General features: G+C 35.8%; 4 protein-coding genes across 7 annotated transcripts; all 4 read right to left on the reverse strand.

Moving 5' to 3' along the window:
• Window positions 1-10550: 10550 nt before the first annotated feature.
• On the reverse strand, window positions 10551-15879 carry LOC149806075 (uncharacterized). 3 transcript variants are annotated; one of them, XM_089950951.1, is made up of 3 exons: window positions 15458-15879; window positions 14250-14433; window positions 10551-13518 (listed from the first exon to the last, which is right to left on the reverse strand). In XM_089950951.1, the coding sequence occupies exons 2-3, from the start codon at window positions 14284-14286 to the stop codon at window positions 11444-11446; spliced, it is 2112 nt and encodes a 703-aa protein (XP_089807077.1). In that variant the 5' UTR covers window positions 14287-14433; window positions 15458-15879; the 3' UTR covers window positions 10551-11443. The 3 variants fall into 3 exon arrangements, with proteins under 3 accessions (XP_089807077.1, XP_089807078.1, XP_089807076.1); XM_089950952.1 differs by having other exon boundaries at window positions 14319-14433; window positions 15458-15875; XM_089950950.1 differs by lacking the exon at window positions 14250-14433 and having other exon boundaries at window positions 15458-15878.
• Window positions 15880-32718: 16839 nt separating this feature from the next.
• On the reverse strand, window positions 32719-72380 carry LOC149806076 (uncharacterized). Its single transcript, XM_089950949.1, has 4 exons — window positions 72105-72380; window positions 69952-70419; window positions 39187-42458; window positions 32719-36940 (listed from the first exon to the last, which is right to left on the reverse strand). Exons 3-4 carry the CDS (start codon window positions 39263-39265, stop codon window positions 33645-33647), a joined length of 3375 nt encoding a protein of 1124 aa, XP_089807075.1. The 5' UTR covers window positions 39266-42458; window positions 69952-70419; window positions 72105-72380; the 3' UTR covers window positions 32719-33644.
• A 16689-nt stretch (window positions 72381-89069) lies between these two features.
• LOC149806077 (uncharacterized) lies at window positions 89070-113114 on the reverse strand. The gene is made up of 3 exons (XM_089950953.1): window positions 112920-113114; window positions 92203-92688; window positions 89070-89856 (listed from the first exon to the last, which is right to left on the reverse strand). Exons 1-3 carry the CDS (start codon window positions 112990-112992, stop codon window positions 89696-89698), a joined length of 720 nt encoding a protein of 239 aa, XP_089807079.1. The 5' UTR covers window positions 112993-113114; the 3' UTR covers window positions 89070-89695.
• A 16714-nt stretch (window positions 113115-129828) lies between these two features.
• On the reverse strand, window positions 129829-142095 carry LOC149806078 (uncharacterized). 2 transcript variants are annotated; one of them, XM_089950954.1, is made up of 7 exons: window positions 141961-142095; window positions 139033-139179; window positions 137562-137681; window positions 135396-135527; window positions 134902-135021; window positions 134038-134616; window positions 129829-132470 (listed from the first exon to the last, which is right to left on the reverse strand). In XM_089950954.1, exons 1-7 carry the CDS (start codon window positions 142037-142039, stop codon window positions 132295-132297), a joined length of 1353 nt encoding a protein of 450 aa, XP_089807080.1. In that variant the 5' UTR covers window positions 142040-142095; the 3' UTR covers window positions 129829-132294. The 2 variants fall into 2 exon arrangements, with proteins under 2 accessions (XP_089807080.1, XP_089807081.1); XM_089950955.1 differs by having other exon boundaries at window positions 139033-139176; window positions 141961-142088.
• Window positions 142096-144179: the final 2084 nt, after the last annotated feature.

Genomic DNA, 144179 nt, shown 5'->3' on the forward strand with positions numbered 1-144179 from the left:
GGATAATCGTGAGTGATATTCCTGAGTCTTTGAGTCTTCGGTCGCCGCTACATACCATACTGTTATTGTTAGCTGGACCTGAAACTCGCAGGATAATATCGGCCCTTTCGACATCACTCGTCTTTAGCCGCCGTGGTGATCCTGTAAAACAACAATCTCAACCGGTAGAATCCAGGAGAGGCGCAAAAAACATCAGCACGTTCATCTCGTGTTACCCACAATAAGAGATCAATCTTACCCGAGTTCTTGCCTTTAGCAGATCTTCTATAAATATTGAAAATTATAATCAATTAACCTGTTCAAAACGACGGGCATTATATTAGTGTACGACTTTGCGACGGTGCTGATGACCTTGACATGGCGCTAACTACGGGAAGTACGTGTGGACCGCATGTTGTTAGATCCTTTTTGTCTGCGTTGGTAATATTGAATACCAGATTTGAGTGCTTTGCACTCTGCTAGCGATTCTGCTGATATACTGGAACATATATCTCGGCGGTGCCAATCCGTACGAATCAAAATAAAAAAAGCTCTACGTGGGTCGACAGCATATGAAATCCAATGAGACCCGGAGGAGAAAGGCCATCGATATTAATGAAACCCATTTTAGCGCGGTTCGGATTTTCCGGCAAATGATCGCGTATGAAAACATCTCTGAAGTTTTGCATGCTTAATTGAGGAGCATCATCAAGTACATCAAAACTGGACATTCTGAGCTTTAACAAAGTGCCCCAGGCAGTAACAGGCCATGACCTTAGCACGTTCTTAGTAATCTTAGACCGGGTCCATTTCTTGATATCTTTATTCCGTGTCTTATTGTTTTATTCAGTACCATGCCGACAGCTGTTCCAACGACACCGAGTACAGAAGCTTTTGCAACAGCTGAACCTGTAGCGTCAATCAAATCTGATAAAGCCAATAGAAGTGGAGATATGCCACCGGTATTGCTGTGTCGCTGATTTCATTCGAGGTAAGATCAAGTCGCACGCCAGTTTTTGATTTCTTGGCGTCATCGTATTGTTTGAGCAGACGTTCAGTCAGCTATAATTTGTTTGGGCCTTGCAATGATACTGATTTTAGAGATATTATTTTCCGCAGAATACGTCTTTGGTGCTTACTGCATAAGTGTCAGAGTAACGTTGACGTGATGATATAACATTATAATATCATGAATTATCTTATTAATATTTACATGTTTTCAACGTGCCCATCAACGACACGCATTCGGTCACCAACGCCTTCAATCAAGGAACATTATTTTATCTGACATAATAACAGCGATTGCTCTGTAACCATCAGCAGGTATGTAACCAGGAGTAGTTCCCACGTGTACGTCAACGACTGATTGTTTGAGCCAATCGAGGTCTTCCAACGACATCTAATAAATCGGATACAACGTCTAGAAATCCCGCTGAGATATCTGCAGTGCAGATTCGACATTCTGATCACACCCAAAAAGTCTTTTCAGATTATGGCATGCCCTTGCTACCTTCTGTATTATGTCTTATCTTAGTATGGTTCGTGATGTCAATTTATCCTCAGGGAAATCGTAAATGCTGCTAATCAATCTAACACCATTGGATTTGCAATCTAGTCATTATACCTGGTGGAACGCTGTAATGCAGCGAGTATATGTCGTGGTGCTGATATCCCTGCTTTCATGCAATCTGCCATGAAAATGTTTCTTCTGTGCATGTAACTGTGTCTGTTGTCATTGTCAGCCACGACAAAGTTGATTTACCACCACTATCTATCAAAGATAAAAAAGCCGTGCTTCTTCTGCCACTGACGGAGTCATCGTTGGCATCCATAATGTCTGCTTCGTTAGCATTACTTTACCAGCACCACCCCCACCAAATCCAGGAGGTCAAATGGCATCGTTGTCTCTGGCCTTCGAACCAGTGCAACCGTATGTTTAGCTCCGATGATAACTTTTTTAACGTTTCTACTGAATCCGAAGATATGTGACAGTGGTATTACCCACAACAATCTACCATCGGCGTTAACCTGAGATCATCGTGCTGCGAACCGTAAGTTGAATTCTGGATTGGCACTCTGTAGCGTCGCAAAAGCAGTGGCGAGTGGAGGTATTAGTTCAGCTGGATGTGGATAAAGGGCGCTAGTCTATGTTAATTATATCATGACATACAGCATATCGTCTGGTTTGGTAGTAATGTCATTCGCGATCATCATTGAAGGACCGGCGGACTGTGAACATTCATCGCTTTTATGGGCCATCCGATAATTGTCGTAGCAGCATCAAGGTTATCGAGGCATGCTTCGATTACTCTACCATCAATTATATATCTTGCACTGTTGAACAACGCAATAATACCGTTGTTAACGAATCCACATCGTTCATTTTCAGCGTATGCGGTATCATCATTTTTTTACAAGTTTACCACGAACTTCAATAAATGCCTAGGCTTGCAAGAAATACCTTAATGTAGCTAGGACTTGTAGTTCGATTAGTCCACGTTGGTCTGGTTCTCGTGTTTCATAAGAATAATACTGATAAACATGTACTGACTCGTCTTTGCTGGATCAGACACACGCTTGAACATTTCTATTATATTCGCTGCAGTCTATAGCGATGGTCTAACGCCAATTATCACCGACGACGAATAGCCAGACCACTAGCCACTATTAGTTTTGCCGTCTGCGGCTTGTTTTGTCAGAGACAGCCCCATAGTTAATTATTTCAACTGCTTATTTGTGGCTTGATGTACTATTTTACTGACACTGCTGGCATCACTTCGGTGATGGACAGTTTTACTGTCTGTGATTTTCGTCGTAATAATCGTGCGAGTCTGTCTTTGATCGCCAAGAATGCTTTCCCAGCTGTGCCAGATTACCAAATAGACAGAGAAAGCACTGGTCTAGGGGGCTCGCGACAACGGATCAAAATACTATTTATAGAACGTATTAGTAGATATTTTGCGAGGGGGGCCCCAAGAAATCGACTGCCTCAGGGCCTCCACAGGGTTTAATTCAGCACTGTTTACCAGCAAGATCACCAACAATGTCAATACCCTTATCAAGAACAACTTCGATGGCTTTCGTGTCTAATTGTGTTGAAATCGGAATTGCTTTTGGGGACATCCTTCTAAGCAAACATCGACTAACTTCATCAAGTCAATCTTCGTAGATGGCGATATAAATCGGTAATCGCGAATATAACATCCTGACGTTTGAGCTGGACGATCTCGGAGAATCTGTTTGGATTTTCTGGTTCATTTGCTATCTTTCCAGTTGATTTAGTGGTTTGTTCCAACGACGGAAGATGATCTTTAGTGGCTTTTGGGACTGGTTTAAATAACTGTTCTTTACCTTCCGTAAATTCCACATGATACTTTTGTAGCTGCTGTCTGACAGAGTCACCTACTGAGATATATTTCTTAATTGCATATAATCGCTGTAGAACTAATTTAGTTGTATGAGATTCCATGGCAAGCGCAGAATCACACATTGTTCTTATTACAACAACGATTTAATTACAGATCACTAGTCAGTTGACATAAAAGATTTCAGTATATCAGTAACGAATTTTTTATAATCTCAACGAATTGCGGAATTACAATTAGACGCATACTTAGACATTGCCCCTGCAATGCATCAGATCCCTATGACTCGCTAAGCCGACACTTCGCGGGTTTCCTAAGGTCAGCCAAACCTGTTTCCATTATAGCGCAGGCTTGATTTCTCTGTTTTGGTGTGTGTGTGTGTGTGTGTGTGTGTGTGTGATTTGGATTTTTAACGTAGCTTGAACAATTTTTCAGTTATATCGCTAGGATGTCTGCAGTGTGTTAGTTTATAGTGATGTAACATGATATCCCACCCAGTCCCGTTATTCTGACACCAGGCCGACCATCCCTAACACTAATCTCTTTATGCTGAGCGCCAAGCGAGGCAGATCTTAGTACCATTTTTGTAAGTCTTTGGCATGACTCGGCCGGGGATTGAACCCACGACCTCCTGCATTCGAGGCTGAAGCTCTAACCACTAGGCCACCGGAGTGGTCCTCTGTTTAGTAAATACGCCTTTAAGTCTTATCTGTCTGGCTGTACTGTGATAACTGTTCACGTGCAGTTTGTGTAAAATTCTAGATTTAAAGTCTTGCCAATTGCCTTAACAGACAAGTACAATACAGACCACCTGTTGTTCACAATTTCAAGTGATACTGCCCAGTAATTTTCATTGAGCTCAGAATGGACCAGAGTGTGAGAAAATAACTCTGCATATACGTGAAAGTAATTTTCCATGGGCAGTAACCGGGACGAGTAATTTTTCACTGAGGTCAGGATGGATAGCAACCAGTGTCAGCAATTTTCCTCTGAGCTCAGACTGGACCAGAGTGTGAAAACATCACGATGTATACAAGTGACAGTAATTTGCCGTAACGAATAATTTTTCCAGTGCCCCAATAATCCCCAGTGCTCCAACCAGGCTTACATACAAGCCTCGGATGGACTATTTGGATAGTTAAAGAGTCAAGGTCACTTGGCTAAAATAGCATATTTTTAGCCGCATGTTTAAAAATAGGGCCTTGATACCCACACAACAAAAATTGGTCACCCCCCACCCCCCATCTACTACTTACGGTCGAACATGAATGTTAAGTATTTCACAATAGAATGATATCGTTGTTCGAGAATTACTCTATTGATTCGGACAGTATTGTTTCGATGCGCATATGTAGGCTGTATAAAGGAATTAAATACGCATCGTCTCATTCTTTAAGTAAAAATGTCAGTTTTATGTGTCTGTGTGCGTGTGTTTGTGAGAAAGGGAGGAAGGGTGACAGAGATAGAGATGATCGTGATTTATTTAGAATTTGTTCGTTTGACTAGCAGAGTGCAAAATATATGCTCTAAAAAGACAGTACCTGTCGGATTCTTTGAACGTTTTCAAGGGACTGAAAATTTAAATACTTCTCTAGGTTAAACGGAAATCATTTAAAGACTCTTGTTACATTCTACTCATATATATATATATATATATATATATATATATATATATATATATATATATATATATATATATATATATATATATCTGGCAGCATTTCTTTCCCCCTTCCAGTTTGGAGACATATGCCCTCTGCTATGAGGGCTCGAATTTGTTTCGTAATTTTGAAATTTTATGTGTTTATGTTTCAACATTTTATTTATTTTGGCATGTAAATATCAAACCGGTAAATTGTTTCTTTTATATTGTGTTATGCAGTCCTGAGCTTCACTTTTGTTTGTTTGTATTCAATTTTCCTTCGCAATTTCGAAAATACGGACACCTGTTTGCACATAGTATCCTTTGTATTTCTGCATTTTCGCTCTTTCTACTATCTTGTTGTAATTATTTTAAAATCTGGTAACTGTCACTTCCAAGGGTATTTATATAGGAATTCCCATTATGTGTATTGTTGACATTCTTCTGCTATTGCTTGTTTGAAAATAGAGGTCTCCACTTATACCGTACAATTGCCTTTTGTTAATTCTCCGAATGAAGTAAAGGCTTTTTCTACTAGTGTTAAGCGTATATATATATATATATATATATATATATATATATATATATATATATATATATATATATTTGTGTGTGTTTGTTTGCGCGCATGTGTGTGTATTTGATGAGTCATATATTTGCTAAATTGGCTTACATTTCAGCTACTGAGACCCTACCTTTGTCATGTATTGCCGTCATATCTATGGGTTGGCCACCTGACATTCGTACGGCTATAAAATCTTTCCTTCCCAAGTCATTTCCATACTGGTTTCGAAATAATTTGTCAGCACTGGCATTTAAAGGAAATTTATTTTTGGAATGATTAAATTTCTGCTCGTATTTCACATGTTGTCAGTTTATTCTTCGTGTTGTAATTTAATATTACACAGATTCAAGACGGCGTGCTTTCGTTATCTTGAGCGAACTTAACTGAGCCATTTTCATGAGCCGTGTACGTGGAAACAGCATTTTCATGTTCGGGCTTTGGACCGAAACAAGTAAATCACAGTCGATGGGTTACATTATTTGTCTCCCCACGAGACTGAAGCAACTCTGCGACTGGGATTTCCTGGTGCAAACACTGATATACATTATTTTTCTCACCCATTTGTTTACACTTAAATCAAAATACCCTGCATCCTTGCATTCTACTTAGCAGATTCATAACTCGGTATTCATCAATATTATTATTGCTTCTCACTGCAAAACAAAGTCATAAGGTTTCATACTCTTTTACGAAAATCTGAACAAATTATCTAAGTAGAATCTAGCTATATATGGCGTTCTTATGCAAGGAAATGAAAAAGATGAAAAAAGTTATAATTGTAATATGTTGAAAGTATTGCGAACTGATCAGTTTGATCCACGTGCTTTTGTTTTTCCAAATACATGTACATGTACAGCAAATTAGGACGAACATGTTAATGAGGGTAATGGTGTGATCTGTCGACCCTATGTACACAAGTTCTACCCGTGAAAAAATAAAAGCATTAAGACATTTGATATTATTACTGTATCATAACATTTAATCAATGGAAATTACATGAAATTAAGAATAGATTATTAATATATTGTATACGGGTATATTTGAACATTCCTCAGTTCTAATTTGGAAAACATTCTGTGGTAGGCAAAGGTACGATATACTATTTAACAAACCTACAATATGTATGTGCATACAGGGTACCGTTCCAACGAGGTGTGTAGCGACATCAGACAATTTCTAATTCACGAATTTCTTGGAAATTTATATCTTCTGTCCTGGAAATATGGCAACTGTTGCTATCACTAGTGAAATGATACGCTACATGGGAATCCTTTTGGAATAGCAGTGGTCTGATGAGGGGGCTAATCTGGTTAAGAACAAAAGTTTACATTTGCACTTGTGAGAGTTTGGGGTTTGTGTGGTCATTGTTGTTTTTTTTCATTTGTGTCTAGTATCAAGTTGCTGTGTGTGTGTGTGTGTGTGTGTGTGTGTGTGTGTAAAAATATTTTGTATCCTGTTATCAAAGTTTGAAAGACCTTACATTGAGTTATGAGTGTATTTGTTATTTGTTTTGTTATATTAATGCTGTTGTTGATGGATTTCATAGCTCCATTTCTTTTTAGATCCTAGCGCGTGGACTCGATGACTGAAACAACAGATTCGAGATAACCATTAGAAATAGAAAAAGTAAGGTTAGCAAAACAGACATTTCTATGTCTCCTAAGTGAGAATTCAAGTTCTAAGTAGGTACTGGGCTATGTTGCTATGGTTTAGTTACCGAAATTTGCATATATTAATTGCATAAAATACAATGCAGGTGGCGTGGTAACTATTGTACATATAAAATAGGTTAGCAGGTAAAGGATGTAACTCGCGTTATCTAAACCTGAATGCTGGGAGGGAACGTAACTTGTTTGAGCTTGCCATAATTGTTTGTGTAAAATGATTATATATCATTAACTGCCATCATCTGCCTTCATTTGTGTATAAAATCGTTGTGTGAGAAATCGTCCGCGGATGACGTCATCATTTAAATAAGAATACATTCATCATAATTTGCCATTATTTTGTCTAAACAAAAATACAAACAACTGTTAACGGTAGTCACACCCATGCAGTTAATGCAAGAGTTTCATCAAGCTTTCTTTCCGATAACATAGTTTTGCAGACAAAAATCTTGTCCTATTAAGAAGTAATGTGAACGCTTGTATTTCACGAAGAAAACAATCATTACCTGCGCGTCTTAGAATTTCTGAACAATTTTATGTTAAATATATCTGAATTTTGTACTTTACCTTCGTTCAAAATCAAGTAAATAGTACACCTGGCAAGTGAAATTTATTTTGTAAACAACAAAATACATAGGTAAATATTTTTCTATGGTTTTGGATTAAATATTCATATCAGTATTAATGGTAAACCTGTTTGATCGAACTATAGTTAAAGATACAGCCTGAATCTGACCTTGGACACTTCGAGAATGGAAGTTTCCTATTATTTTCGGGAAATAGTAATTACGACGTAAGTGAGGTAGTGGGGTATATAATTTTGTTTACGTAAAATTGAAAAATTCTTGCCTTACATCTGAAGTAGAATGAGTCTTATTTTTGTGTTCAGTTTTTAATTTGGCAGGAATGTTAAATTCAAATATTATTATTGTTTGGAATCATAAAGTGCTCATTAATATTCTTGGACTAAAACATAAATTTGGAATTATGGTGAAATCAAACAAGGATATTTTGGATTATGTTATTGTGATGCATCAAAAAAGTCTAACCGCATCACCACATTTCAAGCTATTGTCATATTAGCGCGTTCGAGATTACATTCACATCAACACTTTCAATATCGGAATTTATCTGGACTACCACTGGGCATTCATTTGGAGCTTCACACATTTTTACTTTGTGATAGACCTTTTATGAGCATTTGTGACTCAATTTACAATTATCTAAGTTCTCTTTAAAGTTTCACTATTTTGTTCAGGGAAAAACAATATTTGTTGAATTTTACAAAACTTGCTGAGTTTTGCTCTTTTCTGCTATTTAGTTTTGCCGATCGATTCTCAACTATATATATATATATATATATATATATATATATATATATATATATATATATATATATATATGCATCCACTGGAATAGAAAATCCTCAGGTGTTATAATTACATTTTCGTTTCTGAATAATTTGTTTTTACGTCAACACAAATTGATATGTAATTGCGCCCGCTCCGCTCTCGAAATTTGAGGTGATTTCGAAGTTTTTCATATTTTGCTGCTTTGTTTGAAATACGGTAAAATTATTCAACTATTTTCGCTTACAACAGACCTTTTTCTGCCAGAGGAAGATAATCATTCTCACTTTCTTAAGAAATGTTTATTACGCACAAGACGGCAATAACAGAAGTTTGAGTTGTCATATGTGCAAGGTGCATGCTCTATGTCACAGACCAAATTACAGGCCCTAGTGACCTGATAACGCTTACGCGGCTTTCCTAACAGCTGACCGCAGGTTCGTGTACCAAAACAAAATTAATTTCTAGAGTGGTAAAATGCTTAACCAATCGAATGGCTGTGAGATCATAATCATCTAGATCGATATTCATTATTACAAAATTCCGAGATCATTATGATATCATGACACATGACTTTATTCCATGTTTGATCCAAATCGCATTAGAAATTTAGTCTGGTAATAAAGAAGCACAACGGACTAAACAGCGCACGAATTTCCATACATTACCATCCCTTGACCTTGAGGCCAGATGAACCAAACATTGGTCAGTGGCTACGAGGCCAGAACTTGTTAGCTTGCATATTGGACCATGCAATCTATGTAACTTTCTTCGAGAACAAAATGGAATTTGTATATCATTAATGTTCATAGTAGTGTCCAATCGTGTCAACTTCACATAGAAAACGATACATATCGCTGCCAAGCTTTATACCAAATGAAAATGGTCATGTGTGTGGCAAAAGAAAGATATTGTTGTGGGGTTTAACACCATTTTTAAGCACACGATTGGCTATACATGGCAGACAGTATTAATGGTGGAGGAAGAACCGTGAAAAACCACGGAAAGAACCACTGACCCACGAGAAGCTACTGGCAAGCTTTCTCACATACCCACATTAGCCGAATCCGAGACTCGAACCCACGCAGACAGAGGTGAGATGGCAGTGATCCGTAACAGAGCGCTTTGGACCACTCGGCCACTTGGGGCCCCGGAAAAAGAAAGTATGAATGTTTAACGATTTTGATACGTATGCTGGAAGGAAAAGATAGATTTTCGTTTCAAGGTGAAACAAATCTTCCATATTGAAAGAAGAGTAAGATGCAAGATTTAGGAATTGAAATTGTATGTGTTATGCAGTGGATTTGATTTAGGTCTTGTAAGAATGAGTAACAATGAGTTTTACTGGTAAACACGATCCCTGCCAACAAGAGGATATTTTGAGTAACCGTCACTATACAGACTGGTACAGGTAAGTCAGTCAAGCGTGATATTAAGTTAACAGTAACCTACTTTTGTGTGGTTTAATTTTACTTCTAGAGTTGCAAACACACACACTCAGACACACACACACACACACACACACACACACACACACACACACACACACACACAAACACTGTTCATGAGTGTAGGTGGAAAAGGCTTCAAGATACCGAGGGAAAACAATCAAACGGCCTGGTTTTGGTTTGGTTGAGTTACTTTTGCTGAGATGGATCCAGGTTCCAGTTTTCATCCTTGTAGGTGAAAAAGCGTCTAAGGTATTTCAGCTTATCACGAACACGCAATCGAACATATATAAATTATTCAAACGTGCTAATTAGGTCAGAGTGGCCTAGTTTTGGCACGCCTGAGTTACTATCATGCCTTTGCTTCTACATGCTTCATTTCATGAGCGTGGGAGAAATAGAGTCCAGGATGCGAGCAACGTAATGAATAAAGAACAAATGACAAACAAACACACAAGCGAATGGATACAATGCTATATCCCTTCCCAATTTCCTTGGCGATGGGGGTCAAAAGTGCATAACAAACAAATTGTACTAATATTAATCTGGTGAATTGAATATAGTGATGTTAATGTGGTTAAAACATATAACGTTCACTCTGAATTTGGAGTATCAATAACAACGGCAAATGAAAAGAGTTGTTCTTATTACGGGATTATATAAATTGGAAGACAGATCGCTGTAACTTCATTCTAAAGATAAATCTTTCCTGCTCTCAATTTTGTGGTAGTCCCTTAAATTTATATAAGCAAGAGCTGCACAAATATGTTGCTTGCAACTAGTGAAACCATTTCTATTATGTTTTATGTGTCTTCTGACACGAGCATTATTAGACAATGTTCCATGTTTTTATCTTGACATTGAGTGTATCCCAGTTTCTTACAACTCTCGAGAGGACAATGATACTGCGTCATACTCTTTATAGTGTCGAGAACACCGTGTAATCCAAGAAAACCACTTAGTATAAATAGACTATAAACTCTCCACTGTATCAAATTTAATAAATTCATAACTAGTAAAACTTCCTGGCCACAGACAATGATTAGACCAAATATATAGCCGTTTTATAGAGGTGTCTGGTATGGAGAGATTGAATTAGTATTAGAATATTCTCGATGTGATGAAACTATGTGATTTATCAGCCCAGTTGCACATGTCCGGTTTCAGGACGTTTCATTGTTTAAGTCCCAATGACACAATATTTCATTTCAAAAGATGTTCTCTAAAGAGATTCAATAGATCAGTAGAAAGGGCACATTTTAATCGTCTGCAAAGCCCCACCACTCTTTTTACTATTCACTTTTATTTTCATAATTAGTATCATCGATATGACCTCAATCAGGGAATTATTTTCTGATTCTTTAGCATTTTGCCTCGAATAACACATTTAATCATAGTCCCAATCTTCTTGGTAATCATCCCATGCATTTAATCTTCCTTGTCCTTTCCATCGAGATCACTGTTGTCATTCCTATCCATTTTATGTTCCTTCTCCTTTCCATCGAGATCACTGTTGTCATCCCTATCCATTTTATGTTCCTCCTCCTTTTCATCGCTATCATCGTCTTCAGTTGAATACTTAGTTGTGAACGATTGTCTTTTGGTGGTAGCCTTTGTCGCCGTATGGGTAGAAAATGTTTTCCGAGCAGATTTTGTTGATGTAGCGGTAAAAGAGGTTCTAGAAGGTCGCGATGTCTTTACAGATGCTTTCGTGGTTGTGTTTCGACTCGTACGTACCCCAGACTTGGTGGAGACTGAATATTTTGGAGTCGTTTTTACAGTAGATAGCGTTCGACTGATGGTGCCTGTTTTATTTATAAACTTCCTGGAAGACGTGGTGGGAGTTGTTGTGGAAGACGGTTGTTTAGTTGGTAATGCAGCTGTCGGCGAAGGCAAGAGACGAGACATAATTTGAGGTTTTGTGGTCATCGACGTTACTTTTCCGGAAATTGTTCTTTGCTCTTTGTTTGTCCAAGTTAGCGTTTTAACTCCAGTGCGTAATTGTGTCGGTTCGGATGATAAAGGATTTGGGGTTTTTTGTGCTGCAGGGGAGATTTTGATATATGTAACTAGTGATTTTGCTGTCATTATCGACGATTTGCTTTCTTTGTTAAAATTTGTTTTGGTTGTTTCAGATTCAGCAGATACTACAGTGATTGTTTCAGCTCTACTTGAAAGGTTACTTGCTGTAGTTGCTTCAGTGGATGCTGTAGAAACTGTTTTGCGTGTAATTTGTAGTTTTGTGGCCGTTGTAGATACGTTACTGGCTGTAGTTATTTCAGCTGATGGTGTAGAAAATATTTTACCTGTAGTTGACAGATGTGTGGCCGTTGTATATAAGGTACTGACTGTTTTTGTCTCAGTGGGTCCTGAAGAAAATGTTTTAACTGTTGGTGGTTCTTTGGCCGTTGTAAATAAGTTACTGACTGTACTTGTTTCTGTGGGTCCTGCAGAAAATATTTTACTTGTAAGTGTTTGTTCTGTGGCTGTTGTAGATAAGTTACTTGCAGTAGTTGTTTGAGTGGATGCTGAAGAAAATGTTTTATCCCGGGTTGATAGTTCTGTGGCAATTGTAGATAAGATGCTGGCTGTAGTTGTTTCAGTGGATGCTATAGAGGATGTTTGGTCTGAAAAGGTTAGTTCTGTGGCTGCTGTAGATAAGTTACTGGCTGTAGTTTTTTCAGTGGATGCAGTAGAGAATGTTTTACCACTGGTTGGAAATTCTGTTGCCATAGTAGATAAGTTAATTGCTTTAGTTGCTTCAGTGTATATCGTTGTTGATAAGTTACTGACTGTAGGTTTTTCAGTGAATGCTGTAGAATATGATTTATCTGTAGTTGGAAGTTCTTTGGCCGTTGAAGATAATTTACTGGCTGTAGTTACTTCATTGGGTATTGCAGAAAATGTTTTATCTGTAGTCGGTGGTTCTTTGGCCGTTGTAGCTAAGTTACTGGCTGTTGTTGTTTTTCTGGGTCCTGTAGAAAATATTTTACTTGTAAGTGTTTGCTCAGTGGCTGTTGTAGATACATTACTGGCTGCAGTTTTTTCAGTAGATGCTGTAGAATAGATCTGGCCTGAAAAGGTTAGTTCTGTGGCCGTTGTAGATACCTTACTGGCTGTTGTTGTTTCAATGGGTGATACAGAAAATGTTTTACCTGTAGTTGGAAATTCTGTGGCCGTTCTAGTTACATTACTTGCCGACGTTTGTAAATCCGTCATTATAGATGATAATGTTACAGCTGTAGATCGTGGCTCTGATGATTGTGTTTGCATGTCGGTGGATATTGAGGGTAGTTTGTCATTAATTGTTGATTCCACGGTTACTTTAGATATACTGACCGTAGTTTGCAAAGAGGTGGTTGATTGCGTAACATTTGAATAGGGGGTCTGTGTGTAATATGGCGGTAGAATTAGCGGTGGTGGTGGCGGTGGTATCATCGGAAGTACATCTAAACATCGTCTTATTCTGTCCGAATATTCTTGTGGTATATTGCAGGGAAAATCTGCAAAAGAAATATCATTAATCATTAGTGATAAGAGCAATAAGAACTATTACTTCTATAACGACGACGGTGAAGAATATTGGGCGTAATGATACTGCATCAACAACAATTACCACAATCACAACAACAGCAACAACCACAACAATGACAACAACTATCACTATCATAACACCGCCACTTCAACTAATGACGAAACGACAAGCAATCTCCACAATAAACACTACCAAATACAAATTATTGTTACCATTGTCGTCCTCGTAACAGTTTTAATATAACACCAAAATAGTCATTATAGCAAGAACATTGTGCAACACAATTATCACTACTTTACTTACGTCTAAATGTCAAAGTTTAACTAACAAGGCTTGACAGGTCTCACTTTCAGGGAATTTTCAGTCATTAGAGTTCTTAGAAGAGTAGAAGTGAGTGATTTACAGGTAGAATTCACCTATCCCGCACTAGAAATTACCACGATTACTTATTGATATGGTATATTGAGAAAGAATGTTGTTTTGGGGGAGGGGGGTTATAATTACTCAGATACAACTTAGTATTAACTTTAATTACAGACTCTGAACCTTTCAAGGAAAACATGTGTAAAAAGGACGACGTTACGACAATTTGAATTTCTATATGATATATAGTGACAATAATCAAGATGTCGGAGCATTATTATACTAATTTCAGAAATATTTCAGAGAAATGAAAATTGTTTTGAAATTTCAATTCACTTTGTTTCTGAATTTCCTTAGTCCTTGGTATTTTCATTTCACATTTCACATTGAGAAACAAAGTTTCACCATGTCATCTCGGGACGTTTCACAATGTTATCCAGGGTGGAGAGGTTCCAGTTCGAATGGATGAAGTGTTTACAAAATGGGTTGTCGGGGCTTGCCGGCCGCTTTTAGAAATCATCTATGTTAAAAGAGAAAATTAAAAATGTTTTAGTTCAGTATTTGTTGGAAAAACAAATTTGTGACACAAGTGCTTTGTGTTCAATTAGTGAACCTGTATTTAGCTCTGAAACGAATTTTAACAAATTGAAATCAGAAAACCAGATGGAAATAAATTTATACCTTTTGCCTCTTGGGCTGGTATGCATGTATATAAGGAGAAAACTGAGCAGTTAATTCATTCCTATTTTAGATTCTTATTTTATATGTTCCTGTCGCGTTTAATGTAGTGTTTAGTTATAATTTGAGAGAAGACATGATTTTTCATTGGAATAACAAAGTGCTTATTGGACTTAAATATTATTCTAGAACTATTGTGAATTTATTAAATGCAATTCTGGACAATGCCATTGTAGGTATGTATGTAGGTAGGTAGGTTACGCACAGCGAGTCTCACTGGCGAGTTAATCAAACAACTTCTGCGTGAGTCGGGCTTTGACAGTCCATGATTCCATTGTTTCCAGTAACCTCAAGACAACAGTCCCTGTCAACTGAAAGGTTCTTAAGCGAGTAAATAATACTGCAACAAATTTCTTCTAATCCACTAATGAACACACATCATGAAACTAATAATTTCACACTTGCATGGTTTTTTTCATAATTCACCTTTGTTGGATTCACCAGTAAGCCTTTCCAAGCCGAATATTAGTGCTTCATGTCATGCAATATAGAACGCGACCCAAAATCAATACAAAGAACACTTTTCACTTTAAATCTCTTGAAAATTCCCAAGATGCACTGGGACGTAAATACAAATACCACGTATCACAACAACAAAAAACCCAACAATAAAACATGATCAAATTTGTGATTATTTACTTTCTCACAACAAAGTAAACTATCGTTATCTGTGCAATATTGCTTTGCACACAACAAGGATGTCACGTTCTACACATATTTTATTAAAAAAAGTAAATGTTACAAACGAGTAATACGAGACGGAGAGACATACACGCATGTCCCTATTCAAGTGTATATCTACTTACCCAGAGGACAAAATGCTTGCGTTTCCACTAATTCTGAATAGCACAGGAAATACACAAATATGATCCACGAAATCATTATTCAAGATTTGTATCCTAATTCAGAAGCACAAAGAGCTCAACATTTAGTCACATCTTTTTCACCAGCATGAAGTAACGGATGTTTGTATTGCGCATCCCTCGACTCACTCCAACACACAAGTACCGAATGTATTGGCATACAGCACGCCTCCATCTGCTTCACGCATAAACCCAGCTCTGCTGGCGTATTATGGATGGATCTATCACGTTCATCGCGACCCTCCACCTAATAAAAACTTAGCAGAAAGGTACAAATTTAAGACACCCTTAAACTACCTTGCCGACAAACCGTGACCTGCGTATTAGATAGAGTGGATAGTAAGCAGAGCAATCAAATGATAAGGCAGTGTATACACGATACAATTACTAGTTACTAAAACACGTGTTTTCCGCTCGGCGATAAGTACATAATTCCGTTTTTGCGATTCTGCCTCTCCCGCTTTTAAAAAAATTAAGCCTGGAAAGAGATGACATAGTTCACTCCGCACAGTGAAATACAGTTATATGCACAATTAAAGTGCATGTTTCTTAAAATAGTTAGAAAGGCATCCGTAGAAGTGAAAGTGGCATCAATATATTTAAATTGCAAGCAGATGGAATCGGTTTCAATATAATTAGCAAAAGTATACATCTATTAAAATCGAGCGGGCTACGAAACAGCTATGAATCAGGAGTAAATGCGTCATGAAAATAACGCAGATGCAACATTCTTAGCTATATAAAAAAATTAAAAGAATAAATCTTATGTGGGGAAAAAAACGTGAGTATTGTCTTTCATGGAATATTACCCGTTTGACCTTAGAGCGAGGTTGGCTTAAATCAGATCCTGAAAATCTTATTTTGCCGCTCGTCTGGAAAATTAGCTTTATTTGTGTAGTGACTAAGTTCAGTGCTTGGACGCTTATCTTACGAGCAATTAATCTATTAGTAAGTGATGTGACGTTAATATACCTTACATACAGAGCTACTGGAGTTTTACCTGCTAGAAACCGCGCGAAAACTGCCCACTTCTCCGTTGATTTCTACGTACATATATCTGAAATTAATTTGGTTTACATAATGCATGTATGGAATACATGATGGCTAATATATTATGTATAAAGCAGTTTTAGACATTCTGAGAGAGAGAGAGAGAGAGAGAGGCTGCTATTTTAACTCATTTATATATATATATATATATATATATATATATATATATATATATATATATATATATATATATATTTCAATGTACTTATCTATCTTTCAGTTCTTCCTTTTTTCATTTATTATCGCCTTATTTCTTTTCGTTCCGTTTGTTATGTTATCCTACATTACTCTCATTCTAGTCAGAACAAAGTCAAAATTTACAAACCCTATGAAACCGAAATATATTTTTTTCGGGCGAAAATGTTCAAGTTTTCAAAATAAAATTCCACTGCCTACTGAGAGATTTGACAGATACCGATAGTTTGTAATGGTTGTATATTCAGATAAATTGGGAATGCAACCTAGGTACCTATCTAGTACATTCTATCTCACTTCCAAAGCTTCAGACAGTGGCATACAGACAGACAAACGGTTCAATAGGTTATTTTTGTCTGATATAAATTGCCAATCCCTAATAAGAATATAAAACATCACTCGTTCCCGCCGATAAAATATATTCTAACCTGATAACCCTGATTTTACTCTTCAAAGGCTGGCTTATTTTAACAGTTGATTTATCAGATATCATTGTAACATATAGCAATTTTAAACGGATATATGCGATCTTGAACCACGTTAAATTTATTGGTTGTTTAACAATGCAAGCTCTTTAGTGCCTCTGATTTCGGACTTAATTGATTATTAATAAAGTATATTTGATAACTATGTCAGACGAAACTGGAAGATGTGAAAAATGGGTTTTGTTTATGGAAACGCCAAGGGTTGAACTGTTGCAGAAGCATGGTTTGTACTTGCTGAAATACTGGTCATAAGTTGAAACGGTATATCAAGAAAAGCGGGAATGTAAAATTTCCAAACCTGGTCAAGCGTGCAATAATAATGGTGGTTAGATAATCTTGAGCTCTGATTGGGTCAGTTAACAGTTTGGGGTTCATTTCCCAGGCAAAGTCTCGTGCTTTAAAAATGGCTTACTCAACAGAAGGACAGTCTAGTCTTTGCGAGAGGGAAAAAGGACTTGAGGCAGATAGGTCAAAATATGAAGCAAAACCAACAAGTTTAGTAAAATCGCCAACCAATTTATTCATGTAAATTACAGAGTGAAAATTTAAGAGACATTTAGTGTATTGTGAATTGAATCCCAAATAACTCTAAATGACCTATCATAGGTCCAAAAGTGTAGAATGTTCTGAATGAAATCTAATAGTCTTTACTATCCTGATATACTAATAATCTTGAGTATCCTGATATACTAATAATCTTGAGTATCCTGATATACTAATAATCTTGAGTATCCTGATGTACGAATAATCTTGAGTATCCTGATGTACGAATAATCTTGAATGTTATGAATTACCAAGAGCCTTGAACATCCTGGTATTCCACAAGAATGTAATTCAGAATATCTTTGAGTGAGTTCTCTGTAATTCCAAAATAATTTTAATTTATTGTTTAAATAAATAATTCCGATCGAATTATACTGAACACGACTGTAGACTCTGAGTAAGAAATAGATGAATTGTTTGTTTAACTAATCCCCCCCCCATATATATTCTATCAGTTTTTATTATCCCTAGATTCGGTGTTTTTACAGCCTATGACAATCATTGATATATAATGCTACCGTGTTCTGAATAGCATCGCTCACGTGACAAATGTGGGTGAGGGTGATTCTTGGTATAATTCTAACGTTTCATCCGTACAAACGATGTGTGCACATGCTGACACACGTTAGGTAAAATTAACCCTGCACACAACGGAAGAAAAGAGAAATCCTTGCCGACGGCGTCACACACACCGGTGAGAACACAGGCTTATAATTATTATAGAAGGAATATAGCTGATAGTCCAACTTAGGCTAGAGACAAGTAGTGCGTACAACATGTTCTCAAGTTAAAGATGAACAAGTACTTAAAGGTTCTTACATTTTACCGCATGCAAACTAAATAAATGGATTACTGCTAATGCCACAAATACTGTCCCTCTGCTGTGATAATAATAATAATAATAATAATAATAATAATAATCATAATGGATGACGATGAGGACAAATCAAGGATATTTGTTTCCTTTATGACTAAAGCATTGTTCAGATTATGAAATCATACAATCGGAACCAAGAAACAAAATGTTGCAAACAGTCAGCACAATTGCAATAAAGAATCCACAAAATCCACAACGTAATATTCAATTAGTTATAGGGAAATTCACTTTTGTTAAGAATAACAACGTAAGGCAAGTTCAAATTCTTCAAAAAGCGTAGACTTTTATGTGCAGTCTAGCCTTATTATCTATATTTATCTTACTATTACAGCCTATATGCAAGCAGGCCATAACTCATCGATCAGGAGTAGTATAAAAAAAGAGCTATGGCACGTATCATATTTACAAGGGCACATAGGAGAGTAGCTGCTATCTGCTAGCTTGTTGCAATATATCTCTATGCCGAGATGGAATATTATCGCAATATCATTATACATTTATTTACTGAGACCAAACATGTGCGGTCCAGGTTTCAGTAAGGAAATCATTTGCTTCTGTATATTTGTCTGTGTTCTCTTTGTTTGACTCATCAGCATTAGCTTTTGGTGCCGCTTAGTTAGTCTTGTTTTTAATTCCGTCGTTTTTTTTCTAATAATATTTTTGCTGCCTACTGGCTTCCACATATCAGCCTTATCTGTCATACCTAGCATCATAAATATTATTTGGAAGAAGTAATCAAACTTTATAAATGGATGTCTTCATGGCACGTTAAGGATATCGTTAAGTCCTGCCAACGTCTGATACGATAAGTTGAATTTCTGATGTAATATTTTCTTGGGCACCTCTGCGGTCTTATGCTGTAATAAAGGTAAGCGATTTCAACTATGATCTTCGTTCTCATCGGAATCGAACATTTGTATCAGAATAAGCTATATATTACGTCGTATAATACTGTTTGTATAACCGATATCTACCGATAACGGCCAGAAACGATATTTGGTGACTTTGTAAAAAAAAGAAGAAAAAACCTGATGTAAAATATCACTTGGTGTTGATAACGGAAAATCCTGAAATACAGAGACTAAAAACTCATTGGTAAGGAGAAAGTAGCAAACATGTTTCTGGAGTAGGTCTTGCTTAGAGGACAACTGTGATCTCATGGCACAGTTATATTCTGTTATGATAACAATTTGTTGATGCGTCATCGTTTCATCTGCATCAAGAAAGATATTCTTCTGGCTACCGCAAGAATTATCAGTCTTATCCAATTATATACAGTTCGCACTAATATGAGTTTAGAAGGGCCAGGCCTCTCCCGGCTATAAAAATACGTTCTTTATGAAACCACGTTAGCTACTGTCATATGACATTCTGATTACTGAGTGTCTGATATAAGAAAGATTTTTTCAAACAAGCTGCTTTTGCATGGTGTTACAAAGTTCTCTGTCGGTGTCATCGTCGTGTTTGCAAAGATTAATGTCACTGAAACATAAAAACGTTTTATATTTAAGTCATCTGGCGCATATAATAGCAACACAGACCTTCAAGATGTTTTTTGCTCCCTAAGATACAAGAAGGATATTTTCCAACGCGAGGGCACTGGCTGCATTCTGAGCGGCATTTCATGATGCGTGGAAACTACGTTAAAAAATGCACCCCACTCTGTGGAAATCATACATGGAACTGCCTGCAAATATTAAGACTAGCGAAAGGTGTCAACGAGCAAAATAATGACAGCAAAAGTTTTATGTTGGCTATGTTATCAGCTCTGTAATTAGCTTCAAAAAAAAAAAAAAAAGGTTTGCACAGGGCAAGCAAATATACCGCATATCGAAATATACTGAATTGTACCGAAATAGCTTTTCTTCTGGAAGTTAATGGCGTGCCAACATTTGAGAGACTAAATACTATTTCAGTAAATAGTTCTGAGCTAACGACAATACGAGTATCCATTCATTACATATTTCTCCAGTCGAACCATAGCGCGAGGTTGATAACACAGACGACGGCCACTAAATCTGGATCAATATTGTTTCAGGATTGATAAATGCTTAAGATAACAAGAACAAGTGAAAGAAGCATTGCTGCAAAAGTGTCTCCTGGGGTCTTCAAACGAAGACCTTCTACCTGAGAACGGCAGAGATTGTGCTATTATCGGAAACGTTATCATGCCGTACAAAACAATAACGACAAATTGAAATTTGAGAACTTATCTGCTATTGCACGAGTGTCGTTTGCGATATATCCTGATTTTGAATCGTTTTTTGTTCTGAATGTAGTTGTTCACAGCGATTACATGTCTTCCACAAGAAAATATCAGGAACATGTTCTTGGGTTGAGTAAGGCTATAAACATTTACGGCGGAGGAACACTTCATACAGAGTTTGCTAGGAGAACTTTAGCTATATAAAACGCATTCCGCCTTCAAAAGTAATTTGTTGTGCGAGCGACAATGACAAATTTATGTTGGATATTTACGAAGCAGCTTGGCTATAACAAAGTCATGTCACATGTCGCTATCGTGGTGCAGCGGATAATAACAAATCCAATATATTATTGAAGAGGACAGAATGTATTCCAGTAGTTTGTTCATCACGTTCGTGTTTATGACTCGGTTGTCATGGTGAAACACTTTACAAAAGGAAATCACTCGAATACCAACGAACTTAGAAAAAATATTTTTAATTTTCTCTGCGAGAGCCAGGTTTTATCGAGAGCTTGCAACTCACGAACGATTAACTTAAGAAGATAGTCAGGTACACAGATAGAATGACGTATATTGCAAAACACTTTGGTTATTGACGCGCCAGGGAATATAACATTACGAATGCATGACATGGGAAAAATTTGATGAGACCGTTCTGTCAGCAAAGGAAGAATTCTGCTGAAAGTTAGACGGCTCAGATGTTTCTGATAAATACTACTATCACGGGGCTGATGTTTTTGTTTTAAATAACAAATTTGATATAAAACTGAAGATGTGTTTAAAACATTTCATGATCACTGTCTATCACATTGCGTCTTGGACCCAGGGCTATCGTGGGTTACTGAACTATAACGGACACAAATCTAGTTGCAGATTTTGTTTGTATCCCATTCATTTGTTTGTCTCACCATTACGTATAAGCTTCCTGCGAGCGATTGATTGGGTGCTTTCAGACAACTTTACAGACAAAAAATGTTACCTAGCGATGACAAGACAGTTTACACTTTTGCGGTGGATTTAGAATACCCAAATGATAATGCGCTTAATAACTAACATCTTCACCAGAAAATATGATTGTAATTGATCATATGCTAGGTCCGTATTTCGCTGAATTTGTTTTAAAGCTCGTGACGAATTCATTGGTTGCAAAGACTATGAAAAACATAAAGAAGACAGTCAACATCGACTTAGTACATGATGTTATGTTACAAGTTTGTCTCTCTAATACCTCCTTCGTGTCAGTGAAAGGTTGTGACGAAATCTTAGTTGTTGTACACAGGAGATAAACATATCTAAAATTAAGCAAGCCAGTCTACGTTGGATTCCCCGTCCATGAGCTCTCAAAATTTGTGATTTTCAGTAAAATACTGTCAGAGTGTAATAATGCGACCAGGTCAAGTTCATTCTCATATACAGTGATTCGCTCTATTATTTACGGCCATATGTTTGTGGTGCACGACACACTGAATTTCTCTAATTGCCCTAGAAATAATCATAGCAATTGTGGAATATTCAATGATAACAGCAACGAAACATATTGTGTGAAAGTTCAAAGAAGAGCACATGGCAAGCATACAAAAAGTTCTCTTGTTAAGATCTAAAATGACACTTCAGGACAAATCGGAATAGCGTGCAAAGGGTATGTAGAAAAAAATCATCAACATTATTCTTACATATGATGATTATTTGGTGGAGCTATCCGGTAAAAAAAAACAATATGTCTAGATAAACACCTCAGAGAACACCTCTACCTATTGGTTAGATTTAAGTAAACATTTCTTACGCGCCCGTCCTGATACTGTTGCATGGACATGGTGTCATTTTATGCTGACCAACTTCTCCGCGTAAACGATTTGTCTCCCTTGATACGGCCTCGACGTCCTCGATGCGATTATCTAACTTAATATAATTAATATCGTTGATCATAGTGGCTTTTGGACTGAGGCTGTGATGACACTCGAAACTAAAGCGATGCGCGTTTAGTACTTTCTGACATCTGCCTATTCTGGCAACTGTGACAAGGATGTAGCCGTTGCTGTTAGGAATTTTTTGCTAGAGAATTTTATGCCGCAGGATATAATTGACACACTCATTATCATTCGATTCGTATATGTTGTAGGTAGGATGTTGTTCAAAACCGTGACATGTAAGCAGATTTCTCTTTCTTATTGTACATTTTATGTAATTACCAATATAGGCAACTAAACTGTGAACATTTAGTAAGCCGTTTTATAGTGTTACGGATATCTCTGTCACATAATAATTTTTGATATATTTTTCATTTATGTAAATATTATGATGATTGGTAATTCTTACGATAAAGACCATACTTAAAGCTGAGGTCACGTGTCGTATTAGTATACAAGTACAACACATTCTTGAAATTCCACTCATAAATCAAAGATGATTACCAAAGTCATGTAATCAGGTTTCACAGCATTGTGTGAGTTTATGCGACGACACAAATATTGGCAGGGTTATTAACTACTACGATGGTGATTCGCAGCAGTTCACTTATTTGAGATCTTCGATGCTCGCATATTGGTCTATAAACATATTATCGATAATTAACCGGTTTACAGCGGATGCTGTTAGAGATGCCACGGATTTTATTTTGATATAAGTCGATCTAAAATCGATCTTGTGAAACCATTTTTCGACACAGCTACGATTTTTGGTGACTTAGAAAACACACGTTTGGGTAATTCAAGAGTAAAGAGCGAACAAATACGTTATTATTCTGAATCGGGCGATGTTACACCTCCTGCGGTGTAGTACCGAAACAATAGGTTATCATAACCATAATCGTCTCCATCAGTGAATGATCCAATCACGATATTCAACACTATCCATCTAAATACTCCTGTTTGTTCTGGTAAAACAACACGTTCGACAGAATTATTTAAAAATTCGGATATGATTGGGTTGATTCCAACCCACCATCTTGCCAGAGAGACGAAAGCGCTCGGAGTTAAGTCCTGGACGTATCAGCTTTTATCGATGGCGTGGTGATGCGTGGACCCTCTAGTGAATGGGACACACTTATATACCGAGAGTAACTATTTGGGACGAAATATGCACTGTGCCCAGAGATATTTAAAAATATGTTTCTCGACTGGGTGTTGAGAAAAAACACTGCAATTATCATGTGCGGAGATCAAGGACGGCCTCTGCCCTTTACAGGAGAATCCTCGCGTGACTGGCTGCGTAATTACGGTGGGCACTGCGAAGAAATTTTGTATGACCATCGGTCGTGGCGACGAACATTACGCTAGTTGAAATCGCTAACCAGATTACAGCCGGACAAGATTCAGTATGAAATAATGCGCACTGTGATTCCAGATACACCATTTTCTGGTTTCTGGAATTCATGGTGACTTAATGATCTAATAGTTGTAATACGAGAAATCGTCTTCGATTAACTTCAGCGTAAATTATTTGAGCTTCACCGAAGACAATTTCCAAAACTGCCATTTCCATTGTGTTATCGTCCAGTGGATACCTGTCGACAAAATATATTCGTTGACATTCCAGGAACAGATTCGCAACAGCGACATTTGCTCAATGATATCGCTGAAGTTTCTTTAGACACTGTACAACCCGCAACAATCTACCATCGGCGTTAACCTGAGATCATGGTGCTGCGAACCCTAAGTTGAATTCTGGATTCTCACTCTGTAGCGTCGCAAAAGCAGTGGCGAGTGGAGGTATTAGTTCAGTTGGTTGTGGATAAAGAGCGTTAGTCTGTGATAAGTGTATCATGACATACAGCATATCGTCGCGTTTGGTAGTAATGTCATTCGCGATCATCATTGACGGACCGGCGGACTGTGAACATTCATCGCTTTTACGGGCCATCCGATAATTGTCGTAGCAACATCAAGGTTATGGAGGCATGCTTCGATTACTCTACCATCAATTATATATCTTGCACTGTTGAACAAAGCAATAATACCGTTGTTAACGAATCCACATCGTTCATTTTCAGCGTATGCGGTATCATCATTTTTTTTTTACAAGTTTACCACGAACTTCAATAAATGCCTAGGCTTGCAAGAAATACCTTAATATAGCTATGACTTGTAGTTCGATTAGTCCATGTTGGTCTGGTTCTCGTGTTTCGTAAGAATAATACTGATAAATATGTATTGACTCGTCTTTGCTGGATCAGACACACACTTGAACATTTCTATTATATTCACTGCTGTTTATAGCGATTTTCTAACGCCAATTAATATCACCGACGACGAATAGCCAGACCACTACCCACTATTAGTCTTGCCGTTATATTTTTTCGATCTCGTCTGCGGCTTGTTTTGTCAGAGACAGCCCCATAGTTAATTCTTTCAACCGCTTATTTGTGGCTTGATTTACTATTTTACTGACACTGCTGGCATCACTTCGGTGCTGGGCAGTTTTACCGTCTGTGGTTTTCGTCGTAATAATCGTGCGAGTCTGTCTTTGATCGCCAAGAATACTTTACCAGCTGTGCCAAATTACCAAAGAGGCAGTGAAGGCAATGGTCTAGGGGGCTCGCGACAACGGATCAAAATACTATTTATAAAACGTATCAGTGAGGAGGGGGGCCCCAAGATTTCGACTGCCTCAGGGCCTCCACAGGGTTTAATTCAGCACTGTTTACCAGCAAGATCACCAACAATGTCAATACCCTTATCAAGAACAACTTCGATGGCTTTCGTGTCTAATTGTGTTGAAATCGGAATTGCTTTTGGGGACATCCTTCTAAGCAAACCTCGAATAACTTCATCAAGACTATCTTCGTAGATCGCGATATAAATCGGTAATCGCGAATATAACATCCTGACATTTGAGCTGGACTATCTCGGAGAATCTGTTTGGATTTTCTAGTTCATTTGCTATCTTTCCAGTTGATTTAGTGGTTTGTTCCAACGACGGAAGATGATCTTTAGTGGCTTTTGGGACTGGTTTAAATAACTGTTCTTTACCTTCCGTAAATTCCACATGATACTGTTGTAGCTGCTGTCTGACAGAATCACCTACTGAGATATATTTCTTAATTGCATATAATCGCTGTAGAACTAATTTAGCTGTATGAAATTCCATGGCAAGCGCGGAATCACACATTGTTATTATTACAACAACGATTTAATTACAGATCACTAGTCAGTTGACATAAAAGATTTAAGTCTATCAGTAACATATTTTTTATAACCTCAACGAATTGCCTAATTCCAATTAGACGCATACTTAGACATTGCCCCGGCAACGAATCAGATACATATGACTCTCTAAGCCGACACTTCGCGGGTTTCCTACGGTCAACCAAATCTGTTCCCATTATAGCGCAGGCTTGATTTCTCTGTTTAGTGTGTGTGTGTGTGTGTGTGTGTGTGTGTGTGTGTGTGATTTGGATTTTTAACGTAGCTTGAACAAATTTTCAGTTATATCGCTAGGATGTCTGCAGTGTGTTAGTTTATAGTGATGTAATATGATGTCCCACCCAGTCCCGTTATTCTGACACCAGGCCGAACATCCCTAACACTAGCCTCTTTATGATGAGCGCCAAGCGAGGCAGCTTTAAGTATCATTTTTGTAAGTCTTTGGCATGACTCGGCCGGGGATTGAACCCACGACCTCCCGCATCCGTGGCTGCAGCTCTAACCACTAGGCCACCGGATCGGTCCTATGTTTAGTAAATATTCGTTTAATTATTATCTGTCTGTCTGTACTGTGATAATGTCCACGTGCAGTTTGTGTACAATTCCAGATTTAAAGCCTTGCCAATTGCCTTAACAGACAAGTACAATACAGACCACCTGTTGTTCACAATTTTAAGTGATACTGCCCAGTAATTTTTATTGAGCTCAGAATGGACCAGAGTGTGAGAAAATCACTCTGCATCTACGTGAAAGTAATTTCCGTGGACAGTATCCGGGACCAGTAATTTTTCACAGGTCAGGATGGATAGCAACCAGTGTCAGTAATTTTCCACTAAGCTCAGACCGGACCAGAGTGTGAAAACATCACGATGCATACAAGTAACAGTAAGTTGCCGTAACGAATAATTTTCCAGTGCCCCAATAATCCCCTGTGCTCCAACCAGGCTTACATACAAGCCTCGGATGGACTGTTTGGATAGTTAAAGAGTCAAGGTCACTTGGCTAAAATAGTATTTTTTTTAGCCCACATGTTTAAAATTAGGGCCTTGATACCCCACAGCAAAAATCGGTCACACCAGTTTTTGCCCCCCCCCCACATCTACTACTTAATGTGACTGTTAAGTATTTCACAGATTAATGATATAATTGTTCGAGAATCATTCTAGTGATTCGGATAGTATTGATTCGATGCGCATATGTAGGCTGTATAAAGGAATTAAATACGCATCGTCTCATTTTTTAAGTAAAAATGTCAGTTTTATGTGTCTGTGTGCGTGTGTTTGTGAGAAAGGGAGGGAGGGTGATAGAGATAGAGATAATCATGATTTATTTAGAATTTGTTCGTTTGACTAGCAGAGTGCAAAACATATACTCTAAAAAAGACAGTACCAGTCGGATTCTTTGAACCTTTTCAAGGGATTGAATATTTAAAGACTTCTCTAGGTTCAATGAAAATCGTTTAAAGACTCTTGTTACATTCTACACACACACACACACACACACACACACACACACACACACACAGATATATATATATATATATATATATATATATATATATATATATATATATATATCTGTCTGGCAGCATTTCCTTCCCGCTCGACCCCCTTCCAGTTTGGAGACATATGCCCTCTGCCACGAGGGCTTGAATTTGTTTCGTAATTTTGAAATGTTATGTGTTTATGTTTCAACTGTTACTTCCAAGGGTATTTATATAGGAATTCCTATTATGTGTATTGCCGACATTCGTCTGCTATTGCTTGTTTGAAAATAGAAGGCTCCACTTATACTGTGCAATTGCCCTTTGTTAATAGTCCGAATGTAGTAAAGGCTTTTTCTACTTAGTGCTAAGCGTATATATGGTTTCGAAATTATTTGTCAGCACTGGCATTTAAAGGAAATTTATTTTTCGAATGATTAAATTTCTGCTCGTATTTCACATGTTGTCAGTTTATTCTTCGTGTTGCAATTTAATATTACACAGATTCAAGACGGCGTGCTTTCGTTATCTTCAGCGAACTTAACTGAGCCATTTTCATGGGCAGTGTACGTGAAACAGCATTTTCACGACATGGCGGCAAAGCCCGTAAAACACCAGACCTTTCGGCTGCCATTTATACAGAGACTTAATATTATCTCTGTTCGGGCTTTGGACCGAGACAAGTAAATCGCAGTCGCGGGGATGCATTATTTGTCTCCCCACGAGACTGAAGCAACTCTGCGACTGGGATTTCCTGGTGCAAGCACTGATATACATTATTTTTCTCACCTAATTTTTTACACTTAAATCAAAATACCCTGCATCCTTGCATTCTACTTAGCAGATTCATAACTCGGTATTCATCATTATTATTATTGCTTCTCACTGCATATAAAAGTCATAAGGTTTCATACACTTTTACGAAAATCTGAACAAATTATCTAAGTAGAATCTAGCTATATATGGCGCTCTTATGCAAGGAAATGAAAAAGATGAAAAAAGTTATAATTGTAATGTGTTGAAAGTATTGCGAACGGACCAGTTCGATCCACGTGCTTTTGTTTTTCCAAATACATGTACATGTACTGCAAATTAGGAGGGTAATAATGAGGGTAATGATGTGATCTGTCGACCCCATGTACACAAGTTCTACCCGTGAGAAAATAAAAACATAACGACATTTGATATTATTACTGTATTATCACATTTAATCAATGGAAATTACATGAAATTAAGAATAGATTATTAATATATTTTATACGGGTATATTTGAACATTCCTCAGTTCTAATTTGGAAAACATTCTGTAGTAGGCAAAGGTACGATATACTATTTAATAAACCTACAGTATGTATATGCATACAGGGTACCGTTCCAACGAGGTGTGTAGCGACATCAGACAATTTCTAATTCACGAATTTCTTGGAAATTAATATCTTCTGTCCTGGAAATATGGGAACTGTTGCTATCACTATTGAAATTATACGTTTCATGGAAATCCTTTTGGAATAACAGTGGTCTGATGATGGGGCCAATCTGGTTAAGAACAAAAGTTTACATTTGCACTTCTGAGAGTTTGGGGTTTGTGTGGTCATTGTTGTTTTTCGCATGTGTGTCTAGAGTATCAATTTGCTCAGATTGTGTTTGTGTGTGTCAAAATGTTTTGTATCGTGTTATCAAAGTTTTAAAGACCTTACGTTGATTTATGAGTGTATTTTTTTAATTTGTTTTGGTTTATAAATGTTGTTGGTGATGGATTTCATATCTCCATTTCTTTTTAAAAGTAGATTTGCGCGTGGACACGATGACTGAGACAACAGATTCGAGATAACCAAACTGAAATAGAAAAAGTAAGGTGAGCAAAACAGACATTTTTATGTTGTCTAAATGAGAATTCAGGTTCTAAGTAGGTACTGTGCTATGTTGCTATGGTTTAGTTACCGAAATTTGCATATATTAATTGCATAAAATACAATGCAGGTGGCGTGGTAACTATTGTACATATAAAATAGGTTAGCAGGTAAAGGATGTAGCTCGCGTTATCTAAACCTGAATGCTGGGAGGGAATGTAACTTGTTTGAGCTTGCCATAATTGTTTGTGTAAAATGATTATATATCATTAACTGCCATCATCTGCCTTCATTTGTGTATAAAATCGTTGTGTGAGAAATCGTCCGCGGGGGACGTCATCATTTAAATAAGAATACATTCATCATAATTTGCCATTATTTTGTCTAAACAAAAATACAAACAACTGTTAACGGTAGTCACACCCATGCAGTTAATGCAAGAGTTTCATCAAGCTTTCTTTCCGATAACATAGTTATGCAGACAAAAATCTTGTCCTATTAAGAGGTGATGTGAACGCTTGTATCTCACGAAGAAAACAATCTGCGCGTCTCAGAATTTCTGAACAATTTTATGTTAAATATATCTGAATTTTGTACTTGACCTTCGTCCAGAATCAAGTAAATAGTACACCTGGCAAGTGAAATTTATTTTGTAAACAACAAAATACATTGGTAAATATTATTCTATGGTTTTGGATTAATTATTCACATCAATATTAATGGTAAACCTGTTTGATCGAACTATATTTAAAGATACAGCCTGAATCTGACCTTGGACACTTCGAGAATGGAAGTTTCCTATTATTTTCAGGAAATAGTAATTACGACGTAGGTGAGGTAGTGGGGTATATAATTTTGTTTACGTAAAAATGAATAATTCTTGCCTTACATCTGAAGTAGAATAAGTCTTATTTTTGTGTTCAGTTTTTAATTTGGCAGGAATGTTAAATTCAAATATTATTGTTTGGAATCATAAAGTGCTCATTAATAGTCTTTGATTAAAATATTAATTTGGAATTATGGTGAAATCAAACAAGGATATTTTAGATTATGTTATTGGGATACATCACATTTGAAGCTATTGGCATATTAGCGCGTTCGAGATTACATTCACATCAACACTTTCAATATCGGAATTTATCTGGACTACCACTGGAATTCAGTTGGAACTTCACACATTTTTACTTTGTGATAGACCTTTTATGAGCATTTGTGACTCAGTTTACAATTATCTAAGTTCTCTTTAAAGTTTCACTATTTTATTCAGGGAAAAACAAAATTTGTTGAATTTTAGAAAACTTGCTGAGTTTTGCTCTTTTTTGCTATTTAGTTTTGCCGATCGATTCGCAACTATATATATATATATATATATATATATATATATATATATATATATATATATATATATATATATATATGCACTGGAATAGATAATCCTCAGGTGTTTTATTTACAATTTCGTTTCTGAATAATTTGTTTTTACGTCAAAACACCAGTTGATATGTAATTGCGCCCGCTCCGCTCCGAGGTGATTTCGAAGTTTTTCATCTTTTGCTGCTTTGTTTGAAATTCGGTAAAATTATTCAACTATTTTAGCTTACAACAGAACTTTTCCTGCCAGAGGAAGATAATTATCCTCACTTTCTTAAGAAAAGTTTATTACGCACAAGACGGCAATAACAGAAGTTTGAGTTGTCATATGTGCAAGCTGCATGCTCTATGTCACAGACCAAATTATAAGCCCCAGTGACCTGATAACGCTCACGCGGCTTTCCTACCTTAACAGCTGACCGCAGGCTCGTGTACTAAAACAAAATTAATTTCTAGAGTGGTAAAATGTTTAATTAACCGATCACATGAAAAATCGCATCGTTAATATCACTTGATCCCGCTCACAATCGAATGGCTGTGAGATCATGGTCATCTAGATCGATAGTCAATATTACAAAATTCCGAGATCATTATGGTATCATGACACATGACTTTATTCCATGTTTGATCCAAATCGCATTCGAAATTTAGTCTGGTAATAAAGAAGCACAACGGACTAAACAGCGAACGAATTTCCATAAATTACAATCCCTTGACTGTAAGGCCAGATGAACCAAACATTGTTCAGTGGCTACGAGGCCAGAACTTGTTAGTTTGCATATTGGACCATGCAATCTATGTAACTTTCTTCGAGAACAAAATGTAATTTGTATATCATTAATGTTCATAGTAGTGTGCAATCGTGTCAACTTCACATAGAAAACGATACATATCGCTGCCAAGCTTTATGCCAAATGAAAATGGTCACGTGTGTGGCAAAAGAAAGATTTTGTTGTAGGGTTTAACGCCAATTTTAAGCACACGATTGGCTATACATGGCAGACAGTATTAATGGTGGAGGAAGAACCCTGAAAAACCACGGAAAGAACCACTGACCCACGAGAAGCTACTGGCAAGCTTTCTCACATACCCGCATTAGCCGAATCCGAGACTCGAACCCAAGCAAACAGAGGTGAGATGGCAGTGATCCGTAACAGAGCGCTTTGGACCACTCGGCCACTTGGGGCCCCGGCAAAAGAAAGTATGAATGTTTAACAATTTTGATACGTAAGCTGGAAGGAAAAGATAGATTTCCGTTTCAAGGTGAAACAAATCGCCCATATTGAGCTATCCCCAATAAAATTACATACGAGTATATATGGTACCTTCTGTTTCCGCGGCCGAATTCATACATAATGACTTCAAGAAAAGCAGATTCAAAACAGTGAAAGAAGAGTAAGATGCAAGATTTAGGAATTGAAATTTTATGTGTTATGCAGTGGATTTGATTTAGGTCTTGTAAGAATGAGTAACAATGAATTTTACTGGTAAACACGATCCCTGCCAACAAGGGGATATTTTGCGTAACCGTCACTATACAGACTGGTACTGGTAAGTCAGTTAAGCGTGATATTAAGTTAACAGTAACCTACTTTTGTATGATTTAATTTTACTTCTAGAGTTGCAAACACACACACTCAGACACACACATACACAAACACTGTTCATGAGTGTAGGTGGAAAAGGCTTCAAGATACCGAGGGAAAACGATCAAACGGCCTGGTTTTGGTTTGGTTGAGTTACTTTTGCTGAGATGGATCCACGTTCCAGTTTTCATCCTTGTAGGTGAAAAAGCGTCTAAGGTATTTCAGCTTTTCACGAACACGCAATCGAACATATATAAATTATTCAAACGTGCTAATTAGGTCAGAGTGGTCTAGTTTTGGCACGCCTGAGTTGTTATCATGCCTTTGCTTCTACATGCTTCATTTCATGAGCGTGGGAGAAATAGAGTCCAGGATGCGAGCAACGTAATGAATAAAGAACAAATGACAAACAAACACACAAGCGAATGCATACAATGCTATATCCCTTCCCAATTTCCTTGGCGATGGGGGTCAAAAGTGCATAACAAACAAATTGTACTAATATTAATCTGGTGAATTGAATATAGTGATGTTAATGTGGTTAAAACATATAACGTTCACTCTGAATTTGGAGTACAGCGGCAAATGAAAAGAGTTGTTCTTATTACGGGATTATATAAATTGGAAGACAGATCGCTGTAACTTCATTCTAAAGATAAATCTTTCCTGCTCTCAATTTTGTGGTAGTCCCTTAAATTTATATAAGCAAGAGCTGCACAAATATGTTGCTTGCAACTAGTGAAACCATTTCTATTATGTTTTATGTGTCTTCTGACACGAGCATTATTAGACAATGTTCAATGATTTCATCTTGACATTGAGTGCATCCCAATTTCTTACAACTCTCGAGAGGACAATGATACTGCGTCATACTCTTTATAGTGTCGAGAACCATGAGTAATCCAAGAAAACCACTTAGTATAAATAGGCTATAAACTCTCTACTGTATCAAATTTAATAAATTCATAACTAGTAAAACTTCCTGGCCACAGACAATGATTAGACCAAATATATTGCCGTTTTATAGAGGTGTCTGGTATGTAGAGATTGAATTAGTATTAGAACTTTCTCACTGCGATGAAAATAGGTGATTAATCAGCCCAGCTGCAGATGCCCGGTTTCAGGAAGTTTCATTGTTTAAGTCCCATTGACACCATATTACAATTCAAAAGATGTCCTCAAAAGAGATTCAGTAGATCAGTAAAAAGGGTACATTTTAGTCGTCTATAAAGCCCCACCCCTCTTGTCAGTATTCGCCTTCATTTTCATAATTAGTATGATAGATGTGATCTCAATTGGGGCCTTAGTTTCTGATTCTTTGTCATTTTGCCTCGAATAACACATTTAATCATAGTCCCAATCTTTTTTGGTAATCATCCCCATTATTTCATCTTCCTTCTCCTTTCCATCGAGATCACTGTTGTCATTCCTATCCATTTTATGTTCCTTCTCCTTTCCATCTAGATCACTGCTGTCATTAATATCCATTTTATGTTCCTCATCCTTTTCATCGCTATCATCTTCTTCACTTGAATACTTAGTTGTGAACGGTCTTTTTTTGGTGGTAGCCTTTGTCGCGGTATGGGTTAAACATGGTTTCCGAGCAGATTTTGTTAATGTAGCGATAAAAGAGGTTCTAGTTGGTTGTGATGTCTTTCCAGGTGATTTTGTGGTTGCTTTGCGACTCGTATGTACGCCACACTTAGTGGCACGTAAATATTTTGGAGTCGTTTTTATAGTAAATAGAGTTCCACTGATGGTGCCTCCTTTAGTTGTGGATGCTGTAGAAAATATTTTACCTGTAGTTGATAGTTCTTTGGCCGTTGTAGATACGTTACTGGTTGTAGTGCTTTCAGTGGATGCTATAGACAATAGTTTGACTGTAGTTGATAGTTCTTTGGCCGTTGTAGAAAAACTGCTTGCTGTAGTTGTTTTAGTGGATGCAGTAGAAAATGTTTTACCTGTAGTTGATAGTTCTTTGGCCGTTGTAGATACGTTTCTGGCTGTAGTGCTTTCAGTGGATGCTACAGAAAATATTTTACCTGTAGTTGATAGTTCTTTTGCCGTTGTAGATACGTTACTGGCTGTAGTGCTTTTAGTAGATGCTACAGAAAATATTTTACCTGTAGTTGATAGTTCTTTGGCCGTTGTAGATACGTTACTGGCTGTAGTGCTTTCAGTGGATGTTACAGAAAATATTTTACCTGTAGTTGATAGTTTTTTGACCGTTGTAGATACGTTAGTGGCTGTAGTTCTTTCAGTGGTTGCTATAGAAAATAGTTTGACTGTAGTTGATAGTTCTTTGGCCGTTGTAGAAAAATTACTGGCTGTAGTTGTTTTAGTGGATGCAGTAGAAAATGTTTTACCTGTAGTTGATAGTTTTTTGGCCGTTGTAGATACGTTACTGGCTGTAGTGCTTTCAGTGGATGCTGCAGAAAATATTGTACCTGTAGTTGATAGTTCTTTGGCCGTTGTAGATACGTTACTGGCTGTAGTGCTTTTAGTAGATGCTACAGAAAATATTTTACCTGTAGTTGATAGTTTTTTGGCCGTTGTAGATACGTTACTGGCTGTAGTGCTTTCAGTGGCTGCTATAGAAAATAGTTTACCTGTAGTTGATAGTTCTTTGGCCGTTGTAGATACGTTACTGGCTGTAGTTCTTTCAGTGGATGCTGCAGAAAATAGTTTGACTGTAGTTGATAGTTCTTTGGCCGTTGTAGAAAAACTACTGGCTGTAGTTGTTTTAGTGGATGCAGTAGAAAATGTTTTACCTGTAGTTGATAGTTCTTTGGCCGTTGTAGATACGTTACTGGCTGTAGTACTTTCCGTGGATGCTACAGAAAATATTGTACCTGTAGTTGATAGTTCTTTTGCCGTTGTAGATACGTTACTGGCTGTAGTGCTTTTAGTAGATGCTACAGAAAATATTTTACCTGTAGTTGATAGTTCTTTGGCCGTTGTAGATATGTTACTGGCTGTAGTGCTTTCAGTGGATGCTACAGAAAATAGTTTGCCTGTAGTTGATAGTGCTTTGGCCGTTGTCGAAAAACTACTGGCTGTAGTTGTTTTAATGGAAGCAGTAGATAATGTTTTACCTGTAGTTGATAGTTCTTTGGCCGTTGTAGAAAAACTACTGGTTGTAGTTGTTTTAGTGGATGCAGTAGGAAATGTTTTACCTGTTGTTGAAAGCTCTGTGGCCGTTGTAGATAAGTTAGTGATTGTAGTTGTTTCAATGGCTGCTGTAGAAAATGTTTTACCTGTAGTTGATAGTTGTTTGCCCGTTGTAGATACGTTACTGGCTGAAGTTTTTTCAGTGGATGCTGTAGAAAATATTTTACCTGTAGTCGACAGTTCTTTGGCTGATGTAGATAACATACTGGCTGTAGTTTTTTCAGTGAATGTAGTAGAAAATATTTCACCTGTAGTTAGTAGTTCTTTTGCCGTTGTATATAACTTACTTGATATAGTTGTTTCATTTATTGCTGGAGGAGATGTTTTAACTGTAGTTGATAGTTTTAGTGTTTTGGCTGTTGTAGAAACGTTTCTGGCTGTAGTTATTTTAGGGTATACTGTAGAAAATCTTGTACGTGTAGTTGGTAGTCCTGTGACTGTGGTAGATACGTTACTATCTGTAGATTTTTCAGTGGATGCTGTAGACATTGTTTTACCTGTAGTTGATAATAATTTTGCCGTTGCAGACGTGTTAATGGCTATAGTTGTTTCAGTGGATGCTGTAGAAAATATTTTACCTGTAGTTGATAGTTTTTTCGCTGTTGTAGATATGTTTCTTTCTGTAGTTGTTTTAGTGTATGCTATAGAAAATGTTTTACGTGTAGTTGGTAGTCCTGTTGCCTTGGTTGATAAGTTACTGGCTGTTGTTGTTTTAATGGATGCTGTAAAAAATGGTATACCTGTAGTCGGAGGTACTTTTGCCGTTGTAGATATATTAGTGGCTGTTGTTGTTTTGGTGTATACTGTTGAAAATATTTTTCCTGTAGTTGGTAGTCCTGTGGCTGTAGTAGAGAAGTTACTGGCTGTAGTTTTTCCAGTGGATGCTAATGTTTTACCTGTAGTTGATAGTTCTTTGGCCATTGTAGATATGTTTCTGGCTGTAGTTGTTTTAGTGTATGCTGTAGAAAATGTTTTACCTGTAGTTGATAGTCCTGTGGCCGTGGTAGAGTAGTGACTGGCTGTAGTTTTTTCGGTGGATGCTGTAGAAAATGTTTTACCTGTAGTTGGTAATCCTGTGGCCGTCGTGGATAAGTTTCTTGCTGTAGTTTTATCAGTGGATGCTGTAGAAAATGTTATAACTGTAGTTGGTAGTTCAGTGGCTGTTGTTGATACATTACTAGCTGAAGTATGAAAATCAGTCCTTATGGATGATACTGTTACCGCTGTGGATAGTGGCTCTTCGGTTTGTGTTTGCGTGTCCGTGGATGTTGAGGATAAATTGTCATCTTTAATTGTTGATTCCATGGTTTCTTTAGAAATACTGATCGTTGTTTGCAATAAAGATGTGGTTGATTGCATATCACTTGGACAGGGCATCGGTAGGTCAGCTGGTGGTGGTGGGATCTGAGGAATATCCAAACATTTTCTTATTCTTTCCCAAAAATCTAGTGGTAGTTTGTAGGGTAAACCTAATTAAAAAGAAACAGCAACAGTGGTAAGAAAAAAAAGAATTATTACTTCGACTATGACTACGGCTGAGATGGCAGTGGTGGTAATTATTGGGCGTAACTATATGGCAGCAACAACAATTACCACAACTGCAACAACAACAACGACAACAACAACAACTACCATTATCATCACCATGGCCATGTCAACTAATAACAAAACAGCAACCAATCTGCACAACAAACATCACCACATAAAAAATATCATCATTGTCGCAACCAAGATCTGTTATATAAAAAATGTCCATTATCGCACACGAACTACAACACTCAGTCGTCACTACTGTCCTTACTGTTCCATCAACATAATGATGTCAGACAAGCTTTAACTAACAAGATTTGACTGGTGTAGCTTTCACGGAATAGTCAGAAATTATAGTTCTAGGAAGAGTAGAAACGGGTCGTTTGCAAGAAGAGTTAACCAGTCTCCGTATCAGAAATTGCATGACTACTTATTGATATGGTACATTGATAAAGACTGTTGTATTTTTACTGGGGGAGGGGTATAATTGCCCTGATATAATGTAGTATAAACTTTAATTATAGATACTAAACATTTCATGGAAAACACGTGTAAAAGGGGTGACGATATGACCATTTTAATGTCTATATGATATACAGTGACAATCATCTAGGTGTCGGAGTATTATGACTACGTGTTACGATATGTTTTGAGTGTGCCATGTCTGTGGTATTGTAATTTCATACACTTTCACGACTGTAATATATTGGTCAGTAATACATTATATATATATATATATATATATATATATATATATATATATATATATATATATATATATATATATATATATATTAGTTTCGCACTGTTCGTTGTCAGTTTATTGCATTCATCTCAATCAATCCCTGACACACGTGATCCCTTGCTGAATCCAGTGCACTTGAAAGGATTGTTATTCGCCATATGATTTGTGTATATATATATATATATATATATATATATATATATATATATATATATATATATATATAGCATCTAGCCAACATGAGTAGGCATAGGCTATTAAGCAAATTTATAATAAAAAATTAGAAGAAAGTATGTTGGCTGCAAAAGATAATTTTATTTGTGTATGGTTGTCTATTTCTAGACTACTATAAAAATGAAATATCCGGGAAATAATCCGCGCTTACATAAATTTGCATAAAATAACAGATGTCGTTATGGTTCATCAATTTCTAGGTCAATAGAAATATTTTCCAGTATCATCAACAAGCTGAAATAAACTAGTTGACACATAATACAGTTAAACGTTCGAAGTCCTGTAGAAAGAGCTAACCAAAAGTTCGCAAACAACCGTTTTTATGTTTTATTTGTTTGTCTTGTCTATGTTTTGTATTTGCCTTTGGAAAAGACTCATTAAAGAGTCGTAAGCGTTCAGGCCAGCTAGATGCTAGTTTCTCACTGTTCGTTGTTGTATATACCTAGTAAATCAAACGACTTCTGCGTGAATCTGGCTTTGGCAGTCTATGTTTCCACTGTTTTCGAGGATCTCGAAGCAACATTTATTGTCAGCTGAAAGGTTCTTATAAGCCCTAACACTACAAATAATTTTCTTTCGTCAACTAATGACTTATATGGTTTTTCTTCTTACACCTTTTTGTTTGATTCACTAGTAAGCCATTTCAAGCCGAATAATAATATTGCTTCGCGTCATGCAATATAGAACATGGCCAAATGACCCATTATAACGAACTATTCCTTATAAAGAACTATTCCTATCTCAAATTATTAAGCAAATATACCTAGAATACCTAGATAATTTCCTATGTTAAGATATTACGGGTAGTCCATTTTAAGAAATTTGTCCATTCTCTTTGAAATTGGCTAATTACTCGGTTGAGAACTATCTTCCTAACACTGATTCCCTATAACTGATAAATAATTGCTAAAATCTAACAGAGGTATAAACGGAAACGGAAATACAAATAGCACATACCCCTACAAAACAAATAATACAACAAGAAAAAAAATATATAACATTTTGTGGTTATTAATAAATGTATAGTAGGGTATTTCACACAATAACGTAAACTGCCGGTGTCTGTCCGACGTGCAGTATTGTCTTACACATAAAACAGTTTACCCATATTGTAATAATACAATTTAATCTTAAATATGAGTAATACGAGACAGAGAGACAACAGAACAGACATATATGTATATATCCACGTGTATATCAACTTACCCAGAGGACAAATTGCCTGCGTTTCCACTAACTCTGAATACCACAGGAAAGACACAAACCAGATGATCCACGAAATCATAGTTCAAGTTTTGAATCCTAATTCTGAAGCATAGAGTTCAAAACTTAGTCGCATATTTTTCCCCAACACAGAATAATGGATGTGTTTCGTTTGCGCATCACTTTACTCATTCCAACACTTAAGTACCGGATGTATTGACATACAGTACGCCCCAACGTTCTTGACTCTTAGTCTCGCTTCTGCTGCCGCATTATGCATTTATCTATCATGTTCGTAGTCATCTTCCCCCTCCCAAAAAAAAAAACAAAAAACAAAACAACCCTCTTACCGTAAAGCCATAAATTCAAGACACCCGAAAACTAACTTGTCCACAATCCGGGCCTGCAAATTTGATCACAGGATTTTGTGTAGGGCAATCAAACGATAAGCCAGTATATACGATACAGTTACAAAAACACGTGTTTTCCGCTTGGTGAGGAGTAGATAATTCAATTTGCCCTTTTTTCAAATTCAGCCAGGAATGAATTGACATAGTTTACTCCGTATAGGGAAAAACAGCTAAATACAGAATTAAATGTGCCGGTTTCTTAAAATGGGTAGACCGGCAACTGTAGAGGTACCATTCATACAACGAAATTACAAGCAGATGGAATCGGATTCAATATAAACAACAAATGTATATATCCAAAATCGGGCAGGTTATCAAACAACTGTGAATCAGGAGTAAGTGCGTCATGAAAATTACGCAGCTCCAACATTCTTAGGTTTAAAAAACATTATCAGAATAAATGGCATTTAGAAAAAACGGGACTAATGCCGTCCATGGGAGATTATTCGTCTAATCTTAGTGAAAGTTTGATTTAACGTTTCCTGGACAATATCTTAATTTTGGCATTGAACATTGTCAGGGCTAGGACGGTTTATACGAGTATCTGTTTGTAAGTGAAGTGATGTTGATACTTTCTTACGTACAAACTGGGTTACGGACGTTTTACGTGTCAGAAAAAGCGAGAGAACGCTCGCTTTTCCGTTGATTTCTACGTACATAATTGAAATTGAATAGGTTTAATTAACTCATATGTTAATTACATTAAGACCAATCAGATGAGTATAGAACAGTTGAATATATTCTACAATAAGAAAAAAAGGGTGGATAGCATTTAACTAATTTCTTCATTTAAAGTATCTTCAGCCTTTGCGTCAATTTGCCCTATATCCCAATACTTAAATGTATTTTAAACCAATATATATATATATATATATATATATATATATATATATATATATATATATATATTGTTTCATCCGTTTCTATTCCTTTTCTCTATCCATTCATCAAGCTTTTTATCTCTGAATCAGTTGTTCCTTTCTTCATTTTTTTTTCTTCACCTTATTTCCTTTCTTAACATTTTGTTTTTGTTCTTGTACATCACTCTCGCTCTTCTAGTCAGAACAAGATAAAAATTTACAAACCTTAAGAAACTGATTTTTTTTTTCCTCGGGCGAAAATGTTCCAGTTTTAAAATCAACTCCACAACATACTGATAGATTTGACAAGTTGACAGATACAGAAAGTTTGTAATGGTTGTGTATTCAGCCAAATTAAGAACTCAACCTACGTACCTACCTAGTACTTGTTTACTTTCTATCTCTCTTACAAAGATTCAGTGACATACAGACAGACAACTGTTCAATGGGTTATTTTTGTCTAAGATAAGTTACCATTAACTAATATTACACGTCACTCGTTCCCGTCGACGAAATTTATTATATCCTGACTTTTTAGCAGTGGCGCCACTTGGGGGATGGGGGTGGGTGCGGAGCTTGCGGACCACACCGGGTGACACCATCAGAGGGAATGACACCAAAATGACTGTCTATAAAACTTTGGAAATGTGTGCAGGAAGGAGGTCCATGGAGGTGACACCATGAGTTACAGCACTAGTTGACACTAACCTTAGTGACGCCACTGCTATGTGTCTGTTCGCGCACTTACCTATGTTCCTATTTGCAGCTTAGCCACGTGTTCCTACGTTACTATCTATCATTAAGAGGGCCCGATCAGGGCCAAAATTTCAAAAGGGCCATGACTTACCTCAAAAGGGAACAAAAGCAGACGTCTATCGGCGAGTTTAATCAAGGTATGCGTAATACCCAATAACTGAGCAAAGCATTAAAAAATGGCCAAGTATCAAGTGACAAGTGACTGTAATATTGTATTTGTACGTTTTTTAAGCCTGTGTGTGTGTGTGTGTGTGTGTGTTTCATAACACGCTGGAGCCCCCTCCATCCGGCCCTGATTAAACTTTCCACATGTACTGCTAACATTTTATCCAGCTCACACTTGGGCATGGATACGCATTCTAAAAGGGTTGTACAGATTTTCATTGCAATCGAAATCAAATTTCATATTTAAAATCTCTACTTCTAAAGGTGTAGGAGTTGGCTCACACACTTGTTATTGCCTGTTCCTGATGACGGACAAGATCACACTGGTTAGAACAAATGAAATATTCTACATGTATGGGTCAATGAAGAAAGGAAAATTAACTGCAAGTGTAAGGACGTATTCAGATTTGAAACAAATTAGACAAAATAAAAAACAATGATAAAAAACACACAGAAGAAAAACAAAAACAAAACAAAAACTAAACGATGAACATAATTTTAAAATATCATTTTGAAATAGCTGGGCAATCTACAATGCTCTTTAACTTTCGAAGATTGTGTTGTCTTTCTTTAATTTTCAACTTGCAAGTCATTGTCATATTTAACTTATTTTATGATATTCATTAATCATGCTTAAAACATTTCATTTTTCATTTTATTTTTTATTATGATTGGTCAATTTCATCCGTTAATTCTAAGCATTATCACAATTATCTCAATAATCCGACTTGAACTAGGATTATCCTCTTCTTCCAGTTGATGTCTGCCTTATTTCGTTAATTGCCTATTATGCACACGAAACATTTATACGATTTGTCTCTATGCTCATCAGATTTTCAATAAAAGGTTATATTTTTCTTATCCTAAGCTCATTTCCTATCATCACCATGGACGGAGACACGATCATCAGAATCCTGTGGTAAACGGCTAAGGTGGCATTTCAATGTTTCTTTGTGGAAAACGTGTTTAGATGGACACCAACAACGGTATAGGGTATTGCCATAACATTCCCAGTATTGTCTAGGATCAGGCGTGGTCCAATGAAATCTTTGCCTCGTATTCCGTGGACAGAACCAAGATATTCCTGCAAAAAGAAAGAGGATGAGATTCTGAAGGAAATCAAATACATTTGAGAGAGGGAGAGAGATTCATTTACTGTCATAGTAACGGACATGCAATGGACTAAAATCCGCTACGTTTCTTTTTCACGAGCGTAGAGAATCTTCTCTATGGCTTTTAACGATAGGGTCGGGTATTCTTTATGTGCGGCATTCTTTCCGTCAATCTCTAAAACTGAAAAACTGAGCAATATTTTTAAAACTCGTTTTCAGTTGAATAGCAGTAAGCACAAAATGCGTACTTACAAGATGACTGAATGCAGAATGGTAACGTAGCAGTTAATATGATCTTCTTTCTCATGATCCTCGAACTTCGTTTCTCATTTTTGACTCTTCGCATACGGTATATGCTGTTAGCCCATACAGGAAAAGTTTTAATATAAGGTTCGCTCGTATCGTACATACTTAGTATACATGAGATAACTTGTTTTTATCACTGTCGGTACACTTTGCCTATAGTGTGTACAGTTTAATGTTTTTAATATTATAACATGGGAACATATCACTTTATGTGATTCTCATTAGTCCAAATAAGCCCATGAAATTATTGTGTAATATTCTCTTTAATGAATGGCTGCGATCGTGTGAAAACTTTTTTTAACCCCGCCTCCTGGAATGTTTTGTTTTCAATGAACATTTTGGCGGCCATCTTTCAACTCCACTCGCGAAAGGAAATTGAGGAAAAATTATCTCGTCTGTCTGAATATGGACTGTTTACCAGACAGGGGTTCGTTATGTCATGTTATCATAAGAAAAATGGCGAAAAACTCCATGACAAGAACAACAAGAAGTAAAACTAAGGGTATTGCTCATTTGACGGCGGATGAGTGTTGTGGGGGTGGAGAGGGGGCTGTATGTCTGTAACATAGAATCCACTCTACATACAAGCGTGGTTTAAATGATAACTGACAGAACTAAATAAACTCTCCTCTGTTCACAGAAGAATGTGGATATAAACTGGTCCCCGAACTGACAGAACTTTATCCAACCATAGCATAGTTACGCAGTAAATATGTGATGCAAATCCGACTCAAAAATAAATTTGTTACGTCGTCTGCACAGTCTACTGTTCTAAATTAAATACTGCAAATATGCGATATCAAATACATTACAGTAAATATGGGGCTTTATGCATCCAGTAATCCTATTTCACATGAAAATCGCAACAATGTAATGCTTAGTTGTAAAAGTGACATTTCCGGGTAAACATGTACTCAAAGCCTACTGTGTAATGTATCAAGCAATGTGACAGGATATAAACTGATCATCTGGTGTTTTAAAAAAAAATGATTTTGTCGTTAGAAAATGTTCTGTTGATTCTGATGGACGCTTGTTTTTTGATTTACCGTTTGTTTAAAAAAAAAACGTACATATCTACTTTTACTGATTCAAATTTACTTGGACTATATTTTATGGACAAAAAATTAAAAGGTGCACCGTCTGTCAAAATGAACGAATTTTTAATTCTTCTCTCTGCCTAAATAATTTCCTCTTAAGTAAAACCTATTGATAAAAAGAATCTCAAATGGGTAAAGCTTTAATATTAAATTTATGAAACTCGTTGAATAGTGTCCAGCTTTTGCTCGCCAAGGCACGGAAAAGCTGGACGTTATTCAATTCGTTTCATAAATTAAATATCAAATCGTCACCCATTTATAATCATCTATTTATTAAGCATGCTACATGCATGTACAATAATTTAATGTATGTCTAGCTGGACTATGCCTATGTACATATGAAACATTAAGATCATTGTTTTGTAAATACATATTTTTAGGGCTAATTCGAAATTTTGTGTGGATAGCAGGTTGCCCGGACAATCAATAATCACTAAAAGTGCATCATAAGTCTGGAACATGATGAAAGAGGATATCGTAAGTTTTTATCTTTAACGTTCTTATCATAAACAAACCGCTCCGGTAGCCTAGTTGTTAGAGCGTCCGCCTCGGATACGGGCGGTCTCGCATTCGAACCCTGGTTGAATCATACCAAAGACTTAAACAAATGGTACTATTTGCTGCCTCAGCATTAAGAGGTTAGTGTCAGGATGGTCGGCCTAGTGTCAGGATAATGTGACTAGGTGGGACATCTTGTTAAATGTCTGCGGCATGATGCCGCAGTGTTAGACATTACTATGAACTGCCACACCGCAAACATCGTTGCGATATGTGTGAAAAATTGTTAAAGCATCGTTAAAAGTCCAAATTACACATACACACACACTCTGATCATAAATATTGTCCCAATCTATGTGTTCCTATGAAATGTTTAGTTTTCAAACTTTCGGGTATTAAATGGGGAATGTGTCGGATGGTGGATGGATGTTGGATGTATACGTACGTATTTATGTGGTTTGACAGTACTTTTAACAGGTGGTACGTCATCGAAAAGCTTCGTAGCTGATTTGACATTAAAAAAAGACGTTCGTCTCACAGGATAAAAGTCGATATTAGGGATAAGAAACTGTTTCACTGTCAGTGAAAACTGCCGAAGTTAAGATCTCGAATTGGAGTTCACCTTTTATGAGACATACCAGGTACATGCGGTAGTACGTAAACATCACACGACCACCTCGTCTCTAAGATCCTATTCAGAAGCTTGATTTTTTTACTCAAAAATCACATATTATTCAAAGTGTATACAATATGCCACTTTACATAATATAAGAAAATATCTGATATCGACCATTCGGTGACCTTAGAGGCCACAGCTGGAACGGTTTTGTCACAATGAAGTGGACATAATGCACTTAATTCCTTGAGGTTCTCATGGAATAAGCTGATTTCGAACTCCTTTATTGCTGTTGCTATTAATGTTGTTCTTAATGCATATCAGTATTTCTACACAATGCAATTTATAAACAGACCCGTTATACTCTAGCTCATGTTGACATTGACACCTATAAACGCCACAATAATACAGAGTGTATGTAATTTCATGCAACGTAAACACCATGAAACGTGTTTGATGTGTCAGAATATAAGCTGGAAAAAAAATGCGCAAAAACCTAGATTTGTGAAGATAAAATCAGTTAAATGTTAAATAAACGAGAAAAAAATGCATTTAAGAAGGGGAGCTTAATTTTAAACTTCTAGGCATCGAAAAGCTACGAAAATCACACGTGACCACATAAATGGCTACGTCATCTTCTTCTAGCAGGCGGATTTGATTGTAATTTAAATATTTACTGTTAAGAAAAATGACGCCTTGGATGCGTTCCTAAAAGAAATGCGCAAGAGTTCTCAGAGAAACCGCACGGATCCTATCAAGGGTTCGTCCTGGGAACCAGTTTGTTCGATGGAGAGCATTGATGGAGGAGTTAGAACGTCATTCGACACTAACATGCCGAAGTTGTTGTTTTAGAGGTAGGCCAATGTCTACATTATGTAGCAAATAAAACAGTTTTCTCCACTCGTTCTATGTCTTTTTGCTATGTTTGAAAGCACAGTTTTATTAGTATGATCATGGGGCAAGGATTTCTTTTACTTATATAGATTCCAAAACTATATACGATCGGGCTGATCGATATTTCAAACAGTGATGGTGTGAATGGTGCAGATGGGGATCGAATAGCATTATCATAAAGGTCATTTGTATTTATGTACATCGAAGCAGGTCATTCCGCACCCACGTCGTTCCGTACCCAAATCGTTTCGTGCCCAAATGAATAGTTTCGTACCCAAAGCAAGGGGTTCTTTTGCAGCCAATGCTATGGTCGTTTCGTACCTAAATCAATAGCCGTTTATAGCATGCATCAAAATATAAATACGACTATTAAGATCATGTAAAAGATATTTTTCCGCATCTTTGAAACTGTTGTATATTTCAGACTTTTACATATTTCATTTCAGGTGTAGCCTTGGTGAGGGTGATTGTATTTGGATCATTCGCCGAGAATAGTCATTGAAGGAGGGTTCTGAGCCAAACCCCTATTTAGTACTTATACAAGTTTTACCCCCTCCCAGATCCACCCGTATTAGTCTAAACAAATACGAAAACGACTTTGCTGAGGCAACAAAATCAATTTCATTATTCATTAACAAACTCGAAGACCTTGCAGAGAAATCTTCATTGTCTTCAAGCGAAATAGGATTGGCTCAGAAACAATGCCCTTCTACAAGACTACTGTGGTTTTTATTTTATAATTCACACAAAATGTTACTATACCTAGCACGCACACGCAATTTACTGTAATAACCAATATAAAAATGTATTGATTCCATTAGAGCCGTATCTTCTATCTTCAAAATTACACAGACCAGATTTTATGATAAAATCAGTCTGAATTGTATGACAATTTGATCATCTGGACATAACTAGAAAATCCATCTAACGCAGCCTTATACTTATTGAATCATATCACCTTACCAATTACATTTCTGTTGGATTCCTTTGACTAGGTTTTTAACTTTATTATCAGCTAGTTTTAAGCAATACATTTTACTTCGTCATCCGCTAAACTCGACGATAGGAATAACATTTATTTCATCCTTGAACATTCCTATAATGTTTTTGTTATTATCACAGTGAAATACGCTGTTTCTTTTCATAATCTGAAAGATCAGATAAGTATCGGCTATAGCAAAACTCTTGATAAATATCAGATTCTATTTTGTACATCAGAGAGTCAGCTTATGTAAATAACAGCTCTGCATCAGGCCACTTAACCAGAATAAAATCATGGTGAAACCAGTTCTTTAACTTCTTTGATATCTCAAGTACTGCTATACCGACATAAACTGGCTTGTTCAACTTCAAATTTATCTTTCTTTTATGAACGGCTACCAGATTTTCATTATATAGTTTCATACTAACTAAATCATCAGATTTATTACGACGTTCCACGTTATTAACAGTCTCAAAATTGACTAGCTTACTGAATTTTCCATAATCTTGCCAAAGACGCTGTTGTTCATGAGCTTGAATAAGTACTTTTTTTTAATCGAATGCCGTTCTTGCAACAGCTCATTAGCTAGTATTAACGTTGATATAACTTCTCCTCCAACATGATTTTTATTAAATTTTAAAACTAGATCAACGTTTCATAGTATCACACCATGGTCAATTGCCTGTTTCAGATTTGTGTAATGCAAAACGTATCTCCGCTTGTCTAGCAGATTAGGAAATAGTTTTCGAAGAACAGATTAACAGTGCGAATACTTTTGTTGTTTTTCTAATGACAAACTATAGTTAATCAGTATTAATTCTAGACCCACTTGATAATCATTATGCTCAACAGAATAGTCAAGATCAACTTCAACAAAATAAATAATACCAGGATGCTCGCACCCCGCTGTTACGGTTGTATCAGTTTCATCAAAATGCTGTTTTCACTGATCCATATGAAACCACTATATGGCATAACCTCAGACATCACATATTCATATAGGTTATTAAACTTGATGGCGCTGTGTTATCATAGTCGTGTAAATATGTTATAATGGCATTGGCATATGTTGTTGTTATGACGCTCATTCTGCCTCGGATTCCCAGCTCTATGAAACAGAACATGTTCGGATCTCTTAACAGTTCTAGTGGTATTTTGCTATATTTTTTAGTAATGCATTACAGCTTAGTCCTGGTGCAAAATAGTACCAAGCTGGGTCGAGTACGTGTTATCAGCGCTGACATATCTGAAATTGTCAAATATAACTGCGAGAAACAACACATATGTGATAAAATACAAGTCATGACAATCACCGAAGTTTTTGCAGCCGAACGAGTCCCATTTGATTTCGCATAAAAATGAAAATCATCACTAACAGTATCAACATTGAACCGAAGAATAAAACTTATCTTTATCAGGTAAACTTGTTCATCAAATTTATCCCAATCATCAAACTACTCATAAAAGAAAATTCCTTTTCTTGTGAAGAAGCTTGACTTGTCACCAAATTTTCAGGCAAATTGTCAATCTTACCGCAGCCGTTTACTTGCTCGTCTATAAACTGCAAACTGTCAATAAATCTTATCTTACCTAGTTTTCCAGACATGTACTTTTCAGTGTTATTAGCAATACATTTTGTTTTGTCGTCGCTATTAATTTTCAGACCGTTTATTATATCCTTATTTTCGCACGCTTCAACTATAATATTAGAATCATATCCTCTGAAACTGTGAATGACAACATGAATACAACCTGGAGCGGTATATTTTAAATTATATTTGTCATATGCTGGACCGCGATACTTACAAGTAAGATGCCAGTGATATTTTATAAGATCTTGAGGCAAAAGCGCCTGCTCACAAATATGACATATTTTTGCTGCAGCAAATTCAGCTTCATGTTTATTGTCAGCGGTTTCGTCGCTTCTGTCTTAGCGAGTAACATCAGGATGACATCAACCTCGTAGAAACGTTTTGTCAGGAGCCAGACAGCAGGATATGCTTGATGATAAATGTTTATCGATTTTAATAAACGTTTATCAACAGCACAGACAATTTTATATGCTACTTCACGAGGAATGTGTTCTTGAATTTTTTTTAGTCGAAGATTTATCATTGTTATTTTCTGCTTCTAGTACTGGAAGTAAAAGAGACTAAAAATCTGCGTCATTGACATAAGGTATTTGCATCTTGTGTCTGTATTTTGTAAATTCTAATATATTTTCCTCTTCGCCAGGCAAAAATACCCGCTATACGTTAGAGCAATACTCTAGATGTCGATCAAGTACTTACAGCCGTGCAAGCAACTGACACAGAATGTTTCTTTTCCTTATGATTGTTATATTGCTTTCCGACTAGCCCGTTAAAGTTTGTTGTTATCCACGCGTAATTATTTTTTTTATCGCTAATGTCCGTGTAAAAAATGTTTTTCCCTGGGTAGTAACTGTTATTTATTAATTGCTTATGTCTCAAAAGTATAGAAAATGGCTACTATTCCCCGCAAACTTTGCTTTTGTGACCAGGACAGTGATATTATGAAATTTACTTATTTTCCAGAACATTCCAGATAGATTCAGTGCTGAGTAAAGTTCAGGTTAGTTCCAGCTGCCTAAGTGGATACATATCAGCATTTTTCTGAGATGGCATCAAGAGGCTGAAAACATCCGGCAGACGCATTTTGCTGTGTCTGCGGCCAATTTATCGAGACAAAAGTGTAAAAGTACTCTGTGGAAGCATCTGCTAAGATGTGTGGTGCCTACAAGGCATATTTCGGCATGCATTTAGGCGATCAAGACAAACCCCTGGCACCTCATTTCAAATGCGAACACTGCAAAAAAAAAACAAAAAAAAAAAACTCTGGAAGGTAAGATGAACAAATGTTGCTTGGAATTTTATGTTATAAAATTTGTTAAAATTGTTAAAATTGTAAATGTTTTCCATTTTATTTTTGAAAAATAATTTCAATGTTTATGAAAAAAATATCATATATTTAAAAATGTTGCGAGAATCTCTTACACATTAGTCATGGGTGAAATAAATGTATTTTTGTAGGATGGTACAGAGGGGAAAGGAGCGCCATGAAGTTCGCTATCCCAGGAATTTGGTGGGAACCCATTGACCACTCAAGCAACTGCTACTTCCGCATGGCAGACCCTTCCAGACGTCGGACTGGCAAGAATGCACCTGCTATCACGTACCTGGACCTTCCTACACCCATCGCCCCGGTGCCACACTGCCCTGATTTCCCGTACCCACTCCTCCAGAGAGAGAGCAGCCGTCTCTAGACCAGAGCAGCAAGTCAGAGAGCAAGGAAGACGTTGTAGATCCAAATGACAACTTCAGAGGTGAAGCTGAGGACATGAACTCATACTAGCCCAACCAAAAAGACCTCCATGACTTGATCAGAGATCTTGGTCTCACCAATTCCAATGCCGAACTTTCGATGTCTAGGCTCAAGCAGTTGAACTTTGTTTGATGAAAGTGTGTAAGTCGCAGATCTGAAGAAGCGACACCAAGCTTTTTTCAGCTTCTTCATCCTTCAATGTGGGCTCTGCTTCTATCACAATATGACCAGTATGTTCGAGGCAATCGGAATAGCCTGTAACCAGAATGAGTGGCGTCTCCTCATTCACAGCTCATACTAGAAACCTCAAAGCCGTGCTGCACTTTAATGGGAACAAGTATCAGTCTCTTCCCCAGGTTCATTCGGTGCACTTCAAAGAGGATTACAACAGCATCAAGACCTTCCTGGACAAATTAAAGCATGATGAATACGGCTGGGAGGTCATCGGAGACATTACAATTGTTGCATTCCTGATGTGTCTCCAAGGCGGTTTTACCAAGTTTACCCTGCTCTCTTTGCCTTTGGGACAGCAGGGACACCAAGACGCACTACCACAGGCTGGACTGGCCACAGCGGACCGAGTTCTCTGTGAGGAGGAACAACGCCAAGTGGGAGTCAATGGTGGACCCCCGGAAGTTGCTGATGCCACCAACGTACATCATATTAGGCCTTATGAAACAATTTGTCAGAACTCTAGATAAGGAGTCAGTAGCCTTCAAGTACCTTCAGGGCTTCTTCCATAAGCTGTCTGAGGCAAAGGACAAAGCCGGTGTCTTTGTTGGACCACAGATGAAGATCCTACAGTGCAATGAATACCACAAGAAGCTCACTATTAAGGAGAAGGCGGCTTGGAAAAGCTTTGTCGCAGTGGTTTGGGGCTTCCTGGGCAATCACAAGGCCGAAAACTATGTGGAACTTGTTCAGACTCTGGTGAAGAACTACTGCATAATGGGCTGCAAGATGTCTCTCAAAGTCCATATCCTGGATGCTCATCCTGATAAATTCAAGGAGAACATGGGAGCGTACTCGGAGGAGTAAGGCTAGCGCTTCTGCCAGAATATACTGGACTATGAACGCAGCTACCATGGACAGTATAACGATTACATGAAGGGAGACGACATTTAGGATGCTGACTCATGAAAGTGATTTACAGTATAATCGTGAATCTCGAAAAACTACTCACTTCGACATCTTTTGTGGCTATTTTTTATTACTTAAGTATAAATACATGTTAATTTTTATTTATATGTAGTTCGTTTTTTTTTTGCTTTATGTGAAAGAAAAGACACAAATTCACCCGAGTTCTCATCGGAAATAGGTAAATTTCAAAATATCACTGTCCATGTCACAAGAGCAAATTTTGCTGGGAATAATATCCATTGTCTTTACCTTTTAGGCATAAACAATTACGAATTAACACTTACTACCCAGGAACAAAAATAGTGTTACCTATTTTCAGCAACAGGAAAGTCAACCCCACGAAAATGTAGATTGTTAACATGACAAATATAATTCTATACTCGAGGATGATCTCTGACTGTAAAAAAAACGCGATAATATAGCCCATAGAAAATATTTGTTGTCGCCTTTTCTTTTGAAATTCACACAACATTTTGAGTATTTTTTTTTAGTTGGCAGCTCAACATATGAGCTACCTCGCAATGGATTATATTTCATAGTATGAAAAATGTTCTGTTATTTTATCATATTTCCAACCTGATTCTGATGCTGTACACTCGTCGATTTTTTCCGTATTTCCTGAAATCTGTTAACTGATAACGACATTAAATCTGTCCCAGTTAAAATTCGACGAGATTTTGATGTGACATAAAATCAGCAAATTCGTCACGTTGTTGCTGAAATTCTTGAATCCCCGAAAAGACATTTAGCTTAGAAAACTGAACATAAACTGGACTATTCTTTTCAGTTCCTTTTGCGTGGCAAGCTCAGATCTAATTGGTGGTAGAAATAGATGATATAAAATTTGGCACAGAAAGTTACTAGTAAAAGATGATTATCAAATAGCCAGCCATTATCGAACCTAGCAAACGCAGTTGCAATTTTTGTAGATTGATAGCTTGCTGTCGAGAATAAATCTTTCTTTCCGATAACACTCAATTTCAACATCGCTATATTTATAGTTTTACATTTCTCCAATAGTATGATACAAAAATGTCAATTTAAGAAACAAAATTGTTATTATTATGAATGATGAGCATAATTATGATTAGTGGACTTAAACCGATAGTTAGTGGGCAGGATATATTTAACGTTCGATAAAGTACAACTGCTATGTTGGAAATATCCTGGGAGTGATGATTAATCTTAAAACTAAAGATTCATTTGGGATGAGAAATTCAGTCACATTCGGTTAATGATCTGAATCACGCCAACAACAGGAATTATCAGAAATATTATTTTAAAAAAATGTTTGTTATATACAAAATAATGGCTATTTGAGTGTATGTGTAAGAGAACGTAATAGTGACCAAGTCAAATATTATTGTCATAGGTTCGTGTTTGATGCACTTCATGGCATTATTTCCAGTGAGTTATTGAACATCTTAATAATATTAAAACCGATAACCGTCTCGAGAATTTGGACCTTGTTACACAACAAGAAAATACTGTACGAGGAAAAGGAAAGTGTAATCTTAAACAAGATGTACAACCTGTTATATCAACTAATATTGAAAGTAAAGAAGAAATTTTATTTCCTTCTGTAATAGCGGGTACAAAGTATTGTATCATTAGTTCACAATCAATCAAAGATGTTGCTGATTGTAAGACAAAATCATCATTATCAAAAATACAATCATGTTAGAATCTTCTTTTGTTATCAATCAACCCCTGTTTAATATCTAGGCAACGTCACTGTTTGTCAAGCAGCAATTTACATATTTATTTACGGTTTCTTTGTCACATTCGGCAAATATATTTCCATGTCGAAGTATTTGAGCAATTATTTGAGCAAGAGCAAATTATTGTTTTCCTCCTTCTATTCCAAGCGAGCTTCGACGCTGTGATCTCCCCGGAACATATTTCTTACAACCTCTTCTAGCTGATAAGGATGTGCAACATTAGCTCAAGTAAAAAATCTATCCATTATTTTATATTTTACAGAAAATTAGAGTGCTTTGCACTCGACTGCTAGCAGTTTATTTACAGATTAGTTTTGAAAATACTTTTTAGATCGTCCCTTGTCAAGCAACAGTGAACCCATTTCATAACAGTAAACCTTTCATATCGAACAAATAGATTTTGATATTTATCAAGTTCTGATATCTCAAAAACTATCAATCCTGTTAACAGTGAAGATGCAAAGCATCTCAATAATGCTAGCAGTGTCAAGTTCGACCTAGAAATGTATCTATTTCCTGTCGTCAAGAATAAATTTGCTTATGCTCCAAGTATAGTACCTCAAGATGAACAAGTTTATATCTATCAAAATCACGGTACATGTAAATCATCATGTTGCAAAGCTATTTGTTTTAAAAATAATTTTACTATCTCTCAGCAACAGATATTTTGGGAGATGTTAAAGCCGTTCATGAATCGTGTGCAGCTAGATATGTATGGTCGTCAAAAAATATAAAATTTGATTTTCTGTTTGCTAAGATTTTTAACCTGGTGCAGAGAGCTTTGCACTCCAGGAGAAGACAATATTTGTTATCATTAAGTAGGCCAGTGAAATGTAAGTCTGTCCTTTTTAAATGCGAAACAAATTGTAGTCACTGGTTGGTCGCATGCTACCCATCATACGATTAAAGATATTTGATTTCACTAGTTGGTATCCGACTATTAAAACTGTCACTATAACTTCTCTATTTAACCAAACTTTTACCTTTTCTTGCTATTACTCGCTTGATGACGAGTATATTATACTCTATTCGCTGCTTATCCCGTTCTTAGAAACATCCAGTATTTTCTTCTCCTGCTAGATCTTTAAGTTTATGCGTAACAGGTATTGTTGTTAAAATATTATCCACTCCAAATGCTTCCTCGGGCCAGTTTGGAGTAAATCAGTTTTCAAATGTTTTCTTCACTAAAGAAATTCTAACACGATCACCGACTTTAAACTTGCATCTTACCAGCATTCACCAATATTGGACTATGAACATCTTTGTTGGGCGACATTCCAAGTGTTTTATGGTTAGTGTTATTTTATTTTTTTAAGTTGCGATTAAATCTTTTGACAATGACACTTTTCCCATCATTTCCACTGATAAACTTGATGTTATTTTGTACTAGAAACTGCTCGAGTTGTTAATTAAAAACCTCCGCTCCGTGATCAGTCCAAATTGTATCTGGTTTTCTTTCTATGTTGATAATAATATCCCTTAACACATTAGTTGTAGTTTTTCCTGCTTTATCTGCAACATGTACACTAAACGCGTATTTACTATGCATATCAACTACGTTCATCAGGTACAATTTCACTGTTGTTGTATTGTTCAACGTTTGATATATTAGCAAGATCTATAGCCCAAATGTCATCAACTGAGTTTGCGACGACCTTTCGTCGAGGAACCTTTTTTTGTGGGGGGAGTGTTGTGAAGTTTATTTGCAAGAATGATCTGCACTACGTCATCTCCGACCAGGGGTTTAAGTTGCATGCCATCTCGGGTCTTTCCCAGCCCAGTTAATATTTTGTTCCAATAATTCCTTGCATTAGCTTACGATCAATTCGCTCTGGCATTATTCTCGGTTGCACATCTCTAAGCTCGTTAAGCATAACACGATCACAATCAGGTTTATCGTTTTCGTTGTCATGGTATGGTATGTCATGACGCATCGCAATTAAATTATATGGTTCTTGCCTCGGAGTTGGGTTGTCATTTTTATCTAGTTTTTTATTGGGCGGATTCAATGGACAAGTACACCTATGATGAGGCAATGTCCACCCACCTTTGGATTTCAGTAATGTGTCAATTAATTTTTAAATATCTAAGCCGGATCCGATTACAGATCGCTGATTACAACACTGTCAGTAAGTTATTATTTTATCCATCTCTACGCAAAGATCGTAGTCAGCTTTACAATTACATGAAGGGCTTTGCATTTTTATTATGACTTAATCGTCAATTTACATCAGGAAATATTTCCATTCCTTAATCTCCAGGTAGTGAGTCACTCAGTTTAGCTTGCTTAAGAAACATTCTTTCTGTTTGGGCCACGGAACACGTTTCAGTACTTCTCTGTTATTTTTAGTTGTTTCCATAGTTTCGTTTATAATGTCTCTTTTACATCTGCACTTGAGTTAATATTTATTGATTTTATCCATTTACGTCTTAAATAAAATTCAAATTTTATCGTTTTTCAAGCTTGGTTTAGGTGTAAATTGCAATATAAATTTCAGAAAATCACCAAGTCCTTTAGAATGGGACATTTGTTTGATAAATATGACACAGTAATATCGACAAGCTATAGTTCCGACTGGCTTAAGTTGATAAGAAGAGTAATTGATTGTTTATACTATTTTGATGATAACACCTACCTTTGTAACATCACTTGGAGGGAGATCAAACGAAACAAAATAATCGTTGTTGTAAAGCGCTACCCAACGCGTGCCAGATCTGTCGCTGAGAGTTTGAATATTTATTACACAGTTTGCTGCAGCTGTTGGCATTGTGATTGGACCGCCAACGGTCTTAACTCATCTTTTGAAAATGCAAAAATATGACAACGGCCCTATGAATCCATCTTGGTCATCTTTGCGGTTCGCTATCATTGAGGTTGTCTTTTGTTTAGTTGTTTTATGTTTCGTTTCTGTTTTACGTTTCCCAGGCATTTTTATTATAATCGTTAGACAAAATCACTGATTACTGTTTAATTCTATCGGCGGTGATCCCCTTGCCTGAGCTTTTTTACTTGCTCCAGATATTACACCAGACCCCCCAGCTATTCCTAGTGTTCCAAGTATTGGAAATAATTTCTGTCGTACCGTTTTTTCAATAGTCGCCAGTGCATGTCCCAGAAATCCGCTATTTATTTCTTTCCTTCAAGCCATTACCTGTGCTGCTTTTAAATTTAAGATAAAAGGTTTTTGCAGTCGCATTTTATTCATTTGTCTTTGTGTTAGCAGAAGTTTTGCTAGCTGTGAATCCCTCTGCGTTCCGAAATCTTCAGCGAGACAGATTGTCGTTTAACAATAGCTTGTGTTGGTTTAGTTACTTGTACCGGCGAGAAGTTCCTTTAATGAATAATATGTTTCGCCGTATTTTATTTTTCTTTTATTTGATACAATTCTACCTCCTGGATAGTCATTCTGCCTTTTGTTAGAAAATCAATACATTTCCATCACTTTATAAAAACTCAATACATTCCTCCGCTTGTGGTAAAGTGGAAAGCACTTCAAGTGCAGAACATTCACACTTGGACAGTCATTCTGCCCTTTGTAGCATCAATTGTCAACCTATTAGATACAATTAGAGCTTAAGCATAATAATTAACAGCTCCTTGATTCTGTTCCAGCATTTGTATAACCTCAATATTGTTCCAAGAGCTTTCTCTGAATGTTTTGATGCGTCAATGTGAAAAATCGATTAAAGGTCCCTAAACTCTCCGATTAAAATGAGATCCGCAATCAGCTTCCTAATACTTTTCAATTGTCTCCACAAGATACTTGTGAGTACGAGATACATTTCTGTAAGCAAATGCTGCAACATTACCTGCAAAATTATATTCGATTGCTCGTTCGGGATACTGCTTATAATTTATTCTGACAAATGCACGTCTGACATGTGGAGTATCAAATACGGAATTGTTTTGCGCTTGATCTCCATGTCTATCTTGTCGTTGAAACACGATAAATACATGCCTTGATAACTGTTCGGAGGGAGCTGTTGTGAAACGCCTCGTATAATCGGTTGAATTTGGTACTGCAGTTTGATAAATCTTATTTGCATGAACCGCTCCGGTGGCCTAGTGGTTAGAGCGTCCGCCTCGGATGCGGCAGGTCGTGGGTTCGGTCCCCGGCCGAGTCATACCAGAGACTTAAAAAATGGTACTAACAGCTGCCTCGCTTGGCGTTCAGCATTAAGAGGTTAGTGTTAGGACTGGTCGACCTGGTGTCAGGATAATGTGACTGGGTGGGACATCATGCTACATGTCTGTGGCATGATGACCCAGTACTAGACATCACTATAAACTGCCACTTTGCAGACATCGTAGCGATATGACTGAAAAATTGTTAAAGCTACGTTAAAAATCAAAATCTGATCACATCACATATTTTGCATAATATAATATTTCTCAAGTTCGATTGTTTCATCGACCGATGGAGCGACACATGGCATCCACAGAGCTATTCGTAAAAGTTTAAATTGTGCATGAGCGACACCTGCAGTTTCTTCAAACAATCGTTTTGATCGGTCAAGTATAAGTGTATGTTTTATGACACGAAATACCTTATTATAGTCTCTGCAAACTACGGATATTGTGCTAAGTGAAGCATCATTGTTATTTGACCAGAGCTATCTGTACATTTTCGTCGCTTAGCGTAACCTTCATTAGGCTCTTTGTTTATAATCTTTATTATATTTATTATACTGTTTACGATTGCTAACACTGCAGTTCCATCCGCATCAGCAGCTGATGCCGCAGTTATAATAATATTACAAGCGGCAGTCAACGAGGTTCTTACAGCAACTTATTTGCATCTGCATCAGGTGCAGCAGTTCCAAGATCTAAAACGTTATTAATAAGAAACGTTCTCATTAAAACTAGATCAGCAGCATCAGCTCCAGCTACAATTGCAATATGATAAGTAAATTCGGTTGTAATAGCATCTCCGGTTCCTGTACCATTAAACCAAAGTATATTTGTTGCAACGGATCGTAAATAGTCATCTTGACCGAAACGAAGTTAAGAATTGCGCTTGCAATTGGCAGGTGCATGATACTATCTTCTAAGGTTCGATTAGCTAGTTGATATATTGCGCTTTAAACAAGTTCCAACTATTATTCACGAGTGATACTTCAGTACCAGCAGCAATATTATCACCTGCTGCTGTTCTTATACTTTCTCGCGCTTCACTTACGGATTTATGCGGTAATACAAACTCATCTTCATCGCATGTGTTAAACGTCCTGATGATCAATTCGTTAGGTTCGTTTGAGTTTTCGTCAAGATACTCAGCGTATTCAAATTATGTTGTCGAGCTATTTGTTGGTATTTCATCGGTCAAGTCAAGATAATTTTTGGTAGACATTCTTTATCCGTTATTGTTAGATAAAAATGCAAACTACCGTAAGTTAACTACGGACTATAAACAGTCCACTAGAACTCCGCAGCATCAACAAATCGCGTCGCGGATTGAAGTCGCATTTTAGTTACTAATCTTCTAATAATTTCTTCGCAGGCGGAGATAGTAGTTTTTGGTGTTGTTTTTATCAACGCCGCGTTAGCTTCGGATGTTTGTGCCATTTCAGAAATTATTTGTTTTATATCCATATCGCTGGCTATGTGTGCACTTGGACAAGTGCCAGGCATTTCGCACTGCAATATTTTGTCCCGCTGCACAGATACATGTTTATACGTTTTTACTACTGTAAGTAATTTAGTATTGCCATTATATTTTTCTGTCGATTTTTTTATATTTTCCAAAATGGTAATATACACTTCAGCAATATTACTTTTTCTGCATTTTTCAACAAGATCATAATCTTCTAAAATATATTGAGAATTATGGATATTATCAAGGTATTCAGATTCATTTAAAACTGTTATATCTGTTGCTAATTCGATATATTCATCAATTTCTGCATCTTCCAGTTTTCTGATATAACCTACAGTAATAAGTTTTTCTGATTTAAATGGATCATTTTCAAAATCCATAATTTAGCTATCTGTAAGATTATTGCAGATTTTCATTGCTTTTTCAATATCGTTGAATCGAATTTGCTCTTTTGTAGCATCAAATTTCTCCTGTCTTCGTCGTTCTTCTGCTCGATCTACTCTTCCACTGTCTCGTAAAATCTCAGCTTGCTGTGCAACAGCATCCCCTATTTGTTTAATATTTTTTCAGCAGCATTCTTTCGTCCTTCTTCAACTATTCCAAGTAGTCCTTTCTCCAACAATTTTTGTTTAATTTGGATCTTCTGGTGATACCGCATACATATCTGGCTGTTTGTCAAGTATAGCTTCAGTCACAGGTCTAAACGTCTGGTAGTTTCTTCTGCTGTTTTTGCTGCAGTCCACGATGTTCCTTTTCAACTTTGCTCGTAAAAGCGGCTTTCTTTAGGACCTCTATTTGATTCGAGTCCATTTTTATAACTATATGTTAGACAAATTTTCACAGTCGACAATATTGTATATTCCACATGTAAACATATGATTTTTAATTCGTGCTAGCTTATCAAATAAAAAGAAATTGTGTTTTCCTTGGCCAGTAGAGTTATAATACAGTTCTGCAAATTTATAGTTTAATACATCTGTCCACTGCTCTCGCCCTATGTTTGGATGTCATTGTTGTCGAGTCCAGTGAATAATACAAAACAACAAATCGATCGACGTTATAGAAACCTTGTGCTAGATCAACTGCATTACATTTTCTGTTGTTCGACAGTGATAAATAAGATTTTATCTTATCCATCTTGACGTTGCTGAGCGGGATATAATCAAACAAATTTCTTATATGCTCACCGAATCTAGCTCTGTAACCGGAATTAGATCTTCAGGTTGTTTTATGATAAATATATCATAACTAGCGCCAAGTTCATATTTTAGTTGTTCGTTTCATTCATTTAGTAGCTTATATTTGTCCTGATGTGGATCTATTGTGTAGATATAAACTCTCTCGCAGTTGAAGATGTCGTTAAGTAATAGATTCATCAGCAGGTTAGTTTTGCTTGATCCGGTTCGCCCTGCTATCAGATAATGACAACTTGTTAGGTCGAAATTGTGTTGATGTTTTATTAATCGCTCCTTGTCAAACTTAATTGTGCTCATTCGATTTGAAACTGCATTTTATAAAACTTAATTTTATCAGGCGATCAAAGTTACGTTTTATAGCGAAGTAATGATAAGAATGGGCTATTAAACAAAATTGGTACGTAAATCAACAGCTCAACAGAAACAAACAACGAAAACTACTACCACCATGGCTGGCGCAGACTTAACAAACTATCTCAAACAATCTGGAGTTACAATGACTGGTAACTTAAGTATGTCAGACAAGAGAGTGCTAGACCTTGAAAAAACATTTTCACCTATCAACTCAGATAACACACAAGCTGTAAGTTTCGCCCAACTTAACACGATAGATAACAGCAAGGTATCGCTGAGAGGTGGGAAAATGACTGGAAATATCAATACGAGTGGAAAATAATAAACATGGAAACCGAATGCCCTTCTGTTAATGTAACTAACACACAAGCAGTAAGTTATTCACAGCTTAGCACGGTCAATAATAACAAGATATATATATATATATATATATATATATATATATATATATATATATATATATATATATATATATATATATATATATATATATATATATATATATATAGGCGGTAAATTAATATTTAATGCTCAACTCGATAAAACAACGTCGACCAGTAAAGAATTTGTAACAAATGAAAAGTTTGTCAAGGATAACTTTGCAATAAGTTCCGGTGATACGATGACTTGTGTGTAAGATTAAAATAGTAGCGCTAATATAATAACAATTACATATTATCCAACCACTGCATCTAATATAACAAATAAATCTTATGTTGACTCGAGATCAATTAATGCAACAAATACAATGTAAAGCCTTTGATATGTCAAGTAAAGCTGCTGATTAAAATTACATTAAGCAAACCGGTGGCACAATTACAGGTGCAATGGATATGGTTGCTAATAAGATAACTTCTAAGTATTTACCTGCTGCTTCATCTGATCTTGTAAATAAACAGCACGTGGATACTGTTGCCCAATCGCTTGCGATTGGTGGTAGTACAAAAAGATTCAAACGTAATGTCGGTTATATTCCACATCTCGCTCATGCTATATATAATCAATTGGGTTTTTATGTAAATGTGTCATGTTATTATCTGGATAATGATCCTCATTATGCGTTTGTGTTTAGCAGTGCTGCATCTGAAGATCCAGAGTGGACCACAGACGGAGAAATGAGTGAGTTCGGGATCAAAATACGATGTCCAGAAGCCATTGCAATATCGAAATTTGAACTGCCAGATAAATCAAAATTTCTTTTCGGAACCATTTATATCTGGAGATTATAAGGATCGAATGATAATTCAGAATGTCCTATGCTGTATACGGCATCTCATCATATTACTATTTTCGGCAATTGACACTTGATCCTGCATTAACCACAAACAAGTGCTCGTATTTCCGGATTTATGCTGCCAACACGAAGGGTATTCATCCAGGTTCAGCGACGTTTCCGATATATGCACTTGACGATTTAATGTGAGTGTATTATATAATGTCTTTTTTTATTCCCAACCCGAAAACGGAGACCGAAATAGCTGATGTTGATTCGCTAAACCCAGAAAGTGTTGAGGAAGCAAGAGTGATAAATATAATTGTTCGAATGAAGAAAAAAAGCAACTTTAAATTCACCCTTTTTAAACGAGAACAGTGACAACATTATTAGAGATGCAGGAATGAGAGGCCCTCAACTAAAATGCTCAGTCAGAGACTTTGATATAATTAGCAAATACTGTCATGTCAGTGATTGTGAGGAAAAACGATTAAAAGTAAAAAAGTTGCTGTTAAATACGTTGATTGAGCTAAATAAAGCAAACAGTTTGTCGATCGACAAATCTAACCTTATACAAATGAAATATCATGGTTGTAAACTGCCACAGCAAGAGCGACTGAAAAAGATTCATGATCAGTCTTACAAACTAGCTGAAACAATAAAACACAAAGTTCTCAAACATCGTACGCTCAAAGACACATTTGCTAAATGTCGACTATTTCGCGTACTCGGCAAGGACGATTATGGTAAAAAGACGTTGTTGGAAATGGTAGATAATCGTGTTGATACTAACCTGCTAACAACAGCATATCTAGTTCTAATAGACTCTCTCACCGGCGATAAAAATGTATAGGTGTGGTATACTTGAATTCATTAGAACATTTCATGACTAGGACTTCTAAAATTTAAGTTATGGATTATTCTTTTTAATTTTGGATTTGATTTTTAAAACCGTAAGATATTTTTCCTTTTTATGGTGTTTCTCCAGGGAAATACATTATTTGTTAAATTTTTCAAAGCTTGTTGTTGCTATTCTTTCTTTTGTTTCTTGTTTTTAGAGCCTAAACACGGAACATAACAACTGAGGCCTCGTTCTCGGATCTGTTAATTGTGGCTGAAATATTTCAGAAAACTTTGGTTTTTGAAATTTGAATTTCCCATGTTTTTTTAAATCTATAGAGAAATCAGCAAGCTTTTTCTAAAATATCATCAAAAGTGGAAACCTTTCTCTCAAGTCCTACCGAGTACCAATTAGACCTTTTCAACAGAAAAAAGATGAATTAATCAACTTGCCAGAAAATATGACGTTCCTGAGGTCAAGGCTTCTTTAACTAAGCAAAAAATAAAAAATACTGTGGTGCAGTACTTGGTAGAAAAGAATGTTTTGGATAGAAGTGCTTTGGTTTCGATCTGTAAGTCTGTGCAAGACTCTGACATAAAAGTAAAGGAATTAGGATCAAAATACAAGATGGAATTGGAGTTGAACCTGGAACGTCAGAATGATAAAAAAGCAAAAATAAAAGCAGTTACAATATGAAATGAGGAGAGAAAGAGACATGAAAGAGAGAAAGAAATACAAATGCGTTTACAAGAAAAATATGCAAATGGAGTTAGATAAGGAAGAAAGAGAGAAAGACAATTGTAGTTACAAAAAGAACAAATACAGTTACAGAAAGAGCAAATGCATTTACAATCGGAGAAGGAGAAAGAACACATGCAAACCGAAGAAAGAGAAAGAGAGGGAATATCAATTTAGAATAAAATAAATTGAGCAGGCAAGTGAACAGCACATTCCCACATCAAAAACAAATTTAAGTTTCGATGTTGCAAAGAATATTAGGTTAGTCCCCCCTTTTAGAGAAAAAGATGTACACATATTTTTCTTATTATGAAAAAGTTGCTGAAACTTTGAAATGTATTTGGGAGTATTGGACTCAGTTATTACAATGTGTATTTATTGATAAAGTTATTGATATTTACCGTTCACTGTCAGTTCACCAAAATGTTTACTATGATTAAGGAATGCGTTTTAAGAGATTTTGAGTTAGTCCCTAAAGCTTATCAGCAAACATTCAGAATCTATAAAAAAAGAAGCAGAACAAGATTATAAAAGCTCAAACAACTTATATTACTTGACGAGTTCGGAAACTGTGTCCATAGTGACATTAAGACTTATCTTGACGAGCATAAGATCAAAACCTTGGATAATGCTGCTCGTGCTGCTGGTGAGTATTCTTTAACTCATAAAGTTCCTTTTGTAAATAAGGTTCCCACTTCATAATCTTCTGGCAGAAAAAAAAAATACTGGAGCCTAATACAAGCCCTTCTAAATTTCAAACTGGCACAACTTCTTAAAATCAAGCTTCAGATATGCTTGACCAAAGATCATTGTCTCATCCTACGTGTACCTATTGCAAGAAGAAAGGACACGTTACTTCTGATTGCTACGAGTTAAAAAAATAGGCATCAGAATCAAGACAGACCTATTCCAAATGCTCTTATTTCTAAGAGGTCAATGTCATGGTCATATATTCAAAGTAATACATTGGTTGAGTCTAAGAAACATCAAGCTTATTTTATTATGGAGAATTATGAACCTTTCAAATCGAAACGTTCTATATCACTCTTGGGTGATTCGGCCAATCTTATCCCTATTAAAATGTTAAGGGACACAGGAGTTTCTCAGAGTCTTTTATTGCCAGGTACTTTGCTTTTTTCTGAGAAGTCTTCTTCTAATGAGAGTGTTCTTATTCAGGGAGTAGAATGCGGCTTTGTTAATGTTACTCTCCATTGTGTACATTTGTCATCATACTTTGTCTTAGGACCAGTGACAGTCGGCACATTGTCTGTTTCATCCGTTGGGGGCATTCATTTATTACTATGCAACGACCAAGATGAAGATAAGGTTGTGATTAATCCACTTGTGACTGAGAAACCTTGCTTGGATCAGACATTCGATCAAGTTGAAAAAGAATTCCCTGATTTATTCCCACCTTGTGCAGTTACCTGAGCTATGTCATAGAAAGCTCTTGAGAATGATGTTGATAAGGAAATTATTCCTATAACTGACATATGTATTGGTCAGGTTTTTGATGAAGTCACTTCTTGTTTGGATCAACAAAAAGGCATTCATCACACTGATCCTCTTTTAACTAAACATTCTCTTTATTCTAATCAGGGTGATAACCGGAAATAACTTGTCGTCGAACAGGAAAAATATCATGAGATCTGCAATTTGTTTCAAGGGGCCGTTAGTGAAACTGAAGCCAGAAGTTCATGTCTGTTATTTCATTAAAAATTGAATTCTTATGAAAAATGGAGACCACCCGAGGTACCTACTTGCTAATGAATGGTCAATGAACTATCAAATTGTATTTCCAAAACCTTACCGACAGGACATACTTAATCTGGCCCATGAAACTCCCCATGCTAGTCATTTAAGGATTAATAAGACGTATCACAAGATCTTGAATCACTTCTATTGGCCAAAAATCAAAAGTGATGTTGATAAATACTGTAGATCTTGTCATACTTGTCAAATGGTAGGAAAACCCAATCAGAAGATACATAAGGCTCATCTACAACCTATTGCTGCCTTTGAGGAACCATTTAGCAGAATTATGGTAGATTGTTTTGGTCCCTTACCTAAGACCAAGTCAGGTAACCAATACCTATTGACCATTATGTATGTGCCAGCAAGGTTCCAGAGGCAATCCCTTTGAGGAATATTAAATCTAAAACAATAGTAAAAGCTTTGATAAAGACATTTGCTCAGTTTTGCTTTCCCACATCTGTCCAGTCTGACCAAGGCTCAAATTTAATGTCTGGAATGTTCCATTAAGTTATGTAGGAATTAGGCATCCGACAATTCAAATCTTCTGCCTGAAAAATATGATTCGATCATATTGTGTTGATACGGTTAAAGATTGGAATGAATGCATTCATGTAGTATTGTTTACGGTTAGGGAATCAGTTAAAGAATCTTTAAGCCTGCGTCTCTTTGAACCTGTTTTTGGACATACTGTGCGTGGACCATTGACGTTGTTGAAAGAGAAACTTCTTTCTAATGAAGATAATGAAATTAATCGTCTTGATTATGTTTCCAATTTTAAGCAAATGTTTTCAAAGGCTTGTGAGGTCACAAGAGCGAATCTCCACTATATTCAATCAAAGACGAAGTGAAGATATGATAAAAACTCGAACGAAAGGAGTTTTGAACGTGGCGATAGTCAAGGTTCTCTTGCCCATATCACATTATCCTCTTCAGGCCAAGTAGTATGGCCCCTACACAGTTAACAGGAAAAAAAATGATTTAAATTATATCATAAATAATCCTGGGAGGCGAAATCAAAGACAACTCTGCCCCATAAACATGCTAAAGGACTATTTTAAAGAGATAGCCAGGTTAAACATGCAATTAATTTATTTGTACCTGTGTCACTCAGTGAAGATATTTGAAGGAATATCATCGGATTCTACTGATATTCAAGTGACCAATCTTGAAATTCAGAAATTATAACAAATCTTTACCAGAAACTTTCACATTTGCAAGTGCAAGAAACAAATGAACCTAAACAGTTATTATTTGAATATGAACACTTATTTCCAGCTTTTCCTATAAGAACGAAGACAATTTTCCATGACTTTGAAATTGTAAGTTCCAAACCTGTGAAACATCACCCGTACAGGATGAACCCTCTCAAACAGGAATACTTGAAATAAGAAATTCAGTATTTGCTGGAGAACGATTTTATAGAGCCCATTTAATGTGACTGGAGTTCTCCATGCATACCTGTTCCAAAACCAGATAAAACTTTCCGTATATGCACTGATTATAAGAAAGTGAATATTTTGACAAAAACAGATTCATTTCCATTACCAATTACCAAGAATCGATTACTGTATTGATAAGATCGGAAATGCCAAGTATGTCACATAATTCGACCTTCTGAAATTACTTTGTCAAATTCCACTAACGGAAAGAGCAAAAGAAATTTCGGCGTTCGTGACTCCAGATGGACTTTATCAATAAACGTAACGCCGTTTGCTATGAAAAGATCGCCAAGTACATGTCAGCGTCTCATGAATATGATTACATCTGGTCTTGACAATTGTGATGCTTACATCGATGATGTCATCATCTACAATGATATCTGGAAAGAACGTTTAGCAACAATTCGGAAATTCTTTGACAGGCTCACGGATGCAAGTTTGACAATTAATTTATCCAAAGGTTAGCTCTGCCCTGCTAGTGCAACTTTTCTAGGAGATATCGTGGGAGATGGACAAGTTAAAATTATAGATGCTAATGTCAATGCTATCTCTGAATTCCCTGTGCCTGTAAATGATTTTTAAAAAACTGATGCGATTTTTAGGTATGGCTGGGTACTGTCGGAAATTTGCTTCCAATTTTTCTATAATTGCTGAACCCCATGTAAATTTATTGAGTACAAAAATCAGCTTTTGTTGATTAAAAATGTCAGGAGGCGTTTGACAAGTTAAAAGCCATACTTAAAAGTGTGCCAGTTCTTATAGTTCCAACTTTTAGCCAGTGATTTAAACTGTCTGTTCGGGTTGGATCAGTTTCGATTCAAGAAGATGAAAATAGTATTGATCATCCAGTATGCTATGTTTCTAAGAAATGAAAAAAAGCACCAAAGACATTATTCAACAATAAGGAATGTTTGGCTTTGATATTGATATTGGAACAGTTTTGAAGTTTACATTAGTTCAGTTCCTTTTTCGATTGTTGTGTTCATTGACCACAACCCCTTACTTTCATCGGCAAAATGAAAAATGAAAATCAAAGACTACTGCTGTGGAGTTCGTTGTTACAGGAATATGATTTGGACATTAGGTACATCAAGGGGTAAGATACTTTAATAGTATATGCACTTTCCCGTGTATAAGAATGTGTTATTTTATTTACACTTTATGTAATTTGTAAGAGGTCTTTCTAACCTCATATATAATTAATCTATGGTAAAAAGAAAGCTTTATCATATAAATCTTTGTTTTTTTATGGGAAAGTGTTATGTATATTTGATTTTATATATATTTGAATTTATTTAATTGTTTGTAAGTTTTAAAATCTTTTTATTTTTAAAATCATTATATGTCAATGTAATGTAATTTTGTTTACTATGAATTTTATATTTTGCAGAAAAAAGTTTGCCTTACTGTTCAGTTGCAAACACCAAGGTTTGTATCTTACCTAGATCCTGGCCTTGAATGAGGGTCAAATAAACAACTTCTTTTTTTAAATTCATTTTTAATGTGTGAATGATCAAGACTGTACTGGACTACGTGCCGTTAGACTGGGAGGTACCTTCTAGGCCATTGTGGAACGTAATCACGTGACCCTCATCCGGGAATCTGTTTTGTGTCTCAAGTTATTGTATAACCTTTGTTATAGAGAAACTAGGCAGTCGGGCTTCTAAACACTGGGACGTAAAGATGTTTCTTTTGTTGTGACAGCTTGGAGTTATATTTTAATTATTATTCAGATTATTTGGATTCTAAAAGATTACTTCTTTTTCCTGGAAATATTTGAGTGCTCATACAGAATTCCTGGACAAAGACATTTATTTAAATTTTATTCGGAAATTCAGACACTGGAATATTGTTCGTGAGACAACTAAGAATTGTGAACACAACAGCACAATACTAGCTACAGTATATGCCATCGCCTTCCATTTTGGATCTTTCGTCGGGACTAGAACTTGAATTAATTAGAACATTTCATTGCCAGGATTCTGAAATTTGATTCATCGAATATTCTTCGATTATTTTTGGATTCCAGGGAAATAAATTATTTGCTAATTTTTCATACCGTGTTGATTTCACTCTTTCTTTTGTTACTGTTTTTTGGAGCTTAAACATGTGTATATATATATATATATATATATATATATATATATATATATATATATATATATATATATATATATATGTGTGTGTGTGTGTGTGTGTGTGTGTTCTTTTTCTTCTGAATTTGTATAATTTGTCATTCATCTTATCTCAGCATTCGAGAGAGAGACTTTGGCTTGTTTTCGGAAAACCTTTGATCATCGTGGGACGGAATGATCAACTGACCGAGTATTCAGGAAAAGTCTTAATTTGAGTGCACGATCAGACTTGATTATCTCTCATTAACACTGCGCCATATTCCATATATTTTCTCCAGTAAATGCCCACATTAAACAAGATTAAACAAGTCTTCATTTGAAAGGATTGTTCATAGATATGGTTTGAAAATTTATTATTTTGTTCCTAAACTTCAAAATTGAGTCTGATGGTGTCTTTAAATTGGAGTTTAGTGAATACAGCACCAAATTAATAATAGTACAAACATGCAAGATAGGAGGTGAAGGTCGATTAGAAAGGAAAACTTATCATTGCTTAATGTATTATCCAGGTCGAAAGGAGATTGGCTGTTTGTATGTCCAATAGGCAGTTGTTATGACGTGCGCTTATTGTGGCCTTGAGCAAAAACGTCCAAAAACGAGCCAGTGCCAACCCACAAAGTATGTAAGCTGTATATTATACTTGTAATTTCAAGTTGTATAAACTGCTGTGTAATGTAGAATGTCGTTCCCAGGAAGAGATGATTATACAGTAATCTCGAAAAGAATAAAAATTAAATCCCCACATGTGTGTCAAGTTTGAAGAAATATGTTGTCAGTCAGGACATTTCAGTCTCCATACTTAATCTTCAGTTTTGGAAAGCAAATTTTATTCGGCTATAGTAATCTACAAATGAAGTGCGGGGAAAAAACTGCAAATGAGCCAAACTAACATTTCTATAAAGAATCATTAGTTAGTAATATTTTGAAAAAATAACAGAGCAACATTATTTGAAATGGCTGGCCTTTCTTTCCGCGAGAAGGATAAACCAAAATATTCAAAATATATAATCGCCGCGATCGACAGTTCTGTTTTTTAAATGATTATAAAAATACATTGTTGAGAAAGTTTAAAAGATTAATGTAAACTCGGTGGAAAAATTCATATACTTTATACGGAGGTATGCTTATAATGTCATACTTTTTCGTGAATTATTCATACTTCTAGCAGAAAAACAACATATGTTATCATATGCATGCCCTGCCTTACACGCATTTTCATGAATTATTCATGCTTCTAGCAGAAAAACAACATATGTTATCAGATACATGCCTTGCCTTACACGCATGGCATCAAACGTTGAAGACGAGAGACAACTGTCCGCGATTATGAGTTTATAAGACGACTCAACTTAATGCTCACGGGTATATTTACTCAGAATGCTCACGGGTATATTTACTCGCACTCAAGAGTGTCGGCCGTTCACAATTCAAAATGGCTGAGTGGTCTGTTTCTCTTTACTGATGTACATATCATATAAGGCACTGCTAACTGTGATTGCGAGTGTAGTGAATGCAATGTTTTTATGCAAATGTTTTCCTAATCGCTATATAAAATTGTAACTCTGAAATAATTTTCGTATGTATACCAAGATTCTACTTACCTAAATTAATACACCCCTTTGGTGCCCTGCTTGCCTCTATACTAGCTTTCGGATACTGAATTGGATTCATTGTGGTGTTTAGGGACACGGGTGAAGGTCTTACAATCGGGGACAAGAGTTTGGACGAAGCAGTCATAGAAACTGATGATTCTTTATCCTCAGTTTCTGTGTAGGTTCGGAGTAACGTGCTAACAGTAGTTGTCTCTTCCTTAGATTTTGGAAATTTGCGAAGAGTACTTCTCATTTCCGTGGATATCATAGGTAATTTTGTGGCTGGAGTTATTGAAAATACAGTTGTTGAAGATTGGTGTAAAAACCGACATTCAAGTGTTCTGTTGTCGAACACCATGTTTTGAGGACACCAACAACGGCAAAGATATCCGATATTACATTCCCAGTATGATGTAGGATCTTGCGTTGGCCATCGCAATATTGTTCTGGAGTTCCATGAACAAAAGTTATCACTTCCTGCAAAAGAGTGAGTAGGCATAAAATACAACGAATGATGTCCTTGTTCTCTATCATCAGGGTCAAGGTGTTATTTTTCTATTGGCCTCTGCCAGTAAAGAAACTCAAACAGAAAACACATTCATCCCTATCTGAAATCTGAATCGGAATGTAAAGAGGTGATTGATATTGTAATGTGTGGAGAGGCGGTACGAATTGGTAGAATGTAATGATATTTGGGGAGTGGGGATTATTTAACATCTGTAGCGTTTCGCTCTTCGGTTTCTTTGACCATTTTGTTTACGCTCGTTGCGTCCTGAATTCAGCACTTTGTGGCAATTAGCAAATTGACTTGGCGCTCAGACAGCGTAGCCCCAAATTACTGTCCCTTAAATCTCTGTTTATTTTGACATGAATCCATGAGTCTTTCTTACTTTCTCCAGATTTTTGAAACTTTCAGTTCAATATTTCAACGGAATAGTACTCTCTCTCTCTCTCTCTCTCTCTCTCTCTCTCTGCACACAAGCTTCTTATGAGAACCCATTGTCAAACAGTCTTTCTAAACTAGTTTGGTCAGCTTCAACTAACTCTCATTTCTCGTCGGTAGATTCGGTGAAATGCTGACAAACTGCTACTTACGATACTTCCTCGTCATTGACAGCGCCAAAGGTGCTGATTCTCACCAAGTATAAGTGAATTTCTAAAACTGACAATCGTATCCTGGTATTTTTTAATAATTTTCAATTTATAGCAGTAAATCATTCCCGATATTTAATTAGTGGGCTGTTATCGAATGTTTTAAGTTATAAACGTAATTCCAGGATGGATGTACGATACGGAAATTTTAAATGGGTATGTAATTTTTTTTTATCGGATTCACTATAGGACATAGTGCTCTGTTTAATGACGTTCGAATTTGTTCGCAATGTGATTTGCAATGAGGGATCGGAGCCAGTTATCTTTCCAACAGATGGAGCCACAGAAAAACCTGGTCCCGATATTAGGTCATCCTCGGGTTTTATCGTTAGCCAGAACAATATATTGTTGATCAATCGAGCGATAAATAACTGTAAAAAACTACAATAATACTTTTGTCATGTAAAACTAACATTGTCGTATTTCGTTTTTCGATGTATAAAAATATTTACTATATTAGCACTATAAGACACTAATATCGACGTTGTCTTCTTTTTCTGTTTAATTAAAATAATATATCTTACCATTTCTGGCCTCCTTATGTTGAAACCTTGAGAGCCAACTTTGAAACATTATTTAAAGACCTCTACAAATTGATAAGAGAGGTCTATAATTGAATTAGAGAGGTCTTTAATTCATTTAAATTAGTCTATAATTCATTTATGGGTTTATTGAACCTATGCCAACTCAGAGAGGTCTTTAATTCAATTAGAGAGCCCTTCAGTTGAATTAGATGATCTCCTTATTCATTTGAAGAGGTCTTCAATTCCATTAGAGGAGGTCTGCAATTCATTTATAGACGTTAATAATTATTAACTGAAGTCTCTAATTCAATTAGATAGCTCTATAATTGATATATAGAGCTCTCTAAATCAGTCGTAGAGGTCTCTAATTCCATTAGAGATGTCTCTAAATAAATAGAGAGGTCTGTATTGAATTGAATATATGTAAAACACCGGCCGCCCATACTAATGAGAGAAAGAATAAAGCAGAACAGTAAAGATACATACCTTCGTGCTGTATTTCGAACGAATCCGAAAAGCATATGAAGGACAAAAAAAGAACTCGGCAAAGCCGAATCATGGTGTAGACCTCTTACGCAAATCCAGCTTACAATTAATTAAAAACAAATCTAACGGCTAAAGAAGATCTGAAACGTGGAAGCTACATTCTTGTTGCCCCACGGATTGGTAACAAAGTTGCGCCAAAATAAATTCGTGAATGTATCACCCTTTCCAGCCAACCAGAGGGACCGTATATATCCACTTTGATTGTACAAAACACCAAAGACGCCGAGATTCTGTTGACATGAAACGCATCAACATACTGTAACAGGAAGACCAAAGAAAATTTCCTAAAGAGTAACTCTTGTGATGGCGAATAACGATCAACGTTGATCTTTCTTTCATGTGTCCTACATAGGAATAAATACGAATACATTTAGAAATTTGTTTATTGTATATGATCATTCACGCTGATACACGGGTGATGAAAAGGACCGTGTGTGTGTGTGTGTGTGATTTGGATTTTTAACGTAGCTTTAACAATTTTTCAGTCATATCGCTACGATGTCTGCAGTGTGCCAGTTTATAGTGATGTCTATCACTGGGGCATCATGCCGCAGACATGTAGCATGATGTCCCATCCAGTCACATTATCCTGACGCGGGGCCGACCAGTCTAAACACTAGCCCCTTAATGCCGAGCACCTAGCAAGGCAGCTGTTAGTACCATTTTTGTAAGTCTTTGGTATGACTCGGCCGCGGTTCGAACCCGCGACCTCCCGCATCCGAGACGGACGCTCTAACCACTACCCCACCGGAGCGGTGACCGAGATTGAAGAAGAAAAAAACTATTCTCAGAACGACATCAGATCTTTTTAATGAGTAAACAACTGGCATATTTAGTATGTGTGATAAATGTGCTCGGATACATTATATAATGATTGCAAACTAACTGTAGATATTCCAGCCAAAGGTTGTTTCGCCATTTAATTCTTCCTTTTTTTACTTTGTAAATTATTTCCTGTTAAGACTGTCATTATAACTGGATGGATAGGTGATAAACGTTGAATTGCAAGGTTACAGGCATAAAACGTGGAACAAATACAATCCTTCATTATTTTTTAATTATTTTTTTTAACTGACTCAGCATCACGTCCTAGTGACTGATGTGGTAGTTAACGTATTTGTTTTGTCTTAAAACATAAATGCATGACTATCGAATAGATTTAGTACTATGATATTCTAATATTTAGGATACACATTCCAATCAAAAGGAAATTCTTCTACAATTATGTTTAGAGTTTAATGGATTAGCAAAAGAAGAACACTTTAATGTGTAGAGCAATAAGAACACAAGATCAAAAAAGAAAACAGCAACGGCAAAATACAAAAATTTGCAAACAATAACCCAACCAAGTACGAGAAAAATGAAAGTAAAACTACCCCCATGCAAACAAACAAACCTCTGCCCGAGAAATTATAAGTGTAAAAAATTTCGTAATCAAGTAAATAATGTGTGACAAATAGCAAAGGCAAAAGTTCACACGTAACCTGGAGAATATTTTGATGTTTGGAAAGCAAATTCAAGTTATTGTTGGAAACTAGTTCCTTTTCGTTAAAACAAAAGTGGTTGATTTCTACACCACCACTTCCGGTAGCTAGTGAATACGGTTCCATGCCTGTAGCTTATTTTAAAAAAAGACTAAATCAATATGAAACATACATTCAAGTCCATGACTAACACTGACAATAGTCACGTGATTGAGTCAGATATAAACCAAACGACAAATAAAAAAACTTGCCAAAATATTTATGACAAAGAAGTACATCCATTATGTGGTCGGTACCCTGTCCACCCCAAATATATGGATGACAAAGAATTAGGTCCATGATGCGGTCAGTACCTCACCCAACTAAAATATATGGAATACAAAAAGGAACGTCCTCCAAGTGGTCAATACGTTGTCCATCCCAAATATATGTATGACAATGAACTACATCCATGATGTGGTCAGTACCTTGCCCATCCCAAATAAATGGATGATAAAGAAGTACGTCCTTGATGTGGTCAGAACCTTGCCTATCCCAAAAGCACGAAGAGACATTACAGCATGCTACCGGAAGCTCAAAGCAGTGGCCTCGCAAAGCTTCTCTTCATTTCATTTAATTTAATCTATCCTTTGTTGTTCCCACCCCAAGCGACCTTGTGCAACACTGCATAACTGATGTTGCTAGTTGTACCAGTGAGCCATCATGTTTCTTTATTCAGTAAAAAAAAGTCAGGAAAGAATTGTTTAAATATCTCTACAACGACTGGTGCCCAAATGATCTCATATTATTTTAAAACTATTATCTTGTTTTGTTTCACAGTTGATGTATATTTTAACATAGAGATGATATTTTAACGAGTGTTGAGTCAAGGTTGTATGTCATGCTCTATACAAAGTATTTAATATTCTAAATGTTTGATAAAAATGGCAAACAGTGCATCTTTATTTGTTTACTTTTCTAAAAAGAAAACTACCGAAAATAAATTAAAAGCTTTTTTAAGTTTGCTTTGATGTATTCTTGTGAAACTGGACATACGTAAGTACCAAAGGTAGACGATTCCACAAAATTGAACACGCAACATTGACTTTGGAAACAGTGTCACTGATTTGTATGACATTGAACTGAAAACGATCTTTTGGGACAACTTTGGAACTTAAGTTTTTACGGAAATGCTATCATGGCGGACGGACGATTCGCATTCATTCTTTGAGACAAGATATTATTTGTATGACATTTTCTTACTACAGTGATAGAATTGCAAAGGAGTACTGTGACGTACACTTTAGTATTCGCGCACCCTCCCGTTTGTTTGTATCCCTGTAATGACTTTTAAAACAAAATACATGAATGATATAGCAAATTCACAAAACGTAGTCACTTCATTCATCAATTTATAATTTCTAAGCTAATTGTAGCGAGGAGGTTCCAAATACTGTTAACTTGTTGTCGTTTCGAATCAGACAGGATATTCTTTACTTACACGGTCGCCATTATTTCATGGGTAAGATTATATTTTCTTGCAAATGATCGGATGTAGTTTACAAGCTTTGATAATCTCGATAATTACGTAAATTGATAATCTCGATAATTACGTAACTTAATAATCTCAATAATTACGTAACTTTCCGAGTTACATCTTTTTGAACATATATACAGAGTTCCTCATTTTAATTTGTTCAATTTGTGTTCTAGAACAATTAGTACTAGACATTGCAGATACTGGACGCATACAACACAGTTTCTTCTGAAATGGACTGTTCTAAAACACAGAAAAGGACAGTGAGCTACCTGTCTGTTTGGTTACATCGAGAGCTTCTGTTTGATTCGTAACGCCAAACACTTGGTAGTGCTAGACACCCTTGGCGACAATCAGATTAGAAATTGGAAATTGATGAATGAAATGACTACGTTTGCGCATTTTTTTATATCCTTGATGCTTTTGGTTTGTTTTTTGTCCTGTTTTTTAATCGGTATAAACAAGCGGAATGGTGTGTGAGTACTATAGTTTACAAAATCTAAAAAAATTGCAATATAGTAGGCCATCCAGATCCTGTCAATATCATAAATCACTGAAACGCTTATGATATTATTTCTGCATCACGCCGGGTTGTAAAAGCTGTTGGCAAGGCATTACAGTGAAAATAGCTTTGTAGAGTCGTGAACGACGTAGAGTCAATGCAGTTTCCATTTATTTATTCCTGCTCACAAAGTGCGCTCTTTCTTGCTGCAAATAGAACTTATGTAGGCACAAACAATCAAGGGCCGCGTGGCGTGATTTTGAATCTTGTATTTTCACACATGAAAATATAGGAAAGAAGAAATATAAAATATATTTAACCTCTATTTATCCTCACATTTGCTAATACTACTCAAAAACTTATCAGTGACTATTAATAATCCATTACGGCATTAGTTAAAATTTATTTTCCAAAACTGGATTAATGTTTTTTTAACGTCAATTAGAGTCTTTTCTTCATTAGCTAATACAAAAAAAGAGATGTTTGATTAGTATCACTAACAAGCAGGTCTACCTATTAATTAGGACAGCTGAACAAAACATATGGATCGTAATGTTTTGTTGTTGTTGTTTTGTGTTTTTTTTTTTGTGGAGTGGGTTTTTGTGGGGTTTTCTTGTGAGGTTTTTTTGTGGGGTGGGTTTTTGTGGGGGGTTTTGTGGGGTGGGTTTTCGTGGGTTTTTTTTCGGCTTTAGTGTTGAATAATGTCTTCTAAGTACTTAAATATAAACTCATTCAAAGAACGCGAAAATGAATTCATTTGCCTCTCAGTACTGTGTTCAGAAGTTGGTTTGGGGTGGTTGTGCAAAACCCTCAAATTAGAAAAATTAAAACTGAAGGAATAACTGGTCTTAGAAAAGAAAGGCTAACAAAAATATTTATGAGAAAACTGGGAAGATTTATTCCTCATACAAATAAAAATTTATACATTGTGCAGTTTTCAGGAAAATATATCTATTTCTTATCTTATCGATTTTCTTCTTGGAGGGTTGTAAAGCGTGAAGAATTCACTTCAGCGATTTAACATGTGTGAAGCTGAAAGAGACGATAGCGTGAGTCATTGTCCAGACAATCACGAAAGCGTTGTTGTCATTTCTGGGTCCCTAATATAACATAAATATGAAAAATAGGTCACAATTCATTAAATAATATTTAGAGTTTTGACTTAAATGATCTTCGGGTTTACATGAAGAAAACATTAATTTTCAAAAACAATTAATCACGTGATTGCTATTCAGTAAATATTCAAGCTTTTTAAAATGTATTTTGATTTCCATATATAACAACATATGGAACAATTGGTCTAACAAAATCGTTCCCACTCTACCAATCTGCGCAATCCAGCATTATGTGTGTTTCATAAGTACGCGTTTATATAACGATGATTTCAATAATTTCCCAGCTATAAAACGGTGGCTTATAACCATACAGATCACAATTATTTTTCCTATATAGTCTCTGCATTTGTTTCTTAATCCTGAAATGTCCCCTGTTTCCCAAACTAATAAATCATACGTTAATCAAAACTAACTTCACAGATCTTGTTAAAAGTTAACTGGCACTTTTTGGAGAGGCCGGACTGTAAGCATTACAGCGTCAAATGGTTTACAGATTTCACTTCCGGGTCAAAATTAATGCCTCGTTACTCGCTGTTGCCGAAATATATATATACACACACATACATCATAATGATCATATTCTAAGGAATACCAAGAATGCCTAAATCTAACTCTTGTATCACCACCAGAATGAGAGATGGTACTAAATCAGAAGTAATAGTTGTGACCTATGTCCTATACGCGTAGTCATGTGGGCCTCATGGGTATATCATCGGGACAACATTACGCCCGTGGGTTAATATGCGGGGGCCACTTGGGAGACTAGGGGAATTCTTATGTTAAATTGGTCCATATGTTGAAATACTGGGGACTTTCTTGGAGGACACATGTGAATCATCTCTTAAATGAGTATGTAAAATGAGAATGGTATTAAAGGGACAATAGTGTTTCTGGAGACAAAATTATTTAAAGAGACAAATGTGTTTATATTGGCATCGAAAATATAATGCTAACTTTGTCATTGTTATCAGCCGTTTCCGTGTTGAAATATCTATGGGAACGTACTGGAAATGTAATGTTAACAGTTTTAGTCACCATCCAGCGCTTATATGGAGTGCTATTGATCACCCACATTTTGCGTGCAAACTTTGTTAAAGGATTGAGACATCAGTAGGTTCTTTTATCTTGTTATCCAGTGCCTAAGTTATATATATATATATATATATATATATATATATATATATATATATATATATATATATATATAAGAGAATAAATCAGAAGTCCTAGTCTGAAATATGTTGATACTGGGCTCATTAATCATTAATCACCTATGTCAATACTCAGACACATGGGCGTAGCTGGATCTTTTGCGGAGGGGGAGGGGGTCATGAGTTATTGCATGGGGGGTCAGTCAGTCACGGCCGGGAGAGTTAGTATAGTAAGCAGTCTGAAACTAAAGCTCGTATTTACTAAGCGTTTTGAACAGAACCTTGTGACATATTTTCAGCTTCATTTGCATGATTAAACATGGTGGAACCTGTCTTTCTCTCTCTTTATATGTATATATTTGCCATATGATTTCGAGGGGGTAACGTGACCCCCCTTGATCTATGCTCTGGGCGCCCATGCTCAGACACGTAAAACGTATCAATATCGAGTCACATGAAATGCAAATCAAATCACCCATAATCATGGACCTCCGATTGGGGACTGATAGTGCATTCCGCACCCCACCCCCACAATTTAAAAAATAAATAAAACAAAACAAACAAATCCATTGTGCAGTATATAAATATATCCTTTTGATACCCCCTCACATTATGGCTTGTCGCCGCCTCCCCCACCTCATGGAGTTATTCATGCAGACGCCCATGGCCAAACTCCCTAACCCCAGTTATGACATCTAACATTCAAGAGTGAAGGCACAATAAACAGGGACTATTATTGACCGAAGGTTCATGTTTTAACGGTGTAGCAGAAATCAAAGGTCATTACAAGCATACGTAGTGGCGAGTTTTATAACATTATACAAGCACTTGTTTGAAATCTTGGGGATATTAATAATAGCAAACAAAGTGTTACTTTCTGTAATACAAATATATATATATATATATATATATATATATATATATATATATATATATATATATATATATATATATATATATATATAGTATCCGATTGTACTAGCCATATCTCGTACTATTCTAAATGGCTAAACAGACCTTTTTAGTTGCCCAGACCGACTTTTAATGCTGTTTGTAGCCTTGTAAATGGATAATTCAATTTTCCTGTGTCAAATAGACTAAGAATTACGTGTCTCCTTTTTTATGTCACCGAGATCCAACATGTAACTTAAAATTGCATAAAGTTGTTTGGGGTTGGTGTTTTGTAACGGGGCTCTTTAGTATATGCACGTCGATGAGGTTGTTTTGTTACTTCTAATATAATAACTTTCAGTTCACCAAGCAGCTCCAGCTGAAATAATTTTCTACTACACAAAGTAAAATTGAGGTTCGTCGTGAATTGCACAGTTGAGCGTCTCATACGGCGTAGCCACTTTGTAGATAGGCTCATATGCTGTGCAGATGGCACGTCGGCAATTCACAGAGAACATAACTTGGGGGAATAATTACACTATTGGAAATAATTACACTATTGGGAATAATTAAACTATTAAGTTGCGTCTTCATCAGACTAACACAATGAGGCTGACAAAACAATAACATCAACAGTAATGGGCAATAAATATATGTGCCTGCTACAGTGCAACTTTGTCGTTAACGGATTCGTACAATTTGTCTTCCAAAACATTTGTCGTTAACGGATTCGTACAATATGTCTTCCAAAACCTTTTGTCGTTAACGGATTCGTACAATATGTCTTCCAAAACCTTTTTTCGTTAACGGATTCGTACAATGTCTTTCAAAATCTTTGTCGTTAACGGATTTGTACAATATGTCTTCCAAAACCTTTGTCGTTAACGGATTCGTACAATATGTTTTCCAAAACCTTTGTCGTTAACGGATTCGTAAAATATGTCTTCCAAAACCTTTGTCGTTAACGGATTCGTACAATATGTCTTCCAAAACCTTTGTCGTTAACGGATTCGTACAATATGTCTTCCAAAACAGATCCTTAAGCTTGGACATATTTAGAACATTTAAACAAAACAAAACAATAACAACAACAAAAAAATCTCATATATGTCATGATGTTTTGAATATGTAGCATAATTATTAATTCTCTCCGTCTTTCTCCACATCAGTCTCTTCGTCAGTTATCTCATTATACTCCTCGTCGTTTTCGCCTGTCAGATTTTAATGTACAAGGATTGCCTTAGATTGTCATAGAGTGGGAAGACATTTGTTACATCTTCCTCTTTTTTGTGAGGTTTCAAGCATACTCGTTCCATCAACATTGTTTACAATATTTGCAATCTAGCTTTTTTTTTCACGAAACGTTGTCTTCAGCTGAGCACATGTATTTGCTACAAGTACTTTTCATTTCCTGTTCTTTTCCATTTGTTTAATTTCATCCACTTTACAAAATAATGGTCATTTTGTAAAATAATGGTCATCATATAGTGCTCTCCCTCCCTCAAATTTTTCAATGATCTGGAAGATGTTAATATTGAATCTTTTACCTGGTACAGTACACGTATATAATCTTCGCCGAACACAGATTTTATGGTAGATAAAGAGGGTAAGGTACAAATTAGATAAAAAAGAAATGTGTTTCTCTTTCTGTTTATTTTTTAAGGGTTAGTGTTTGGCGAACGCCTTTTTTACTCAGGAATTGTCCCAGCTGTAAGTCATAAATGGTCGCATGAGCCAACCCCATACATGACGTGTATATATATTTATATCAATAGTCATGTTCGCACAAGCTGGAAATCACCTGTAAAGTATATTAAAAGTCTACATGCTTAATGTTTTTTTCAGACAATGAGAAAAACAGATTATCGTACCATTTATAGCGCTATCTGTTTAATTGTGTCTCAATCACAAACGCAAAATACCATATTATCAACGATTAAGTGTTTTTCTCAGATCAAGTTTGTTGTTAGTGGCTAAAATAAATAGAAAATAAATAGAATAAATAAATAAAATTAACTTCAACGCCAATCAGAATTTATCGTTCACGTGTGGATCCTTTAAAAATCGTTATAATACCATTATCAGTTTTTTACTCACATTTTATTTGTTTTAAAAGTAACTTTATGAGCTGACTACTCTGTAACAAATTCTTTCAAATGTTTTTATTATTAGACTCTCTTGAACCAAAGTTGTGGAAGTACTTATTTGTGTTCAGTGGAAACTAATATTTTAAGTATTATTGTATTGTCCATATAAACCTAAATTTATCAATGCTGACTTTTTAGATTCTTCATAAACCTTAACTTCTCACATTTGCTTGAACCTATTTCGAAAATGCATAATTTTCCAAATTCAGTTTATGCAGTATTTCCAAATGATTTTTTTTGTCCAGATATGCAGTTTATATCTTAACAAAACAATACCTCTTTAGAAACAAATGCCCATTAAGTTCCGTCTTGCCCGTTCCATAACACATAGCTAGAAATACAGATGAAAAGGGGGCCCCGAGTGGCTGAGTGGTCTAAAGCGCAAACCGTTAAGGATCATTGCCATCTCACCTCTTTCTGCGTCAGTTCGAGTCTCGGATTCGGCTAATGTGGTTATGTGATAAAGCTTGCCAATAGCTTCTCGTGGGTCGGTGGTTCTTTCCGGGTTATTTTCCGGGTTCTTCCTCCACCATTAATACTAGCCGCCATGTATAGCCTATCTTGTACTGAAAAATGGCGTTAACCCTAAAACAACAACAACAGATGAAAAGAGAAAGACAAGCACAAATATGCAAGTACAAATTTTCAGAACATCATCAAAATAAATAATCTGCATTTCTCGAACAGAAAATCAAAGCATTAGTTTAATTGTATACCCATATTAATTCGTTATACAATTAAATATGCAATATATGTGAAGGGACTGGTTACATTACTTTCATTTTGTAAACTGTTACTGAGTTTATTCACATGATATCAGCTAACAGCTGTACTTTGTTTACATTATTGCAGTGAAAGAGTAACTATACTTCAACATTATTACAGAACTGAATACAAAGTCAGATAAACCAGTTGAATTGCTTTAAATTTCGTGTATTTCACTTTGTATGATGTAAATTATATTTTAGTACTAATATAAACTTAGTTTATGTTTCTAACAAACCTGTTACTATCCAACGTGAAGAAAGAAAAAAAAAAACAGCTACTAAAATGGTGTATTATAAGTTTAACAGAATGCCCATTGATAAGCCTCGTAGAGTATACTGTGATTTGACCCCATTTCTCGCATTCAGTTTGGTTTGAAAACGGATATTCCTTGAGAATGTCAAACATCATTAATCACTGTAAGCATGGGGTTTATTTGCATGGTCGTTCACGGCAGATCTTATCTAAATATGGAGTGATGAAAGCCTGGGGTTATGGTGGAGGATTACCTCATTCATTTACAAAAATTCATCAAGGAAAAATAGAAAATACATGCATAGAATTATTCCAGGGAAAATTTTAGAGATTTATATTAAGATCATGGAACTTTAAAATCTTGTTATGCCATGACTAATTAAGTAAAATGCTTACTTTTATAAATGCTTACTTTTATAAATGTTCAAATAAAAAAAAATTTAATATGATCGCTGGACATTATGTAAAGCTAATTCAACCATAAACGACAAGGTTTCCCGCTACATTGAGATCAATTTGAATGGAAACACTATTTTATAACGAAGACCGTACTAAAACCATCAAACCCTTCGGGAAACCTCTGACAGAATTGGACAATTTTGAATCATTCCAAGATACCATGAATTCTCACTGCACCGAAGGAGATATTTTGTTGCTGTTGTTGTTAATCAGATAGAGAATGGTCTGTACATGTGGCAACTTAGTTTTTCTAAACCTTATAAGACAGAAACCGTAGCGCTTTAGCTCCATTACTATTTTCTTTATGGTGCTAGTATTGTTTTGGGTGATTCAAAAAAATATATAACTTTGTATAAAGGATCTGAGCATTCTGCAACGTTAATTCAAAGATTTAAATGTACGGGAAAGTACATCAGATGTTGACTACGATCGATGGGCTTCAAGGCTTAGGTACCAATATAATATGGAGAAGAATGGCCGATAGTCAATGAACACATAATTAACAAAATATTTTTACTGATTTCAGCTATCTTTCTATTTTCAAAACAGTTTTACAGCTGATTATCTTATGTGTCTAAGCTCTAATAAACAGTAATAAAAGAAAGAGTGAAAGCAACAAGATTGAAAAAAATTTAACAAATAATTTATTTCCCTGGAAAACACTGTAAAATTGAAAAAATAAGAACTTACGGTTCTAAGAGCCAAATCCAAAAATAATTAAAGAATAATCCACGAATTAAATTTTAGAAATCCTTGTAATTAAATGTTCTACTGAAATTTGAGTTCGTGGTCCCGGCGAAAAATCCAAAAATAGAAGGCGATGACGTATACTGTAGTCAGTATTGTGCTGTTGTGTCTACAGTTCTTTGCTGGTCCACACACAATGTTCCGGTGTTTGAATTATATAAATAAAATTTAAAGAAATGTCTTTGTCCAAGAATTATGTAAGATCACTCAAATATTTCCAGGAAAAAGAAATAATCTTTTAGAATCCAAATAATTTGAATAAAAATTAAACTATCACTCCAAACTGTCACAAACAGGAACTTTCCAGTGTAAAGTAAGAGACCAACTGAGAAAAATCTCTATAAACAAAGGTTATACAGTAACTCGAGATGCAAAACAGATTCCCGGATGAGGGTCACGTGATCACATTCTGGAATGATTTAGAAGGTATCTACAAGTCTAGCACAGTCTCGATTTCATTATTATCATTCACACATTAAAAATGAATTCAAAAAAGAGGTTGTTTACTTGATTCTCAATCAAGGCCAGGAACTAGGTCAAAATAGAAACAGTGTTTCTATTATTAGGCGTCCACGAAAGGAGTCAAGTCGAAATCAATTGTCTGGAAAATATCAAATTCCTAGTAAAAAAAGGTTACATTAATCTGACATATAATTAAAATAAAAAGATTTTAAAGCTTACAAACAATTAAATTAAATCAAATATAAATCAAATGAAATATACATAACAATTCAATCTGCTTAAAATATAGAACAACTTCAAACTGATAGCAGAAAGGAATTATTCTTTTTTAATTTATTTGTAGATAGTCTTTGCGAATGATACATACAAATCTTGCAAAAAAATATAATTTCTAGAACACAACACTAAATATATGCGGTATGGTAACCACCTCTCTAATTTTTACATGAATTTCAAGCAGTCGTATGTTTTCAGTTGTTTTAGCTCAAGATTACAATTTGAGCCGAAAACTCGGTGTCATTCGAAAGCTACAAGATAGGACTGTAATGATGAAATACGTATCTTATGTTATCTTTTTTGGTGAAACCGTTCAGAAAAGTACATCACCCCTATTTTTAAGTACAGAGTAATGCATTTTACCAGATATATTCATGTTAACAGTTATGTTACAATCATATTTGACAATCTGTGATATTTGAGAAAAGATCAATACAAATCAAAACATAAAGACTACAAAACTTACAACAGGTACTTTTGCAGCTGAAGGGGGACTCATTTTTTCGGGGTGGGTGGGGATCAGAGACCCTCACACACACACACACACACACACAGAATTCGGGCTATGGAAAATGTTGATTTTTTTTAAATGCTAAAAGTCAATCCAAGCCTTGTATGTTAGCCTGGTTGGCGCAAACAAATTTACAAAAGGAGATGACCACGTCCAAATGAACCATGTTTCATATACTAATTCAAGGGTAATTGTTATATTTATTGTCAGTTTGTTACAGTTGTTAATTTGTAATCAAGCAAAACCACCACCCTAAGTAAACCGAGGGTGTAAAACGAACACCTATTTGGGTTGGGGGTGGGGTGGACAGGCGAGTTTCACCTGGTTAAATTATGTTTTTACAATCACCCGTTCAGTGATATTTCAGAATTTTCTCAGCCGATCGCAGCTGTCTGTTTCGAACCCGAACAAATTTCCGCTTCAATATGAAATTCCCCCAGTGACGTATATCCGGTTCAATGACTTATAAGTAACACATGTTATTAGCGTACAGAAACATGATTGTAACACTGCTGTCCATTAAGCACAAGCAAATACACCCACGTCCTAATAATAAGATTATAGTGGGGGCGTTTCTGCCCTACGGTCATATAAAATACACCAGTTTGTGATTTACTTGGTGAAAAATTAATAATCAGTCATGCCTGTTGGGAAAGGTAACTGATTTGTTGGAAAGCGGATGTTTGGGTTCGAATGACGCGACGGACAACTGTCAGCATTTGTAAAAATAAAAATTAATTGGGGCACAGCTACGATCGACTGGGTTCACTTTGTTGCCACTGATCCAAACATATGTTTCCTCTCAAATTGAATCTAAACACAACACGAATATAAGAAATAAGAATGAACTAACTGATCAACTGTTTGTTACATATACCCTTATGGATCATCATTGCAATAGTTTTCTACTCAACCCATGTTGCAATGCTTCCTTAATGACCTATTTCACAATATCTCAGGTCGCAACAGAACCCAAAGGACTCAGCTATCCAATGGGAAATCACCTCAAGCTTCCTAACCTGATCATTATTACGATTAATTTTAAAATGTGTCAGCAATAATTTAAAGCCCATATGAAGTCTTCAGTGATGCACCAAAAATTAAAGACACAATATAGATATACAGAACATATTTTTAGAAAATTATTTTTACAACATAGATCAAGTGGAGATGTGTATAAAGTTATTTACTTCAGAACATTAACGTCAGTCATAGTGAAATCAACTTTAGCTGTGCTCATTTTAGAGGATTTATTTATTTATTTAAACTCTTCATTGAAATTACAAAGTGCTCAATGATTTAAGATTAATCACTACTTTTTGATTATTTTTTAATTGATTATAGTACATTTGGATTAAATGATTGTAATAGGCTGCGTAACTTTAAACATTTTGTCTAGTGTCAGCTAAAATTCAAACGCCGACTGAACAGGTTACGTATTAGACAAATTATTATATAGGCCGACCCCCTTTCCTATGGGTACGTACATTATCGGTAGCCCCCCCCCCCCCGCAAGCTTATGTATTTGGGTTACCCCCCTCCTCATTACATACGTACGAACTAAATGGACGGCTCCTAAACACATTTTTCTAGCACAGTGAAGCTGTTTTTACTTAAACGTAAACATTTATATAAAACCAATGCCTACAGATAAATTTGTTAGTGCGTTTATAGTTATATCCGAAAGATGATTCGGCAAAGAAAGAAATGCATAACATTGTCAACATTTATTCAATGACGGATTTCCTTACTGTCTCACGAATAGCACGTGCTCTGTCTGCCCTTCTGACCTCTGCTTGAGCTGTACATGTGTCACTGCGTTTTAATGACTCCAGCAGTGGATTTAAACCAAATTAGATTTTCTGTATATATGGTATGTTTATGTTTAGAATGAAATGAATTTCTTTACAGAGTGTTATTTATCCGGGATCATAGATTTTGTATTTTTATTAGTACTTTCATTTATCAGGTGGCTATTTAAACACGGTTCAATATGATACACTTATCAGGCAGAATTAAGGATGTCAAAATTCGAAATAAAAGGAAATAAAGAAGGAGAAACTTTTATTTTTGTTTCCTAAGTAGATCTAAGTTCACTTGGGTCATGCTGTCTCCCACGTTCAGTAATTGGTTATCGCTTCATTCCATTAGGATGCAAAGAAAGTCCGGGTTTATTTACAACACCATCCAACATTCCTAGATAGCATAGACACGTGACTGATTTATGCGTTTCTGTGGTTTGATATAAGTCTTATGTGACTGTTAATCTTGATTCCGTTGGACAGGGCCACTACCCGAGTCATGAAACTATCAAAACATAAAATCCTAACTCAGACTCAGTGTTCAAAATTTAAAATCGTACTTAGAATTAATCAGTCTCGTTAAAACCGAGCATGTACGTTGAGAAATAAACAGATTTTGTTGTTGTTGTTGTGGGGTTTAACGCCATTTTTCAGCACACGATAGGCTATACATGGCGGCCAGTATTAATGGTGGAGGAAGAACCCGGGAAAACCTCAGAAAGAACCACCGACCCACGAGAAGCTACTGACAAGCTTTCTCACATACCCACATTGTCTGAATCCGAGACTCGAACCCACGCAGACAGAGGTGAGATGGCAGTGATCCGTAACGGAGGAAAAAAACATATACTCCCGACATTTTCGTGATATACTGTGTGCAGTATAGTCCGCTAGTACCCGGCCTAAATTAGCAAGCCTGTTGCCTTGGCCGGTACACATTTAGTCGTCTAGCAGAATATGTAGCAGTGTCAATACGAAGCAGGGAACCATATTATTGGATGCAGTGCATCATGGGAAAAAGTACGGAGCTTCCGTTTTTTTTTTTTGTTGTTTTTTTTTTGTTTTTTTGTCACTTAAAGGACATTTTTTATCCGAGGTCTCAGGAGCACTGGAAGTGTGAAACAGTTTTCAGCGAAAAGTTATTGAAGTTTGATATTTTGAGCACGAGTTTAAATTTTGTACTTAGTTTCGTGACTACAAGGCTAGGTTTTTTGGTGATTAGATAACGATAACAGTTGGTCATGTAAAACTCGTGACATATCATGAAAGTTTACGCCCGAATTTGCTGAGATGGGGACAGATATATGCAATGTATGTTCAAGACCTTCACCTTTATGTTCAAGACCTTCACCTTAAGCAAAACAATTAAGAGCAAGATGTTTCTGTGAATTGGTCAATCGGAAAGAGCTAAAGTGAATTCTGTTCAGCCGAACACTTATGTACTATCATAAATTATACACTGTGCATCATTATAATAATATAATAATTGAATGAAACATAATGTTAACAAAAACTGGTAGCGTTACGATACGGTCCTGACAATTCATAATCGTTCAGAACATAATACTGCCGTGATGAAGTTTTCACCCCTAAGCTCGTTATCTCCGCGGATTAGTACACAAGAACATTTATTTATTTATTTATTTATTTATTTATTTATTTATTTATTTAGAATTCACATTTGGTAATAAGCCGGTTAACCATGAAGTCCTCCACTACACTTAAAAATACATAGTAATAAAACACATAGCTAGACATACAATGCACAAACACGCCACACAAAACATAGCCAGAAACAAAGAAATGAAATACTAATACAATAATGACAAGTGCATGCATATTAGCGGAAAAGTTAGCAAAAAATAAGTTCTTAGGACTTGAAATATTTTGCATGCCTCTTATTCTATTACGAGCCGCGGTAGCTCAGTTAGTAGAGCATGGGAATCGTAACCAAAGGATCATGGGTTTGATACCCACCCAGGACAATTCAAGTTGGTTGCTTCAATGTGTAGTTAGGAAGGTCATGTAGACCCCATTTCCTCAGCAAGATATATGCAATAATGTCCTTTTTTTCCTTCCTACATGTTATACAAAATGTTTAAATTTTGCACCAAAGACACTTAAGAGTTAATATCTAAATTAAGTGCCATAAAATTACCGACTAGTAAGGATTTCTTTTAGTGACATATTTCCACCAAAGTTACAGTTCTTTCCCAGTCGCATTACCCGAAAAGGGGAGGTAACCCACTGCATTACGACAAAAGTAGTAGGATCATGTGTTTTTCAAAACCGATAATTTCCACTTAGATATCATGGGATTGCGAACTACGCTCAAGAATTACTTACCCTCCAGAAGTGAAGATTTGACAAATGAATTATTCCAATGAACAGTAACGGCCTTAGCAAACGCGGGTCCCGATTTAGATCATTCTGGCGGGACCCCTGCTCCTAACGCCCGGGTCCTCCTGTGAGCACGGCATTTGCAAATAAACCTTTAAACAAGTTTTATATGATATTGAAGTTAAAATTGTCTTCCATCGCTTTAAAACTACTTTCTCTATATCCAAATTACTAACGTGCGAGGGACCCTGTACAGGTTAACACATTTTTACGAAGAATTTAAGTTAGTTCAAATTCCAGTCAACACACACACGTACACACACACACACACACACACACACACACACACACACACACACACATATACACACACACACACACACACACATATATATATATATATATATATATATATATATATATATATATATATATATATATATATATATATATATATATATATATATATATATATATGTTGACCTTAGCAAGTCAACAAACAACACTAAATTGCTTTAAAAAGGTCAAATGATGGGAACTATTTTGTTAGGCTGTTAACATACGGACGTGATCACCCAGCTGGTCGGCGAATGTAGCTCTAGTCTATGTTTAGAATATATTTTTCCTTCTCGTTTAGGTGGTGATAGAATAGTTATATTTATGCATGTTTGGTAGGGATTTAAAGGTAATTGTTTATTCTTGAGAATATGAGCTCAGGGTGTGGTTTTACGTGTGTATTTCGGCGACAGTGTGCAGTGAGTAATAAGGCCTTGGTGATGATCCGGAAGTGAAATCTGTGTTATGTTTACTACTACTCTGTTGACAGTCCAACCTCTCAAAATATTGCAGGTCAATCTTTGACAGGAACTTCACCGTGAAGTCATTTTTGAAGGTATTTTAAATTAACATATCATTTGTATTGGTTGTCACACAGTGGAAAGGTCAGTAGTGAGAAACAAATGTAGAGAACATATAGTAAAATTAATTGTGTTCTATGTCCAAATGACCTAGGGGTCAAAATAGCCTTAGGCAGACACATGTTCTGAAGATGGAGTCTCGAAGTGGCTTCTCTGTTTGATGATTCATTTTGAATAACGCTTAGCCACTGTTATACACATAGTACGCGATGTTCCCAATCACACACTTGACCCTTACGACTGAAGCGGGTAAATGGTGGGCACGGACGGCGATAGAGGTGTCCCGAATCACATACGTAATAGCTTCTACACTGGTCTTCTGTGTTAGGATAATACTGAACGTGACGCATCCCTGAAGAAAAAGAAGTTAAAAAATATGCAATTAAATAAGACTTGAAGAGGTTCACAGATAGAGTGTACAGTATAGAAAGTAGTACGGGTATTTACATTACGCAAGCTACAATTTTGAGCGTATTTACTAAATTCGGGAAACAAATATTTTCTCGCAGAAATCGGACGCGTTAACCTTGAACTAGCTAGGAGAAGGCCAAAATGTTATGACTACAACTTTCAAGGACTATGCAATGAAAACGACGATCTCTTGAGCAACGCGATTCGTTAGAACATTCTTTAAATACTTGGATGTTGCAAGATCTTGTTTTCATTTACTTAGTTTTTAATGCTGATGTTAAAAGAAAAGAAAATCTAATATTTTATTGTCTCTTTACGTATGATTCTGAATTACGTTTTTAATGGATCTTTTGGGGTAATGGTATTATTTATAAATCGAATCAAACAGGAAAATATATGAAAATATTGAAATTAATAATATTGAAGAAAATAAATCTGACAGCTACGCATGTACGATTCGCAAAAATTAAAACTGGTATCAAACAATTTGAAAGAAGTACAGCCCGGTTACATTTTCAGTTGAATTTTTAAAAAAATCAAAACCGTTATAGCGAACATCATTATAGTGATATTACATCTTCCACCAGTATAACAAAAAACTTCACGCGGGGCACCCAGGCAGTGCATGAAAAAGTCTCATCGAAAGAGTATAAAATATATTGTCTGAAGATAATGTTTTTCCTTTTCCGACAATGGTAAATATGCGTTCCAATCATGCACGGAACGTAGTCAAAACAGTGTTATAAAATATACAAAAACGTGTTTCGTGTCTTCCGCTTCCTCTCCTATTCTACCAAAATACTGCCATATTCATTGCTTAAATCTAAAAGCATATTTGTAAATATGTTGTTATATGTAACCTCATTTCATCCAAGTCACGAGGTATACCTTCACTAGCTCTTGCAGCAGCGACCATTTGGTCAGCACCACCGCGTTCTTGTCCCATATCATCGATTTTACCTAAAATAAGCTATCATCAAATCCAATCCTTAAACTTATCTAAATAGCCAAGCTGTCTTAAACAAGTTCATTAAAATGGCTCATGCCTTAAATTACGGTTACCGTATTAAGTAACGGTTGATCATTATTTATTTAAATTTGAAATGTATTGATGCCAGGCAGCTCGGTTTCAGACTTTCTCTAAGACTTTCAACCGCTTTTTTATAAACGTTATAATATTTTTGAATTGACTTCATTTATACCAGCTTTGAAGCTGTTGATACTATTATAGCCTCGCTTGAATTTCGTCGATACTGACGATAGTGTTTTCTAAAGGAGTTTGAAGGTTTAAAGCCTTAAATGCGAATCAACACCAGTTTTAATATATTTAAAGGGATCAATTTTAGAAATCTGAATAAGATTGGCAAAGGTATGTCGTGGAGAAATCGAATAAAGCAATGGTTGTCAAAAGTACGACAGGGCAGGCGACAGACGTAACACTAATAATGAGCAATGACGGATGCAGAGACCAACAGTAACCACCTACACCTCACAACCCTCCGGCATTTTGTCCCCCTCGCCACTTGCGACTTTTAAAAAGGAAAAACATAAAGGGTATAACTAATGAACAAAAGGTGGTCATTTCATTCAGTAATGTATTATTTATAACCTGGTTGACGCCGATTGGTTGGGGTGGGGTGCTAATACTGTAATCTTGTTCGTGTCTCAAATCAAACAGGAGTTTTCATTGTAGACACTGAGCCTGTTTACTTTCTTCTTCAAAGTCCTGAAAGAGTCAATTTTCATTGAGTGCCGACGTTACTAGGACTACACATATATAGAAGATAAAAACTATGTCGTCTGCGCCTAATATTTCCAACGCGCAATTTTAATATTTCACAAACAAACATTGAACAAAATAAAATAGGTTCAAACGGTTTTAACTCCAGTTAGTTAAGATATTTTACAGAATTATTCTGGGCTTATCAAAAACCCTCCTGTTGTATGAAAAAGTAGTCTCGCCTACATAAACATGAACGAATGAATGCTGTATTAGTAAAGGAACTACTGTTAGTTTTGAAATGCAACCAAGTGACATTGTTAGGAATCCACTGGCGACAATCGAGTTAGAAACTATCATTTAATGAGGGTTTTGTGCACTTTTTGTATACGTGATGCTTCTTTTGTTTAAAATCAGTATGATAGTATCAGCTGCTGGGTGGTGCAGGCTGGGGTAGTTGAATACCATAAAATCAAATCATATGACAATACGGCAGTGTGAGGTAATTAAGAGCAGTTCTTTAATGTGGCTTGTAGTTACGAAAATATCTAAGAAACAAATGCTTACAAATTGGTACACTGTTCACAGGTGTACATGGAGTGTCATATACATTGGTTTCTGTCATGAGGCTGGTAAACGATGTCCATTTTGTGATGATGGGTGGTCGTTTAGTATGGAAAGATGACATCGGGTCAGCAATTGGTGCCCGAGGGGATGTAACGCTCCTTGCCCGAGTAGTGGTAATTGGTAACGGGACTGGTCTTTTTGTTCTCGCCTCCGCTGTCGGAGTAGAAGTCAAGTTTGTCGTCTCAAGTGTTTGAATAGCATTTGCAAAAGTTCCTGTAGTTGGCGAAGCTGACGTCTTATGCGTTGGCCAATTCGAGATATTTCTTTGGGAAGACGATCTACTTGTATCTGGCATTGTTATCATCGAGATCTTTGTACAATCGACTTCGACATTATAATGTGGAGGTGGCGGCGGCGGAACCATTATCATGTCTAGGCAAGATTTCAATTCTCTGTGACTCTCAAGTGAGAAGTGACATTTTAAAGCTGAAATTATGAATATATTTGCGTGATTCAATAAGGAATGTGAAAGAATTAAACAAACTTTATAGCTATCTGTCTACTGACCATCATTCTTTTGATTTCATTGAAAATATACACACTGTCTCTTGGTCACTTGAACTTTCCGCCCTATTACTATAAGGGTTACATGCAAGTTAGACTTGCAGTTTTGCATGGTCAAGGACAGTCATTTTATATCTTCTAATAGGACATTGTAATTCATTGTCTGCGTACAGACATAGAACATTTATCATAATATATTACATTTGTTTTTATTCCCTTGTATTCTCCAGCCCCCACCACCACTACCGCATCAAAACATCACATACCAAAATCCTAAACAAATGCAATCAGTATCTTCAGTGTATATAATATATCTGTTTAAATTTTGCATAACTTTTTTTAATGCTTTTCAACGTTTGTCTGAAAACAGGAACAAATTAGCTTGCCAGGCATCTAGCCAACCGACCCCACAAACCAGGCAAATAAACAAACAATATACGAATCATTTAATAAGATAATTATTTATTTCCGCATAACAAGTTCGTGTAAGTGAAGTGAGAGTGTATCAGAGACTGCGTTAAGATAAGAGTTCTGCGTAAAATCATTTCCAATCTTTCAGCAAGATTAGAAACGTGGGAAACAAGGAGCACCAAGGTGATGCTATAAAACAAGTTCATTGGCTGACATAACTTATCAGATACAAGATTCAAGTAATTCTCTAAGCAACCGTGGTGCATAATGCCATGGTGAGTAATAGAAAAGTACATTTGTCATTGCAATGTCAACTTCGTGTCGAAAGCTGATCTCTGGTCTCATCGTGTCTTTTATCAGAACATCAATCTTTATTTTTAACGTAATACGACAGTAAAATTAAGCAGATTGAACTGAAGGATAAGCCTTTCTCATATGACACTATCAAATACCGACCAAAATAGAGAAAATCCACAATAAATACAACATGAAATTCAGAATGACATTTTAGGCATGGCTGGGGGGGGGGCCTCCTTAAAAGGGCAGACGAATGCGAAGGTAACCTTTGTAACTCCATTTTGTTCGTCCGGTTTGTATGTATGTGGGTGTCAACATGAACATACATTTCATTTCTATATATGTACGTGTCAGTTTATGACTATAATCTCATGAGTATATCTTTCATTTCTCAGTGAGTCTGTGCGTAGATCTGAATGTTGAATACCTCTCTCCTAGTAACGGAGTTCTCGTGTACCGCGAAGCCTTTCCTTCGATCTTGTTCAGTCCCATTTTGAGATAAGCACATGGCCGAATAGATTAATAGATTTGGATTCTGGTACAAGGAACATTTTGTAACAGGTGCCCTCACTAGCAGCATGAGTTAGATTCATCAATTTATAACGAATTGTGTGCATGAGTGTGTGTGTGTGTGTGTGTGTGTGTGTGTGTGTGTTGAGTTTCTATGTCTGATACTAACGCAATAAACTGCCAAGCTATATTGAGCGAAATTATTGACGTTTCTAGAAATGGTATTAAATTACCAAAAGACTGGAATATCAGAGGTGTAGCAGAAAAACTAAAAACACTTTATCGACTGATTTCATCATGTATTTTCATTCAAGAAGCGCAGAAGATGTTATACGCATTCTCCGAATTCTTCCAGAATGTACTGATAAATGAGTTAACTTGTGAATGACCCTAGAAATGGTACCGACAGATTTAGGAGCAAAGAAAAACAAAGAATTTGTAGAATTTAGTGCGTCAAAAAACAGAGTCAGAAAAGAAGACGATATTAATAATTACCCACTGAAGCTGAACTTTTTGATAATTCTGGTGATACCTGCTCCAGATGTAGTGATGAGGATGCTAAAAAGCAGGCTAATTAAACAAATGACTTTGAGTCAGAAGTCAAAGAATGACATCCGAGCTCAATTTGTTTTGTGTTGCAAAAGAATGCGAAGCCCCCCCCCCCACCAAAATAGACAGCTCGAATATATAAGAAAAATATTATATGCTATTATATGCTCTTACTAAACACAAAATGTGGATGAAATTCACGAGAGGTTTAATATTATTGGGTACGTGCGACAGTCACCTGAAAATATTTATGTTGCTATAATACTCCATGATGATTCATTTGCGCTTACTGAATCTGACTTGTTTCTGAAAGACGTTTTATTCAACACAGTAAAACGATTTCGTTAAAGGTACTCTTAGATAATTAATCACTTAGCAAGTGTTGATTTACAGCTTTGTGTTGGCAATGTAGAGTGCAAGAAATGTGTTGCTAACAACACGGAACAGAACATGTAGCAGTGTTTCCTCCAATTAGAAAAACGCTTGTGGTGTTACGAGTCAATGCTATTAAAATAAGTCACAGAAAAGAGTGAAGACAACAAGTTTTGTCAAATTTAACCAATAATTTATTTCCCTGGAATACACAGTGAAAACTGAGAAAAAAGAACTTAAGGTATTGCGAATTATATCCAAAATGATCCGAGAATTAAAAACACAAATCCTAGTAATAAAAAGTCCTGAATGAAACTGAGTTCAAGTCCCGATGATATCCAAAATTGAAGCTGATCACGTTTCTGTTATGGTCAGCGAAGTGTTGGTGTGTCAGTAGTCTCTTGTTGAATCACATTAATTTTATTCTTTATTTGAATTCATTATAAATTCCAACGAATATCTTTATCCAAGAATTTGGTCAGAGCACTTTTGTATTTCCAGAGAAAATAATCACTTGAATTCAATAATTTGAAGAAAATAAAATTCAGCCTAAACTGGTCACAATATATTACAACTTGAAGTGCTAAATATCACAAGATAATATAGTTCTCTGCTTGACCTTAGGTCACATTAGTGTTTTCTAAAACCAACCATTACCTAATGGAAAATAACCTTCTAGAATGATCCTAATGAGCCTTGTTTACTTACAACACAATAACCTATATAATGCACATGGGAATCTTTAAAACCCTGACCATGATCAACATATTTACTACTTCTTATTGACCTGATTAATAATTTGGTTAATAAGCTCATACACATCGAGTATAATAAAGCTATTTTAGTTGTTTAGAGAAATTAAATTTAAAAGAATAATAAGTCAATCAGGTCAAGCAGAAATGAACTCAATTTTGGACAAGGTCAAGTCCAGCAAACAATGTTACATTACAATAACATGCAATTATTTTTTTTTAAACTAACAGATAAACAATTTAATTTAAATGTACATTACAGTAGGTATGTGTATACGAAGCTCTACGGCATTGGAAAGCAAGAAATGCAAAGCTGTCTTGGAAAATACGAATGCTGTGCCAGAATATGCTATTATAAATAGTGTATAATAAGCACTCTAGTATTAAGTGATGGATTAGTACACGACTCTGCTTTAAATGTAGCATCAAAGTCAAACAGCTGGACTACACATGCTAGGTTGTATGACAAAGGCTGACCTACTTGAATTATTGAGATACATATTTGTAATGAATTCGACAAGGGCATCGATTAGCACCGCAGCAGTAGCAACAAGAATCACCAGCAAAAATAAACCAACGGTTAAGCAACTGTGACACTTTGCAGTGCGTATAATATCCTTATACCCAGAGGCGCAAGAAAACTGATATCCTTGTGGTATTAGACGAGTATGAAACAAAAGCTGCATTGGTACTGAGGATGAACAAAATCGTCGTCTTGACGTTGCTATCGCTACTGAAGCAGCTGAGTATATTCGTGCAATAACACAAAAATCGTAAATACCAGACTTTACATTTCAGAAACATAGGTGATTTGACAATTATCCCACCCATATACACACCTGGCAAAGACGATCGACCCAGAATATGCTCGATTGTGGTAGGACCGTAGAGCTCTAGCAAGAACATTAAAAACCAAAGGATGATCCACATGATTGTAAAAAATCTAAAACAGAAATTATACCTGCAATGTCTTCGTGGCCGTCTGTGTCCATTGCTCGTTTGTTTACATCATTATAATTTGCATGCAATGAGTGGACTTGTGTCTACTAGAGGTGAAACCTCTAAGTGGACTTTGTCTACCACACACTGCAGTCTCGACTTTCATGCCTCCTTTGACGGTCCATCGCGATTCGCTCTCCCAGTGTTAAATTAATTGAATTTAAGGCAGGAATCAGATCCACGTCGGCGCATTGAAGTCCACATATATCATTGGATGCTTTATAAGCAGGGTCATGTCAGTAACACACAGCATCAACGTGGATGATGTGTGCCTCACCAGGTCTTGATTGGTTGTTAGAATCGAGTACCAGATCAAGCAGTTTACCAGGCCAACAGTAAGTGTAACCATGAAGATGTTTTTAACCGTGATATTTACTCCATGCTGTTCCTGGTAACATTGTTAATGTATCCGCAATATCATCGCCGCAAGTGGCTTTTTGTTTTATAAACGGCGGACCTTTTTGATCCACATGGAACACAAGTTCTAGTAATCACGGTTCGTCTATTACATGCTTGAACTTGAGTCTGATTTGCGGTACGTGTCTTTGGGCAACATTGCACACTATATGAAGAGATGATCATATTTTACGACAGACAGGTATTTGAATGGCATCAGGCGAAAGAAGAAAAAATAAGAGTTTTCACTCACCGATTTCTCAACACAAGCAAAACCTAAGCCGTCCATGTATGGTAACGGAATCATATTTCCTAACTCAATCCGTGCACTGGTCATTAACCCCACTGGATCTGGAGAAACTCAACTGTTGTTCAGTATAGTGTTATGATGGTTAACTTGTGATCGATTGAACGTGGCTGTGTCATAGGCCGATGATGAACCATGTTATGATGTTTTAAAATCTGATAAAAAAAGCTTCGAGAAGAGGTAGCAACACCAAAAACAACTGTGGTCGTTGACTATCTTTCTTTTCTATCGTTGACGAAACCCTACCATTGACGAGTTGGTTGCAAACAAAAGCAATCTTGCGGTGTACAAAGGTGTGATGCTTGAAAATCAAGTACATCCCGAGTAAATATTTTCAAGAGGCCGCCGCGAAAAACTGGAATTATACTCAACGATATGCTCTTGTGAAAAAAAATATACGTGACAACTCTCATATGCTAACGATATTTCGTAGTATTGACGCGCACGGTCTTGGAAATATTCATTGCACATGGCTTGCCGCCGAGCACAAGTGATATGAATTTCGTGTCGTGTTTGCTCGAATTACTTCGGACCAGTACAGTTTTCTCACCATTGATTTCACTGAAACTTGTAGTCGCGGGGGTAAACATTGAAACTGTTTGGAAATGTCAACTAAAGAATAAAAAACAATAATCATATAAAAATGTCTGGCAGTGATACCATATAAAAGTATGAGAAGCGAAGCCGTCAGTTCGCTTAAGAACAGCAACAGTTAACTCAAAATGTGATAGAACGGCGCAGAAAAGTCAAATATGTGTAACAGTCGCAACAAACCGCACGAGAAGACTACAAAAGGCTACAATCCCAACAAACACATATAGATTTCTCATTAAAATACGTGCAATATTATGCAGCAATGTCTACAAACATTTACGTACGTTACGCAGCTCGACGACACGTTGCTGATTTGGATTTTAGCAGATTTGCTACCAAAGCGGATTTATGAGAGTTGTGGTTAGTATCGATCCAGGTGAGCTTGTGAGTTTTGCAGACCAAACTGGTAAACTGAAAACTTCTAATGTAGACATTCACGATATCATTGTCAAGCTCAATGTTGACTATGTGGTAAACAAAATCTGGTTGAGCTCACTGACATTGGTGGAATCAGAGACAGCGACGTGACGGTTATGGTGATACAGCCAATATTGCAACAAGGTATTACGTGCATAAAGAACTTGCTCACGTGCTTGCAGCACCATGCGTGGTACGGTTATAGGGTACAATTTAGGAAATATTAGTCAAAGAAGGCGTGGAACACAATGGCCTCAGTGCCGTCGGTGGTGGCTGACTTATTTTTCATTTTATTAACAATAGCTTTGATGTACCTAAACGTCACATCTTAAACCGGAGCGAGTCCGGATCATATTTATCATAAGTGGAAATATAAATACGTGGGGTACAATATAATGTAGATAAATCATAGGAAGCATCTTGATTTTCATTTTAAATCAGAAAATTATATTATAAGTCCAATACTGGCAGTAGAGCTAAGGATCTTGCATAGTTGAATTTTCAGCATCATTATTTACCTGAGATGAAATTCAGTTCGAAGGGTTACACATTTATCCAAATGGCTACTTTACCAAAATTCGGTGTTTGTGTCTAAAATTAGATCTTATCATTATTAAATACGTAAAGGAATCTGACCTCGGTAATGAGCTTACGGAATTTACCACCGACGGTGTGTTGGATCAGCTGGCAGCGGATGTAAACATCGATAATAATTTCGTTCTATTTGTAGATGAATATTTGAGTCTAAACGGCATTAACCGACCCTTGTACACATTGAAATATAATCTGGTTACGGGTCAAGTAGAAATTAATAGCTGCAATGACCCTGATGTATAGGCCAGAAACTGTTAAGGAATAAAGATCCTTTACGGTTCTGTTTCTGCAAGAGAACTCCAATAACTAGTAAATATGAGTAAACTATGTTAGCGACACATGGTCATCTGATAAAACATGCAGATATTTTAGCAGTAACCGCGTATTTTAACGTGATACTCACAGAATATAATTTAAAACAACGACATAGAGGAATAAAAGGTAATAGATGACAAAATAGTTTTAGATCAAATAAGAAGGGAGTTTACTTATTAGTATAATTTAAGTATGTAATACAAGCCAAAAACTGAGTACATTCAAAAACAGAAGAAGAAAAAAATCTTCACACCTACAACAGCTTATCATCGAAAACGCATACGCTCGCAGTGTATATATTGATAGTTACCATAGGTTGCCTAAAATGGTACATCCTTCTGCAGCATAATCCTTTCTACAATCACAGATTAGTATTAAATGCTAGGTTTTGCCTTTCTGAAAACCGTTTGGAGCAATTCAATCCTGATGAGACTCTACCACCCACCATAACTAGTATCACTCAGGTCACGGAAGTGTTTGTGGGATGCTTGCATCACCGCGAACAAAATTGACGTGCATCGGTCACTTTGGGGCTACATTCGTCATGATGTAGAGGAGGAGACTGATGAAATTACCCCAACGGGGACAAAACGACAAAAGCGAACAGTTTCGTAGTACTCGTGGTGATATTGTCGGTGGATTCAAATTCATCTTTGTTGAACAATCCCTGCGTGATTTCACGCCAGACGTTTTCAGCGACCGAATGTTTTCATGTAATAATGTAATGATTCCACACTGGTCTTAAGTTGCTATTGAAACATCAAATTGATCCCAACGATCAATTTCTATTGGGCCCTCGCATATATCATGTTGGATTGTTTTTGCGCAGATATTCATCGACAAGCAGTACACAGTCATCATGGATATTGGCACGCTCTCAGATATTCGTCGACAAGCACTACACAGTCATCATGGATATTGGCACGCTCTCAGATATTCATCGACAAGCAGTACACAGTCATCATGGATATTGGCACGCTCTCAGATATTCATCGACAAGCAGTACACAGTCATCATGGATATTGGCACGCTCTCAGATATTCATCGACAAGCAGTACACAGTCATCATGGATATTGGCACGCTCTCAGATATTCATCGATAAGCAGTACCCAATCATCATGTATATTGGCACGCTCTGCCAGCTGATCCAACATACTGTCTTCCCAGTTCCATGATCGCCCAAAGCAATGTTTACATGCGACTTGTCCTCCAGGTAGAAGTTATCTCGAATACGTATACGAAAGACAGTTCATTCATTTTTGTTTAATAAGATACAGTGTATACTCCAGAGTCATACGTGTTTTATAATAAATGCCATCGTATAACATTATACATTTTTGTGACAATCTGGTGTTGGCATTAACAACCATACTATCAGTTCAATCGCTTGCTGATTTTCACATTAACGTTCTGTTCTGTCAAATACAGACAGTGCTCCAACAATGAGATGTTCGTCTAAAGTGCCGTTTGTTCGAGTTTGCGAAGCAGCGTTGAATAAAATAGCGGTAGACGACACTGTCGCCTTCGCAAATAAACAAAAGGTTAACAAGGAGGTGCAAACCCGTTTGAGTCAAGATCCAGTATTGCGTATGTGAGTCAGTACGGTTAAATTCCGATCGACGAATCCAAGTTGATGATGACTGGTTCCCAATCATCCATGCAAGTTCATCCCGCCCGAAGATGCATCAAATGCACTTGGTCGATGTTGTCACTGTTAGTGAATCAACATTGGTCTAGGGACGCACTGCAATCATTAACTATGAGGCCACAACCAAGAATTTCTTCCGTTCGAGAGGTGTTAACTCCGAAAACTGGATAATCGAAGTTCTTCCTCTTTTTCGATAACTTGATAGTATGCTGCCACCATCTATCTTTTTCTACAGAGACACTTTTTATTCATGAATAACTTTAACGCAGACGTTTCTCGCAAGCATGGAGACCGTAGTCGAAAGCAGCACTGGAAATGCTGCGATGAATGGAAATATTTAAAGTTTTTTTTAGCATTTGCGTCTCCTTGGATTTTGATAACTTTGATGTTACTTCGATATTCTTTTGTTTTGCAGCATTGAGCTGATAACGTTGTATTTACTTTAACAGCACCACAGTGGTTTCTCATTGCGCTTTTAATTTTCGCAGGTTGGTTTTGACAGAGGTCAGTATTTATTTCGTTATGTGGCATTAGTTTTAATTCTGTAGTTCAATTACGAGTTTGTGGAAGCAATTACGATTTTAAGAAACTACGGGTTTTCCTAAGGCTCATCAAGAACCCTCGCCCCAACAACAGAGCCCTAAAGCACCATAGTCTTGTCAAAGAGACCAAGATCAATGCATCTATAAATGACAACACCCATAGCTACACGTGCACGAAAATGAATATCTTCCACTGACTGCCTGTACCAGCTTAGGAGTTCCAACGAAACGTATTCATTTGAGTACAACATATTGATTTATTTCTGAGAAACTGCAGACCAGCGTCAACGTTTCATGCCTCTGCATTTACTACCACAGCATGTGCAACATAATAATATTATACTTGATGACCACGTAATTAGAAAATACAAAGAAACTTAGGACACTATTAACTGTTCAAATATCATCTTACCACGGAGATGTCCGCTCTTTATTCGATCCTTTTTTTTAAACACCACAAGCACGTGTTTTGCTGCGCTCTCTCATTGTTGAGTATTTCTTTGACAGGAAAACTGCTGAATTTTCGTTTTGTCGAGTCAACAGTGATTTTGTTTTTTTACAACAACGTTGAAGTGTCTCCGGAGCCCATAAATAATTTTTATATAAAAAACAACATTTCTGCGGCCCTAAGAAGGTTTTTTTGTAGGTATACACAATGTTAATTTCGACAACGTAACTTTGCATTATAGACGCCTTCGTCATGCGAAACTGAATCGTGTCATTTGGGGTTTCGGTTACACATAACTGCTTGTTTAGCACCGAAATAGCCTGTTAAAATCCCTTGCAAAACCAGAATATCTGACTGAGAAGATGCTCACATGAAAACGACAACGAGGCTCCATGAAGTTGACATCCACGCTGCAGAAATCCAAGGTTGTAATTGGGATAATAAAACAAGAACGTTTCTGTAGTATGTATAGCGACCTGAAGGAGGATGTTGTGAGGTTCTTTGACTGTCCCATTATAACTGTTCCTGATCTGCAGTGTCGTTGTATCCTTGTGAAGGATCACTTACATGTTCAGGGGATCTCTCACAATACTCGCTGTAATAGGCGACTCCGCTAATCGACGTGACAATATCGACGTTGTCTAAACATGCTTCAATTTCCATTCCGTCGATAAGATGTCGTGCGCTGCTGAACAAACCATGATGTCGTTTTGCTGACACCGTTGTAATTGTTACATAGGTACACGTTTTTCATCGATTTCTAGGAAGGTCTCACAGAGGAGAAAATATCGAGCGAGTTCATTTTTAAACAGTCGTTTTAAGTTGTTTTTTGAAAAATAATTTAGGCCATATTTTGACTGTGGGTCGCTATCATTTGTACAAGTATCAATGTGATTCATATCAGGATGCCTTTTATTGAAATCTGTCAAAATGTTCTTTAGCGGTCTTTTAGAAAAAATTCTTCGACAGTTGTTGCTGCTTTTAGTTATCATGGCAGTAGTTGATATTCAGAGAGATATAGCTGATTGTGAAATTAAAGATATCATCTTTCGCATGGGTATCGCTAATGCACAAATAAGTAATACAAACGTGATATTTGGAAAAATTCACAAGTGTCAATGTATCGGCTACACTGAAAATTACAGGACCAGTCAGACCTAAGTATTCTTAAAAATAAAAAATTACAAGACATGGCAGACCTTCACACAGTTGGGGAACGCAAACTAATAATATGTGTGACAGATATTCTGTACTCTCTAAGACTTTATTTTGATTGCTGGGTTGCCAAAGTTTCTGGTTTACTTTCTTTCTTCTATTTTGACAATATAAAAATAAAATCACTATAAGCGAGTCAAGTGTAAAATGTTAAAGTTGTTTTCATTCCTCTCTCTTTGTCTCTGTCTGTCTGTCTGTCTCTGTCTGTCTGTCTCTCTCTCTGCAGTCATTAAAAAAGCAATTGTATACTGTACTTTTCATTTACTATTTGTACAATTGATCCTAAAACAATACTATCATGCTAAAGGCAAACATTATCTTAATAATCGTTACTTAATTTATTATTCAGTATACCTTGCTACATTCAAGTTATTCTAACTGAATCAATTAACTCCTTATATTTGCATATATCTTAGTTACACAGTGAAAGGTTTAGAGACACCTTATTTTATTGCGAATTAAATCGCAAATAATCCTAAATGCCCTGTCACAAGTCCAAAATATATACAGTTCCGTATGAATTTCAGTAGCCTTGAACACCACAATGATACAATCCAGAAAGTCTTTGAATGAGTTTTCAATGATCCCAAGGTAGTGTTTTAGTCCAAAAAATCAATGAGCACTTCGTACGTCCAATGAATTATTTAAACCAATAATTCCTTTCAACTTATATCTAAACACAACTGCAAGCTCTGATCATAGATTCCCAAGGGGAAATAAAAAACAGGAATGAATAAATGATTACCACACTTCTATACATACAAATATCCACCTGACCTACGACGCAGTAAATGTCTTTGAAAAAACAAACTTTCCAATGGGAAACACATTTTAACTTTGAAGTAAACACCATGTTTACTACTTAAATCATGGCAAAAGTCAGTCAGACAAGAATCAAGTTCACAATATAAATATACATACCAGAGTTCATAGGAACCCGAAGTTGTTAGCACCTCAGCTGTGATGTGGAAACAAATCCCACTAAAACAACAGCAATACAGAAAACGTTCAAGTACCTGGTCTTAATACAGATGTGAATGAATACATTATAGAGTCGTTTCCAATTTTACTAAACCAAACCCTGAAACATGTTGACTTGATATCTAGCAGGGGTATTTACCTTTATTTGGAACAAGAGTCTTACTAGACCAATCTTAAATAGAGGATTCATCCGAAGCGAATAATTATGGAGGAATAACATTGCTTAGCTCTTTAAGAAACGTTTTTACAAGCACAACTTGAGACACAAGCATGTTATTATTACTGATGCACTATTTGGTTTTATGTATAATAATAATCTAGTAGAGATCATATATATAGTAAAGACTTGTATTGAAAACGTTTCGATGAAAAGAATATGTTTTAGTGCCTTTATTGAGTTTAGAAAAATACCGATTACGTAAAATTTACAAGTATCTAGCTTAAAATAGTAAAGTACAGAATGACTGTAAACGTTTATGATACTAAGATATATTTACACCATAGTGTATTAACGAGTAAAGTGCTTCAACACACATTCAAGGCGAAAACCTCTCTCAGTTACCATTTTCACTGTATATTAATGATACGGAAATTACATTACAACTTTATATCAATGCGGGTGTCAATTGAGAAGAAATATTGTTGCATCTTGCATTGCTTTGCTCATGATACGGTAGCATTTTGACTAAAAGCTTACTTCGGGAAGTGACATTCATACTTTATAACTGGGAATATATTTGTAAACACTGATCAAACTAAGGTCATGATTTTTAGCATAAGCGTCAGATGACTACACGTTTCATTAAGTATGAAGATTTGTATATGAATCTATACATTATGGATACTTGGAACTATTTAGGACCTGCTTTTACCAGCATAGGTCCGTTTTGATGAGTTAGAAATAATACTGCTGGTATAGGTGTCAACGCAAAGAACTTAATCTAAATACTAACAATCTGCAGTGTCCAGTGAATATAGTGTATGCTTAATATGATTCCTTGGTATGTCCATTTTTTTTTTTTACTACTGCTGAGCAATATGGCTCTTTTCGAAAGCTGAAAAATGTAGAAAGGGTACGTAGAAAATATATTGCAAACGGTTATTAAGATATTAAGATATCTACAAACAACATGGTTGTGTATGGAGAGCTGACGCGATATCTACTGTATGCACGTAAAGAGCTGCATATAATTAATTACTAGTTCAAAATACTAAACGCAGAAAATTGTATTCTTTCACAAAATATGCAAATTTACTGTTTATTGCAAACAAATGAATTACAAAAAATGGGGGTTTCTAACTCAAAAATAAACAACTGATCTCAGTTACCGTCATTTAATCGATATATGTTTTTATCCTTTTTGAACAAACTAAAATAAACATTTTTACCGCATGGAATTCTGCATTAATATAAAAAGATGCCAACATATTTTCCTGATCGGTATTTTTTTTAGGAATAATTGCTGATGTCAGTCACAGAAATAATGTAAACAAATTTAATACTTTGTCACAACCTTCAGGTACCGGCAAAGAAAGACTTGGAAAAAAACAAAAGACGTCACAAGATAATTAAATTTTGTTTAAATAATGATGTCGAAGATGAATACCATTTTTCCATAATATGTCCTCTATAGGACTCACTTAAATTTTTTATATTGATCCTTATTATTGGCATAACCAAGTGTTCATAAACTATCACAATTATTTAAAAACTAAGTTGCAACAACTGTCAAAAATGCCTTTTAAATTTGTTCGCAATGCACTTTCAACTTAAATTATCTTTTTCCGCTGTGTAATTCTCTCCCTCTCTTTGACGAGTTATGTGTACACAGATTTTCTATCACTTTTACACATTCATTTATGCGTCAATGCGTTATATGTGCATTATATATTGTATCTACTACGTGCTTTTTGTATGAAGTTAAGGTTATTTAATGTTGTGTTATGTTATAATAATATAGACATAGATGATATCTTCAATGTTCTGCATTTGACCTATCCAATCCAGCATGGTCAAATACTAGATAAATAAATTCCAGTATGAACAAGACAGAAAGGACAAAAGTATTTCTGAAAATGAACCAAAGAGCACAAGTTTAAACGTTGTAATTACTGTTGCTAAAGGCACATACGCAAAAATAATAAAGCAACGAGTACACGTGTATTTATAATTTTTGTGCAGTCTTTAACGTTCTTTTATTTGTCTACTATTGTCGTTTTGAAATTAATGTGATGAAACTACTTAAACCACATAGAGTAATAATTAGTTTCCACGCAGACAATCAGTGAAGTATATACTGATATTTGTAGGTACATATTCATCTTTTGTTATTTCGGTAAACTGACTAAGACATCGATATGAATATATGTGCTATTCAGTGACATCACACTAACAATGGCAGCATACGACAATGATTTTGAAATATTAGATGTAACTTGACAAAGATATCTTATGCCCCTTTGACTTGTTTCGGTAGTGTTCCATCGGGAGAAAAAGATGATACATTGATTGGAAAAAGAATCAAAGTGGCTTAATACATATATTGGTATTTTTATTACCCCCACCCCATCATCCAAAAAGGAAAAGAGTCAAAAGTAAACATCCACCAAACAGCCAAACAAAATTAAAAGAAGCAGACCAAACACCAAACAGCATAATTGCCTGAAATTATTCGAAATGTAATACGTTAAGTTTTGAGAACAGCATGAAAGGCTCCTTTCTTGAACTGAATATGTTATTTTATTTGTTTGGAATTATTAGATTTTGTCAGAAGGTAGGAGATGATGTTTGCTATCTACTCATTATAGTGTTTGCTTAGCGTTATCTAGGAAATCATCGAAAACGATGTTATTGCCTGGATCGAGTAAACATTAAACACGTTATGAAATTAAGGGATGGAATAGCAGAGATCTGAGAAGAGATATATAATAGAGCATATAAAAAAGCAGCACGAGCCTACGTATGTAAAACATAAAGGTTTAATCAATTACATAAACAAAATAAAATTGAACATGACATTTGAATGATTCACTTTCTCCTAGAAATAGAGTTAAAAATGGATGCGAAAAATTCAATTGGCCGTTCTGTTATACTGATAGAACAAATTTCATCATATAATCGAGTGACTGATCGAACGCAAATTGCTGACATGCCAGCATCACCTAGTTGCTTCTGGTCTCTTCCAAATCACTGTTGGTGATAGGTCGGAGTTGTCGTATTTGTTTACTTTCTTTCTCGATTCCTCTGGGCTCTTAGGATCATCAACCGCTTTGGTTGTAGACTGCTATTTACAACTGTGCAGTACAGGTATGGACATTTTTCTGCTTCAAATAAAAATAAAATGCCCAGCTTAAATACGTATCAGGTTTCATCTTATCCTGTAACCAACACTAATCCCATTCTCTTTTACATGAGATATTGTAGTATGACAATTCCACATAACTAATATGGTCATTTCGAAACCAAATACTAATAAACACAACCTACCACCATAACTTAATATATTGTTATGAACTACTCCCATTCCTGCTGTTAACCATAACATAAATTAGACCATTACACCCCGCTGTGGGCTATAAGTTCCCAACTGAACAATATCAGTCAGCATAGATTCCTAACGCTAATACCGTCTATTATCGGTTGAAAAGAATTCACAAATGAATTAATGGATTCCTCTCCTTGTTCTAATTACGTTACTTTGCTAATTAGTGATTAATTGACAGACATTTTCAGACATATTAAAATCAAAATCAATTTTCAGCATACAATATACAAATCATTTAAGACGGATAATATACTTTTCACAGTTCGTATCAGAATAAATGCATGAAATCTTTAGGATATAAGATTTCAAGAAAAAGCACAACAAATACATTAATTCTCACAATTAGTATCAGATTAATGAATGACATTCGTACAATATATGTTTTCAGCTATATTCAAGACAGATGAATGTACTATTAATTTTTTTGTACTCAGTGAAAATTGAAGCATGAATTTAAAAGAATACTTTAGCAAATAATTACAAACTTAATTCAATGAATATAGTATATACAATTGAGACTGACCTTGTGATTTATTGAGACTCGCTTCTATTCTGCAGCTGAATCGCTCTCATTTCATGTCCGCAACTTTCTGAAACATGTCCCTTTGACAATCTAAAGTAAGCTACACTTTTTCTAAGGTAAATTCTGGCTTGCCTCAGAAACTTGGACTGACCAATTTTGCGAAGGGAATTGCTTAAAAGCTGGAAATTCGTCCGGGAACACACACTCTCCTCGTTTAGTTTAGACAACCAGGATTACGTTCTCTAACAACCAAAAATGTTTAGCACATCCATCGAAATTCTCTCTAGTCTGCCTTTAGTAATAACTATTCTGGAAAATATCGTTTTATGACACCTGTTTCCAGTGGCCCAAGATTTCCCAAAACGTTTGCTCTGGTTTGTCTCAACTCTGTCATTTTCTACTATATTATCTTATACTGACATATTTGTCGGACCATTATCAAACGGACTCTAAAAATTCAATTCATGCCCCAAGCGGAGCAGATCCATTCCTTCTGCATATATGTAGATGTATATATTTGTTTGTGTTTTTAATTGGGCTTTGTTCACACTTAGGGATTGCGATGTTTCATCTCAACGTCTGAGCATTGGATTCTGTTCAGTAAGTGTGCCAAAGGCGAAGCTGTATTTCCTGATATTACATGTAAAGGCTCTGCCATCGTTTCTACTTCTCCACATAATATTTACTCTTTTTTTTCTTCTTTTTTCTTTTCTATGGTATCCTGGCGTGCTGTCACGGAATAATTATCAGCCATTAAAACAACTTTCCTCACAACATCTGTATTGATGGTATGGTCAAAGTAAAGTTGAAATGTGTTGTTGTATTCCTTTAAATTATTTTGGAATCCAACCATCTTCATAACCATGTGACTCGAAAAGAAAAGTATACCGTCAGCACCGACAACATTATCGAGTTTCACTTATCAAAATCTTTCTATATTGTTCCATTATTACCACCATTATAACATGGATGTCCTAAGACTAATAGCTCAGTTCAAACATACTATGTAATAAATGTTTTGTTTTGAACTTGGGGATCTAAAATACCTATCATTTATTTTTTATTCGATCCTGAGTTAATTTCATGTGTAAGTTGCTGCTATATTGCAAAAGGAAGTATGTCCTGCCGCTTGATTCAAGTTGATCTACCGTATAATTATTCCTGTCTTACAATAATCCTATCTAAAATCATCACTCAAAGCGTTCTCGCCTTACCGGTGAAGCAACTTTAATTATATGACCTTTAAAATATTTTCCTCATATGATGGAATGTTTGAAATGATTGCATATGAAGTTAAATTTGTTTTATATATATTCTGTTACTAGCAGAATTAAGGACGTTTTCATTCAGACAAGTGTGTTACATTCAGGCGACAGTTTTCTCTTTTTTAAAGCAGGCATAAAACATATAGAAATATTTCTTTTACTCCGAAAAGCGTTTGTTTCTTAGCTGACAATTGAAATCCCACAACCGAATGCTGCCATCCACAGTGCACATTTTCGGTGGTTCTGCCAAAAACTCTTACCGCACTGTACTCTTCGTCTGTTCATATGATAATCATTGTCAAATTCTAACGTATAGTAATAACCTTTGCCCTACACATAATATTTGTTTGAGTAGGTTAACCATAAATGATGTCCTACTTTTGCAGCAAATTCAAAACTCTGCTATATTTTTTGAGAAAATATATATAATTATCAAACTGTACTTGATTTATTGTTGTCCTTTTCGTATGGTCGCACGAAGACAATATCGGCATGCTTCTGATCACCCATGAGGCTTGCATCAATTATTGTGTAAGGAAATCTTTCTCTTCCTTGACTGAGCAATATTGGTAGGCTGTTCAGTTAGCCATTATTTTAATTCGCTGTATTTACTTTATTTTTGTTGCGTTTAAGTTGATTACTTTCTGTGTAAATAACTGTGTTATCAGGATCTTAGCAAAGATGTCTTCAATCAAGATCTTTGTCTGTATGTGTTTTGAACGAAATACAACATTATACTTTCCACCTGAGAATGGTCTTGGTATTATCATCAAGCAAGGAGAAGGACCCTTCTGTAACAGGTACTGTTATTTTCAGTAATGTTCAACGTTTGTTAAATTAATTCGAATCGTTTCAGATTTGTGTCCAAACCTTCAGTCTGATGGACGAATTTGCTGAAGGTGCTTCATAGACTGAGCGATCATGTTTTGTTTTAAATAAACTCTTGTCCTATAAGAAGCATATGTCTTCTTTATACGTCTTCTTTGGGTCATTGGAAATATGATCATCTAACAATTACGAGATCTTCGTGTTGCACAGTCACTTTTTAGCCGAACACAGATTCGTGTATATACTTACTTCAAATACTTAATATGTTCCTTTTACTAATTCTGCACTGTTTTAAACAAGTTGCTGTCAGAACGGTTGCTGATTAGTTCAATGATAATGGCCTTGAAAGTAACATGGAAACAAATCTACGTACGGTCTAAAGCATTCTGGAACATTTCTATGATATTTGAAATCGACAAGTTTTAACATTTTTGTCCTAAATATTATTTTTCAACACAATTAGTTTTAGTATCCTTTAATCGAAACTTTTAAACAAATACCACAGGACATGGACATTGTTACGTTTTGTCGAACTCGTAGAACATTCAACACCAGTCTGCAAAACTTCAATTCAATACGATATAAGTTTGTTACATGTGCAAAGATTTCAAATTAGTATTTTGTGTTCACTAGTTTCCCTCATACTCTGACTGGTCCATTATTTTAAATATTCTTGTGAAATACTCTAGTTTTAATAGTGCAGTAATATTTTAGATACAGAACTGTAATTTAAATATCTTGAATTCGTCGCTGTATTTATTTCATTACCCTTACACTAAAGGCTTCAGCATATTTTGAATTCAGTATATGTTATTTTTCTCAATGTGGCAACGGATGGCCTTATTTCAGAACTAGTTAGCATCATTAGTCTGATAAAATCAGCTTTGGTAATGTTAACAATGTAACACTGTAATTTTTAAATGCTCTCCGCATGACCATGATTTGCACTTGATCTCTGAATAGTTTTGTCCATTTTTGTCTCATGTTGTGGGTTAGAAATCCCTTGCCTCTGACACTGGTAGTTTTGTCTTTTTTGTGAGTTAGAAATCCCTTGCCTCTGACACTGGTACGATACACATTGTGTTTTGAACTACATCAGAAGTTGATTTACTTTCCACAAATGTTGCAAGATAAGCAATTTTGGATCATTTAACTATTTATGGTATTATGGTTTTAGTAGCAGCGACCATAGTTTATGCTGGATTGTGATAATTCCTGCCAACTTGAAAGCTGTTTAAACTATACTACTCCCTGTCAAGTTTGCTCTAAACTGAGCTAGAGGCGGTTTTTAGAGAACGATGATAACAAAATGTTGATGGACGACGCAAGATCCACGATAGATGACGTTCCAAGTATTCCCGAGGCAGGACCATGCCGGAAGGTAACTTTACCTTATAATCAGGTGAGCTGAAAACTAGCCTTATGACATTGAATGTCTACATGTATGTAAGTAAGGAATTCATTTCTTTTTGTGAATGAAAAAATGGAAGACCTTATTGCTTGTCTCATCAAGTGTTTACATATCCGAGTTTCACCATGTACTATGATAGCATTTTTAACACATTTCAACCTTTCATACAACAAGTTATCACAAATACATGAACACAATTTCCGTCTTAAGCGTAATGATCATATGATCATAGAATGGACGGATACAATAATTACTTGAATCATAGAATAGACTGATACAGTAATTACTTGAATCATAGAATAGACTGATACAATAATTACATGAATCATAGAATAGACTGATACAATAATTACATGAATCATAGAATAGACTGATACAATAATTACTTGAATCATAGAATAGACTGATACAATAATTACATGAATCATAGAATAGACTGATACAATAATTACATGAATCATAGAATAGACTGATACAATAATTACTTGAATCATAGAATAGACTGATACAATAATTACTTGAATCATAGAATATATTGATACAATAATTACTTGAATCATAGAATAGACTGATACAATAATTACATGAATCATAGAATAGACTGATACAATAATTACATGAATCATAGAATAGACTGATACAATAATTACATGAATCATAGAATAGACTGATACAATAATTACTTGAATCATAGAATATATTGATACAATAATTATTTGAATCATGGAATGGACTAATACAAGGATTAGCTGAATCACGGAATGGACTAATACAACGATTACTTGAATCATGGAATGGACTAATACAGGAATTAGTTCAATCATGGAATGGACTAATACAATTATTACTTGAATCATAGAATGGACTAAACAAGTATTACTTGAATCATGGAATGGACTAATACAATGATTAGCTGAATCACGGAATGGACTAATACAGGAATTAGCTCAATCATGGACTAGCCTAATACAATGATTAGCTGAATCACGGAATAGACTAATACAACGATTACTTGAATCATGGAATGGACTAATACAGGAATTAGCTCAATCATGGAAAGGACTAATACAATTATTACTTGAATCATAGAATGGACTAAACAAATATTAATTGAATCATGGAATGGACAAATACAATGATTAATTGAATCATGTAATGGATTAATAGAATGACTAATTGACAAATATCGCCAATTAAAGCTTATTTACTTGTCATTACGAGATTTACACTTACCTTTGACGTCACAGTTTTCTAGCAGTCCAACTACAAATTCGAAACAGATGATGGACACAGTAATCGAAAACATGACCTATGTTATACGCAGCATATATAAAGCTGATTTTAGCCTATCGTTTCTAAAGTATACGTCATTATGAACAGAAACATGTTACATCCTGTCTGACTTGTCAGAGAAAAGCAATTAGAGGATGAACTTTGTGTTGTCTTGTCTGACTAGCTGTACTTAAAGTTTTAACCTTTAGAGTACCATAACGTAAATTAACTGTTTGCGCAGGTTTTGAAAAGCTCGAAAATTTGTTGTGAACCCTAATCTTATATCATGATAGTTTAAATTTATTCCTTAAAGTTGTGATTTTTCCCATAAAGGCGATCATTTCGTATATTTATATTTACGTTTAGGGTGTGGGTTATGTGGAGTGGTGATTCGTGTGAAACAGCTTGGAGGTAACGATAGCGGTGATCATACGAATGTTAGGTACAAATGACAATGTAACTAATTTCCCATACATACATGCATGAATGCATGTATGCATGCACACATACATCCATACACACACACACACACAACATACATACATACATACATACATACATACATACATACATACATACATGCATATATGCTGTTGTAACACATGTGTTTTTAAGAGAATGCAAAACACCAGTAAGAAATGAATGATCACTTTTCTACTTTTGGTGGATAGCTATCATAATTTTGAAACCTGCTTTCTAAACATCTGATAGGCCATGACAGCAGTGATGGGCTAAATGTCAGAGTATGTTACAGATGGCATTTACTCATGAAAAGGAATACACTAGTTGCAAACTGTTATTCATCGACGATGTAAACAACGCCACTTACTGCATTGACCGTGTGACCGTAATCTCCATTGTCCTACGTAAAGATCTGACAGCGACCGCTTAGGGGTCATGTTCTTGTGACCTTTGTATTAGCCAATTGAAATGTTGCTTTCAGAAATTTGAAACTGAATCAAATCGTTCGGCACATGGTTGTTCTTTCTCGATAATGCAGAGTTCCCAAATGCGAAGGTATAAGACTTCATCTGATTGGCTTTTAAAATTAGCGATTATGGTAATAACACAGTTCACCAATTATGATCACTTTGCGGTTGCCGTCAGGACAGTGGAATATGACTATAATCAGATTGACCACGAGGTCATCCTCATTTGAATTGCCACTTCAACACTTTTTGTGTTAAAATGTGACAACACAACCTGTGAAGTTAACAGTAACAGTTCTGGAGTTACTGGCTTAAGACTTAAACTTTATGTAGTCCGTTATATTACTGCAAATCATAGGGTAAATGGGGGCACAGACAAAACGGTGTTCTGCAAGACAATTGCAACTGTCAAATTTAAGTGTCAGTGGCATTTCGAAAGAAGCAAGAGTTTTCCTCAAGTTACTTGAAAGATGTTCCGTGTCAAGGTGCGGAGTTTCTTTTTTTCATTCTGACTATCGCATGGATCCGAGGCAATTTCTGCAAACGAAGATCTGGAAAAATCCGTTACTGATCTCTGTTACCGATAGAAGACGGTTCGGTAAATGTGCAACTTCAAAGTCATTTTTCCCTATTTCCAAATTTGTACATACATATTTTTTCTGCGATCATTCAAACCAAAAACATAAAGTGGAATTTACAAAGGACATAATGTGACAACAAATGTACAAGAGGTGTGTTTCAATCAGCCAATGAAAATGTCCATATAAATGATATATTATCGTTAAAATTATGTGAGACACCGCCTCATTTATTCAGTCAAATCGAATTTCCAATTTTGGGAAGAATTGTGCTGGCGTTACGAGGTAAACCTACCTTTTGACCGCATTATGATAGGGCGAAGATCCCGAGAAACTATAAGAGTGTCTGATTGAGCGAGACTATGCCCAGAGTATATTAATTTTGGTTGGTATTTCAATCATTTAGAGGCATATGTACCAAAAATCCATAAAATAAAGGAAATCTAATTGGCCGAATAGATACACTGAGACACAGATATACCCACACAGCATTAACTTATTGTTTCGGTTCGATGAAGACAGAGCGTGCGTATTTCATTTCTTTTTCCTTACATAAGTTTCAGTTGGCTAAGATGAATTCTCAGCATATCGGTCGGCCCTGCAAATGATACCTCGTGTGTATGCCTATAGCTGCCATTAGCTGCTATTTGGAACACCATGGTTATTTAACAAGCAAGATTTGATCGGAAAGTTCTAATGCATTAAAGTATTTTTCCGCTCGCAACTTCTCAATCGATTCTACAATCAATTTGGTTGCAAAAATGGCCGAGATCATACCAATAGACTGCTGTTTCATTTTTTGCGAAATAGCTGAGATGGTTCGAATGGATTACGAATGACAATCGGAGAACAGTGCAGCATAAAATTACTCCATGTGTACTTTTGTATACCAATAAGACTTCTTCAGAAGAATTTATTTGGCAATAAATGTGATGTAATGTTCAATAAACATGTAAAGGAGGCAACTTCTGACAGCACTAACTTCGCTAAAAACTACGTTGCACTTCCGGTACTCCTTAGACTGCAGATAACTATCATGCTCTATCTATATGAAAATACAGAATCGCCGGAAAGTACGGAATGGACCGCGCCCTTTAGTCTGGTTCTCTGCTCCGTACGCTTGCTAATACGTACACCGTTACACAACAAACGAATAAAATTAATTGAATCTATTGAAGCAGAAGAATATTAACACACACGTTGTCTTGCGCTGAGCTTGGCATTCAAGCAATGGATAACAAATCTATGGGTCTGATTAAAGATTCTTTAAGATACGCAGTTTTGGAAGATTAAACGTTATTTGTTTGGGAATAATAATAAGGAGAATTTTTTCCTTTAAATTTTAAATTTTATTAGAGTAAAATTTAGTTTTGAAATTTTAAGACCATGGTTATTAACATATGCTCCATAAAATAACAACTGCGAAAACAAAAATGAATGAGCAGATTAAAATACACGAAAAGCTACTTATTCTTAAGAAATAATCAACATTCCTTGTTCTCAAAACTTTCAGGATAAAATAACCTTTTAAGGGGTCATATTTGAGTTTTGAGAAAAATAAACAAAAACATTTTGCTCATAGTTCTTATAGTCTAAAAAAACTGACATTCTAACATTCTCGTGTCTAAATATACTGACATTCCCGTATCTAAATATACTGACATTCCCGTGTCTAAATATACTGACATTCTTGTATCTAAATATACTGGTGTCTTAATATACTTGCATTCTCGTGTCTAAATAATAAACATTTTAGCATCTAAATATACTGACATTCTTGCGTGTAAATATATTGTCATTCTCGTGTCTAAACATACTGATATTCCCGTGTCTAAATATACTGACATTCTTATATCTAAATATACTGACATTCTGGTTTTTTTTAATTTACTTCCATTCTCGTGTCTAAATAATAAACATTTTAGTATCTAAATATAATGACATTCTTGCGTGTAAATATATTGTCATTCTCGTGTCTAAATATTCTGATATTCTCATTCTCTTTTTAACATGATAAATTTATAAATATTTAAAGATATCACAGATTAAAATCCTTTTGGGGTTTTGAATTGTTTTATATTTAGGAGCACCTGCAGTTGAAATAAACTGTAGCAGGAAGTGGAAGTATAATACTTTTTATTTTCATTAGTCGTGAACTCTTTTAATGAATGAATATTATACTCAAAAATAAATTCTAATAATGGAATTTTGATTGGGTAACATTTCGGAGCTCAGGATCATAGAGAGCTACATCTTCGCTTGCCAGTGAAACGATATGTTAACATAGCTACAACTTGGCAAATCGATCCGAGATTTCAGTGCTAAAAGTGCTGCTGTGGACCGAATGAAATAACAGGGATCGAAAGCGGCTCAATCGATTCAAGATGGAGTAATGTGATTAGTGTGAATCGAGCACCACCAAAAGCGGCTATGCTACCATCAACAACCGCTCGACAACGATTGTCAGATTCGATGACTGCAAATCTGGCAATGGGAAGTGAATTATGGTTGGGGACTGCAAAGTAAAAGGTATTAGACGAAACTAATAATGTAGTAAACAATGGTACAATTCCAATATATATATATATATATATATATATATATATATATATATATATATATATATATATATATATATATATATATATATATATATATATATATATATATATATATATATATATGATACTGTAATTGACATGGGCGTACCTGTGTTAGAAGATCGAAGTAAAGGAGATTTTACGGTATTACTCATACCCGGCTAGAGACCTTAATAAATTACAAATATAATTGCAAGTGCAGGACACGCCTAGGTTCTTTCTTCCATGCCAGACATTCTTGAATGCTGTGGGATGGCCGACGATGTAAATTACCATGCCAATGCACAAGTTTGATTTGTCAGTGGTTTCATGATGTTGATTAACAGTGCACATTATTCCATTGATGGAAAGGAAAGGAAATAAGTTCTTGACAACGTACTTGTTGCCAGGACAATTCTTGACTCACCAGATAAGCGATGATTACACGAGAACAGCTGGCCCAAATATGATGTTTGTCAAGTATGCAACTAGCAATGCAGATCATAGAACGTACATAGCCCTTTTGAGCCGCACGCGTCTGCTCACATTGCCGTGTTGATAAGTCCCAACCTGACTTTTGGATTTGCACAGCGTCGATCACAAGTCATTAGTGCTTCATTAAAGTTTTCGTGTGCAATTCCTCTCAGTGACATATTTGGTTTTTGCAGAGGTGATCGCAGGGTTATTTTTTAAGCTAAACACACAGTCACCTTATTCCATAAGAACAACACCAGCGATACAGTCTGACCCACAGAAGGCGCTTGCTTGTAAGGTTGAGTTGTCAGCAAAGACTTTGTGGTTGTCTGTGTTAATCCCGTCACTGACTAGAGAATCGCGTTTGTTATCGGTTATGCAGTCGTGAACCATGTGAACACCGTCGTTTCTCGCACATACCACAGACATGCACCCACCAACTGGTATTGATGGACAATTTACTTGGCAAATAAGTAACCGTGATGATCTTACTGCACCAAAACATGTGTTCGTGAAGTTTTAAAATGTAAATTGAAATAATGGTCACGAGCATAGTACGATAGGATCTGACATCATATGAGTGACTTAAGTTTCTTTGCAGTTAAACAGTCATCAAGAACCTTTTGAAGAAATTCAGCTTGACTGAGCAGAAGCCACCCTTTACATGGACCGGCATCAAAGCACTGGTCTGCAGATTCTCCAACAAGACTTTCATACGTTGTACCCAATTTATTCATTTTTACTGGAACATCTGGAGTTGTTCAGACAGTCCGTCGTTGACATGCATTTTCATGAACGGGTAGCTGCCGCTGGCAGCTTTAATTAGAGATGTTATGTTATGATACTTTCTGACAAGGCTTTGTCGCTGGAGTGTGCTGGTGATCGAATGAGGATCATCGACGAGTCTGTGGAAAATACATAAAAGTAGTAATTAAACCTGTTACTTATTTAAGCAATGTCCTATCATGACGTGAAAATCAACCTTAGTGAGAATTAACTTGCGAAAATCAAAAACGCAATAAAAACAATTATTGGATCACATTATTACTTTTTTCAGAAAAATTGACTGGAAATGTTCTAGTCTTTTTGACCCAAACACAACCCAAACACAACTCGCACAGCTTAATTTGGCCAAATGAAACAATACCTCAATGCCATTAAATGTATGCAAGTTAGAGGTGACACAAATGCAAAAGATCTTTGGAATATTTCCATTCTTTGCAGCAAGTCCAGCCTTGCTGGAAGCTTCGGCTCCAGTGGTTGCAAAAGCTGCGGTGTTAGTGGCTATCGGAGCTGCATCAAAATTGTGGAAAAAAGCAGTCGGTGGATGCATAATAAAGGAAAAAGCTTCGATTACCAGTAAAAGGTCGTCGAATACCGTCGGGCAGAGGTCTTCAATTAATCGGTAAAACACGCATAAGGCCACGTTTCCATTGATAACTCACTATTTAATCGTGATGGCTAAATCAGTCAAACGTTTTCATGGTGTCTTTATGCGAAATGAACTTGCATCGATGGTGCTACGCACACGTAAAACCGGTATTTTCAACATGGATTTGACAACAGAACCTGGCACCATTGTCTTGCATACGTGGTGACAACTCATTCTTGTTTTGTATTTTGACTTGTGTGTACTTGCACCGCCAGTTGTTATTTATTTATCGAGGCATGTTTAACATGCATATGAAGGAAGCAAAACTTCTACATAACCAAACCCGCAAAACATATTAATTTCACATTATAGTACAGTTAATATTATTAAAATTTTTATTAACAGTTACGGGCATTACTCAACTCGACGACACTGTGCTGACTTGGGTCTAAGCAGGTTTGCCATCAAAGCAGTTTTGTCTGAGGTTACAGGTCGTGTTGTGGTTGGTGTTGATCTTGGTGATCTTGTGATTTTTGAAGATCAAACTAGTTCACCTAAAACTTGAAATATTGACATTTGAGATGTTTTTGTCAAGCTCAAAGGCATACAACCTGGTTGAAGTAACTGAAAACGGTGAAAACAGATATATAGGTGTGTCGGTTGCGTTTATAACAAATTACATTTATGTAGCGGAGGATGCAGTAAAACTGCGCATAAATGCAAAGATCGATACCGTGCCACCACCACCGCGCATAGTAACTTCACGGAGCACAATTATGGGAATATTAATCAAAGAAGGATAGGAACACTGACGCCTCAACCTAGTTTTCCTGGTGATGGTTTTCATATACCTCAAATTCGTAAAGGTTCGCGACTCCGCATCATACTTTTTTATCATAACTTGAAGTAAAGTAATTGGGGTCGATTGATAATGCTAGTTTATGACGAGCAGGGCATTGTTCTTGGCATAATACCAACAATAACACGTATCAGAAATCAAAGAGATGGTACGTTTTACACATATGAAATATCAATATCATTAGTCGCCGAAAATGAAATTGAGTTCAAAAGACTCGACGTTTATCTAGACGACAACTTAACCATCTTTGATGTTTATGCTTAAGATTAGATTTTGTCATCATATAAGTAATGAATTTTGGCCGCGGTGATGAGGTTGCGGAATTTCCCAATGGGATGTTGGACCAAATGACAGAGGATGATAACAATTTTGCTCCACTTCTCGATGAAATTCTGCTTCAAAGTGGAGTTATCAAACCCTCTTATGAACTGTCATTGTTAACGGTCAGTTAGAAATTGGCCGTTGGAATCACCCTGATGTACCACAACCAAACTCAAGGCCAACATGGAAGCATCATACAGGCAAACGCCTAAAAGCTGACTGCACGAATCAGTGCAAAAACACTCCGGGATTGGTTCTGTAACGGCGTAGTGTTATTCACCGTTGTATCAACTCCAGTTACGTTCACCAACGAATATTTCACACCAGCATTGACTCATCTGAGCCAAAAAGATCTCGACTGTTTTTCAATAAGGATACACTTGTTTGGGTAACAGTTATTGAGCAAAGATGATTGTTAGATGTAAAAGGTACAGGCGTAATCGTTGTGTTTTTAGATGAAAAAGGCGCTAAACCCCAGGTCTCACAATCGCCAGAAATTTAAATATTACAAAGGCAGAGGATTTCTATACACAGTTGTACCAGTGAAAAGGGGTATTTCGGATAGAAGTGCTTGTGTATATTGCATCTGGTCGTGATGATTCTGACTGTCGAGCAATTGACATACGCGGTTGTTTTATTAATAGAACATATATGATAGACCCTCAATGTTACCAACGTGAAAAGAATAATCGAAGCGGAGCAACAACTACTAGATGAAATTACCAAGCAAAGTACAAACACGCGTGTTTGATTGAGGACGTTATCTGCGGTCTTGCCGAGCAGCAACTGTTGGTCTTGGTGTGACTGGAATCACAGCAACAACATCCATCATATGTACACCATTTAGTAGTATTGTCGGAGTTATATTGATCGTAACCTGTGTCTATGGTGGTGCTAGAAAATTAATTTCGATTCGATTACATTCAGAGTACGCGTCTATTCAGACCTGCTTGTAGTCTCAGCACGATCTATAAACTGTATTTGAAACAGTGCTGGCGGAAATAGGAAATCATCGCCAACTCCTAGCAAAAATACGGATGTACAGACAATACAAATCGAATAATTTGCTTTTAAAGACAAAATGAGATATATAAATGCCAAAAATAAAAAGAGTCCTTCCTCGAAACATTATTAAGAAAATACAACTCATGCACGGTTCTGTTCCTGCAAAAGAAGTCCAAAAACGAAAGGAATAAACTGAACCAGATTATATAAAATATGTAATACTCTCAAATATTGCCATGTGATAAAACATCTGATATCAATTGAAACGATTTACAGCTTATGATTAATAGTATTAAGACCCTCGAACAAGAACCTCTACCAAGTATGAGGTATGATATATTTTTAATGATAATAGGATGCAATGAAATAAAAAAGAGAATTAAAGATATAGAAAAAGGACAATCATTACCTCTCAAACATGCAATGCATTATCCTCACGTTCTGTACTACAAATCTGTTACCAGTCTATGCCCTTAAAATAAGTAACAGAAAAAGAGTGAAAGACAGCAAGCTTTGTAAAATTTAACAAATAATTCATTTCCCTAGAAAACAATGTGAAACTGAGAAGAAAAGAACTTACGGTTTTGCTAATTCAATCCCAAAATAATCAAAGAAATAGACCAGGCACAAGTCCTATGAATTTAAAATCCTTAATAAAACTCAATGCAAGTCTCAAAGAGATCCAAAACTGAAGGCGATGACGTGTCTGGTATAGCTTATGGAGTGCTGATGTGTCAACAGTCTTTTGTTCTATTACAAAAATACAATTCCAGGTTTGAATATACTATAAATTCCAGTGAATGTCTTTATCCAAAAATTTTATTAGAGCTCTTTTGTATTTCCAGAGAATATAATCACTTGAATTTAATCATTTGAAGAAAATAAAATTCAGCCCAAACTGGTCACAACATAATACAACTTGAAAGTGCTAGATCTTAAAGCACGACTGACAATCACACGATTATATAGTTCTCTACTTGACCGAAGATCACAATATGCATTTTCTATTTCAGAAAACCATATAACCTAATGGAAAACAACTTTATACAATGATCTAATGAGCCTTGTTTATTTTTAACACAATAACCTGTAAAATTCACATAGGAAACTCCAAAACCCTGACCAAAATCAACATATTTACTTCTTGTTTACGTGAATAAAAATCCCGATATTAAGTTAATCCGCAAACAGACTAATTAAGCTATTATTAGTTGTTTACATAAAATGGAAATAAAAAAACATAAAAAGTCAATCAGGTCAAGCAGAAATGAACTCACTTTTGGACATGGTCAATTCCATCATACAATGTTACATTACAATAGCATCTAAAAAAAAGCAACAAATTAACATTAGCAAACTCACAATTAAATTAAATATACATAACAAATCGCAGAAAATACTCTGAAACAATGACACGGAGAAGAAGAAGGCAGTAAAAGATAGTAAAAGAAAAATGACTGATAATATCAAAGCCGAACTGGAGTTTCCGGATATAATATCATGGGTATCATTACGGCTGGAAATAAAACAGTAGCCAGAATGTTCACTCAGAATATTCAGTTATTCGTATTTTTCGGTTTGGCAAAAGCTGTTCTACCCCCGGTGCAGATTACGCCAGAATAGCTCATCTCTTTTTTAATGAAACAAACGCAGTATCGGCCGTTTGGGTAAAATCTGCATCAGTGGTAGTCGCACAGCAAGCTTTATACGATCCGAGTGTCATTTAGCATCATATTCGAAATGCACAAATTGATAGATTTTATATATTACTCTGTCCTCTAGTGAGAGACAACCTCTCTAGAGATTCTGTAATTGTAATAAATTAGTGCTATAAAGAGTTTTACGTTTTGCTGTGTGCATCTAAAAGGAAGAAATTAATTTAAATATTTATGGTGTGATACTGTTAATAGATATCTCAAAACAAATAACATAAACTGGGATGGATAAATCAATAAAATATAACTGCTTTATTACATGTGTTTACTGGATTTATCTACATGTAATATCTGCACTATAAAAAAATTACTTGTATCTGCTTCATTCTTTCTTCCATCCACTTTTACCTCAGTGATCATAATTACACAGACGTACTTATACACGCTCAATATTCTAAGTGATAGAAATATTACACACTGAAATAACAATTAAATAATCAATTGTGACACAATGCATCAGTTTTGACAATAATTCAGCAATCAATAATTTTGGTTTGCTTCTCAGAGATGGTGTGTTTTACAGGAAGGGGTTATGTTGACAAGAATTTTTCAAATGGGAGGCATAGTTTTTTTCTTTAATTGCTGAGCAAACAAGGTTAGAAGATGCATGATAGAATCTAATGCCTTGTCTCTCGTTATCAAATTATATTGTATGCAGGAAGGGGTGTTCTGGACAAGAATTTAGCAGGTAAAAAGGTATTATTGTACAATTACTAGATTTAATAGGACCAATAAATCATGGTCCTAATTTGTGCAGTCTTCTTGACTTCAAAAATTACGTCATATTTTGACTTGTTGACCTTCTCTCTTTCATAACTCCAATAAAAATAATTGTGACAATTTAATCTCTGACTTTTTATCCTACACCTGTTTCATAACTGTAAAAATAAAAATTGTGACTTTTTATTTTTTGACCTTCAGACCTACAATCGGATATATAAGCCACTAACTCCTCTCTCCCACTCACTGCACCATTGCAGTAATTCAATAGTGGAGGGGCATTTTAAAATACTTTAAAGTGCTCCCTCGTCAGGTCAGCTAAAACTGCATCATTCTCAGGTTTAAGGTGTTATGTGCGCATTATATGAAAGACCGTAACTGACTGCTGATTGTAATATTTGGAGCATGTGTCAGCATTTCGCATTCGCAGATATAATGTTTCATTATTATTATTATTATTATTATTATTATTATTATCATTAATCCAAAAGCAGCTTTATGATCGTTCAGTGAATCGATCGTTTTTTTAAAGCAATCGATCATGTCTGAAATTTAATGACCGGACTCGATCTGGTCCACTAAAATGGGAATACCTGGGAAGAAGACTTAATATGCATTGTCCAGTGATTATATTTTATTAGCTTTCTTATCATGCTAATCGCTTGTAAATTGGAATTATTTTTATCCATTTTGCTATAAAACATCACTTATCTACACACATAAGCTTTTCTGTTGATATGACTACTTGAGATAATCGTTGGTATTCAGAATCAACACGTGGGAAATAATCGTCCCTAAAGCAAACCACAGAGGTGAATCAGTACCTTAATGGTGGACGGTCACGTGATACGAATATGGCCCCGCCCGTTGAAACAAAAATAGAAAGGTCTATAGCCTAGGAAGTATCGATCGATCCAGCACAGACTACCTAGGTACCTGACTGATGTGTGCAGACTGCGTACATAGTCTCAAAAGTTTGCTAATCATCCATTTTTGTACATGATATGAGTGGTGATAATCATTCGAGTTTTGCCTTTTTTTAACCTTCTGGGATCTGATATACATCATAAGCCTTTATCCCCCATGAGTGGTCACTTTCGTGGATTATTATTGCTAATAATCCACAGGTTCCGCAGCGGCCACAAAAGGGTAAAACGGTGGGAAACCCGGCATGATGACAATACTAGTAGACATTATATGCTAAGCGAGGCAACTCGTAAAATCAAATAAATGTCGGATCGATCCGCCAAGGTGTAACTATGTTATCATTACCTTGGCTAGCGAAGGCGAGTGTGCTAGTGCACCATACTATTTAAATGTTTGTGCTACACGGTACGTTTTCGATACCACAAATTTGTAGTTATTTTTACTGGAAATCGTCAACGCCATTTTCGTTGAAACTCTAAAAAGATTATATCTGTGTGAAATTTGTGTCTAAGAATAATTAAGTCAATACGAGAAATGGAAAAGAAATTAATCGTGTAAGGTCTGTCTATAACGTAACAAAATAAATATAACTGGCGGAACAATATAACGGACTATAGAGACGAACATGTAAACAAGTAACTTTTCTTTACCATCCACTTTTTTTGAAGAAAAAAAAAGCATAACATGAATATATTAGCATTATTGTGGTTTAATAGGAATTTTCTGCATGCTGTTTTCTTGGACGATAAGTTTTGTGGTAAATACGTGATCGTATAATTTGCCCTTACTACAGGAGAAAGACAAATGGCAAATTTATTCAGTACATTAATTTTAAAGACTATATAAATCATTACGTCTGGTAAATTTGTAATACCTAATAGATTACATACGATGAATATTGTAAGTACTCTGCCAGGTGCCGCTTTCAAGATACCGTCGTTGTCTGGTAAATTTGTAATACCGATTAGATCACACACATTACAAATTGTAAGTACTCTGCCAGGTGCCACTTTCAAGATTAAATTAGTTGAGTTATTTTGCACAAGCATTCACGTCCGTCTTTTAAAAAAAAGACCCACCTATTTGTCGCGGAGAATGAGATCAGTCAATGTGTCACACCGGAAATAAAAGCTCCTGATTTAGGAAGATTCGACAGCATGATTGGTTGTTTCACCAGGTAATTAATTGTACCCCATAATATAAACGTGATTGCATATTAAATTACGTGCCACACAAATTTGTGAGTGACGAAAGCGACACTTCTTTATGACAGGTTATTTGGCTTCGCCAGTCATGATGTGTTATCCTTCAACATATGTGAAATCTTTTGGATTTACACTATCAAATATTGATATAAAATTCAAATATAATTTTTAAAATAAGAAAAGATGTGAAATATTTAACTTTGAAAACATAATTTCCTGTACAATAATTATGCGGATTTACAAAATATGAAAGTGAAACAAAATAGATAATTTACGGTGGTAGCATTGCGTTGTTTGAGGACAAAATTAACACATGAATCATATGTAGGCCTTTTTATGTTGATGTCTCTACCTCTTACTCATACTCCAAACATCTGGAAAAGTATCATTTTGATCAGTGGCAGTACATACCATAGGAACTGGAAACTCCAGGGAGTTGCCTAAAGTCACCATTCCCCTTTGATATACAAATAAGGTTCCCAGTGGTATATAACAAGATCAAAGGCACAGTTGGAGTGACTTTACCCTCGGGCTACAAATCCTAGCTGCACTTTTCAAGTTACTTGTAACAATTCGTATTTCTTCCGTTCATAATTGAAATCTAAATTTACCATTTGGGTAATACCAGTATCAAATGAAAACACGTTTTACTCTATTCAGATAAATTTATTTAAAATTGTACGACACAAAATGATACAGATAGATATCTCCTTAGGCTTGTCTTACTGAGACCTTGATCTTCAAATGATTAAAAAATATCACAATTATTGACTTAACATTAATCGCGTTGCATTACGGAATGTTCCGAGAGTATGTAAATATACATTTTATTCATGTATCTTTGCACACGCGTTTTGTAAATTGTTTACAAAAACAATGGTGGAAATTTTCTATAAAATTAAACATTAAGCTTTTCTCTCCAATTTAAGCCAATAGTTTGCTTAAATGTTCACATAAATGATGCACAAGTATGTTGCTGTCAGCTTGGAGTGTGCAATCAGTAGCATAGTTATTACTGTTTCAAAATAATTGGTAAAGTGAAATGCCAAATGTCAGAACTGAAGTGGGTAGAAAGCATCACGTTGTAATGACAAAGAGGATGCTTAAAGGGGACGAAAACCCGGACCTGCACAACTTTATTGTAAATAGAAGGATATATAGTAGTTTGTGTATATAATTTATCCCGACTATTTTTTTATTTGCATCTATTGTATTTGCACAAACATTTCACAAAAAATATTGTCCTGTATTACGAGATCAAACAGAAAGAACCTGACCCGAATTTGTTAGCTCCCTTCCGTGCATGGAGGATGTGATGTCATTTGAGACGATTAACGTATAAGAGTTGTATTCAATTTGTGCAGCGAAGTGTCAAGTAGAAACAAGATGGTTCAATGCGCAGCTCTAAATTGCGTGAATAATAGCAGTTCTGGAACAATCCTTAATTATTTTGCAAAGTAAGAAATTATCTACCAAATGAAATAACATTAAAGAAATGTTTACGCTTTTTCATTCAATGTTTACAACATCAATTTATTATGCACGTTTGATTTTGTATGTAACTGCATCGGATGAATATGCATTTTGTCTTCCATACTTACGTTCAAGACTGTTTTCCACTTATTGTATAATAAATCCCTCCTTCCCATTCTGCATTCATCTTGTTTGTGTAATGTCGATAATAGAAAAATAAATCACTAATAATTGAAAAATCTGTGTCCATATAAACTCGTTAGATTTCTTATAACTACACACACCTGAACACCACGATACAATTTTTTAAACAATTTTGTAAACAAATGTACTGTTAACTTTCTTGATTGATAAATCTATTATAGTAACATTATTCATTAGGGTGGTAATTACTCTCAAACTCGGAGCCGGCTGATTTGGTACAAATCGCTGACTGATTCGGCCCATATATCTGGCTGATTCTCCAAACTTCCAAGCTGATTCGGACCATGTGAAATGTTATCCAGTTTAGTCCATGATTTAAATGTGACATTTAAATTTGTTTTCAAGGATGATCTTCTCATTGTGTCCCAAGTACGGTGAGCAGTTCAAATATGCATTTAAGGTAACAAAATACCGTTAGTACGCGTGATTATGGTGTTGTTATATATAATAAAATAACGTAATCATGTTTATTGTGCATTCGCAATTTAGTAGTGAAATATTTTTTAAACTTCTCGTTCAATTTTAAATATTTTGTTTTATTGAGAAATAATAAAATTACGAACACTGACAAAAAAGAAGAAATAAACTAAAAGATGGTCGTAGTACATTATATCTTTTAGGAACCGTCTGAATTCTGTGCATTAGCCATGATGTTGAACTCAAGAGCGACCGGATTTCTTGAGTAGGCGTCGGTGATGGTTTTTATCGAGTTCAAGTTTCATTCGTCAGTTGCTAGCAAATCTCAGTTGTTCAGTTAGAGAGATGGTACTATAACCATTTTATTGTAAATAGAAGGATATGTAGTAGTTTGTGTATATAATCTATACCGACTATTTTTTTCTTTATTGACCGCAAGAATTCAGTCGATTTCGGGTTAAAGAGGTCCATGCCATAAAGTCATCTCAGGATGACTTAGGTTATTAGGTTGGAGCCCTTTCATGTATAAAAATGCAGATGTCACATCATGCTTACACCCGCTCTATTTTTTCCAACTGAAATGCATTTAATGATTTGAAGGGCAGAGCAAAAGGGATCGATGCCACTTCTTTTTTCGTTAAGTACAGAAGAGGAGTTGATCAAATGGAAACGTTGAAAAGCTGTAAATTTGATAGATTTAATAAGTTATTTAGTTGAAGAAAAACAACAATAAATAAAGCCTTAACAACCACGGTGAGTTCTACATAATTCATGATCAACAATGCCAGTGTGTACACATTGTCTCAAATGACGTCACGCCCGCTATTGTTACAGACGGACCTGGAGAGATGATCGGTTTTTCATAAATTTCTTCGTAACAAGTAAGAATAAAAGGTACAAATTTCAGATAATGAACCTTATACATATAGCAAATTATGTATCAAGTTTGCGCGAATTTCAGTATTGCATGTTGGTCCCCCTAATAGAATACGAAAGAATCAATGAATTATTAGATAATTGAATTATACGAAAGATTGATGGAACACATTAATAATAAGTTGGAAGAGTACAGATTAGATAGTAACACATAGATATTAAACCAGTCTTGAATGTGTGTATGCATTGTACGTATATACCCCTTGATTAATTGTATACTTATGTGGTGATAGGTATGATTCAACCGTGTGTATCAATGGTGCCACTATCAATGCTTCAACCACCCGATCCCTACACTGTTAACGCCTTCAAGGCTAAATTTGTTAACACTGTTAAGGTTCTCAGGCGTTTTGGGTGCCTTAACAGACGTAAATATATATGTATATACTTCCCGATAAAACAGCTAAAAGCAAATAAAGACCCTTTCAGAAAGCCATGATTAAACTTAATATGTCATTATTAGTTGGTTAGCTTATCCACTTAATCAACCCAACTTTAAATTTTGCAAAAAGCCTGTTCCATACTAGTTTTGTGCATTATTTGGTTTGAACGGTCACGTGTTCAAGGGGCAGCGTGTATTTCCCGTGGTTGATTTCGAATTTATTTACTTATTTGTGACTGATCGATTGATTTAAAAATTGAAAGCTTCAAGAGAAAACCTTCAAATGACAGCTAGAGTGGAAGAGTTTGCTAATTAATTACCGCACTAAAGTTGGTATGTTATTAAATACTTTCCTCTAGAATTATGAGACTTGAATGATCAGCCGGAACGGAAACAAGGAGAAAATAAGAAAATTAACATTGAAACTTACAAGGCAAAGACATTCGTGTCTGAAACTCAATATTTCTAAAAATTGTGTACAAATTGCTTACGAAGCTATTTTAACTTCATGCAATTTTCAATTCTATCCATTCTTCCTCCTCAAAAATGTTAGTTCAAGTTTCAAAGTATCTTTTCTGTGGCAGCGATTTTATAATATGGAGTCCTAACTCTAATATCTATTACTTGCATTAAAGGTATTTAAATTGTACGCATGACCTTGGACCACAACATAAAAACAAGTACACCACTCTGAAAAAGAAATTAAAGTCAAACAATCATTTTTTCAGATCATGTGCATATTACTTATGATTGAAATAAAAAAATATCACCATGTTCAAAGCTGCATCGATTTATTTTATTTTTACAAAAATATATATTCCTGTCACAATGATATGGATTTTTGACGGTGATAATAGAATCTTGTATATAAAAGTAAAAAGGTACAAAAAAAAAACATGTTATAAGACATGAAAATGAATGCATGATAAACTGGGAACAACTGCAGTATATAATGACCAAAGGAAATCATAAAACTAATGTTAACAATAATACAGATAGTTTGTCCCTTTAAAAGTTGTTCCAAAACTGATCCAGACTTACAGTAATGGAAAATAGACAATATATATGAAAAAATATACAAAGAAACAAACAAATAAAAAACGAAGAATTTATTTAAATTCTTGCTACTTTGCAAATAGTAGTGTTCGATTTTTCTGCAAGTACTTGCTTCGTGAATCTAATCATTTTCTTCATTACACATTATGGTAAATGATATTAAAGATATGCATAGAGTGATGAATGGATAATAATCTTAATTTAAATGAACTGTAATTTCTTAAACTATATTTATGCCGCAAAATCTCCCATCAAATGGAAATGACTCTCAGTACATGGAAGAAGATTAAGTAGCAGGAAGTATCGACTTTCAGCACCCAAAATTGTCTATACCGTAGGTGTCTTGGGTAGTGATTGTCCTATACTTAGTTGTTGGTTGCCTTCAAAATTTATGATATATACCTCCATTTATGACAGTCTTTCTCTTATTCATAAACCACGCTTAACTAAAAAAAACCATATTTAAATAAATGTAAAAAAAATAACAAAAAGATGAAACAATCAAACATGCAAACAGTCAATGGACATAGGCACACACATACACACACACACACACACACACAGATATATATATATATATATATATATATATATATATATATATATATATATATATATATATATATATATATATATAAAGAAACTACGAGACGAAAATTGCATTTTAAAACTCATGAAAAATATTCTTCTATCTGTTATTATTGCTGACCATGATTTAATCAGGACTCTAATTAATGTAACACAAAGAAGTCTACGCAAAGCATTAAATTACCAAAAATAAATGTACAGTACAAATATTTATAGCTCACATGTCGATCAGTGGAATGCTCAGCAACAGCGTAACCTATTTTTGCAATCAGAACACTTCGAGCCCATTTTTTGTCCAAGATTGGAAAAAAGCACCGGAAATATTTACTAAAAACTCACTGCATATACATGAGTCTTTTTTGCCATGTTCCGTAATGCTACGCCACAACTCAACATAGCGTTCATTACGGCGACTTCGACTGGGGAGATTTCTTTGCCGAAACGTTCTAAGTTTCTATTGTAAAGTTAGAGCATATAAGAAAGCAAATAACTGAATGCGAATAATTGCATTCAGTTACCATGAGGTATTTAATATCGTACTACTTTATTCTGTATACTTTAGCATTTGACTGAGATCTCCGCGATTTCGCCATCATCCCTTATGTCATTCCATCAATGTATTCCGATTGCCTTCTTTTTGTTGCCAGCCAGCTCGACAAAGTTGGGTCACTCAACGCTTCAAGTATTTGAACCTCTGTCTGTTCGTTTCTGTTGATCTGGCAAACACCTAATACAACTTACAAACATGTATAGATCCATACTTGTATAAAATGAAAAATGCTACAAATTCCGTGAAATTCATTCTCCCCAACTCTGTGTGTGTGTGTGTGTGTGTGTGTGTGTGTGTGTGATCTTTTTACCTATGATAATAACACTTTTCGACTAGAATACAACTTTGGGTGAGAGAAAAAAGCCATTGGTCAATGCATCGTGTTTTTATAGAAATGTTTGAGAGTAGACGGGTTTAGATAATAGTTTCAGTACCACCGGGTATAAACCACTGTGACGTCATCAAATTTGTATTCTTTTTGAGCGTATAATCTTAAATACACAGAAGTTTATTCATTATATATAAGAGCGAGAGTAAGAATATACGTAAGTAGGAAACTTGTATAATAATAATAATGATAATAATAATAAATTATTCGTAAAATGTTTATCAAAAGAAATTTGATAAGTACACTTAAAGTCTCGAAACAAATTTACGAACAGTGCATTTGGCTACATATGTAAATTTTCATGCCAAATGCTGAACTTTTATCTAAACCGCATCATTGTGAATGTACATGTACGTGTGTGTGTATTTTAGATATCATATTTTCATTCATACTCTTTTCATACAATACATTACATATTCCATACTTGTAACGGGACCGGTGCATGTAAAAATACAATAATGAAAGATATGTGACATAATGGATGTGTATACGGGAAATAAATAGCATGGAAGAATGTCTAAACTCTAACAATCCATGAATGCTAATACTTAATCCCCATAAGTCTGCCAGTACAGTTTATCAGTTTCATCTTGACTTGGTCCACGCTGATGCTGCCTAACGTGATCCTGTTCGGCGATGTGCCATTTATTGTTTTCATTTAATCGGCATCGCAGCTAACACTGGAGGCCCAATCACAGACCAGGTTCGAGCGACTAAAGCGGGTAAAAAACGGACATTGGCAATAGTAGAGATATCCCCATTCGCACACGTAAAAACTCCTACAGTCGTCTGCAACGTTTGGAAAGTAGCCTCTGTAAATTGAATTGCACATCCCTGAAAATAATTGATACTAAGAATGAATATTAGCCTTAATAAGCCATATTTTCATACGTACATACAGACAGATACAAATATAAGTATATATAAGGAATACATTATCTATCATGTCTATTTATGCAAAATGCACTCACTCTCTTCTAACTCGTCGACAAACCTATAGACAATTCACTTTAAGATTGGTATGTCTGTGTTTCCATAGCCTTGTCGGACTAAATGGGAAACTAGTGGGGCTCAAACTCTAACATTCAGTCATCACAACTTTCACAACCTCAAGTACGAAGTATCGTGATCTTCTCTTTCATCTGTCGCTTTTCAATCAGGAACTTAAGACGACTGTTGATTTTCCTTTTTCCATTATTGGATTTTTTCCCCATGATTTATGTTTCATGCAGAGTGGAATATACCCATGTAACAGTTGAAATTTTGGTCAAATTTGTTTAATACTTAATGTCAATCTATAGTAATCAGTAAGTGTCAAATGACCATTGGGCTTCAACAAAAAGCCGTTTGACCTCGAGAAAGTATTAGATCTATAGATGTATGCAACTGACCCCATCGACTTTCCATCGTCATTAGTGATGGTCAGGTGTATATAAGATTTTTACAAAAGTCGTTGTTTTGGAAGAGTGTGACTGTAATATAACTTAAGACATTGATTTTAATTAAAGGCAGTGATAAATGGTCTGATGATAAGTAAAATGGAATAAGATTTAAAGCAAACTTCTATTAAGCGTCAGGAATAGTCGTGAACACTCGAGAAGTGTTAGGACGAGACTAGTATCAATTGTTGATGGCCATTCTGATGTTACCCTGGTGAGGGCGAATGTTTTATATAAGTACATTGACTCGGAACCCAACAGGTTCATGATTACAGGTATTACAAAGGATTTATACATTGCTAGGTCATTGATTACAGGTATTACAGAGGATTTATACATTGCTAGGCCATTGATTACAGATATTACAGAGGATTTATACCCTGCTAGGTCATTGATTACATGTATTACAGAGGATTTATACATTGCTAGGCCATTGATTACAGGTCTTACAGAGGATTTATACTTTGCTAGGCCATTGATTACATGTATTACAGAGGATTTATACTTTGCTAGGCCATTGATTACATGTATTACAGAGGATTTATACATTGCTAGGCCATTGATTACATGTATTACAGAGGATTTATACATTGCTAGGCCATTGATTACAGGTATTACAGAGGATTTATACCCTGCTAGGCCATTGATTACAGGTATTACAGAGGATTTATACCTTGCTAGGCCCTTGATTTATATAGATTTACATTAAATATCAGACTCAGGATAGTTTTCAACCCTTCTTTGTTCTTTAGGATTTTGTAAGAACTCGATCGCCGTGACACCCAGGGAAATGAAATCGAAATGTTAAATGAAGTCAAACTAGGCGACAATATGGAAATCTACAAAGTTACTATTTCCAAACAAAACTGACATTTTACGATTTTCTTAGATTGTGAGATTTTTTAAGGACTAAACCCAAGATTTTGAGATTATATGTAAGAATCAAAACCATGTTTACTTACATGAACGAAAAGGTACAGAAATGCACGGAGGACGTTGTGTGATGACAACTGGCATCTGGGTAGTAAATGAAATCGATGGGATAGTGACAGGCGCCCTCTGACTAGTTATCCGTGCTCGCCGCGTTGTGGTAGGTACCTTTTTAGTGATTCGGGTTATCCTCTGTGTGGTATTTGGTGTCTTAGGTGTTGTAACAATTGCACGCAAGGTGGTGGTAAGCATATTTTTCGTGGCTACAGTTTTCGGTTGTGTGGTAGCTGGCGTCCGTCCCGTATTAACATTAACCTGCTGAGTGGTTATTGGTACCCTGATAGTTGAAGTGCGCATGGAGGAAGTTTGTGCTTCTTTGGTTGTTGGTATTGTTGTTGCTTCTGTTCCCAAGATGGTGGTGGTAGTTACGCCTTTGGATATTGTCTTTGGGGTGCTTGTGGTCCTTTCGTGTATCGTTGACGTCACTTCTTTCTTAGGGATAGTTGTGTTTATTGTCGTTGTCGCTTTCGATGTTGTCGCTGTGATTGTACTTGCAGTAGTTATTGAGGACGAGATAGTGGAAGACAAAGTAGTTGTACCGTTAGCAGGACCTTAAATTAGATAAACATTTAAGAATAATCTATTTGTCAGATTTTAACTTAAGTAGATTTTTACTGGTTGGAAAGAGAGAGAGAGAGAAGCAGACTGACAGAAAAACAAACAGGAAACCAAAACCAAAACTGAGAGAGATCTGAACGGACTTAAGAAAAGGAATTCAATTTTATTCAATGATTCATGCGATCTCCTACAATTAATGAAGGCATGGGAGTACATTTACCATGCCCAAAACGAGCACAAAATTTACTCTGAAGGAAATATATTGAAAAAATCCTTACATATAGTGCTGTTCTCGTCTGAGAAATCACGACAGTTTGGGATTCCATCACACACTAGTCCTTTTGGGATACATTGTGTCCTGTCCCTACAAGCCACCTGGCCTTCACTACAAATCACACCTGCAAATAAATAAGCAAATAAATAGTAGAGTATAAAAAGATGAAAGAGTCTGGTCATATATTTTGTTCAATGTCCATCATCATATTGATGAAAGCACCATGCTTTGTTGTAGTTATGTATATTTAGCCATGCCTCAGCTATGAATTCAGTCACTAATTTGTGTATCGAGTTGTTTTAATGAAGTCCACATAAAAGACTTCCTGTATGCAGAGAGCTTACATTTTCTGTCATTTTTCCTACGACTTTCAGTTTCAGATATAATGAACATGAAATATGATATTTTTTGTATTCAATCACTTCCTTCCGAGACCACTTCAAAACTTTCGAAGAAAAAAAAATGCCATGAGAACTAAGTTGGCCTGTACACACTCACCACCAAAGCAGTCAGTGCCTGTTTCATCACTTCCATCTTGACAGTCGGGGAAGCCATCACAACGTAGTTTGAGAGGAATACAGGCTCCATTCTGTTGACACTGGAATTGATTTGCAGAACATGCTGATGTTGCTGAAATTAAAAAGAGAAATTATAAGTTAATCAATCTTCATGCATAATTTTCCAAAGTCTAAAATGCAAAATATAAAACATAGCATACAATGTTTACTGTCGCTGGCAATGCTGGTAGCAAAATCACCAGTTCGCCAACTCGCATCTATGGTTCCGTGAAAGGAAAAAACCTTGAATATGAATCAGTTATCAACAAACTGGAACTTCCTGAATCGTATGGCTAACTAAAATCATATTTTTCAAGGTGGTTACTTGGCAAGGGTCTATTCAATATCCATGAGGCCAAAATGGGTGGAGGAAGCTCGATATAGGAAAAATGTGATTGCCCGAATGTACAAAACTGTTAACATATTAATGTATTGAATTCAAAGGATTTTATTTTACTGCTGAATAGAAGTCCGAAGATGTTGCTATTAAAAGAACGTGTTCAAGATAAAATGGCTACGTTGTTTATGATGTCATCTGGAGATAATTTACTTTACAATGAACACTTAGGAACTTACTTTTACCTAAATATGACATAGGCCCTGGAATCTCCATCGAATACATTTTAACAAACTTCGCTTTCCAGAGACGTAGGTAACAACACCACTGCCGGAACATACCATTTGACAAAAGTGTCAACCACGTTTTGAGTTGTTATTTCAATATTTCCTGAGTTAAGTTGTAGCGAATAAAGATGTCTATTTTAACAATGACATTGCAAGTGTTCGTGGCTAAGTAGATTCCATTTCTCCGTTTTCAGTTACCGTTTGCCAATACCTTGAAAACAGAGTTAAAAACAAAAAAAAACGTATTTCTACAAGAAAGTTGAACATGTTAACTTGTGGTAGCTGTAGCGTTTCAAGAAAGGCAAAAGTACCACCTGAGGAACAACATGGAAGTTTAATTCAACCGAAATACCTCTGATTGTTCTATGCATTGTTGTGTTAAATTAGTGTTCTGTAATAAGAAGCTTTACTGATTCTCTCTATGTAGCAGTCTATAGACACCTCAGCCAGTATAAATATTATTCATAAAAAATTACAAAATTACAGGGTCAGAGGAAACTCAAGCGACGATAGCATCTTGCGTGTCAATCCGCACAAACCTTTCTTATGATTCCTCCACTGGTGACATAAATATCATACACGTATTAACTTAAAAAACAAGTTGTTTGCTTTGCTAATGGTTTTCAAGACCATTCTTGTCCATTCTAGTCTTTGTTTCCATTATTCTTCATTTGCATTAAATAGGAGCCGCGGTAGCCCAGTTGATAGTGCGCGAGACTTTGTAATCCAAAAGTCGCTGGAAGATATGCAACCGAGCCAGCCCGAGTAGGCTGCCATGGAGCGTCCATGGGAGAGGCACTTAGCTCTCCTTTCATAAGGATGATAGAGCAATTAATGTGTTACACATGCTGTAAAACCAGCAAAAACAGAATCAAAGAGTTATTTACGTCACTATCAAGTTTATTACGTCATCACCCTGACGCGACCTTTGTGATATTGATCATTCAATATAATATCAATTGACTTTCGTCTCTCCCTATGCGCTCTGGAAAGAAGCCCAATATCGCACGCCACAGTCATGATAAAGTCAAGTGAGTATGAGTGGAGTCATGTGGGTATGATTGGAGTCTCAGTCTGTATTTTCGTCTAATAAGTAATAATTAATAATGTACCTCTTAGGAAAATCATGTATTTTCCCAGGTGCGAATAAATTGATAATTGTTAAAATTTTATTCGATTTATCTGAATGGTTCCGCTGCGGGGGCCAAAACGTATACAGTATAAGGAATATTCAGCTCGTATATACAAAAGCATAATGCCATCTTTTTGTATTTGGCAAGAGAAGAAAACAAACTTCAAGGAATTCTACGTTAATTCTAATGAGATCATTAACATGTGTGCCTTCTTGTTCACTAGAGAAGATTACAAAGTGCCGAAGATATTGAGAAGTCAGTCGAAAGACCTGGGTAAATTATTGATATTCGCAATGGAGTGAAGGACTGAAATACACTTGGTCATGGAACGAAACCTCTTCGATGCTTACTTGTGGCTTCTGTTGATGTCACAGCCCGTGAATTGCATGTTCCGCAGCACAACGTTGGGTCAGGATACTGGTCACACAAAGTTAGATTGCAGTTTGGTGAAATGTCTCCGAACTCACAACCTAACGTGAAAAAGAAATAAAGTATTCGCTAGTATTGGTTGTTGGCAAGTCATGTGACCCGATAATTTCATGTTTTGTAAAAAGTGTAAATATTTACCTGTTATCTTTCCAAAGAGCTGCTAGTTTTAGTTCACTGCTTTCGTAATTTATAATACTAGCAACACCCCTGATATTGCAATGATAATTTGAAATCCATGTATGTGAATGAAATCATTGAAACAATAATGTGCCTGAAGTCGTTGGCCAACAGTAATCCGTTAATTACATATATCCGACTTTCAAAAACTGTATCAGTAAATGGGACTTGCTTTTCATTTCTTTGTGCCATTTTGTTTGTTATTTAATAATGAAGTTGTTGCTATCATTTTCATTTCTTTCTGCCATTTTGTTAGTTATTTAATAATACAGTTGTTACTATCATTTTCATTTCTTTGTGCCATTTTGTTTGTTATTTAATACTAAAGTTGTTACTAACATTGTCATTAACACTCACTTTATATTTTCCTAAACTTTGGTTATGCAACCTTATTGTGGAAAAACGTTATTGTAAACAAAACAAAAGAACAGACACTAATTAACCTGTCGTCGAATGTCAGAGTCAACACTATCCGATACACATAGGTAGCTGGCGTGATAGTATTAAGCAATACGTCATCTCCGTCGCAATGGTCAGCTCGATGCAGATTTAGTGATTCAGAGTTCCTGCATGTAGTTATTGCTCGAATATTTTGACACTGATAGCATAATTCAACTGAAAATAAGGTATGGCGATTTTTTCGAGTTTGACTGATGTATGGACTAATTCAGATTCGTGAATATGGATGAGATAAGTAAGTTCTACTAATCTGTGGGCCAGACCAGATAATGAATGAAACGTGAGTGAATAATCGAAATGAGTAGCTATCTAAAGTAACTAAATAATTACTGAATGAATTTACTGATGGAGTGACTGATTAAGAATTTATATCATATGACGTGTACGTCAGTTATGCAATTGGTTTATTGGATTTTAATTTTTCATCCGGCCAAGATTTAAACTAGAGCCTATTATCAAATGTTATATCGCATTTTAACACGAAATACTCTTATGTGCCAAATTAGTCCTAGTGCCAAATTAGTCCCGGTGCCAAATTAGTCACTTAAAGCAATAAATAGCACATTTTCGTCAATTAACACCATTATTTCGGATTATTGAAGTTAAATATTTTGAATCCTTCATTAAAATCGTATGAATGATTAGTCCCATTCCCACAAAAAATAATGTTGAAGTTTTTCACCTATTTTAATAGAACATGCAGTAAGGGAGAACAATAAATAAGGATGCATTGCCGCCATATTGAGACCGTGTTACCTTGGATTCCGGTACTCTTTTTCCTGCACGTCTGACAACACATGATGTTAACAACCGTGTCGTAACACATACCAGGCTGCGATGCAATAAGCTGTGTGCATGTCTGTCCGTCCTGGACGACACCAGATGCATCAATACAACGATCTGCTGGAAAATAAAAAGAAAAAGCATATGAATCAGACGCGGTTTGGATTCGGAATCATGAGTTTTAAACAACTGAACACTTTATAGTACTTAAAAGATTTCCAAAAATGCTTAGGTCTAATTGTTAAGTAGAATAACTAATTCAAAATCATCGATACATATATCCCAAAATACCCGCTTGGAAAGGGGGCCGGGGGGTGGAGGCAATATGTTACCGTTTGGTCAAGAAAGGTCTAAACACAAACATTTTAATGCAAATTAAGCTTTAACAGCTTAAATCGTACCTCTTTATAGTTGAACACAGGCGTGAAAAGAAGGTGCTGAAATCGAACCTAATGATCCGATGTGAATTTTGGAATTATTCCATTTAACTAATGGATACTAAAAAAACACAAGGTCCGTTCACTGTCAAAACAAGGGAATCGTTGTTATTTTTGTAAAGTTATACAGAAGAGACTAATCACTGCATACTGATTATAAGTCTTAGTTGCTTGTAACAGGCAGACCTACAATGGAAAGTCGAGGATAATTTTGGGAATAGTTTTCATGGTTGGTTTATCGAAGATTTCATTATTAGAAACATACTGTTAACTATCGATAGGGTCGCTGCCAAACAAACAAAACGTAAACATTTTGTTGTACGTTTTCAGTGCCACATGAAATCACTCAAACAAGATGACTAGAAAACACCGTGACAAGTTCATTTACCTCTGTTTCCCTAATTGGTCAATTAAATGCTTGACATGTTTCATAGCCAGGCTTGATCTTTAACATCTAATGGTTCAAACACTATCTATACAGAATATAGGGGAAAAAAAGGACAATACCGGTACATATTTTGCTAAAGTGTTGGTAATACTTTAAGGAGGATAAATATGGCATAATTAGTCAACACGTGGGCATAAGTATCAATCAGTATCAACTGGTAGGTCAAGATACTGTCTTTTTGTTATTTTGCCAAAAGCTAGTTAGTGTAAATATTAGTGGAGAAATGCTAAGAATTAGTAAGGCAAGTTATAATGATGTAAAAGCATGTGCTGAGTCCAACAATTTTGTTACCGATGTGTTCAATTGTTCAGTGGGCGTACGCCAAAGTTGTGTATTACCGCCGTTACTATTTACTTTATTTTGATCGATCTGAAAATATTCTTGACTTATGAAAATAGGGACTCAAGAATCATTTTTACTAATGTATGCCAACGACTTAATTGTCGTTGCTGAGAATCTGAACTGATCGTCCTGGTGTCAGGATGATGTGACTGGGTGGGACATGATGCTATATGTCTGCGACATGCTGCCCCAGTACTAGGCTTAACTATAAACTGCCACACTTCTGATATCGTAGCGATACGACTGAAAACTTTTTCAGCTACGTTAAGAATCCAAATCACACACACACACATCCGCACGCTCTCTCTCTCTCTCTCTCTCTCTCTGATTGTTTCACTCAAAGATAGCTCTCATTTTTAATTATGGGGCTGAGATTTGGGGTTTTATGATGTCAGTGATATTGAAAAAGTTCATTTGTCATTTTGTTAGTATGTTCTTGATATATCTAGCTATACTTCAAACGTATTTGTATAAATTTAATTATTCAAGAATTAGAATGCAGAATATAAGATATAAACGTATTTTGAAATGTTGGCTTAAAATTCTAAAAATTAGAGAAGGCAGATATCCTAAACAATGTTACAATTTACAACTAAGATGGAGAGAAAGTCGTGATTGTTTGGGCAATTTATGATTGGATTTGGCAATGTTTGGTGTAATCAAGGGTCGAATGTGGAAAATAGATTTATTGGAAAGTTTAAGAGATACTAAGTTAGTTTAATGCCAAACCTTCAGGATGAGATTGAATTAAAGGAAAGAATGTGTTCTATAGGTCATTGAGATTAAAATTCACTTGTCAAAGATGTCTAGAATTGTTAGGAGATAGAGCTTTTTATATATAATTACTGTGCTTAGAGCGTATCATTTGCAAATCATTGGTGAAACAGGAAGATATGAAAATATTTGTAATGAAGAAATATTGTCAAATTTGTAATGGAAATATTTAAAATGAAATTCATATTTTTACTGCTTGTACGATATATTGAGAATTATGAAGAAAATATTTATCCACCTTCGTATAGAAAATTCCAACTTTAGAAAAAAATGATCTTTAATACAAAATGGCAGAAGAAATATTCTGATTGCCAATTTAGCAATGTTAACTGTAAAAAGCTTTACGGACTAGAGAAGCCGTTTCATTACAACTACAGCATCACTGACTATATATTAATATCATTGAACTTCAGGTTGTTTTTCGGTCGGGTTTGTTAAATTTATATTGTGTAATTACTGTGTAATATATATTTGTATTTCACTCAATCAGCACATATATAATAACGATTAATTGTATGTATAACACTTCTAATATATCCGATTTTCCTTTGTTAAACACTAAAACAATTTTTGTACGTGTGATGTAATAATATGTACCATGAGCCATTTGTCTTTATTACACACAACAGTAGGATTAGTAACGGAAGAAGAAGAAGAGAAAGAGGAATAAGAAAAGAAAGAGAACGCTGACCACGAACAATTTTGTTATAGCAATAAACATTGGTCGAAATACAATATTCTTGCATTTTTATCTTTTAAATAATGGCAGGTAGTTCTGCGTTTAAAGATAGCAGGAAACACAATTCTATGAATTTTCAGTACTTTTTACCATGGTCATACCATTGAGGAATTAAATATCTAATGGCATGAAAAAGTATTCAGCCAAAGAGAAGGGCATACCTGTAGTTTGAGAGAGAACTTCACAGCTGGAGATAAGGAGACAAAGAAATGAGACAACTGTTCCAATAAAGGTATCCATTCTTATTTTCCTTCGTATAAAGTCTAAAATGAATTGATAGTGAGGTCGGTATTTGTTTATATACATAAATAACAGTGAAGGCGGGTCACGTGAAATGAAGAACTATCCCGCTTTACGCAAGCAAACAATCCCTGAGATCACTGTAACACGGTATGCAAATTTTTTTGGTTTGTGGTAACTGAACCATGTTGCTGTCACGCATTCTTAGGTCAATGCCTACGAGCCGGTAAATACACACCTTTGCAGTGTAAACCTGACTCAGTGAACCTTCCTTCTGAGACATTATCTTTCTGTTTGTCTGTCTTTCTCCCCAGGTGGTAGACACACGCTTTCAATCACCTACTGGGCATAAGGAATAACATTTTTTTTTAAAGTAATGGATCTAAAAGCCTGGTAGATAATACGAAATGGACATCCATCCATCTTTAAATCAATTGTCAATTAATTAATCAGTCAGTCCAGTTATTATGGTCAAGTTAAGAAATCGAATATTTGATGATGGATGGTTGAATCAATGATAAACATATATATATATATATATATATATATATATATATATATATATATATATATATATATATTGACAGATTGATATATTAAAGCAATTTAATTTTATAAAAAAAAATGTACATCAGAAATTCATGGAGACCCGAATACATGTTTCGTCGTATCTAAACAATTGATACAATTTTGTTCATTGCATTTAGTACTGCAAAACTTATTACGATCGCTAGGAACAATCTAGAATGTTTGAGAGGGAGAATTCTAATTAGCATATCCTCTTCTGATGTGACAAATTTATCTCGTAAATGGGATAGAGTGATGTGTTGTGACAATACGTAATTTCCCCTTTTGTCATCAGGTGATGCATGTGATTGACGTTCCATAAAAACACGGTAAGAGAGCGCATGTTAGGCCGATTTGTGGAATTTTTCAAATAATTTAAAATTTAAATGTCCTAGTAAACATGTCATCTGAACTGTGTAAGAAATTTATAAATAGGATAGCATTTCATGTTTGAGTAAACAAGTATATTCGGAAAGACTGACGTCACGCGTTAGATTATGCAATAATATAGTTTTTCGCAAAAGGTAAACAATCACGAATTCGGTCTCTAATTACCCCAATAATCAGGTGCCCCGAGTGGCCGAGTGGTCTAAAGCGCTCTCCGTCACGGATCACTGCCATCTCACCTCTGTCTGCGTGGGTTCGAGTCTCGGGCTCGGCCAATGTGGATAAGTGAGAAAGCTTGCCGGTAGCTTCTCGTGGGTTGCTGGTTCTTTCCGGGGTTTTCCCGGGTTCTTCCTCCACCATTAATACTGGCCGCCATGTATAGCCTATCTTGTGCTGAAAAATGGCGTTAAACCCTATGACAACAACAGCAACAAATAATCAACTAGGTAATCTTCACGCAGTAGGATGTACTGGTAGGCGATGGATGCATACTCCTCATATGATGCTTTTTATGTCTCCACTAAATCCTATCTCAACTCAACTTCGTCCTGTTACACTGCATGCATGTGTTGATATAACTTCACCTCTCTCGTACCAGATCAGCAAAACCTTAAAGATGAAACTTTAGTGATGACTACTACCTTACCATGTTAGCCAGGAATATTGACGTATATGTCTGATCATACTTACACAGGTGAGATTAAAACAAGAAACACTTGAACCAATACCTTCAATTTTTCTAAGTAAGTGACCGTAAATACCAGTGTCAGAAGGGGTAACCAAGTAAATCGCAGAATACATTGTCTTCACTTCATAATGAGACATCACAAATTCATGAACGGATACACTCCGTATAGAGGTTAAAGAAATACAATATACTACGAATAAATGAAAATGTTTAGCAAAACTCTTATTATGTGTATCATATACCTCAAAGCCATAGGAGGATGAAAGTGTGTTTTATAAGCTGTCTTTGCGCTATCCTGATACAAAGTACAAACATAATTCGTAAAATGATTAAGGATATAGAAGCAAATAAATAATTTAACGAAAACATTCACCAAAACTGTTTACGAAACTGTGGCCAGAAATGATCCTTTAGTGGCTGTCAGGTCTCGAGTTTCCAGTAATATGAGCTACAGAAAGAAGAAAAAAAGAAAACACAAAAACTTGCAAAGAACTGGCG

This window comes from Sinohyriopsis cumingii, chromosome 2 (genome assembly GCF_028554795.1).
Source record: "Sinohyriopsis cumingii isolate HCF-2022 chromosome 2, ASM2855479v2, whole genome shotgun sequence".
Taxonomy (NCBI): Eukaryota; Metazoa; Mollusca; class Bivalvia; order Unionida; family Unionidae; genus Sinohyriopsis; species Sinohyriopsis cumingii.

What these genes read in the sequence shown, in the direction of transcription:
- LOC149806075 (XM_089950950.1), bottom strand. Translation starts at nt 15,533, where the DNA reads ATGATTTCGTGGATCATATTTGTGTATTTCCTGTGCTATTCAGAATTA. An exon ending in GCAAGCATTTTGTCCTCTGG is followed by an intron (nt 13,519 to 15,457) that starts GTAAGTAGATAT and finishes TTTCTTTTGCAG; the next exon opens with ATTTTCCCTGCAATATACCA.
- LOC149806077 (XM_089950953.1), bottom strand. Translation starts at nt 112,992, where the DNA reads ATGTTTTCGATTACTGTGTCCATCATCTGTTTCGAATTTGTAGTTGGA. An exon ending in AGAAAACTGTGACGTCAAAG is followed by an intron (nt 92,689 to 112,919) that starts GTAAGTGTAAAT and finishes TCATAATTTCAG; the next exon opens with CTTTAAAATGTCACTTCTCA. An exon ending in TGTGAACAGTGTACCAATTT is followed by an intron (nt 89,857 to 92,202) that starts GTAAGCATTTGT and finishes CTTTTTCTTCAG; the next exon opens with GGATGCGTCACGTTCAGTAT.
- LOC149806076 (XM_089950949.1), bottom strand. Translation starts at nt 39,265, where the DNA reads ATGATTTCGTGGATCATCTGGTTTGTGTCTTTCCTGTGGTATTCAGAG. An exon ending in GCAGGCAATTTGTCCTCTGG is followed by an intron (nt 36,941 to 39,186) that starts GTAAGTTGATAT and finishes CTTTTTAATTAG; the next exon opens with GTTTACCCTACAAACTACCA.
- LOC149806078 (XM_089950954.1), bottom strand. Translation starts at nt 142,039, where the DNA reads ATGGATACCTTTATTGGAACAGTTGTCTCATTTCTTTGTCTCCTTATC. An exon ending in AAAGAGTACCGGAATCCAAG is followed by an intron (nt 137,682 to 139,032) that starts GTAACACGGTCT and finishes TTTTCACGTTAG; the next exon opens with GTTGTGAGTTCGGAGACATT. An exon ending in AGACGAGAACAGCACTATAT is followed by an intron (nt 134,617 to 134,901) that starts GTAAGGATTTTT and finishes ATCTAATTTAAG; the next exon opens with GTCCTGCTAACGGTACAACT.